At 56.4% G+C, this 138,486-nt stretch overlaps 2 protein-coding genes across 9 annotated transcripts; both read left to right on the forward strand.

Moving 5' to 3' along the window:
* The first annotated feature begins 29,324 nt into the window (after positions 1 to 29,324).
* Positions 29,325 to 91,789, forward strand: FOXP4 (forkhead box P4). Of its 8 annotated transcripts, XM_042800114.1 has the most exons (18): positions 29,584 to 29,636; positions 30,521 to 30,798; positions 52,029 to 52,245; positions 61,212 to 61,301; positions 69,541 to 69,663; positions 71,612 to 71,698; positions 77,432 to 77,582; positions 78,098 to 78,302; positions 78,579 to 78,683; positions 81,204 to 81,291; positions 83,332 to 83,421; positions 83,882 to 84,083; positions 84,185 to 84,261; positions 84,483 to 84,584; positions 89,039 to 89,160; positions 89,278 to 89,344; positions 89,471 to 89,637; positions 89,871 to 91,789. In XM_042800114.1, the coding sequence occupies exons 3-18, from the start codon at positions 52,045 to 52,047 to the stop codon at positions 90,013 to 90,015; spliced, it is 2,022 nt and encodes a 673-aa protein (XP_042656048.1). In that variant the 5' UTR covers positions 29,584 to 29,636; positions 30,521 to 30,798; positions 52,029 to 52,044; the 3' UTR covers positions 90,016 to 91,789. The 8 variants fall into 8 exon arrangements, with proteins under 8 accessions (XP_042656047.1, XP_042656046.1, XP_042656051.1 ...); XM_042800113.1 differs by lacking the exons at positions 29,584 to 29,636; positions 30,521 to 30,798 and adding an exon at positions 29,325 to 29,538; XM_042800112.1 differs by lacking the exon at positions 30,521 to 30,798 and having other exon boundaries at positions 29,580 to 29,636.
* Positions 91,790 to 103,621: 11,832 nt separating this feature from the next.
* MDFI (MyoD family inhibitor) lies at positions 103,622 to 121,695 on the forward strand. Its single transcript, XM_042800258.1, has 4 exons — positions 103,622 to 103,771; positions 115,562 to 115,756; positions 119,776 to 120,030; positions 120,420 to 121,695. The coding sequence occupies exons 1-4, from the start codon at positions 103,702 to 103,704 to the stop codon at positions 120,674 to 120,676; spliced, it is 777 nt and encodes a 258-aa protein (XP_042656192.1). The 5' UTR covers positions 103,622 to 103,701; the 3' UTR covers positions 120,677 to 121,695.
* Positions 121,696 to 138,486: the final 16,791 nt, after the last annotated feature.

Here is a 138,486-nt window from a genome sequence, read left to right on the forward strand (position 1 = left end):
CCTGCGAGGGCAGAGCCCTGCTGCCCTGGGGGTAAAGCCCTCTCCTTGGGCGTGCTGCGGGCAAAGGGGGATAAAGAGGGGAGCAGCATGGATGGGGATGCGGGGAAAAAAAATGGGTTGTTTTCACCCATTTATACCAGCCAGTGTGGGGAGTTAGGGCAGGATAAAACGAGGGTGTTCACCACCCAAACACAGGATTTTCCCCCTTGGAGTACTGTCTGGATTTCAGCACCTACGTTACTTAGGGCTAGATTTGCAGTGACTTTAACAGCCCTTGTCACTTCACACTCTGCCCGTACAAGGTGAAGAGCAAACCCACTGGCTCCCCCTGATCGGGGCCGGGGCTGTTGTGACTCTAAACATCTGGGAAGTGATGGGGAAGCATCCCTATGGCAGTGCCGTGAGGATGGCCAGCATGGAAACCCGCTGTGGCTCCCGGATGCTGCCCCTGGTTGAGGCACAGAGCCTGGTACCCCCTTCCTGGGACGGCTGGGCTGTCCCAGCATCGCTGGCCATGCCACTGGCTACACCCCAGGCTGTGATGGGACAAGTCCCAATTCCCCAGCACGGCCCCGTGTCCTGTGCATTTTGTTTTTTGCAGGGTGACGTTAAACAAACCAAACCCCCAAAAAAAAAAAAAAAAAAAAAAAAAAGGTGAGAATTTCAGCAGATAAAAATGCAAAGCGGCAGCCGTTTGCAGCAGTAAACACCTTGGAAAGTCGCTCTCAATTTTTCTCCCCACCACCACCTCCCTGCCTCCCCTCCTCTCCCTCTCCTTCCCTCTCTCTCTCTCTTAAGGTAGCAGCGTGGGAGCTTTGCCAAAACATTGCGGTCCCGTGGGGAAGCTTTCCTCTCAGTGAAAGAGCCCTTGCGCCTGCCAGCCCAATTAAAACAACGTGAAAGGAAAGCAGCATCTGGAATTGCGCTGCCTCTCACAGCCAAGTCACAATTGTTTAGTCTGAAAGTCGTTTCAGGGAGAGCGGGGCTGGCTGGCTGTGCAGTGGCCCCCACATCTGGATTTGCGGCTAGACAGCCTCTTTGGCTGCAGTCCTGTGTGCATGTGCATTTTTAACTTTAGGATATGCTGACAAGTTAAGAAGTCAGAAAGTCAGTCACAGTAACAGCCTCCGCGGCCCCTTCCTCCCTCCGCCCCTTTCTAACACACACACGCAGTTGACTAAATACAATTTTCTGACATCCTTTCATCTGGAGAGAGTTTCTTCCCTTTCCAGCCTGCAGCTCGAGTCCCCGATGAGTTATTTGAGCTGAGCCAACACATGTGAACAAAAAGTCTTCTCTTCGGTTTATGCTCAAGGGCCCGTCTGTGCTACCCCCATTTCGCCGGCAGCGGGGCTCTGTTGCGCTCTCGCCGTGGCTGCCCCGTGCAGGGACCACTGTGGCCACCTTCCCGCTACCCTGGTAGCCAGCTGTGAGCCGCGGGCCGTGGTGCGAGAGGGGCCGGGATGTGTTTGGGGTTGAGCTGCCCGTCGGGGCGTGCAGCCCAGTGGGGAGGGCAGGGGCGTGCAAAAAAATGAGCTACCGATCCCAAGCGGCGCCGCGGGAGCGCTTCCAAGTCAGCCTCGCCATGTTTTGGCCAAAACTTTTCCCTGCGTTTATTTTTTTCCTCCGAAGCCCTGGCTGTGGCTGAGATGTTGGCGTATTGGTCATTCATTTGGCAGGCAGGATCCCCCCCAAAAAGGGGTGGGGAGGGCAAATCTGAGCTTTTATAGATGCAGCTCCAGAAAGGCCACTGGCCGTTCTGCCATTACCAGTTTGCATTTGTTCACACCGTGCCCAGAAACCCCCCGAGCCCCACCAGTGTGGTTTTGCCATCCCAGGAGCCAGGGCAAACAGCAAACAGAGCCGGGCTGGCCCAGGAGCTGATGCTGGGGTGGCACGGAGGCAGCCGCCGTGCCGGCATGGTCCACCCACCACAGTGATCTCTGTTTGCCAAAACGCCGCTGGGCAAACCCATCGGAGTGGGTGCACGTCCCATCCTCGGGCAGGACCAATACAGCAGCGAGAGGCTTCAGAGAAATCCCTTTTTATAACGAACGACTTCCCTCCAAGCTACCAGAAACATCAGCACAACTGAGCTAGCAGTGTCCTGCCCAGCTCCCGCTGATGTCCCCCCTCCTTTGCCCAGCTGCGCTTTGTGGTATTCATCTGCGGACTGTGTAAAGAGGCGATAAAATAAGGGAAAGTTTCCATTTGAAGGGAGGTGGTGGTTATGGGCCGGGGGCCCCCGCTGCCACCTGGACCCATTCCGGGCTCTGCTCTCTCAGACCCACGCCAACAGCACAAATGCTGCTCTGCATTACGGCCACGGGTTTTCAAAAGTGGCTACTGATTTGGAGAGTGAGCGCAGTCAGGGTTTGGTGCAGAGGTCCTGAGCACCCCAGGCTCGTGGATTCCCGGGGAGAAACACCTACTCGCTATAAATCCACGGTCTGAAAAGCCTGAAGGCAGCACTCTGAGGTTCCCCCTCTGGGAAAGCAGCTTTTTGCTTTTTTCCCTTGGTTTCCACCCAGAGCCACGCTTATCCTGCCCCTCACCCCGGTATCAAGCCACGTTGCGTGGCCTTTGCTCAGCCCAGGTTAACCAGCACCCAGAAACAGGGCTCCCCCCTGTTCTAGGAACAAGACGGGGGGATCCCGGGGAAGGGGCGGCTGCCCTGAGCCCCCCCGGGATTGGAGGTGAGTTGTTGCCCTCGGTGCCCGGGGGGTTTCCAGCTGCCCTGGCGGTGCTGCCCGCGCCCCTGCCCGGGTATGTGCAGGAGTGTCGCTACCAAACTGGTTTAGCAGCTCTGCAGGGCGAGTTATGTTGTTTCGAAAGGCTCCCAAATACATGTTGTTCGCAAAGCTCTCCTGTATAAATAAATACCAGCATTTCTCTCCTGACCTTTGGTCTTTTGCCGGGTTTCTTCTAAATGCAGAGCATACGAAACCGCCTTTTATCCCCACAGAAGCCTGAATCACCCTGGCTCCATGTCTCTGTGTGCACGGTGGTGCAGAGAGACATCTGGGAGCCGTCTTCATCCTCCTCCCTCCCCGCAGCCTCGGACCTTGGGCTCACGGGACACCCAGAAGCATCTGAGCTTCTCGTGCCTTGAGCTGAGGGGCCGGAGAAGGGAAGGAAAAGCAGCACCATCAATGCCAGCATTCACAAATCCCAAGTGAGACCTCCAGCTTATTCCGAAACGTGCTGAAAACCCGTGCCACGATGCTGTAATGGCTGTCCCCAATAACTTTGTTGGGGTTTTCTTTATTGCCCTTCTGCTTTCCAGGCCTGCTGGGGTAGCAAGGTCATATCTCCAAGCGTGGCTGGGTGGCCAGAGCTTTTGCGATTGTATCAGGAGTCTCATGGCAGCCAGTGTTTACTCTGAAACCTGTTGTGTGGTTTTGTTCGCTCTGTTTTGCTGGAACACTGGGAGATCCAGGGAGCTAGAGAGACACAGAGGACAAAAAATATTCATATAGCAATAAAATAAAATAAAAAATAAAATATAAAGTAAAATAAAATAAAATAAAATAAATATAAAATAAAATAAAATATAAAATAAAATATAAAATAAAATAAAATAAAATAAATATAAAATAAAATAAAATATAAAATAAAATATAAAATAAAATAAAATAAAATAAAATAAAATAAAATAAAATAAAATAAAATAAAATAAAATAAAATAAAATAAAATAAAATAAAATAAAATAAAATAAATAAATAAAACCTTTAGGAGCCTAGACCCGATTGCAACCTTGTCCCTGCAGGGCCTTCAACATAGTTTCAGCAGTGCAAGAGCAGACCCTTGTCCTCTGGCTGTGTGGCAGAAACCCCAAGGATATTGGATGACAGAGCATCGCCTGTGCTGGCTCCGAGCTCTCACCCACCCCGAGGTTGTTCTTGCCGTTGGAAGGCAGTGCCTGCTATCGATAACTCCCTGATTGATGGCTGGGTAAACTCACCTTGTTTACCAATGTGGGTGTCATACTGACAACAAACAGGTCTCTACCTGAGTGTGTCATAAGTGAGGGAGGACGGTAAATAAGAAATGACACGTAATGCTGCAAAGCCCGGGGCTGCTGGAGACAAGGGAACAGATTCCTCCTCTGCGTGGCACGTTGCAGCAGAAGCAAATCGAAGGCTCGGTCACCTCCTTGGAAAACACTGAAGAAAAAGACATGAACTGCTCAAAAAGAAAGGAGAAAGAATGCTTTACCTTGTTGCTAGATTGCAGGGTCTTTGGGGCAGGGACCGTCTTTATTCAGAGTTTGCCCAGCACACGGGGACATTGTGGCAGGGCTGGCGAGACAGCTCTGCTCGGGCACGACGTACCCGGCCAGGTGGCACTGCCCTGGGGCAGGGACACCTTGTGTGACCCCCCCCGGGAGCAGCCCCCGTGCCGTAGCTGCCGGCACATGGTGACCCGGCCGGCCAAGGTCCCTGCCATGCCTGGGGCTGTCGCAGGAGCTCAGATCGTGCCTCACCGCATCCTCTCCTGCTCTACATCCAACGACGAGCGGTAATTACAGCCATGCCAGCATCTCCTAATTACACTGCTGTAGGTGCCAGGCAAAGCCAAGGCTTTGGTGAAATTAGCCCAGGCTTCGGCAGAAAGCCCGTCAACGTCTGCAGCAAAAGCCTCACTGAAGCAGCTACCCTGGATGTGCAGGGGTACAGTGAGGACACAGGATGCCCCTTCTCCTGCCGGCCGCCCCGGCTGTGGTGCTGGGAGCCAGCACACAGGCTGCCGGCTCTGCTTCTCCCTTCCCCCAGGCATCTCCGAGCACCATCCCGCTGCAGCCAGCCTTCCTGCCCCAGCACCCCCAGCCCCTCCCGCTGGCAGGACGGTGGGGGGACAGCCCTGTGCCCCCACTTGCCGCTCTTCTCCCTGCAGAGCGTGGGCTGTCCTGCTGCTCGCAGAGGGGGCAGGAGGACGGGGGGCATGAAACCACCCCTGGGGGGATCCCTGGCTGACACTGCCAGGCCTCAGCTCTGCCCATCGCAGACCAGCTTGACAAGCCCTCCCAACTGGTGTGAGGGCCTCTGGATTTGGTTGAAACCTGGAGCGGTCACCGCGAAGCCATGGGCGCGATGCAAAAGGCCCCGGGTAAAATCAAGGTGTGATTTCTAAGCACTGTGGGCAAATGCTCTTCCCACTAAATGGTTCAGCTCCTCCAAAAGCACTTTCAATCCATCTTCTCCCATTTCTTCTACTCATCTTGGAGTCAGAAGTAGCAGATCAGCCTTACTCGAAGCAGGACCATCTAGTATTTAAACTCAGGTCCACTTCCTCCCATTTACTTCCCAAGTGTCCTTGAGCACGTCATTTCCCTCTGCCTCAGGTTCCCCACCTGTGAAATGGGGCTGAAAATGCACTGAGACAATATAAAGTGCCTCAGGCTGTACAAACATCCTCGCTGCTCTGGCAGTAACTCTGCTGTCTCTCGTTTTTTGCCAGTGGTTTAATGAAACCTGCTCTGCCAACCGATCGGCGTGACGGCGGCGTGCCCCGTGGAGGTGCTGAGCTGTCTGTCACAGGCGCTGCTGAGAGCTGCTAGAAATATATAATCTCAGGGAGCCTCACACCAATTGCTGGGATGAAAAATTTCATGGGAATAACGTACACCACAGGATAGTAGCGTGGGATGCTGGAGCCACAGGCCGGAGATGCTGAGCGTGACACTGACAAGGACAAAACTTTTCATTCACTCCTCCCTGCTTGGTCCCCTCCACCCGTGCCACACACACGTACACACACACACATACACGCACATACGGAGTTTCTGGGTTTATTTTATATTTTCCCTTGTAAAGATTTGTGTCCATGCTGCTCTCGTATCAAAGCCGGCAGTGGCCCCTAGGATAAACATGCGGTCAGAAGACAGAAAACTCCAGGCTAAAACACTATTCGTTTCACCCATAGCAGCATAAACTGAGAGGCTTTTAAGAAGGGCGAATGGTTTTCAGTAAATCTCTCATATCAGCAGAAACCTTTGAAAGAGTTTGTTTAAAGGCTGTGGAGATAAACAGCCCGGCCAAGTGTTTGTTTAAGATGTATGTACTCTGTGTCGACTGGTAGGCTGGTATTTATATCAAGGGGGGGAAAGGAGGACTAGGATCTTTTTGACCCTTTGCTAGCTATGGCGGCATGAACTGGGGTGTTTTGAGAGCTGGAGGGGCTGGGCTGGGTGTCACGCAGGACCCTGGGCTGCAGCTGGGGGACAAAGCCAGGCGGGTGTGCGAGGGTGTGCGAGGGCTTTGGGTGAGCGTCAGCATTTCTCTGCTGTGCAGAGGCGTGCAGAGGTCCTGGCTGAGATCGCCGTGCCAGGCACTGGGTAGATAAATGTCTGGTGAGGGATTCCCTGCCTTGGACAGCCTGCAAGCTAAATAAGCCCCACGGAGAGAAGGGGAGGAAGGAAGGATGCACAACCCGGGGGAAGCAGGCGGGCAGAGCTCAGCCCAGATTGCCCCTGGCCGTGCGGCAGCCTGGCGCTGACATGGGAGCTCAAAGTCATCGCCTGAGCCCGGGCCCGTGCCTTCAGCTGCAGCTGGAAATGGCCTTCCGGCAGCTTAGCAGCAAAAAGCGGGGTGAATAAAGGTGTGTTGTGTTTCAAATTACATTGGCTGTAGGGCAATCGAGCTTGAGGGGGTGAGCAGCGTGCTGGCACGGCCCCACCACGGTGATCCCCCCGAGACGGGACGGTCCTGGGGGAGCTGAGGGGACAGAGGGCTCTTCAGCACCCGGCCGGGGAGGTGCCTTCCTCACTTCTGGCTCTCAGCCGTGGCTGGCCCCGTTTAGATCCGAGAGCCAGATTTGCCTGCAGCCCGTCCTAGCCACACACACGCCCGAGCACAGGAGCTCAGCGCCTGCGGGGTCCCACTCCGGGGTCCCTCCTGCCCGGGAGAGTTTTAGGGGGGGTCGGTCTGCCCTCGCCTGCCCAGCTGCAAGAGCACTCCAGCAAAGAGGGGAGCAGAGACGGTCCTGGCAACAAGCCGGTTCTGTCACCTTCCCTTTCAGACCTGATCCTGTAAATCATCTGGATGGCTTTTTCCCCCCTAAACTAGACAAAATGTGGATGCTTGGCAGCCTGTCTCTGGGAAGGAGGTGCAGTCAGAAGGGACTTGCTCTTGATTTACCCTTGTGTAACAAGAAGCAGAATTTGTCCTGTTTCCTGGTCTAGGAGGGTATGCAATATCCATCAGCTGAGCTGGGCACGTGAATAAGGCTTCTAGCATCTTCCCTCATTCTGAGGGCTCCCAATAGCACCTACAAATCTTCCAGGTGCACTCAATGCTCCTTCTGCCACTTCTAGGACAGATCCTGGGGTCCGGATCAGTGTCCTACACATCTGCTGGACGTGGGAAGCGAAGGGAAAATGCTGCAAACAGCTGACTCTGTCAGGTGGAAATTAAACGCTGAGAGCTAAGAGCTCAGCTGGTTTAAATCTTAACACTGGTGCTGGTGGAGTAGCACCAATTTACACTGGCTGATTTGGCCCAGAGTGTTTTGAAATCCAGCCAACGCTTGCAGCTTCCACCACAGGCAGCTCAGGGGCACCTGGATAAAAGGGGCTCAGTCTTAATGTTGTGTTTCCCCAGAAGGATGGAGTCTCTCTCCCTGCTCTGGTATTTACACCCTTCAGGGCAGTGTGTTAGCACTGTGGCTCATAACTCCTCGTGTGATGGATGAGGTTCGTGTGTGTATCGCAGGAGCAGTTGATCTGGAAGGTGAGTTTTGACTTAGGTAGCAAGTTCAATTGTATGTAGGCAATGTTTTATTAGCCAGAAAAGTACCCAGGCTGTTCTCTTAACCTGCTGTGTTTTGAGTATTCAAGCTGTTAGAGCCCAAGCTCTTTCAGGCATCATATAGAGTCATAATCAGTGCAAACCCCACAATTTAAAAACAGAATTCTATCCACAGATAGAAAATAAACTTTTTTTAATTAACATGTCCTGGAGTTTGGAAGGAAAAAAAAAAAAACAAAAAACAAAAAAACAACCAACCAACAAAACTCTTCAGCTGACTGAGGGTTTTGTTTACAAAAAATCCGATGATCCTGTTCTGAGCTTTTAAAACTGTTGTTATGTTTTTAAGTGTTAGAGGCACTAAATGTTCTCCAAACAAATCATTCAAAACTAACCCCCATTTCTGCACTGCACAAATGAGATGCTCTCAGCCTGCTTCTGTTTCCTTATTTCTACTCTGAAAAGATTGCTAAAGCTGACCTGCTTTTGAAAGGTTTCCATTTGGCCAAAACCAGCAATTTCTGTTGTATTTACCCTCATTATTCCCTGAACTGCCTGTTCGGATCACCTGGCTATTGAAGCACTTCAAAGTTTGTTATGGAAATCCTCACTTTAGTCCTCCTGCAAACATTAACATTCAAGACCAGTTTGGGGTGAGCACCTGAGGCTGCTCTGCCCAAGTTTGGAGCTGGCAGAGCCTGCTTGGAGGGCCAGGTCTCTCGCAGGTGGCAGCGAGACTTCCCTCTAATCTCTTCTTTTAAATCTTGTTATGAAAAAGATTATGACCTCCCTTGGTCACGTGTGGCAGAAACTTCCTACAAAGTTTTCCCTATTGTAAAAGTGCCGGTGAAGCCCCTTTCTGTTCCTCCTGCGCTGGGAATGTGGAGAGAGGTTGATCCCTGTCCTCATCGCAGCAACCTTTTATACTGTAAGGCCGTTATCATCTGCCCCCCCTTAGCCTTCTCCGGGCTAGACTAAACAGACACAGCTCCTCCCCAGTCTCTCCTCATGGGTCGTGTTTTCCAAACCTCTTATCATTGCTTCTCTGCTCGTCTTTGAACTCCCTCCAGCTCGTGGATCTCCCTCCCGGCAGGCGATGCGGGCTGGGTACCCAGCAGAGCCCTGCAGCATCCCGGGTACCCTGCTGCAGGCTTTCTCCCTCTGCCTGCATTAAGTAATTTGTTGCTTCGTACTGAGCTTGCGATCAAATATAAATCTCACTCTTCCTTGTACCACTGGCTCGCCAGCCTTTTGCAAAAAAGTTATAGTTCAGCTTTTTGCTTCTTGTTCCTTGTCCCTTTGGCCTGACTGCAGCTCGTTAGCTCATTCATTCCTTTTATCCAGATGGTTTTGAAGGCCAGTCCTGTCCCCCCAAATGGCAGCCCCTCTCCAGGGTGCTCTTGCAGATGCTGCGTGGGTACTGTCTGCCTGCAGCCTAATTTACCACCAAAAAATATTAACCAGGCCTGGGCTGGGGACAATCCCTCCTGCCCCAGCCCCGAAAAAGTCCTTCCAGTTCAATAGCAAGCTGCTGATAACCCCTTAGCGGGGTTTCCCCACCCAGCTGTGCTTCTGCAGGGTGATGATTTCATCTTGAAACCCTGTTACCTTTATTTTCTTGTGAGGATATCGGGGAGGCTGCACCAAATCCTTCCTGCAGTCAGCCTGTGCCGTGTCTGCCGCTCTCCCTGCTTCGGCCAGGCCAGCTGCCTCAGCACAGAAAGAAATTGCCTTGACGCAATATTCTAGACAAACCCGTCTCCTCGCCATTATCTTTCAGCTCCTTACAAATTGATTGCTTAATAATCTATTTGTGTATTTTTCTGAGTATCAATTTATTCTGACTAATCCCCCCCCCCCCCCCCCCCCCTTTAATCATAGATGTTATGATTGTCTTCCCAGTCCTCTGGGAATCACCATGTGAGTTCCCGTAGATGCAAACCAATGGATCAGAGCGGGCTTTAGTCCTTTCTTATGTACGAGAGGGAACTGCAGAGGCTCCTCTAAGCCTGTCCCCAACTTGGACGTGCCTCACTTGGAGTGGTGACGGCATCTGAGAGGGAGTTTGTGACACAGAGCCCTTGGGGCTCTGTGCGAAGGGCCACCAGGTCAGGCAGTGGGGCGATGGCAGCTGGGGGGGGGGCGCAGGGCTTGTCCTGACTGCGCTGCGGTGACACTGTTCCTGGAGGAGGGCCGACATGTGCCAGCCTCACTTGCAGCAGACAGCTTTTGCAAGGACATCTCCCTTCTGCTCTTCGCCGTGTCCATCGCCTCGCTGGGGATCATGAAAGCAAATCCTGAGAAACCGCTTTCTTCGTTCAGTGGGAATTTGGGGCTTCTGGGTTCTTTTTCCAGCCCATAAAATGTCCGTTCCCTTCCACCCACCCCCTTCTAATTTCTGTGCAAAGGAAAGCCCTCTGTGAGATACTGATTTAAAACCCAGAAGCCAATACTTTTCTTTTCAAACCTCGGCATTTCATCTTTCCTCTAAGAAGGAAGGAAGCCCCTTTTGTTGAGTACACAGCCTGTAATTTCCCTGTCAGATCCTAGCAGCGGGTCAGTGTTGTGACTGACTGAGTGAGGATCGCTCCCTTAAGGGTAATTACACTAAATTTCCTTTTGAAGGACAGCTTTCTCTGGATATGATACAAGGAACCCGCTTTTTTTCCATTCACTTAAATTCATGAACTCAGCGGCTGTCACCAAGCGTGTGGCAGTTGGGGACTTACACCCCTTCCAGCTCCAAGGCAAAGCGGGAGGGGGTGGTGACAGGGACACGTGGCAGAGCCCCCACTGCATGGAGGAGTTGAGCTGGGGTGGACCACGCTGGGGACAGGAGCTCATCATGGATCTGGAGGAGGGAAGAGGGCTGCGGACCCGTCTGGGATTTCTCTGCCCACCTCCACGCATCCTAGCGCGGCTCTTCCCTCCCTTCCACCTGGGTGGCATCGCAAGGCTTCATCCATTACTTCCTGGCATCTCGATTGCTCCTGTGGGCTCACCCACCATGTGTCCAGGAGTCACTCATCAACAACAAACAGTTAAAAGGAAGAAAATAGGCTGGAAATATCAATGCACTTTGGTAACAATAAACCCTGCTTTTAATTTATGCTAATATGTAGGGTTGTGGTGACAGTAAGAACAAAATTACAGAGTGGCTTTCTAGCTGGTAATTATCCCTCCATTTTCGTTGCTCGGGAAGATGGACACACAATTATGCTCTCTTGCTGTATATTAATACGGATTCTTGACATCTTCAGCAGACCTGGAGCTGTCATCGGGCTTTTTGTCTACTTTAATTGAAAATTAATGGTTACTGTGTTACCACGGAAACCGTGGCAATGGACGCCAATAGCGCTCACATATCAAACAGGCACTGGTGGCATTGTCTGTCCGTGTTGACCTTGAAAGTTAAAAGAAAAACTTAAATAAAAAAAAAAAAAGGGGGAGAGGGGTAGGAAAGAAGGAAAAAAAAAAAAACCTTGAAAACAGAGGGTGGGATACTGCAAATCAAGGGGAGGGGAGAAGGGGAGAGAGGGATGTAAAGGAAAAACTTGGTGCCTTTTGTATCTTGTCAGGGAAAAAAAGAGGGAGCTTCGAAAGGAGAGAGTTGGAGTGGCAAAGCGGAGAAGGATGTTTGAGAATATAAACCATACGGGTGTCTTGTGAGCAGCTCCGGGGCTGTGTGGGGCTCTGCATCCTTGAGTCCCTGTGCGAGCTGTTGGTGTCAACCACAAAAAAAAAAAAAAAACCATGTGAAGGAGCCCTGAGGAGGGTGGGCAGCACTGGGGAGGAAGTTAATGGTCTATGTGGAGATAAGAGAAGGAAGAAAAAGGCAAGAAAGTGGGAGAGGAACAGTCTCAAGGGAAGAGAGTCCAGATTTGCTTTGACTGGAAACGTTGCCTGGACGGTGGCTGCTTGCAGAGCCTGCGGATTAAAGCAGCCCCCGCCGGTGCTCTGGAGAGTGTTTGGGGCCTGTCACCTCCCCCAGCTGCGTGGCACGGGGGGACCCTGCAGCCCCTTCCCCCCACCCCGAGATAACAGCGGGAGGAGCGGGCGGGGGGGACCCTGCTCCAGCACCTGGGATGGCTCAGCTACGGGGAGGACTGGGGGAGATGGAGGGCGGGGACCCTCAGCCTGCTCCATCTGACTCAGCAGCGGGTGGGACTTTTTCTTCTTGGAAATGCAGTTTTAGGTAGGTTCTGCTTTCCCTAGCATCGCGCTTTTGCTGTCTCTGCCCTGCCCCAGCTGGCCCAGGAGAAATGCAGCAGTGCCTGCCCTTTGGGGGTTGCTCTGTGCCTTTTGGCAGGGCCTGGGGGGGGGACAGGACCTCGGAGCAGCCTTGGGGAAGGTGGGGCTCCAGCTCCGCTTGCCAGGGTGCAAAGGCAGCCCCTTTCTGGGGAAACATTAGGGGAAGAAAAGTAAAGTTGTGACACTGGGTGACAAGTGGCTGGGTCTCCTCTTGGTGACAGGGTGGAAAGCAAGCAGGGGACAGGCAGCAGTGTGGGGAGGGAGATGCTCCCCGCCTACACTGGGTCCTAGTTTCCTGCACCTAAACAAGCCACACAACTGTCCTTCTTCTTTTCTTGCTCTCCTTGAGGTTCCCATGACCTGTGGTCCTGCTTTCAGCATGGGCTAGAGCATGGGGAGAGGCAGCCGCTCTGCTTTCCCACACACGATAAAATGCCACTTTGGAGCAAAGGCTTTTGCAGCTGGTAAGAAAGTTGTCACCAGCCTGGCGTGCCTGCTGCTGCCCCTGCCCGGGAGGAAGGCAGAGATGTCCCGGCCGAGCTGCCCTGCCGAGAGGGAAAGTCGGAACAGTTTGGTCGGGAAGTGAAAAAGTGAAATTTCAGAAACCCCTGTGAAAAGGCAGGTATTCCCCAGGCACACACAGCTGCTCGGCGCTGCTTAATGCACCCTCCCAGGGGACAGCGTTTGGTCAGCCCAGCCTCTCCCTGCTGCCACTGGTCCAGCTGCACCAGGGACAGCAGGATGTGCCCGCGGCATCCTCGCTCCCCTCGCAAACATCTCCGGATGCAGCACCGAGGTGAACCCCAGCCTATTGTGGAAGGCGACCGGGGGCCTTTTAAAGCCAGGAGCCCGTCCTCCTCCCAAGCAAACAAGAAGGCAAACACAGCGGACGCGCGCCTGAAAGCCAGAGCCTTTTTTCATTTTCCCCGCATCCCTGATCCCAACCTTAATCCCCGCTCTGAATCCTGTCAGCCCGGCTGTTCTAGCACTGACATTGCTGCAGGCATCTTCTCCGCTGCCTTCCCTCAGATCTGCCTCCTCCTGGGACATCTAAAGAGGACTCCAAGATTTCTGTGTTACTGGATGATTCACTCCGTGCCCTCCAGCAAAGCGCCGGGGCTCCCCGGGGGGAGGACACAGGCAGAGGGGGGACGGGGGGGTTGCGAGGCTGTGCAGGTGGATGCTCCGCCGGGGCTCGGGGCCGGTGTGTGGCGGCTGCGGGCTCCGGCCATCTCACAGGGCTCAGCCAAAACCAGGGGATGGGCAGGGAAAGGGTTGCTGCTGCCTCTGGCACCGGTGCCCAGGGGGAGAGATGAAACTGTCGCCCCAGGACGGCGTCTACTGATTTTGCTGTCAGGTTGTTACGATAATGATGCGCTGGAGTATTTTGCCCAACCCGCCATCGATCGGCGGCTGTAAATGCTCGGTGATAGACACATCACTGGGCCAGGGAAGGAGCCTGTCTGCCTTTCCCCTCGCCCACCCACGCGGCCGGCCTCGGCGTGAGCGAGCCCACGGCCTGGCTGGGGTGGGGGAAGCTACAGGAGAGCAAAGGGGGGTCGGTCGTGCAGCCCTGTGTTCAGAGGGGCAAGTGCCGGGAGCGCTCCCCTATTTGTGTGATGCTGGGAGCAGACACTTGGTGATGGTGCCGAGGGCTGGGCTAAGCCTGTCTTGCTTTGACCCTCTGAGATGGGGAAAGAAAAAAAAAAAAAAAAAAAGCCTGTAAGCTCAAATCTTGGCTACGTCCAGTTGCGGCCGCAGCACAGGGCCTGGATTGCTGCAGGGTTTGGGGATTTCTGCCTCTGCACCTCCAGAGCTCGGGTGGCACCGAATCCCAGCTCCAAACACCTCTGCCTCTGGGCAAGTGGAAAACCAAAATTGTTCCACCACTGCGAGTCCCAGGCTCCCCGTTCAGGCAGGTTTCCTCAATAAAAACCAGCCAAGCTGAACTGCAAACTCCCCAGCAGGCATTCCCCCTTGGCTTTGGGAGGGATGGTGATTTCTCACACCGGCCCTCAGGCTCTGCAGCCCCTTCCCCACTCCCCATCGGCTCCTGGCAGGGAAGCACTGGAGTAGGACTGCGACTGGCAGCCCCTGGTACCCCTGATGCTATAAGTCCCCCGAGATACCCCAAACTCAACCCCATCGTGTATAGCAGTAAGGAAAGGAGGGGTGTCTTTAGGACCTTCAAGCTGGAAAAAAGGCAGAGCTCAATTATAGGGTCACAGGTAGGGTCTGCCCCACCGCTGGTGCTTACAGGGAGGGTCTGTCCCCCAGTTAAACCCAACTGGGGCAGCTGGGACACCCGCAGGCACTGCCACCCTCTCTCCATACTTTAATCACCATTGCTGCACGCAGCTGAGCGGGTGTCAGTGCAGCGGCATAAAGCTTTTACTGTGTTTTATGTGGGCACTTGCAATACAGGCCGTGGGTGTTTTTTTTTTTTTCATTCTGTATGTGGGGACTTTAATAGTACATGTTTGGATTTTATTAGCCTGCGTACGTGGGTTTTATGACAGGAAAGGTGGGCATTTTAATGAACTGCTCAAGACACAGGAACAAGAATGGAAAGACATTTTCAATGGCCCTTTAATAAATAAGAAAGAACCCATCCATTTAAATGCTGTAAGCAATAAAAAATATGTATATATTGTTGAATATACATAGTTCCTGTGAAGCTAAAATCCATTATTAACCTACAAAGCTAACTGTGCCCACTACCCAGACAAGAATATTTTCGCTTTCAGGGTTGCCAGTGCACGATGCAGGAGGCTCTGAGGTTTTCTGCACAGCTGGGGCAGGACGGACCAGCATGAGGGTCGGTCCCTTGTGACTCCAGGGAGGCGGTGGAGGAGCTGCCTTTGCCCACCACGCTCTTTGGAGCAGCCCAGCGGCGTGGAAAGGATCATCTTGGAGCGCCGCTGCACCGTACAGCAAGTCCCAGGGTATGTTAAGAGGAAAGAACTGTCTATCCAGGACCATAAAGGCATTTTCTCCCTTGAGAAATTCCCCTTGCTGCCCCGCTCCAGCCCTGCCCTTTGCTTTTCCCTTCTCCTCCGCTTTCCTCCCTTCTCCCCGCGGGCAGGAGGTGGGTGAGGGCAGAGCATCCCAGGCAGTTGGGGTGCAGGCTGGCTGCCCCGGGGATGCTCTGCGAGGGGGCCGGCCGGTGCCAGGGTGCGCCGGCCCCACGCCAAATCCGAGCGCTGCCTTTTGGCTTCCATTCTCCTGTTTTTTTGAACACCCGCAGACGAACGTGAAGTGGGCTACAGACCCGGCCGAATCCTGCAATAACCCAACGCGGGGAGCGGGGGGAGGGCTGGATTCCTGCAAGAGCCTGAAAATATCTTTCTTTTTTGAAATGTTTGTATAGCATGACTTGGCCGATTTACCTCATAATATCTCACGTTGGCCTAAAGCCGAGGGCATTAGTGAAACTGTGAGCCAGATAAATGATTCTAGCGCTTTTTCTTCTCTGTATCTGCTGTTACAATAAAAAAGGGCCTTTTCCATCCAACTGCCTCCTGTTAACCCAGGCAGTGCTGGGCCGGGTGGCAGGAGCACCGGCGGTGTGGAGGCAAATGCAGCTGGTGGGAGCGAGGGCCGGGTGTTTGCACAACCAGGAGTGGAAAAAGCCGCGGAGAGCCTTTACGCTTCCTGGCACGGCTGCCGTCCGGCGTGGCTGCGGGGGGGGGGGCGGGGGGGGGGGGGGGCTGGAAACCTGGAGACGCGAGATCTGCGGGTAGAAACGTTATCCGGAGGGAGCTGGTTTTATATTCCCGTGCAATTGCGGCAGATACAGTTCCCAGCTGACGGGCACCTTCTCCAGAGGCTGCAGACTCCCTCCAGATGCCATCTAGGTGGTCTCCAGGGTGGCACCTGCACCGGTGTTCAACATGAGGCAAGAGGATTTGGGGTTCATCACCTCCTGGCTGATGTGGCCCACGGAGGGAGGTGACACAAGTAAAGAGGTGGCATGTCCCACGTTGGTCAGGAGAGGCACCTGGGGCCAAGGAGCTGGTGGGGGGAGCATCCGCATCTCCTCTGCAGAGTGCAAACCCCCTCCGTGCTGAGAGGTGTAATAAGGCGCGTCGAAACCACCGGTGCTGTGCAGCAAAGGTTCGGTTTAGAGAGGCAAAGGGGCTTTAATACGAAATAACCCCAATTAACCTGCAACAAATTCCCAGCCCTTATTTTTTGATGCTTGCGGGGAGAGAGGAGCAGGACCTGGAGGCCTGAGGAGCAGGTTTGGGCTGCTTGTGAAAGGCTGTACAAATTTCTGGGCCAGGAACGGGGTCAGGGGAACCAGTGGGGTCCATCTTCCCCCAGTCTCTAGCACAAGCCCTGCAATGAAGTGTGACCTGAAGCAAGAAGATACTGTTTTTACTCAGTTAAATTGCTTTAATAAAAGGACAACTCCATCAACGCTAAAAGCGTTCAGACACTCTGCGTGTGGTTCAGACTTGGAGCTGGAGTGGTTTTTACTGGGATGTGGTGGCTCCACTCTGGGTAACAACAGGCTTTTCAGGATTTGGGTGAATTTGAGCATGTTTTTGACAACAGCCTGGCTGGTGGGACCTCATCTCTGAGGCCTGGCGGATGCTGGTGCAGCTGGTGAAATGCCAGTCTTGCCCCAAACCAGTCGCTGCTGAGCAGATGTAGGAACCAGCGTAGCAAAACGTTGTGCAAATGCCTGTGCAGTGCGTGTGCACGTGTGCGTGTGTCTGTGTGCAGAGCTGGGGGGGCAGAGGGTGACCTTCTCCCTTTCAAGCACGCCGGGATTATTTCACACAAAACCTCTGGCGAAATGGTTTTCATACGTTTTAAAAAGTGATCAGCCAGATTATGAGGTGTGTTTGCTAAATTTAACTGTGGTAATTCAGAGCGAAGGCTTTGGGATTCTGGTTGTAGAGATTAGGTATCGTAGCTAACATCGTGTACGCGCCGTGATTACACACCAAGTAACGGGACCTGGCCCCCGTCGAAGGCAGGCGGAGCGATGGGTCAGGGGGTCTCGTTTCAGGAGGGCTGAGCGAGGGAGATACGAAACTCCGTTCTGTTCCAGGACAAAGGGGCACGTTCAGCCCCGGCGCAGCTCCCCCAAAGCCCACGGCAGCGCGTCGGGCGGGGGTGCTGGTAATCACCACCCCTCCGGCTCTTCCACCCATCCAACCGCCGCCGCATCTACGCTCGGGTACCTGACTTGGCCTCTGGGAATGATGCCACAATTAATTGCCAGTTTCCTCAGCGATGGGATCGGGCTCCGGAGCGAGCTCAAATGCCGGCTCGGGATGAGCCGAGCTCCCCGCCGCACCCCGTTTGGACAGGGCTAGGTGTGCACCTCCCCGAACGTTGGTGACCTCATGCCGCAGACATGGATGAGGTCACTCGGATAATTGCTCTCCCAAAACGATGTATCTTGCGGGAAGAGGATGTTATGAAGCCGGAGAACTTGCTAGGGCAAAAAAATACATTGCACGCCCCTGGCCGAGAGCGCTCCGAGGGGAAACTCATGAGCAGAATGTGCCAAGGCCTCCGAACAATAGACTGCAGGCTCCGGGGGCATGGCAGGAGAAGAGATGCCGGCAGCCGAGATGCGGCGCCGGGGGAAGCCAGGGGGGATAATTGCAGGAGGAAGATGAGCGGTACCCGGCGGGAAGGGAGAGGGGCCTTGCAGGGACCTGCCCTCCCCAGGGCACGGGCGGGCAGAGCGGGGGTACGCACGCCGAGCTCCCCCCGACGCCGAGCCGGGCTGTGCCGCGCGCTGCGAGCGCTTTGTCCTCGGGGAAAGAGCCGCGTTTGTTTGAGATCTCCTCCTCCTTCCTACCCCCCCACCCGCTCCTGCTCCCCTGGATAAAACAGCTCCTGCCGCTCCGGGACAGATCAGCGCAGACGCCGGGGGGTGCGGGGGGGTGCTGGGCTCTGCCGCTGCAGGATCGCTGCCTGGCTGAAACCTCTGCAGCGCCGTGCCTCAGTTTCCCTACTTGCAAAACAGCGGGAGCGATGCTCTATTACCTTGGCAAAGCACTCGGAGAGCCTTGCTTGCAAAAATGTCACAGTTATCGCTCATCTAACCCTCCCTTCGCTTGCCAAGGAAAACTCTGATATGTTTTATTCTCTGGTATAAAGTTGCTGCAGCCTGAGAGAGACGCGGGCTCAGCTCTTCTCACAGACCTCACCCAGGGTGCTGTTCCTTCACCAGTCTGTTTTCAGCTGTTTCTTCTCCCCGCAGCCCTGTGACAGGTATTTGAAAAGGAGCTGAGAACAGTCCTATCAAACCTTTGCAGTTATTGGGACAAGCCAGACATTAAGGAGACTGAATATGAGTGAGTTTCACAGGAAAACAAACAGAAATACTTTTGTTGCTGCACTAGAAAAAAAAAAATAAAAGAAGAAAAGTTGGGGAAAAAATAGCCACTCTATGGAAAAAATCAACTCTTTCCTGAATAAAGCAGAAAAAAATGCTGCCGTATTGAGCTGTGACATATGGTTACACAAATAGAAACCACAGAGGGGAAAATCATGTTTTCTCTTTCATTATTTATCACTCTCTAACTGTCTCCAGCTGGGTGAGTAAACAGCCTCATTGGGCTGTAATGAGAACAGCCTGCTGCCACTGTGCTCCGGGCTGCCGGAGCCCGATGGTGCGCGGCGCGTGTGCGAGCGTGCAAGCCGGCGTGCGACACGCCAGCCGCTGCCTGGCAAGGGAGGCCAGCCCCCCGCTCGCCCCGCTGGCCCTCGTGGGACCGGGGGTCCGCTGGGATGCGGGCACGTGGCCCCAGCCCCCGCAGCATCCTCCCCTCGGCAAGCGCTAACTAGGTGCAGGCTCCGAGTTAAATTAAGCGGGCTGCTCCCGGTTATTGTTCAGGGGAATTATGTGCCCAATTTCCCCCCTGAGCCGCGTTGCAAATTGACTCCTAAGTGTCCCGTGAAATGGCTGCATAATTTGTACATTTGAGAAGCGGCGGCAGGAACGCGTCTGAGAGCTGGGTGCTTTGCTTTGCTTCCTTCTCCACCTCGCTTGGCATTTAGCTGGTTTTATTGCCAGCTTTCGCCCACCCTGTGGCTCTCACAGGGTTTAATCACAGGATCTATGGGCTCTGCTGCTCTCTAAACGCATCTGCCCTCCTGTCCCATTTTGAACAGCTCCAAAAAGTGAAGTTTCGCATCTCTCGCCTCTCTGGGGAACCGGACCCGAGGCCACGGTCCCTTCCCACCCCCAGAGCCCTGGTTCGTCCCCCGAACCCCAGTGAGGAGCCTCTGCGGATGCACGGCAGCTCGGCCCCGAATCCCGCTGCATTTCCCATCTGCTTTACTGGTGGGGGGATCCGTCTTTAAGATTCAGATCCCCCTGATTAGGGCAGGCGTTGGATTAGGCTCTGAATTAGGTCAGGCCATGGGATGGTTCAGCCTCCCAGTTGCTTTCGTCTTTCTCTTCCCACATCTTTCCTGGGGCACTCGAGCCGCCCAGGCCAGCACGCAGCTCGTGCTCCTGAACCAACGGGAGTGTTACACGTGCTCTATGAGCACAACCACCACAGCCCGGCTTCCAGCAGCCCCTGTCCCTCCCCGATCCTTGCACCCAGCACCCTGCACAGGACCCTCAGGAAGCTGCAGCCGTCGAGGGCACCGCGTAGCACTGAGGCATTGCGTCCATCTGAGGCTTTGGGGGGAAAAAGGTCTTAGCTAAGAGCCAGAAAGTCCTTGAGCATCCACAGCAGTGACGAGTGATTTCCCATGAAGATTAACCCATTTCTCAAGTCAGGAACGGCAGCCAACCCCTCTGTGCCGAGTGGCGTTTTGAGTGGATCCGAGTTGTTCCAACAAATGAAAAACTATTAGTAAATGGAAGCATTTTTAATGAAAACTGACCCAATTTTGAATGCCACTTCTCCTCCCACCTCAGGAATAGTCTGTGCCAGAGTTTGAATGAAATTAGGTCATTGTTCAACAAAGGTCATGAAAGAACATGAAAAGCTTTTCAATGGGAAACCCCAAGTTTTATGGCTTTTTGTGGAAATCCCCTCCAAAATAAAGTTATAAATAGAGTGACAATAAAGTGCATGGAGCAAATCCTCCCTGTATTTACCCATTATGCCCGGCTGGGTACCGTTAAAAAATCCAGCTTGAACCAACTGCGGATTTTACCCCTTCTGAACTTGCAGTGGGTTTGGGGAAGAAAAGAGAAAAGAACTTGATGAGAACCTGACTTTTTTTCCTGCAAAATCTTTGCATCCTTCCAAGCTGGCCATTGCTGCCCTCCTGCAGGATGGGGATTTGGGTGTATGTCCCGAGAGACCGGGGAGCTCAGGGGCGCAGGCAGGGAGGGCTCGGCTGCGCCTCTGATTCAGGCCAGCGCAGAAACACAGATTCCCATCCCATTGACTTAGCACTTAAACACCCGCCTTGCTGAATCAAAGCCCTCTTACAGTAAATACTCACTTAGCTTTCACAATCGCCATCTGATGATCTAATCCCTGCCCATTTCTCTGGGAAGGGATTGCAGAGGCAGCTCCTTTCTGCAGAAAACCAGTGCAGAGGAGTGCCAGAAGTGGAATCATTGGGAAACATTTACAAATAAGTAAATAAAAGTGAAAGTTTGCAGTTAGGCTCACCCAGGAAAGTTTTCCAAAGTGCAGAGGATAGCTGAGGGGGGCTCCTGTGGGATTAGGGCCCCCCCCATTGCCCGCTCAAGCACAGACGCATCTGATCACCAGGTGTGTGCGAATGGAGAAACAGCCTGAGAAACTTCTGTCTTTGGTTTTGGGGACGAGCTGGGGGACAAGGATCCTGCGACCGAGGCAGCTCTGAGCCATTGTCTGACTGGATTTTGAAAGGCTCCTGTGCTTGTGTGCGTACACACACATATAGACCTCTCTGCAAACGCAAAACTCGGTGCGTATTTTCCCCTCGCGCTTTAACAGAAGTTTGGTCTCGGTTGCATCTGGTTTGGGCGGTTGCTCAAGGTGCCGGTGGCGACTTCCCCGTCTGGTCTTGCAGGAGCAGCTCCCTCCTGCCGCTGCCCATCCCTGGGCCCTGCCGAATTCAGAGCCCTGCTACCATCCCGTCCCAGTCCATCGCACCTCGGCAGCGGCTGGGGAGCCGGCCCGAGGGCACAGTGAGCACAGGCACGGGCTGCACAAGGGCTCGTGGCACATGTCCCTCTTGTCCCCGAGCTCACAGGAGCTGCTCTGTGGCCAACGCCAGGATTCGGGGCTGGTGCTGGACCCAGGGATGCTGCAACGTCGTTAAACTGGAGCGAGATGGCGGAGGAGCCCTTGGTGGGGGGAGCAGCACGAGAAGCTGAACTCCAGCCCCAACCAAAGCGCTTTTGTGCTTCCGTCAGAGAGTGAGTGGGGGCGGCTTCCTGCCACCCCACTTTTGGGGGCGGCTTCCCTCTTCTTCCGTGTGCTCTCCTGCTGCTGGAGCACTAAACAGGCCAGATCCTGACCACCAGACCCTTCCTCCAAAGCCGTGTTCCCATGCAAGTGCATCTCAACCCCAGCACCAGCTGCTTCACCACCTTTCCCTCTCCTCCTCCCGGCCACACTGTTAGCATCTCCCCGTGTAAATTTTAATGAATTGTCATCAGACCAAAGTAATCACTGGCCATCAAAACTTAATTTTACAAAAAGACAAAAAGAGGCTTCGCTCTAATTGATGGAAAATTGGTCGTTTCTTGTCAGGTTATTGTTCATTTCCCACCCGCTAATGACTCTGCTCCCGCCAGCCGTGCCCGGCCCAGGAGCCCGGCGAGCATCACCGCAGCCCTGCGGAGAGGCCCCAGCAGCTCTCGCCCTAAGCAGAGCCATTATGAAACCTGAGCTGAAGAAGAATATTTTCATTAATAAAGTTTCCAGAGGTAATGCAATGGAAACTTCAAAAAGAAGCGAGGAAGATGAGCCATTGCCCTGGCCGGCAGCCCTGGGGGAAGCGTCAGGGAGTGATGGGAAGCACTTGGCTGTTTTCATCGGGGCACACAAGCAAGCAAACATGGTTGATAAGAGAAAGCCGATTACATTTTTGGATGCCTTTCTGTTTTAATCACCCAAGATGAGAGCCAGGTAAATGAGGCTGGAGCCCTGGTGCAAATCTGGCAGAGCTTTGCTGAATTCGTGGACTCAGACATCAGAACTGGCTTTTAATGAGCAAGATGCTCTCCCCTTATCATGATGTTCTTGGGATTGGAAAAAAAAGATGGATCATTTTCTTTCCCTTCAAATATTGGCAGCCCAAAGGAAAACAGACCTGTCTCACACTATCCCAACCACTGTTATTTATGGATCACGTTGCAGTAGTGCCCAGGGACCCTGGTTTGGTCCCATCTTGTTTGATATTGTCTAAACGCACCCGTGGAGTATGTGGAGTCACGTCCCCGGTGCGAGGCAGCCCCCGGCCTCCCCGCACTGCTCCACGGGCTTGGTCTACACAGGCTATTACGGTAATTTGATAAGCCAGTTCTTCGTGATATGAATCTTCGCCTTCGTTAAAGGGAGGAAAAAAAAAAAAAAAAAACAACACATTGCATTTTGATGGCTCGCAGGGACAGTTCATTAAGCAATCAACTCTTTTAATGAAATATTTCTTTGTTAAAATATTCATTGATCTGCCGCCGTTTTGCATGGAGAAAGGGAAGGACCGTGTCCCAAAAGCTTTTCTGTTGAGTCTTCCCAAATGTGCACTTAAAGCAGCGGGTTGTGCCCCGGCGTTGCAAACACGGTAATTCACACGCCAGCCCTTGGCCGGTGCCCTTTGGGGAGCCCGGCCGAGACCCCGGCCTCGAACAAGGATCTAGGGCATTCTGGGTGCTATTTCTTCCCCCCTTTATCACATTAATATGCCTGATGATGGCTGAGGTGTTACACAGCAGGTTTGGGTCTTCTTTGGAGGAAGCAAATGGGGGGATGTCGGGGTCGGCTCTGGTCCAGCTTGGGCAGAGCGGTTTGTGCCGCGGTGGCCGGGTACCACGTGGGGACGTCGTGGCAGAAACGGGGGGGAAAGTTGGGGCAAGAGTGAGTGGAAATGGGCAACGGTGGAGCAGGCAGAGCCAGCGGTGGTGGACAGAGTGGGAAGAGGGGGGTCCCAAAGGGAAGGACCGGTTCTCCCGGCTGGGTGCAAAGGGATGGGGGACCCCTTTGCTCCCGTGGGGCAGCGCAGCAAAGGCTGTTTTACACCCTGCAGGGATTGAGCCAGGTGCTCTGGTCCTGGTGTAAAAGCAAGGAGGAGGGAGCCCAGAGAGCCTGGATGGAGAGCACTGGCAGAAGAAGAAAGAGAGGAGGGAAAAAAATATATCAAAGAGTGAGAAATGAACAACTGCAGACAAAAGCGCCAAATCTGGGCTCCCCCCTCCTTTCTCAAACCTTACACCATGAGTAATCCCCGCCGCTCGGCACCGCGAGGACTCAGACAAGTAGTCACCACGTGCGGGTAAGCATCTCCCTGAAGGAAACAATGCAGACAAACACGGTGACTGGTGAATGCAGACGTCCTGCTCTGGATGAGTAACGTTATTTGAAAAGCAGATAAATGAAAAAAAAAAAAAAAAAAAAAAAAAAGAGAGGAGTGGAGAGGAGAAAGGAAGAAAAACAAAACCAAACCACAGCACATGCCAGTGGGGAGAGAGAAGCCAGGTGTCCTGTGTGTCTGTGTCTCGGTGGGCTGGGGGCACGGCATGGCACGGCGGCTTCTGAGCGGGGGGTACGGCTCTGTCGGGGATGGGATGCCACGGCACCCTGCAGCGGGGTGATCCGCAGCCCCTCCGCTCGCAGGCTCCTTCCTCTCCCGCGCTGAGGCTTTGCAGGCGCGGAGGAAAATTGGTCACTGCCTTGGAGACCCCCCACGCCACATCCTTTTCTCCGTGGGTGGGAGCAGCACACCCAGGCGCCGGTGTTTTCGCCGCCCCGCTGTCTCTCCTTTAACCATTAGCTTCAGCTCACTAAAGCCCTGCTGAGCCTGGTCTGTCTGACCCTCCTCTGCCTGTGCAAGCAAGGGAAACTGAGGCACGGCACAGCCGCAAGCCAGAGGGGCTGCCCAGCCCCCACCTGGGCTCTGAGGCTGCGCCTGGGTTGCTGCAATCCCCCCCACACACCATTTCCCCCCCACCCTGTGCACAGCACCGAAGCGGGGCCGCCAGCCCCTGTGGGGTGAGGATCCCCCCCTCCCCGGGGGGGCTGCTCGCCTGGTGAAACACCGCAGGGCTTTCTGGCCGAGGGCGATGGGGGGGGGGGGGCACGCCAGGGGGGGCAGGGGGAGCGATGCTGGACCCCCGGCAGACAGCAGCCTGTCGCTTTAAAAGGCAGCCAGGAGCCTCTCATCACTTACAGTAACTCGGTGCATCATTTCTTTGCCTTACGCAAGAGGCGAGCGGGGTCCAAGATCCCAGCGTCGGCCGCGGCCCCGCCAGCACGTCCGGGCAAAGATCCCCCCCCCCCCCCGGGAGCTCGGCGGCCTGTGAGCGTGGGCTGAGCGGGACGAGCGGCCACGCCAGCATCCCCCCCCTTGGGTGCTCGGGGGGGGGGGAGGGCTCCTTGGGACCCCCAGCTTCGGCAGCCCTGGGCTGGCCGCAGGTGCAACACCCAGAGCTGTTGGCTTGCCCTGGGGGGGACTGATCCTGCACCCTTCGCCACTGGCCGGTGCATCCTGTGGCGATGCCCGGGGAGGGTTTGGGGGGGTGGGGGGGGCAGCAGGGTACAAACTTTGCCAAAATGAACCCCAGGGTGGTTCGTCCCCAGACCCCGGGGGAGGCGAGGGAGCGGGTGGAGGGCTGGGCTCCGGGCACTGCTGGGCACCCCAACTTCACAGGGTGCTGCAAGAACTGAATGAAAAACAGCCAGTGTATTTTGGGTGGGAAAACAGCTTTTCTGCTCATCTGTTGAAATTTCCACCTTGGAAGGGATGGAAATTTGGGGCTTCGCTGTGTCAATGCACAGCTCCCCCTCCAAAACACTGCTCTGGAAGGGAAAAAGTAACTTTCTTCCCTGGTTGTCCCTATTTTCTCACTCCCAATTTTCTTCTCTTCTTTCCATATGTTTTTTTCTTTATTTTGCCTTGAAAGAAGGAGAGAGAGAATCTGAGACAAAGCAGGAAGCAGAGGAGTTCAGGGAACTTGCGCACATCATCAAATACATATTTTTCAAATGAGCATCTTTAGAAAACTCAGGTTTTCTTTTTGAAGTTACTCTTCTCATAGAAGAAAAAGTAGGAAACAAACCCATATTTGTTCTCCACCACCCGTTTGCCAGAAATGGCCAATCCATAACCTGTGGCAAACGGGCTTCAGAGATGGCTCAGACAGGACTTTCTTGGAGGCATAAGAATGCTGCCTGGTTTGGAACTGCTTTGCCTTAAGTGGGATTTAGGGCAAACCCAAATTGACCTTTTCCGTGGAATATTTCAGCTTTCTGTCAACCTTACAGCAAACTGAGAATGTTTACATTCCAGGCAAGCATGGGATCAAAAACCTTTGGTTGAAAATTTTCACTTTTTAAAAATGTTCAATATTCTGGTTGGAAGAGCAGGCACTTTCAGGAGGAGAAAAAAAAAACTTTGCCAAGAAAAACAGTCTTCCCCAGATAAGTTTGGGGATCAATCGCAGAGGTGTAAGAGAGTGAGGATGAGCATCGTGCTTGGAAGAGCTGGAATGTGCAATTTTCCTAGAAGGGACAATGGACACTACGTTTGGGATTCATCACTTACCCCACACCAACTCCAGCCACGTGTCGCAGCACTTTATAACCAGCCATTATGCAAAATGTTTAATCCAAGAGCTATAAATCCTGCTGCCTCTGTTGCACCTTTTGGGAGGTGATACATGCCCAAAGCTTTGCCTGTTGCAGAACAAAAGGAAGTTTTTCCCTTCCTTTTTTCTGTTCCGCCCACCGCCCCCCCCCCCCCCCCCCCCCCCCCCGCCTCTTTTGGGAGTTTAGCGCTGTAGCATGAGCACCCGTGGTGTCTCTTGCTGTCGCCCTCCCGGGAATCTCCCGGCCAGCCCTGCAGCAACCCTGATGTCCCCACGGCCATCAGCTTCCAGCTGTGACAGGAGATGGTCCCTCGGAGACCAAACCCCTCCGAGCAAAGGTGCCCCACAAAGCTCTGACCGAAGCCTGGTTAAGTCACGTCTCCTCACCCAGGTTCCTGCTCACCTCTGTTTCTTTGGGTTTGTTTTTTTTTTTTTTTTTTTTTTTGCCTGGCTGACGCAGATGAACAAAGAGGGATCTTTGGGCCACGATCAATTCACAAACTCCCCTTGGTGGAAGGCTGCCCATGTCTTTTTGTGCAAATCCTTCCTGCTCAGATGCTATTTGATGTCTTCAAAGGGGCTATTCTTAAATTGAGAAAAGAGGGCAAGCGCAGGTTTGACGAGGCTCGCCACTCAAAGCTGTTTTTCACTCAAAAAAGTGCCAGTTTGGGATTAAAAAAAATATATTCCATTTTTCAAAGGCTGATAGTTGGGTGAATAACTCATAAAGTCAGAACACTGGGTATTAGGGTACAAATTTGGGGAGGTGAATGGGAAAACATCTTTTATGTAGCTGGGAGGGAAATTAAGCTCCTTGAATCCACAAAAATGCCTGAAGAGAGTCGTCCCAGCTGAGCCAGGGGCTGCTGTGGGTCAAGGCTATCTCTGGGAACGATGGTGGGGCTGGGGAGGGCAGCGAATCTCTGCGCGTGGGGGAGCAAACTCATCACGCCGGTCTCGGAGCTGCCAACGCTTCGCGGAGCTGCAGTGTGCCAGGAGGGATCTGGTCTGGGCTCCGCTCCCACGTGGGACCCAGCCCTGAAACGGGTTGGGGTGTCCCGTGTTTCCGAATCCTAAGCACAGAAGGGGCTCTCAAGGCTTTCCCCCCACCTCTTCCTAACGCTTTCTTTAAAATTTCCCGTCCGGGTTTCCCTGGTGTTTGCGAGGTGCAGAGCATCGTGCTGCGCGCTGGGTCCGACCCCGGCAGGAAATCCCCCGCCTGCGATGGAGAAAACGCCGTCAAAGGCAGGGAGCATGGAGAGGGCTGGCTGGAGATTTTTTAATCTGATTTTTCATTACAAGGGAGAGGGGGAAAGCTGTCCCACCCTGAAGGAAGGTGCGGTGGCAGGAAGCAGAGCCCTCCCCTGCCCTCAGCGCCGGGGCCGTGCACCGCGCTGCTGAGAAATGGGTCCGGGGGGCCTCTTCCAAGAAAATCGGGCTCCTGTCACCAGAATCCGATTCCGCAGAAATCGGTGTGCAGCAAACGCTCACCCGATGGGAGCCCCAAAGCTGCCTGAAAACAAGCCGAGCCCTCCAGAAAATCCCAGGCCTCCAAAAGGGTTGGGTTAAGACCTGGGTTTAAGGGTAAGCGCAGCCCCAGAGCCCGTCTGGCGCTCGCAGCCAGCCCTGCCCTTGCCCTTGTTCTCTTTGTCCCCTCGAGGGAAAATTTTTTGGGGGGCAAATTCAATGGGCTTGCTGGGATTTTTGCTGGGACCACCAGAGCTTGTAGTTGGGAGAACCAGTTTTTCCATCACACAGAAATTCCCAGATACAGATACTTTTCATTCAAGAACAGATTATTTATTAAAAAAAGAGTTTTCCTGTAAAAAATCAAATTAAAGGGAGGGAAAATCCAGGTGGGTTGAAATACTTTTCATTCCAATTTCACCTTTTAAAACTATTTTATCTGCCCGTAGAGTGGAAATCTCCAAGAAGCTACTTTTGAAGTAAAAAAAGGAGAACGTAGAGTGGTCACGCTTCGATGCTATTGAAACATACTGGCTTCGACACTCGGCAAAAAAACTTTATTTCACTCCTTCCACGTGAGATTTGGTGGGAAGCTGTGCAGGTGGGACCGTCAGCTCCCAAACCGCCGCTCTGAGCCACCTTTAGCGGCCAGGCCGGAGCGCCGAGCCCGGCAGCTCCCCGGCCCGGTCAGAGGTGGCCCCGGTGCTGGGTGCTGGTTTGGGTGCTGTGTCTGGGTGCTGGTTTGGGTCCAGCACCCTGATGTGGGCTCTGCTCCCCCGGGGGGGCTCCGGGGACCCTCTCCGTGCTGGTGGGACGGGATGTCGGGGTGTTAACGGAGCCAGGCTGGGGGGTGCTGGGGTCACCAGCTCAGCGCCCTGCTGTTACCATCTGTAAAATGGGGTCAGTGGGGTGGGGGGTGTGTGAGTTGGGGGGGGTGTGTGTGTCCATCCCAGCCCTCCATACCCGTGCCTCAGTTTCTCTCCTTCAAACCCCTCCCCCACCCCAGGACATCGCTGTGCCCTGGGGGGGTCCCAAAACCACCAGAAACCAATTAGCACAGGCATTAATGAGCATAAATGCAAAGTGAGGGGGGGTGGGGGTGGGGAGTGGGGAAGAGGATGGAGCACATCACAGTGGGGCAGCATGGGGGGGGCGGGGAGAAAAAAAGATAAAAGAAAAGGCAGGGAGGGGGTGTGCACCCTGCTGCCTCCCCCCCTTCTAGATAAATAGAGGGGGGTGGGCGGGGAGGGGCACTTTCCCCCCACTTTTAGCGAAATAGAGGGGGGCCGGGCAGGGGGGGGTGTGAACCCCACTTCCCCCCCACACTTTTAGCTGAATAGAGGGGGGGCAGGCAGGGAGGGGTTGCGCACCTCGCTTGCCCCCCCCCCCCCCTTTTCTAGATGAATAGAGGGGGGCCGGGCAGTGCACCCCACCTCCCCCCAACTTCTAATTGAATAGAGAGGGGCCGGGCAGGGAGGGGTGCGCACCCCGCTTCCCCCCCTTCTAGATGAATAGAAGGGGGGTGAGTGGGGAGGGATGTGCACCCCACTTGTCCCCCAACTTTTAGACGAATTGGGTGGGGGGGGAGGGGTGTGCACCTCGCTTGTCCCCCAACTTTTAGACGAATGGGGGGGGGGAGGGATGCGCACCTCGCTTGTCCCCCAACTTTTAGACGAATGGGGGGGGAGGGATGTGCACCTCGCTTGTCCCCCAACTTTTAGACGAATGGGGGGGGGGCGGGGACGGATGCGCACCTCGCTTGTCCCCCAACTTTTAGACGATTGGGGGGGGGGATGTTCACCTCGCTTGTCCCTCAACTTTTAGACGAATGGAGGGGGGGGGGGGGGGAGGGATGCGCACCTCGCTTGTCCCCCAACTTTTAGACGAATGGGGGGGGAGGGATGCGCACCTCGCTTGTCCCCCAACTTTTAGACGATTGGGGGGGAGTGGGGAGAGGCGCGTACCCCGCTTCCCCCCCCACACACACTTTCTAGACGAATGGGGGGGGGGGGGCGGGCGGGGAAAGCGGCTGCACCTGCTTTAGAGGAACTATGGTAGGGCGGCCCGGTGCCCGCCCCGCGCCGCCGCGCCCGCGCTGCCGCCGCCGCCGCCGCCGCCGAGCCGGAGCTGAGCGCGGCGCTCCCGGCCCCGGCCCGGCCCCGGGCTCCGCTACGGCCCGGCCCCGGGCTCCGGTACGGCCCGGCGCCGCCCAGCAACAGCAGCGAAGCGTCAAGGGGCGGCGGCGCCGGTGCAACCGGGAACCCCCCCCCGCCATGCCGAGCCGCTCCTAAGCTCTGCAACCCCGCCGCGGCCGCCCCGTCGGAAGTTTGGGGAAGGTCCTGGGGGGGGGTCGGGGGGGGGGGGGGGTGGGAGGGGGGCGGGAGAAAGAGAAGCGGCGCGGCCGCATGCCCGGCGTGGACCCCGGCGCGACAAGGTGGGTGAGAGCGGAGCGGGGCCGGGAGGGTTCGCGCGTGTGTGTGTTCGCCCCGCCGTAGCGGGGGGGGGGGGCGCGGATTTTGGGGCGCGCCCCCCCCCCCCCCCCCCCACCGTCGTCATGTCCCCACTGGCAGGTGTGGGGTGCCGGCCGCGTCGTGTCGTGCCCCCCCCCCCCCCCCCCCCGCTCCCTTCCCTCTTCCCACCCGGGAGCGTGGCGCGTCCGTCCCCCCGCGCTCGGAAGTTTGTTGCGGCGCCCGGACAAAGGGAGCGGGGGGGTGTGTGTGTGGGGGTGCTCGGTGAGGAGGGGGACACGGGGTTACCCCCTACTCAGGGGGGGTGTTGCGGGGGGGGGGGGGGGGCCGGGACTCGGTGCGCACCGAAGCGGGGGGGGGGGGGGGGGGTCCCGGTGCGCCCAGGGCAGCCCCGGCGGCGGGCGCTGGGGTCTCCGCTACCCCCCACCCCCCCCCCATTCACCCCCCGAGGCGAATCGCCGGCCGGAGGGGGGGGGGGGCAACCCCCCTCGGGTAGGAGGAGGAGGAGGAGGAAAGGGGGGGATCGGGCACCGAGAAACTTGCGCTGCCGCCGGGAGAGCCGCGCTGCCGGTGCCGGATCCAGACCTGCCTCTGCTCCGGCGCCGGGGGGGGCCCGCAGCCCCGGGAGGGGGGGGCTGCACCCCGGGGGGAGCACGGCAGCCCCTGCCCTGCCACCCGCCCCCGAGCTCCTTTTGTTGGCGCTTCCCATTTCCCCCCCCATCTTTTCTCTTCGGTGGTTTTGTTTTCATTCCGGCTACTTGGGGGGCTTGGGTGTTTTTTTTTTTTTTTTGTTTGTTTGTTTTTTGGGTGGTTTTTTTTTTTGTCCCCCACCCATTGCATTTTAACTCAGCCCCAGCTCTGCTGCTCTGTGCCGAGGAGCGGCCCAGCGGGTGCGATTCCCTCCTTTGAGATAATTAAGTCAGTCAACCCCAAGTTTTGAAATTACTGGGAGAAGCAGCCGCCGCCGCCCCCGTCAACCTGCAGCCAGACCGGCCATCGCTCCAGCGGCGCCCCGGGAAATCCTGCGCCGTGTCTAAAATCATACCCCAAACTGCAAGGTGAGGGGAGAGGAGGACAAATGCACGGCTTCGGATGGAGCTGGAGAATATTCCCGAGAAATTCCCGCAGGTTTGGATTCTGGAGAGGGCGGGGGGGGGGGGGGGGGGGGGGGGATGTTACGGCAGCCGGCTGCGCGGCGAAGCCCTGCCCTGCGTTTCGCCTGTGCCTGCGTCTCACCCGGTTGCAAAGTTTGCGAGGCTGTGGTGTGCCTTTGTTTGAAAGGGGAGAGAGGTTGGGGTGTGTTTTTTTTCAGGGGTTTGGGGGGGCCTTTATAACCTCGCCGCGATGCCCGCTGCCCGCAGGAGGTCTCGGCGGGCTGGTTGGGACTCTGCCGGCTGCAGCTACTAATAATATCAGCGGTAATAATGTGTTTGGAAAGAGTTTTTATTACGGAGCTGTCGTTTTCTGGGAGTTCAGAAATTCCTGGGCAAATATGGTTTAACGAAGCTGGCGGCGGGTCTCTGGGAGCCCCGGATCAGCTTATTTCATCCCATTCCCACCCCGGCGTCCGCCTTCGTTGCGAGATGCTCTCCCAGCCCCGGTGCTGGCAAAGTTCAGATATTTCTATTCTTCCCTGATCCATCTCCCTCGTCTGCGTGATAAACAAACGCGCCTCTGTCTCTTCTCCCCTCTCCCCCTCTCCCGCTAAAAAAGAAAGGCACTTCAGAAAGTGCTGCGTTAGCAGCAGATTGCTCTGAATATTTCTTTTGCTGGTAGGAAATCTGTTTTGAGTTGGCAGGCGCGTTTCGAAGGTGTGTATAGGAGAGAACAAGTGGAGTGTAATTGGTTTTTCTTTTTCCATTTGGGAGTGATATTTTTTTTTTTTTTTTCCCTCTTTTAAAAAAAAATAAGCAAAGGGCTGTCTCCCTCTCTCTCCTCCTGTGTACTTTTTAATACAAATGAAAAATGTGCATAGTGGAAAGCAGGAATAATTCACAGGCATCTGTGAACTCCACTTTGCTCGGAGCAGTGGTCGGGAAGTGCCCGCTTTGAAAACTTGCGCTGGGATTTTTTTTTTTTTTCTTCTCTCAATATAGTCCTAGAGGAATTTGTGGCCAAATTCCTCCCCAGGACCGCTCGTCGGCTTCAGGCAGCTCTTCCATCCCTGTCGATCTTTCTGGGAGACCGCGATACCCAGAGATTTGCCTGTTACCACACTCACGACCAACTTAGCATCGGATTAAGACCTCACTTTTCCGCAAGCATTGTAAAGCTGTGGGGCATACAATAAAAATGTTATTAGTTTCTGTATTAAAAGGTTGGGTTGTTTTTAACCCAAACCAGAAGTAGGATTTACTTTTACAAATTTCTTCTTGTGTGTTAAAAATTTACACAAGAAATGTGTTACGCTGGAGAACAGGCATTTGATGTTAAATCAACCCAACATGTGTCTTGCACAGACGGTGTGACCCTGGTCCTTGTGTGTTTGCGTGGACGTGTTCCCTTTCATGCCTCCCCGTATTCTCAGTTAAACGTAGCAAAGTCTCAGGCTCTTGTGAAATCTAACTCTTAATTTATTTATATATATATATATATATATTCTTTTTTTTTTTTTTTTTTTTTTTTATTTTCACCCCACCTTAAAGCCCATCCAAACAATCCAACAAGCCCCCAGGGCTGGGTGGATGGAGAAAATAATCAGATTTGGAAAAATTACCCCATTTCCCCCCTCCTTTTTTTTTTTTTTTTTTTTTTTTTTCCTCCCCCTCCAGGCTGTTTAAATCAAACTGGGAAGGAGGGATACATGGGGGAGAAGGGACAAAATTGCCTGTGCTGAGCCAGGGAGCTTTTGTCAGGGCTGCGAAGCCCTCGCTGGCTCTGGCTCCTGCCTTTCTTCTGCCCTTTGTGGGGGCGAGGCAGGATAGAGCCGTCCCGAGCCCTCCCGCTCCCTCTGCTTCAAATAATGGTCAAAAGCCCCTGTTTTGAGATGCTACGTGGTTGTTTTGTTTTGTTTTTTTTTTAATTTTAATTTATTAGTTCTTGTGGGGTTTTTCCTGCCCCCCCACCCCCCCATCCCAAGCTCCTTTTGCTGGGGTGTTTGGCGTGGGGACGGGGGTGCCGCTGCTCTGAGCCCGGGGTGAGCATTGCTCCTGTGATAAAAACCAACCCCCCCAGAGAAACCGGCCCCGTCGCGCAGCGCAAAGTTGGACTCGGTGGAGGCGGGAGGGGGAAAAGTGTGGGAGAACGGGATCGGCGCGGAAAATGCCCCCCCTTAACAACCTGTGCACGTCGGGGGGGAGCGGCGGGTGCCCCCCGAGATGGAGGGCTGGGACTTTGTGTACTGGGGGGGGCCAAAGGCTGAGCAAACAGAGCGAAATGGAATAAAATGGATTAATGTTGATGCTGGGGGGAGGCAGGGAGGGGGCTGATACTCAGACTTGGGGGGAAAAAAAAAAAAAAAAAAAAAAATCTGTAAACGCCACGTCCAGCCCTGGTCACTTCCCTTAAAGATGGGTGAGCACAGGTTTTACGTCCTCCTGTGGAAAGGGAAGAGCAGGACGTGTTTAAAAAAAAAAAAAATAATCTGGGCAATGTATAAAATCAAGTGACACTAAAATATCTACTCCAGGCCCTCGCCCTTTCTCTCCTAATAACCCGGCAGGAATGCGAGTGCACTCAGTTGTGAAGTTGCTGCCGGAGAGCCCGGGAGCTTTTCTTTTCTGCCGCTGGAGAGGGGGATGCTTTGAGTCTGCTGATGTTTGTGTCTCGCTGTGGGGCTGGGGGAAAGGGGGGGTGGCAGTGCTCTGGCTTTCAGGTTTTTCTCTCCTTTATATTTCACACCCCCCCCCCGGCCTTTCCTCTTTTCTTGTTGCTCCGGCGGGGAGGGTGAAAGGGGGGAGCGAAGCCGGAGGAGGAGAGGTGCGGTGCTGGGTTTGCCTTTGTAGCAGCAAGGTGGGGGGCGAGCCGTGCCCCCAGCCGGGGACGGGGCTCATTCTTCCAACCGGAGAAAGGCGGGAGAGCCCAGAGGTCCCCGGCTTTTCTTTCGCTCATTTAAAAGTAATACACATTTACGGCTCTTTGCGTCGCGTTTCCCACTGCTGAGTGGGGTTTGGTGGCCTGGAGTATTTCGGGAAATCCTCTTATTTGCGGAAAGGGGAGCTGGGGCGGTTTTCCCTCTTCGTCCCCCTTCCCCACGGTGGTTTTGAAGCGCGGGAGAGCCCCCGGGTTGGGGCTGGCAGGTGGTTTGTGGAGGGCGCGTGGGGATGTTCCCTGCTGCTTGCACCCCAGCATCTCCCCGGGTGCGTGGGGCGGGGGGGGGGGGGGGTCCCACCTCCTCCTCAGGGGCCACCCTGGGTTTATCCTCCACTCGGCACCAGGGCTCCCGAAATGACCCTGCTGCCGCCTCGGTGTCACCTGCCACTTCTGGAGGTGGAAACTTGAAATTTCCTGTCCCGTCCTCTTTGATTCCCAGCTCCTCCGGTGTGGTTGTGGGGGGTTATACGGGGCGGGGGGGGGGGGGGGGGTCAGTCCTACCCTGGGAGGGATGTGCCACAGGCATCCTCCCCACGGAGGGATGAGCTCTGTGTTAGCGGGAGAGGGGAGGAAAAAGGGGGAAAATAAAACTACAAATACATTTGGAGCTTGGAAACCCACAAGTTTGCCTCGGATGATGTAAAAATCCTCTGTGTGCCACTTCTGGAGACCCCGATGCACCTGAGAGAAACGCAGGGGTAGCTGCTCGCTTGAAAATAAAACCGGGGGCCGTGACATCAGTTTGGCAATGAGTTGCCATCCGGCTTGGAGCCCTTTCGGGCTGGCCCTGCTCGCCCCTCCGAGCAGCCGCGGGGGCTTTGGCCAGTAAAGCTCCTTCCTCTGCCAACTGATGGGAGAGCGGCATGGGGAAGGACTCGCACCCATTTTATCATCTTGCAAAACCTTCCCCCTCCCCCTGCTCGCTGTGCTGCACCTTTTAAAGTCAAATATAACTTGTAGATCAGGATGGGGCTGGGCGCAGCTTGAAAAACTTCCTAATTTATTTTTTTTTTTCCCCCCTCTGCAAGTGTTTGCTGTATAAAATACAGCGAAGACACTGCTTGAGGGTTTTTGTTTTTTTTTTTTTTCAAACTTTTCCCAATTTAAACCCCTTTTGTCAATCACATAAGTGATTCTCTGATAAAACATGTTGTTGGTAATCAGGCTGGCCGTGACAAAAACGTGTTTGCAAGTGGAGCGGCATCAGGGGAAGGGAAGAATTGAGAGGCAGAAGCAGCAGAGGAGGAGAGCTGCTCCCTTCGGAGGTCGGCAGTGCGATGCTGCGGAGGAAAACGCAACCCATCCGTCCGCCACGTTTTATTTTATAAAGATCCTGCTGGAGGAGAGATTAGATCTGGGGATGGAGCTGGAGGGAAGTCATTAAGGGATTACGATGCCTTGCACCGGCAGCAGGGACGTGGGCAGGGGGCTGGCTGTAACGGTACCTGGGTAGCCAGGCAAACGAGCCCCGCGCGTGCGAACCGCTTGGCACAGGGAGTCAGGATCCTCTCTTCTTTTGTTTTGTTTTGGTTTTTGTTTTTTTGTGGGTTTTTTTGGTTTTTTTTTTTAAAGGGGGGGAAAAAAAAAAAGCTTGTGTTGACTCTGCGGAGCTGCTTGGGTAAAGCGAGCTGGTGTTGATGTTCGCCGGCCCCATGCGACACTTGCCACCCGGCTCTTCTGCCCTGGCAAGTTGGGGAAAAAGTCTTTTGCGGCGTGTTCCGGTGGCAACCCTCCTCCTGCGCCGCTGTCGCCGGGTCTGGATTAGCAGCAAAAACGTGCTTATTTTTTAGCAAAAACAGGGAGCGGAGCGTGGCTGTGGGAGGAAATTTCGCCTGGTCCCAACTCTGCTGGGAGCTCCTGGGTGTGTTTATCGGAAGCGGAAGGTGCATTAATAAAACTTCTTTTTTGGAGGATTACTTTCAAAACCGTGCAAAAAAAAAAAAAAAAAAAAAAAATTTAATTTGAAGGTACTAGGGGAGGAAAACAATCCGGTCGGGGGCCCTGGTTTGGAGGTGGTTTGGAAGCTGTTTATTCTGCCTCATTGGCAAACCTCCTCCACGTGACCGGCTTCGGTGGGGGGCTGGCACCGGCCAGCCGGGGCTGGGGAGCACCGGGCTGGGCCCCGGGGAGCAGAGCAGCTACAGCCCCCCCGGGGAGGAGGAGGAGGAGGAGGAAGACCCCCCCTATGCGATGGGTATGTGCTCTGTGTGTGTCGTGCGGGCTGTTTGGCAGCTCCCGAGGCCCCGCGAGATGCCCTCCCCGGGGTTGTTTTTGCTCGGGCATCGGCGATCCCATTTAAATAAACACGGGGCTGGCAGGGGGGCTGCGGCCGGGATGAGCGGCTCGCCTGGAGCGGGTGGTGTTGAAAGAACTAATTTCAACACACCTTTGCCAGATCGCTGGTGGAGCTGGGTTTATCTAGTGGGATTTCGCTGCACCGAGGCTAATAAAGGCATAAAACACCAACGGTGCCATCCGGGGCAGCAAGCGCTCGCCGTGTGCTCGGGCAGGGCGAGTTGAGCATCGTGCTGCGGAGTCACCTCGGGGGCCAGGAGCCGTTGAAGCCTTAGACCCCGAACACTCTGGCTGTTCACTTGCTTCCTCTGAGTCTTGGTTTATTCCACAAACCGTAGACTTTAGGTGAGTGATTTTCTTTTTGCTTGCTTATTGTGAATCTGCGAGTTGGGGACTGTCCTTTATTTGTTCGCCTGGAGCGAGATCTGGATGGGGACCACCTAGGAGGAGCTGTCAAGGGCTCCGTAAAAGATGTCTTCAGCCTTAAAAAAGAGGGACAGCAGAGGAAGGCTCGAGGTAGGTTGCTTATTGCAGAATACAAGACCAGAACTTGTGCTCTTGAGCAAAGGATGTGCCAGGATCCCTGTCTGCCCAGGAGCATCTCCCCATTCTGGTGGCCCCTCGGTGTCGGTTCTCTGCCTGCAAGTTGTTTGCTGCTGCCTGTTAGTGGGAATATATTTGCCCAGTGACTTTTTGCCAGAGTTTCTTGGCCCGGGGTGGGGGTGGGGGGGCAGCTTGCTCGTGTGCTGGAGTGTGCGCTGGGCTCAGGGCTCGGCTGGGTGCTGGGTGCCACCCGTCACGTGCCGGGATCCCGGCACCTCAGTTGGGTTGGCCACCGTGGGATGGGGTTTCCGTCAAGGGCGATCCCACTTTGGCCATGAGGTCCTGGGTGCTGCTGGGAGGATAGTCCTGGCTGCAGGGCTGTCCCCAAACCCCGCTGGGACATGGGGTTTTGGGGGTGCCTTGGCTCCCGGCTTGTCCGATGGCTTCACCCCCAGCTCCCAAGGGAAGGAAACGCCAGGCTGGGATGGCAGAGGACAGCAGGAGACATGTCGCTGCCTCCCAAGGTGGGGGAAGGTGCCCCACTGCAGTGTTTGCAAAAGGGCCTTGGGGTTCTTTGGGGCCCGGTGTGGTCGCGAGGTCGTTGGCGGAGCCACCCCTGGGCTGAGGGGACAGCTTATGGCAAGAAATACCTGGCAGAGGTGATGTTTCTTGTTGAGCGTTGGGAGTTTTTGACTGAACTTGGCCCAGGGTTTGGGCAGGGGTGGTGGGCAGAGACCTTGCACTGGAGAGGGAAGATCCCTCTCCCACGGCCTGGGGCATCCCGTATGGTGTCGTGTCCCCTCTGGGTGCCACTTGCCAGGCTGTGTCCTGGCAGCCAGCTTGCCATGGAGCCCTTTGCAAGGGCTGCGCTGGCCTTTGGGCTGGAAGCAGCACAGGACCCTGGTGCCTTGAAAAAAAAACAAAACGCCCTTTAACAACCTGTGATTTTTTTTGTTCTTGGACACCTCCCCTTTCCCCCACGGGAGCTCCACACACCCGGCGAGGGGCCAGTGCTGCCGAGCGTCCCGTGGCCGCGCATCCCTGTCCTGGCTCCCAGCTGGGACGGGCGGGAGGAGGTGGTGAGATGTTTTGTGCCACTGAGAAGGTTTCCCGGCGGGTGGCTGTCACCCAACAGGCTGGCTCCTTCCTCCAGAGTCCAAAGTCCCTCAGCCGATCCTTCCTGGATGCAGCCAGATCTGACAGTGGGAGGGAAATCCCCCGAAGCACGGGGTAGCTCAGATCTGGAATATAAATACGGCATCATTGGGTCTATTAAAAAACGGAAGAAGGAGAGAAAATAAAGGTGGAGTGGCAGGGAAAGCGTCCCGTAACTTGTGGCAGGAAATGTGGATTTTGAAAATGCACTGTGCCAGGTGTTGCTTAAAAAAAACCCTTATTTTGCTCAGATGGATTTGGGTGGGGGCAAAGCCACGGCTTTTGTAAAATGTCATCTCCAGCTTTACCCTTCTCCGGGGTTGTTTCTAAAGTATTTACACTTTCCCCTTTTACTCCCCAACCTGCTTTCCCCTCAGTTAAGCTCCTTCCTGACCAGAGCGGTGCCACTTTTTATTCTGCATTTCTGCAGCGGGGTGCTGGCGGGATGCAGTTTGTTTTATGGGCAGGGGAGGGTCTCCCCCTCCCCATCTCCTGCTCGTGTTGCCATGCCCCGTGCTTGGCTTCGGCTCTGCCGGGAGCGGGGTTTGGGGAGCCAGGCTGCGACCGCTCCGCCTGGCACAGATGTTCACCGTTAATAAATTAAAACCTCAAAAATCAACATGATTTCTCATCTGGAAAACAAAAGGGGCGTTTGTCCCCCGCTGTGCGGGTAGATCTGGGTCGGGAGGGAGGAGGAGGATTCGGCGTGTCCCGTTGCTCCCAATTTGTCTCAGCCTCTCAGCACCCGCGGTGCAGAACATTTGTGCCTTGCTCCTGCCCCGTCCCAGCAAGTCCCATTCTTCCCGTCCCTCCAATCCTCTCGGCGCTGGGGGTGGTGGGTTTGTAGGGTGCTGCTTGCAGGGGGAATCTGGGTTTGAGAGTGGAGCTGTTGCTCCCGTGTGCAGGTGATGGAGAGGACTGGGCAGGCTGGGCTGCGTGGGGCCGCATCCTGCACCCGTGCAAACCCGACTGGGCTCGGAGCTATCCTGGATTCCTCAGGATCCCTATGGATGGGGGTGAGCCCCCCCACGAGCAAGCTGAGTGAAGTGCAGTGGGGAAGGCTCTGAAGCTGCTTGCGTTGGGGGGTGCTGGTGCTTTGGGCGTGGGGTCCCTTCTGTCGTAGGAGCTGGGCTCAGGTGCTCCCGTCCCGAGTGTCTGCAAAATTCCAGAAGATCCTGTGTTGCATCAATGGGGGGGGGGTTGGTGGGTTGGTGGGTTTGAGCCATGCTTTTGCACATCACACCCAGCTGATGGAGTCCCGGGGGACTGCGTGGGAGGGTTGGGGGGGCACGCAAGATGGGAGGGAAGAGGTCCCTGATGTGCACCGGGTGCGGGGGACCTGGATGTGTTTTTTCTCGCTTTCTGGTCCCACTGAGCAGAGTTTCTGGCTGGAGCAGGGACGTGGGGGCTGCAGAGCGTGGGGCATCGCTGCTGTGTACGTGGTGGGCGAGTGGGTGCCAGCACCCAAGTGCCCCTCATGGGTTTGGACAGCCTGCGGAGGCATCTATGCAGTCTTGGGGAGAATCTCCCCAAATTCAGGGTTTGTTGTGTATGTCGGGGAGGGGAGATGCCCAGTCAATGCACTCCCGAGAGAAACTGGTAAAGGAAAATGTCCTAAAATCCATTCCAGTAAGGAATGGAGGTGTGAGCGTGCGGGAGAAAACCCAGTAAGGGATTTCTGGCCGAGCTCTGCTCTTGTAGTGTGACACAAGGTTGTGACAGGAGGGAGATTTGTGCTGAAATTCGGGTCCGAGTTTTCCCGGCTCCTCTGCTCACCCTGGCAGCGGCATTTGGTGCTGCGGGGACCAGCCCAGCTCTTCTTCACGGGTTTCTGCCTGCCCTGAAGGATGCTCGGGGCTCTCCATATGTAACGGGCAGGTCAGGATCGTTCCCTGCTCGGCACAGCTCTATTCGGGTTGGTCATACTTCCCCTTTTAAACCAGGTTTTTATTTATACTTAGCGTGGCAGAGTCCGCTTTTAGGGCCTGTTTCAGAATCCCTTGAAGTCTTCCCCTTGATGCTGGCGGGCTCAAGCCCTGAACAAATGTCCTTTTTCTGGAAGTGGAGCTGTGGCTCTGAATCTGGGTCAAACTCTGGGACTGTCGGAGCAGCCCTGTCCGCAGATCAAACACCATCTCGTTCCCACAGCACACAGGTATCACACCGGTGCCGACACCGGCATCGCCGGCCGCGCCAGAGCGATTTCCCCCCTGGGTTATAGAGCTGGTAGTTTTGAAATACGCTCTGATGAAAAGGCCAGACCATTTAGAAATGCAACGAGATGAAGTTTAACAGGCGAGGGGGCTCGTTTGGGGATTGATGCTGGCTTTGGGGAAGGTCGGTGCCATCTGGTCACTTGTGTCCCCGCCGTACCGGAGCAGCGGGGAGCGTCGGTGCTGCTGCATTTCCAGCTGTAGATTTGGGCTGTTGTGGGAGGAGATGGTGGCTGTGCCCGTCTGCCTGGGAGAGGGGCAGAGGGACAGAGCTCTGTTCCTTGCCCTCAGAGGGGATGTGCGTCTCCTTTCATTGCAGGATTGGTCCTTCTCTCCGCTGCTCCTTGCTGTTGCAGATACAAATGCTCTGGGAATCGCCCTGGGGCTGGGAATGAGCAAGGAGTCACTGGTTTTAGCTGGAGGTTTAAAATAATAATTGATGTTTTACAATTCCTGGCTGTGAGCGGGAGCCGTGGCCTGTGTTGGGGCTGCTGGTGCGGGCAGGTACTGGGGGCTCGTGGACTCGGCTGGGAGGTGGGTCCTGTCCCTGGGGGAGTTGGTGACCCGGGCTGCGTCCGCTTCATCTCTTGCCTGGTGCTGTATCCCAGTGTTGTTGCCTTCCCTCACCACGACGTGATGATTTTTGGTCTGGGGAGGAAGCGGGACATCCCCTGGGTCGATCCGGTGACGGACCCCGTGGCACCACATCCTCCATCTGGTGATCACGGAGCGCTCGCATCCCTCGGGGGGGGGGGGGAGGCTGCGTTTTGAGGGGGGGGGGGGGCGAGGGCAGGGGGAGAAGGTTGTCTGTGACCCTGTCTCAGCAGGAGATGCGGAAAGATGATGTGACCTGATTGCGGAGAAGCGATGCCAGCGGGGAGCCCCGGAGCTGTGGTGTAGCTACGGTGGGGCTCGCACCGAAGCTCCTTGTGTGAGCACCCAGCCCGAGGTGGGCACCCTCGCCAGTGACCCCCTGCAAGAGCCTGCAGCTACGGGGAGCCCTGGGCTGGGGGTTTCTGGGTTCCCCACTAAATAGAGGAGCTCGTGATGCCTGAGCTGCTGCTGGGGTTCCCATCGGCCGGCGGTGAGTCCCCCCGCAGCAGTGGGGCACGTCAGGAGCCAGCCAGGCACTGGGTACCTCGAGCCCATTTCTGCCCCAGCACCCATGGGTGCTCACAGGGCCCTTGGGACGTGGCAGCTGAGAGTTGCGGGCCTGAGCCGGGGTGCTGGGTGTTACAGCTGGAAATTGGTGAATCATAAACTAATATTTTAAAGGATGAGGACTGTTTTGAAGAGGGGCGTAGGGAGGAAAAAAACGCACAATTTTTCAAGTGTGCTTTGCAGTGAGGACGTATCTAACACCACGTTAATGGTAACAATCCCCTGGATTTGCACGGTGCTCTGTCCCACGCCAGCGGGAGGGTGCAGGTGGCTTCCTTGGCCACTTCTGGCCTGAAGCATCAGCAGCCACCTGCGTGCTGCTCTTGGGTGTCATTGCACTGCAAAGCTGGGCTTGTTCGGGGGTCTCGCTGTTCTCAGGAGGAAGGTGTCACCCACTGCCTGGGATGAGCAGGGATTCGGGAGGTGCAGATCACTTCACTTCATCCATAAAGCCCGGAGTGAGGAAGGTGCTGTGTCCCAATGTGCGGTCTGGTAAAGGCTGAGCTCTGGGGCTGCACAGGGCTCGGGAGCCTGGACGGATCGGCGTGACCTGGGAATGCCGTGGGTGACGGCAAAGTGATGCTGTGGGACCAGATCACCTTGCCCTGTTGCCAGCCTAGCAGCGGTCCAGAGGGATGCTGAAACACGGAGGTGCTGCCATCCCGCTGGGAACGGAGGGGAGAGAAGCTCTGGCTGCATCCGGAGCCGTGGGTGCGCTGGGTGAAGCGTTGCCCTCCCAGGCTCCCCAGGGAAGGGTGCTGGAGGGGGATGCTCTCCCCGGGAAGGGGACGTGGCTCATCCAGGTCACACGGAGAAGGAGCACGGGGGGACTCTGACAATCTCTTGGCGTTGGCACAGGGTCTGCGTGGGGAAGCACTTCCCCCGGCTGGAGGGATGCTCCGTGTCTCTCCGCTGAGCTTTGCCTTCTTCCTGAGCACCTGAAATATTAAATGCACCTTCCCGATCCCCCCCCGTGGGTGGTGTGGCTGCACGGCCACCCATCACCATTCCTAGTGCCAGACCCCGGGACAGCCTCTTTGCCGAGCACGCCGCTTCCCAGCTTTTAAGAAAGCGCTGGAGAAATTGTTCCTGTTGTTCCAGTCGCTGCTCTGAGCAGGGCTGTCGGGTGCCGTGTTTGTCTTCGGGGCTGCGGTTTGCTCCGTGGGGGTGCTGGGTGCCCGGGCAGAGCAGGAGATGTTGAGTCCGTGCGAGATGGAGCCGAGCTGTGCCGAAATAAAACGAGGAAGGTTGGTTGAAAGTGCCGAGACTGGCTCTGGCACTGGCTGCGAGACGGAGCCAGCCTCGGATCCCGCTTGCCTCTGATTTGGATGCAAGAAAATGGACTTCAGACCAGGAGTTTGAAAATGCCTAAGGATAGTTCTCCCCCCCACCGCCCTATTTCTTCTCCCTCCTCGTGAGCAGCATAATTTCTGGATGGAAACCAGGCCTCTTCCTGCATAGAAATGGGATTTGCAGTGGAAAGCATCAATGTGCAGCAGGGAGCGCATTAAGTAGAGCGTTTTCTGGATGAATTTTTGCACAAACATGACGGAGTCTGGGAAAACTTGCAGCATCTGAGTTCCTCCCTCCTGTTCAATAGGCACTGTGACTTTTTTTCCCTCCCCTCTGGATTATTTAAAGGCCAGAAGAGACTTTTAACAACCTCCAGTCTGACTTCACGCAAACTCAGCTGGAAAATTTCACTCCGGGTCTGACATGAGAGCTTGCGTCCCGGGGCCGGGTCCCTCACGCCGATGGCCCTGCCATCACTCCTCGTCCCGGTCTGGTTTGTCCCTCCCCTGCTCCAGGTCATTTTCTTCCTCCCCATCTCTGCCCTCACCTTTTGCATCCTCCCCTGAGGGGACAGGGTGGGGGGAGCTCCAGCAGCTTGAATTTTATTTTTATTTTAGCGCTTCCCCCCTTGCTGGGAGTCTTCCTCCGCCTCGGTGCTGCCTTTCCCATTCCTGCGGGCACTTTTCTCCCAGGCAGTCAGGACACTTCCCCGCGGCCCTCCTCTTCCTCAGCAGGCGTGGGGCGATGTCCTTCATGGCTCTGCAGTGAGGAAGAGCCCTCCTCTTCCTCAGGTGCCTCAGTGGGGGCACCCGTGAGCCTGGGACCACGTTCAGGCTGTCCACCCGCCAAAGGGATGGAGGTGATACCGCGTGTGCGGGGCGTGTTGCGTGTGCCGGGCGTGTTGTGGGGGTGGGGGATGCTGCAGCGGGAAGGCTGGGTGAGACGTGCACCGAGGGTGCATATCCCTGCTGAGCGCGTTGCTGATGGGGTGAAAAAAATAATTGCGCGAGCAGGGACTTAAACCCCGGGTCGGGATTTCCAGGGAGGTGCTGGAGGAGCCTTCGCGAAATGCTGGTGCGATGCCGGCCGTGGTGGGGCCGGTGCTGGGCTGTGGAGCGAGGCCGGGAGCCTCGCCGGGGCTGAGTGTGAGTGGGCACACGCGTGTGAGTGGGCACACGCGTGTGAGTGCACACACATGCACCACGGTCCGTGCTGCTGTGCTGGGCCCGGCAGCCGCTGCCTTTGGGCTCAGAGCCCCGCTTGGCTGCATATGCATCCCATGGCGCAGCAGTGGTGGGAGGTGCTTTTCATTATTTTACTAGGATTTGGGGTGGGGGTGTTTGCGCTGAAACTCCCCTGTATCTTAAAATCCCCGTCCCATGCAGCAGTGCAGAGCGGCTCTTGACAGCAAGCTGTGTGTGTTGGGAAATCACGTTCCTGTTTTTTTTTTTTTTTTTTTTTTTCCCCCCTGGGAGTTCAGAGTATTTTTTTTGTTCCCTATGATTTTTTTTTTTTCCCCACCCTATTCATTATCATTTTTGTTAATTAGATTGTGATGGGGAATGGTCTCTATTCAAAAGAAAAACCTCAGATATGTTTTTACAAGTGCGTGTGCGTTTTGGGGTGGGGGGGGGAGAGCAAAGATGCTTGAAAGAAATAATTTTTAAAATAATTTCTTCATAAAGCTCTTTAAAAAGAAAAACCCAGGTCCCCTTCCCCCACCACGGCCACCTCCCCTCGGCCCCCCCTAATTAAACGATTTGAATTTTCACGTTAACCGCTTGGTGCTTCCTCGGCGCCTCAGATGATTAGAAAGGGATATTCATTTATGCCTTTTAAACGCCGCCCCGATTAAAATCAGAGAGATTTTTTTCCTTCATCAAAATCTAACATCCTTGAAAAATTAATTTGATGCCTCTTGTTATCAATTAATTGAATCTCGTTGGGAGAGAGGCTTGTACGGCGGGTGGTTGGAGCTGGCCCTTCTGTTCTTAGTTGCTTTCCCCCCTCTCTTCTCCCTTCTGCTGCTGCTTCCAAACACTGTGACATTATGAAACTCTGCCTTTTTTTTTTTCTATATTATTTTTACTCATCTCATAAAATAAAATAAATGAATAAAACTTGGTCTCTCTTCCCACCCTCCTCCCCATTCCCTTGAGTTCCTCGTGTATGAAAGACCCTTTTTTCTCTTCCTTTCTCTCATCCCTCTTTCCTATAACTTCCAAGGCAGGGGGAGAGAAAGAAAGTTGGGGCTTTAGCAATTTCTTGGCGTAGCAAAGCGGCCAGGGTCCGTCTTTCTTCCTTTCTTTAATGGGGGATATTGGATATTTCATTTGAATCTCCCTCTTTTCAATTAAAAGTGCACAGCTCCTTCTCTTAAAGCCACTCTATTCTCCTCTTCTGTCTCGGCAGCCAGAGAAGCGATTTTCCTTTCTTTAATATTTCAACTCTTCCCCCGAGACGGGCTGCCTGTATTTTTTTTTTTAATGGACTTTTTCTCCCTCTATTAAACTTTTCCAATCTTCCTCCCTTTATTTTTTTCCCTTCCCACCTCTTTAAACAAAACAAAAAAAAAAAAAAAAAAAAAGAGAGAGAGGAAAAGTTATAAAATTTAAAGAACTGGGTCATTCAGGAAGTTATTGAAATAACTTAAAAATTACACTTCATTTTTACTCTCCTTGGAGTGAATCTACCTGGTTACTTTTAGATCTAGACTCTTCCCTGGTGCCTCTGTTATTTATGTCCCGTTGTGGATTTGGGGCTGGAGGTTTTGTGGAAGTTTGGTATTAAATCCTGAGTTATGAGTGCCGAGGATGTCCCTGTTGGGTCTGGGGAGGTGGTTTTCTTGTCTCCAAAGAACAGATCTGTGCCGGACACTCACTGATGCCCGGGGGGTGCTGGGGCGGGGGATGGAGGTGGGGGGGACGCATCCCCCCAGTCCGGTGCCCTGGGCGATTTGGTGCCATCCATCCCATCCCACTGCGGCGAGGGGGGTTTTGTGCCAGGCTGGATTTGGGGTCCTACAGGTGAGAGACACCGTTGCCTGTTCCCAGCCCTGCCTCTCCTCACTTGGGTGCCTCTTCTGCTCCTGTGTGGGCTGGGGAGGATTTTGGGGGGGGGCTCTGTGGGAGGGTGGAGAGTTGGGGCACCCTGCCCCCATGGCTACGGGGGGGCTGCAGGGCTGTGTCTGCGCATCAGGGTGTTTCACCTTTGAATTCCCGTTTGGAGCACACTGGGCAGAAGGGAAGCAAGTTTTTTGGAGGGGGTGAGAAATTGGGGTCTGCTTTAACCTCCCTCCCTAGAGCCAGGGCCCGATCCTGGCACCGCAGCGGCAGGCATAGCTCTGGGGGGACTTCCCAGAGCTCAGGCTTTGCCCCCCAGCCCTGCTCGCCGCAGCGTGCTTCTGTCGGGGCGCCGATATGGGACCTGCACCCCAACTCACCAGGATGCTCCATCACCTCAGCGGTGAACCACGGCTGGGTGCAGGCCACCAGCACCCACCCACCTGGCCCCCCCCGAGGGTGCTGCCCCACTCGGGGTCCCCCTGGGCCCACACATGCGGCTCCTGAGCAGCAGAGGCAGGAGCCCCCCGTGCACCACGTCACTATTTAATTAGACGTCCCTGATTAACAAAACTTGGCGTTCGGCTTCCTCCTGCCCTCATCTTTCCTGGCTCCGAATCAATGGCTTTGATATGCTAATTAGGGAGTAATTTAATTTCAAAAGGCCGCAATTAACAAGGGTGTTGTGGACATGCTGTAGTTAAGCGGCGTAATCTAATTTGCATTAGTAACAAGCAGGGACTAATTAGAAGCTTAATTAGACACTTAGACGGCTCTTGTGTTTACTTTCTTAATGAGATGGAGTGGGGCTTTTTTTTTTTTTTTTTTTTTTTTTTTTTTAATCTTTTCAAGAGCGCAGCGAGGGGAAGCGCAGGATGGAGCAGCAGCCCTGGCACCCGGCACGTGCCCGGCATCGGCCCAGCTCGCCTCCGGCCAGCCCCTCATCCGCGCCAGAAGGGATTTTATTTTCCTTGAAGCTTGCCAGGGAATGGGAGACGTGCCAGCCGGTCATCGGCGTCACCAGGGATGCCCCGTGTCCCCGGGCGGGATGGCTCGCTGGCGTGGGCGCCGGGTGGAGGATTTCCCGTGGGGTTGGCTACGGTCGGGGTATCCTCGCGGGTGCGAGCTCCGGCGAGCGACGGATGCTCCGAGGAAGCCGTGTTTTGGAGGGGCAGGTGGGCTCGCCGGGACCCAAGCAGGAGCAGTGCCACGTCCCACCGACTGGCACGGTCCCGGGGCTTCCTCCGTTGGTGGTGTTCACGCTTCCAGGTGTGCTTCCCGGCTCTTCGAGTGAGACGACCCACCGTTTTGGGGGAGAAAAATCTCACTCTGGTCGTTCTTGCTTGGTTTGTGTGTAGCAGCAAACGGTCGCCGGTGCCCGCGAGCATGGCCGGGGTGGCGATGGCATCGCAGCGGGCAGACGAGGAGAGCTGCGGGGGGTGAAGGACTGCCCGGCAGCGAGGGTGAGCACCCGGAGGTTAGTTCTTCCCAAAGAAGTTGCTGGGAGCGAGATGAAAGTGGGAGATGAAAGTGCCCAGAGGTGAGATCCCATTAAAGCGGTGCCCAGGCTTAGCCAGTCCTTGGTTCCTTAAATCTCTTCTAATTTACAGTAATGCTCCAGATTCGTTTCAGCTCCCCCAGACTTTTATTTTAATCCCCTTTCCACATTTCCATGTGTTTATGTGTTAATTAAAGGGTAAAAAGCCACTCTCCGAGCAACCCCGGCTGCTCCTTCTCTTCAAGCCAAAGCCTTTTAAGATTAGTGAGCCACTTCCTAAAGCCTCCGAGTGCTGGATCCGGACAGGCAGGTTGCTTGACTTTCCGTGGCTCGGAGCAGATCTGGTACCTGGGATCAAGTCCTTGTCTCTTCCCAGCGGTGCAGAGGAGCATCCCGCAGGCCTCGCTACAGATTTGGGAGGGATTTGCTTGGTCTGTGCTCCTCCACTGTCGGCAAGTACCCACAGAAGAGGCTGCCGGCACGCCTGGCTCCTGCTGCTGGAGGGAGAGCCCTCCCTGGCCAGCCCTCTGCTCCCCTCCAGGTCCTGGCGAGGCTGGAGCTGGGAGGAAGGGTCTGCAAAACGTATTTGGGACTGGGATGTGGTGGGAAAAAAGCCTCCGGAGCATCACAGTAGCAGGCCGCTTGTAAATGCGTGGTGTCACCTGTGCTGTCCCTTGCAAAACGCGGTCGGGCGTCGGGGACTTGCTCGGCTCACGGGGACGTGGCGGGGAGTGTTTTCCCGCTGGTGTTTCCCACTGTTCCTCCTCATCCCTCCCGGGTGGTGGTTTTGAGCTGGGGGTGCTTTTTGGGTTTGCATCTGGGGAAACTGAGGCCAAGGGGCACCCGCCGCTGTCGGGATGGGGACGGGGACGGGGGCTCGGGGACAGGGACCTGCTGGCAGTGGGGAGGAGGTGGCCTCGCTGCTGGGTCCGTACACGGCCCCGGTCCTGCCGGCATCCCGCGAAGGGCAGCCCAAAGTTACGGAGCCCCTGAGGACCACGGTATTGAGGATATTTAAAAATAGGAGAAACGGCTAAAATAGGTGTTCGGGCAATTGCTTCTTAGGGGCTCGTGGTCTCGGCTGTACCTGTTTCTGCAGCTCCCGGGGGCTGAGAAGTGCTATTTAATTTTCACATCCGTGGAGGTGAATCAGGTGGAGAAGCGGCATCGCTTCGGGTGGGTCTGGATGCCCCAAAATCCCTCAGGAGCTTTTGGGGAGAAATCACTCTATATAAACACTTCGTCTCCTAAAGACCCCACGTCCTTTGGTGCAAATCTTTGCTTTGAGTCTGCCAGCTTGCTTGCCTCCGTGTTCGTCCCCCGCTTTCTGCCGGGGCTCCAAAAGTCTCCGTGGGGAGGCCGGGCTCCGTGGCACAGCACACACGTGGTGCTCCCGTGGGACCCCAGGGAGCGTGGCACACGCGTGTCAGGCACACGTGTACATGGCAGGAGCCGTGTCCGACAGCCTGGCCAGCTGATCTGCACCTTCCCTCGCAGGGAAGCTCTGGGCATCCATCAGTCTGTTAATTGTGCTAATTAGAGAGTGTGGAGGTGTTAATTGGAAAACCCTGGTATCGTGCTTGTTTGGGGGGGGATGTCAATAAAAATGAATTGATGACTTGGCATGGCGCGTGCACTTTACAGGTTAGCGGCAAGTCAGGGGATGTCAAGGAAATGTTACTGCTCAGATGAAGCAATTGTTAATTAAAAAGCAACGGTAATTAATACACTCTCATTGCCATATGGTACTGCTGAAGACAGGGGGATTCTTTACTCCATTTGTAATTCTGTTTCCTTTTCTTTGTCCTGCGAAAGGTGCACATTTAAGTAAAAGGGAAAAAAAAAAAAAAAAAGGCAGTGCTTATTCAGTAAAGTGATTTTGAGTCTGAAATGATAATTAGCAATCCATTTGTGCAGCTTCTGTTGCTCATTGCCATTAGAGGGGTCTCCTCCCCTCCCCTTTTAAGTAAAACCATCCTTTTCTACTTTATCTGGGTATTGTATCTTCTGTGATGACTGTCTGGACAGGGTCCCTGCCTTTATGCCCAGGAGAAGGTCTGATCACAATTAGACCCGCTGATTATCAACGTATGGAGAATCCCTAAAATATTAGATGTGTTTGAACTAAAATAGATGAAGAGCAGGAGTTGGGATGCTGCAGAGCCCTCCTGTCTGTGCGGGGATGCACATGTGCTTCGGCACTCGCAGCCGGTCGTGCAGCCGGGTTTTGCTCATCCTAATGCAGCTTCAGTCATCCCAGATCAGTCCTGGCTGGAAAAGCGCTCGTTCCTCATTTAAATCAACTTTATAACATTGCAGACACTGGCTTCATTTTTTTTTTTTTTTTCTTTAAGGTTTTGTAAAACTTTTATATGAATGGAAATATTTTCATTATTATTATTACTTTCTTTTATTACTTCCCTTGCAGTGTTGGGAACCCAGACACACCAGCATCCCAGTAGGGTTTGCGAACGGGAAATCGAGTTTTACTAGACTTGGAGAGGGAACCCAACTGGCCCCGTGTCCCAGGCTGCGGGAATCACCCAGCTGGACCCCAGCGCCGGTTCATCTGCTCCAGCGTCCCGCCTCTGGCAGGGGCTGGGGATGACAGAGCAAGCCCATGGTTACAGCTCTTCCACTAGAAGAGATTTCCTCGTAATTCCCAATAGTTAAGCTTCAATTTATGCCCCGAAGCCAGGAAAGTTTTATATCCTTTCCAAAAACTTTTTTTTTTTTTTTTTCTTTTTTAATACTTCCTGTTGTAACTCTGGATATTCTTGTTCTCCATTTAAAAGTCAAATCCCTTTTTGAATCCTGCTGAGTTTCTGGCCATGGTGATGCCTTGTGACTGCCGGACATGGGCAGAGCCCGGCTTTCCCCGTGGGGCTGCTTGCCTGGTCGAAACATGGAGCAGATTTCAGAAGGAAAATGAGAAAAGAAACAGCAATAATTTAATAATTCTGCAGGCTCTCGTTTGCCGTTGGCAGGGGGGAGGAGCAAACGTACTTTGGGGGGGCAAAAGGTGTTTTCTTTCTTCCAGCTTTTTTGCTCCGAACGCAGCATCTGTAGGTGAGCATCCCATCCTTTCCCGATCTTTTCCCGGGATGCTGCTCCGACTGCGCTGTGCTCTCACCCCGGCTCCTGTGCTTCAAACAAAACCGAAGCCCAGTAATCCCGTTAACCTTGAACTCTCCCGCAGCCACCGGTGTGTCACCCTGCGCGGGTTCGGTAGCACCAGGACGGCGGGAGGGAGTCGGCAGCTCCACATGGGAATTAATGTCAGTCATATACCCTGCGGAAATGACTTTTGAAATGCATATAATCTCAAACATGCAAATGAGAAGCTTGCTTCACCCTGTTTAATATGAATGATCAGCTTCTGAATAGCTATTATTACACGCCACATTTCAGCAATTATGTTGTTCGCGGTTTGTCTTTCTGTCTTTTGGGGTTGGGGGGGCGGGGGGGAAGGCAGGGAGGAAAAAAAAAAAGGAAGAAAAAGGGAGAAACAGTATTTCTTCTCCCCGTCTCTCTTTCTTTATTCCCCCTCCTGTTTCAAACTCGCCGGCGAGCAGCGGCGGGTGAACCGGCACCTGCCAGTGGGGAAGGAGCCGGATTGAATGAGATAAAACTGTCCCTTCTTTTTCACAGAGCAAAGCATGTGTTGGGGTGGAGGGGGAGACCCTCGGCTGCTGTGGGGCTTCCCGGGGCCCCGACTGCTCCCTGCCTGGGTCGGGGCTGGATGCGGCCCCGGGGGCTCGGTGGTTGCTGCCTGGAGCGGCAGCGTTCGGTGCTGGGCACAGTGGCTGTGTTCTCTCCAGTGCCAGCTCAGATCCCAGTTTCTCCCAGAAAAGGGGACCCTCAGGTTCACAGCTAACAACCTGCCCCCTAATCAAACCCCCTTGAGCAAAGACTCTTCCTCTCATCGCTTTGATGTCAAGCCCTGTAACTCCTCAGGCGTCCCTATCCGAGCCCATCTGCCTTAATTTAAATAGCATTTAAGACTAAGGAGGGTCAGGGCTGCACTCAGCACCCAGCTCTTGTGCAGCTGACTGTGTGTTGGGGTGCAAGCAGCTTTTCCAGCCTGCGGCTCTCCCAGTGCCTGGTGGTTCCCCCCAGTTTGGCACAGGGGAGTCCCGGAGCTCCGGACAGTTGCCCTGAGGCTGCCGGCATCCCCCGGCTCTGCTCCCGGGATTGCTGCAGCACCCATGGGTGCAACGAGGCAATAGGCAGGGAGAGTTCACCGGGATAAAAGCCATCCACCGAGGCGAAGGGTTGTGCTGTTGCCTTGCGGGAGGGAAGCCTGTAATTGCGTGAAATGAAGTGTAAGAGCTGCAAAAGGCGGCTGCCAGGGGCTTGCGTGGGGCTGGAGGTGCGGCGGGTGTTGCAGCCTCTGCGCGGTGTTGGAGGGCGAAACAGCCGGCTTGGTCCTTCGAGGGCATCCGAGGGGCACGGCGGGAGGAGGGGGTGCACAGAGGTGTCTGGGTGAAAGATTTTCCAACTGACGTTTTCTGGCGTGCCACCGTGCTCTTCTTCTGCCACGTCCCAGCCCCGCGGTACCTTTGGGGTTCCTCGACCTGGCAGCAAACTTTATCTGCCGGGTGGTTTGTCCTGCTGGGAAGTGCTGGTTTGCTGGGAGCCGAAGCGCTTTGTGGAAGCATGTCAACTTTGTTGAGTTTTTCGTGGTGGAATATATGGCGCAGCCTCCAGACGCTTGGTGTGCAGCCTCGCTGAAGCTTCAGCTGTCTCCAGTGTCTCAAAGTGAAATATTTTGGGATTCTATGAAAAATGTCTGGATTCATGAGGTTTTTATGTCTTGCATCAGGCTGGGAGAAAGCTAAAGATGTGTTTTCCTAAGGGACACAGTTTGCACTTCTTTTGCCCCAGTGCTGCATGGGGCCGGCGGCGTGTTTACGGCAGCTCACGCTGCTGCACAGTTATTTTTTCGAGTAAATTTGAACACAGCTAAACCTGTCCAGGGTTTGACACCCCATCCCTTCTGGCCCTCGCGGGGATCGGAGATGGGGCAGGCGGTGGTGGGGATGCCAGCCAGGGATTTCAGACTCTCTTCTCATCCTCTGCTCTCTCCTCCTTCTTCTTCCTCAGGTCCTGCTAGCAAGTCATGATGGTTGAATCTGCCTCGGAGACGATACGCTCCACTCCCTCCAGCCAAAACGGGGTCAGCAGCCTCAGCAACCAGCCGGATGGCGGTGGGGGCGGCGCGGGCGGTGGCGGAGGGGGAGGAGGGCGCGAAGGAGCCGCGAGCGGGGAGACCAACGGCGAGATGAGCCCCGTGGAGCTCCTGCACTTCCAGCAGCAGCAGGTAGGAGGGACGCCCCGCTTCCTTCTCTTACCTGCCTTCCCCAAGGCAACATGGAACTGTGTGCTTTGAGGGTTTGGTTTGGGGCCAACAACTGGTTTTACCCCGGGGCTGGCCCAGGAGGTGGGTTGCACCAGACTTGGTCGTCCCTGTTGAAGTTGGGGTGGAAGTGTTGCTCCAAAAAGCAGGTGCCTGTCCTTTGGGGTGCACATCCCTCAGGAGGTGGAGCCTGTTTGTCCGTGCGGCTCGTGGGCTGCTGCCTGCTGCCCCAGAGATGGCTGTGTTTTGGGGGGTCCTCCTGTGCTGGTGGGGTCTGCCCACCCTGTCCCCCGTCGGTGCAGGGAAAGGAGGATGGCTGTGAGAGCAGAATCAAGACCTGTTGGCTGTAAAATAAGGGGAGGGTTTTCTCTGAGTCTGCAGTTGGTTATCCAGGTGGGTGACCAGAGGGTTGTCCCCAGTTCTCTGGGTCTCCTGGTGCCTTCAGCTGAAGAATTAACCTCACGTGCATGGCTGAAAACACGTGTGACCGTGACATGTGCATGCAACTGCTCTGTCCTTCAGCACACGTCTGTGCACCTCGGGGAGCCCGTGCTCGGGAGCTGCGTGGCACCCGTCTCCCCTTGCACCGTGCACACCCGGGCGGCCGTGGGGAGGGGGGGGACGTGTGTGCGTGCCTGCAGGTTACCTTTCAAAACAAACTTTGGCAAAAACATAAATTTTCCTCCTTGGATACTAAATAAGGCAATGATCCCTGCCTCGTACGGAGATCGCCTCCCTAAGCCATAAATTCCAGCGTGAAAGCTGTAAAAAATTGCTGTGTCTGATACTTTAGTAGTGAGTGCTGTAAATCCATTACCTGAATAACAGCCGTTTCTCACGCAGTTAAGCCCCTGTTCCCCTGATCTGAAGGGTAATCATGCGTGTAATGCTGCTGCGAGTCACCCCTGCAGAAGGAGCCGCCGCTCGCTCCCCTCCCCGCGCCGGGGGCGGCCCCAAATTTCACTGAGCAGCAGCCGGAGCCGGGGGTGAATAGGAGATGCTTGTTCCTGCACGGCCGGAACGGTGCAAATCGGATGGGCAAGCATGGTTGTGAAAATGGGGCTATCTCTTCCGGAAAATAAGGAATAAAGGGGCTTTTTGCAATGCAGAGCGCTGCTGCTGTTGGCTCATCCCCGTGGATGGTGCTCCCTGAGCTCACCTGGTAAATCCTGCCCTGCCCAGAGCACGGCCGATGTTTAATTTCAGCCTTTTGCATTTCTTCTTTTGGATTCCCAGTGTAATTACCCTGTGAAACTCATCGGCATGTGGAATTATTAAGGCAGAGGGTTTGGTAAACTTTCAAAAACAAATGACATCTGCAATGACAGCACCTTGGGGGGAAAAAAAGAAACCATCCCGAGGACTATCAATCTTCATGCTTCAGGGAACAGGCTGAGCACCAGCTGGGGTCAGGAATAAATGTCCCCATATAGAGAGTTTTGCACAATTAGGTGCTTTATGAAGGCTTTACACCATCCTCAGGAGCATCCAGCATTGGCCCTCTTGTCGCAGGCAGGCTCTTGGACCACTGGGCTATTCCCATCTGACAGCTTCTCTGTCCCGGCTCCGCCGCAGCTCCTGAAATGTCGGCACTCAATCCTTATTTAACTGTGTGAAATCCCCAAGAAATGTTAGGAAGCCTGGAGGGTGGACACTGCTCAACCACCCAGCCTGAGCTTGAAGGGCCACTGGTGGCTTAAATCTCCATGTCTGTAAGGGTTTTCTCGGTCGATGCAGCTCCCCAGGAGCATGTGCTCTGCCCCCATTTTTGGCTGGTTTTGCACCTTTTGGCGAAACGAGCTGGTTTTGAGTTTCTTCAGTGCCTGCCGTGTCTCTGCTTTCACCCTTTTGAAAGAGTAAACCCAGACAGCCCTGGGGATTGTTTGCAGGGGCTTCTTGAGTTAAAACTCCTCTCTGAGGACGCTGCCTGGAGGTGAAGAGCCCTGGGTGGGTGCTTGAAGGGAGCTGTGTGGATCTTAGGGTGCTCAGGGACCCCCCCCCCCCAAGGCTGTTTTGTGGCCTCGGGGGAGCCCCCGGAGCAAGAGGACGTGGGTGTCCAGCTGCACCAGCCCGGCTTTGCCAAGACAGGGGCTGCCAGCCACGGTGCCGGCTCTGTGTCACCGCGGAGCAGAGCTTTCCGTCACCATCCTCAGCTGCACCCGGCCCGTCTGTCCGCCCCGAGCTACGCCACTTCAGAGCATCCCGTGGTCCGGAGAGTCTGGAGGGAGAGCGGGAGGGACGGGGTGGGGAAAGGGCATCCTCCTCCCTTCCCTCCTTCCTTCCCTCCCTCCTTTCCCTCTCCCCCCAGCTCAGGGTGGGGGGGACACGGCGTTCAGGTTAAATCCCTGGATTTCAATGGTGGGATTCGGCTGAAAAGCTTGAATAGCGCGCGCCCGCATTGTGCCGGGGTTGGCGGAGGGGAGAGGTCGGCCGGGGGCATGGGAGGGCTGCCCGCCGGCCGGGGGCTCCCAGCGCCGTTGCTGTGGGAACGTGGCGAGACCTCCAGCGCGCCGACATCCTCGAACGGGGCTCCAAAGGGCCCCGCCGCCCTCGAGCATTAATGAGTTTTTAACGTGGGGGCCGGCCCCTCGCGCCCCCCGCCACGCCAGGACCCCCCCCCCCCCCCCCCCCCCCCCCCCCCCCCGGGTTGTCCTCGGTGGAGGAAGGCTGGGCAGGAAACGGGGGCAGCGGGGTGATGGGTGTGTCGCATCCCCATGATGGGGGGAGAATGGGGGATGCTCCAGTTTGGGTATCGGGGTGCAGGGCTGCACCCCGTGGGGGGGGGGGGGAGCAAGGGAGACCCACAGGGGTGCTCTCCAACGATTTGGGTCTCTCCAGGGTTTCCTTGAATTCCTAAAAAAAAAAAAAAAAAAAAAAAAAAAAAAAAATGACCCGGGTCTCCAAGTCTTATCCCAGAGCTGGGGTTTAAAGCCGTGGGGTGCAGCGAGGTTGGGTCTTGGGGGTCGTTGCAGCTTTGGGGTGCAGGGGGTGGTGGGGTGAAAGCGCGGAGGTGCTCGGAGCGGGGGGAATCGTGGGGAATGTCCCCAAAACCGGCAGCCGCACGGTAGCTCTTTCCAACTTGCAACCCCATGGAAAAGGAGCCATCTGGAAAATCCAGCTGCTCTAGTGTTGGTAGGTGTTTTTTTTATTATGCAAAAAAAAAAAAATATTGCCGTTTATGGCGGACACATGTCAAAGAAATGTTAAGTTATTAAACAAAAATAAGACCTTTTTTTTTAAAAAAAGAAGCAAATTGGACTTTTTTTGTAGTTAAAGAAGGGTGTGGATGGGGGAGGAGAGGCAATTCTCTGCCATAGGAAAGATACCATTCCATAAAACATGTGATCACATCTCAAATATATTGTGTAATCCGCTATTATTAGGGTATTTAAGATAAAAATGAGACCAGAGCACTTAAGTGAAACTCATCTCTCTATTAGGTTCCTTGATTTATATTTCATATTTTACTGAGTACAAATGCAGGAGGGGTTTTCTCCTTTTTTTTTTTTTTTTTTTTTCTTTTTTTTTTTTTTTCATGGGGTGGGATTGTCAGGAGCTTGTTCCTTGTGTTCTTCATTAGTGGAAATGGGTTTAACCCCTCGCCTGCGAGGATTGAAGAGTCAAGAGTAGAGGAATAAAGTCCAGAAGCATTAGCGTGTGCAGCAAAAGAGAGAACAGCTGGGGCCAAGAGAGAGGCACAGAGCTGGTTGTAAAAAGGACTTTTTTTTTTTTCCCTCTGTGAAGAATTGTGTCATTTTTGTTAATTTTGATCTCTTTGAGCCATTTGGTTCTGGTTAAGCAAGGCCGGGGCTGGGCTGGGTGGAAGTGCTTCTCAATATGGCATCATTTACCGTTAATATCCATCTAAAAATATCCGTGTGTGTGTGTTGTTTTAATAGCTCTAATTCTGGAATGTGACGATGTCATTTTTATGAGGTTAGTGTAAAAAAATTTTTTTTTTAACATTTTTTCATCCCTTCCCAACCTCTTTCTACCCTCCAGACAGAACGGAGGGAGAAGGGAAGATACAGACTCTCTTTGTAGATCCTCCTTCTGCCTCCTTCCTTGCAAATTCCTGGTTTAGTATCATTTTTAGGGTGGCTTTCCACTCATTGGAGGTTAAAACCCCATGCAAAGCTTTGATCCCATCCAGGTGGAAAATCCCTCAGCTATTTTTGGTCAGCGGTTCCCATCGCGGGCCGGGTGAACGCGCTCCCCCCTGCGCTGCTTTTGGCTCCGGCAGCTGGAGCATCCGGGCACTGCTGGGCGTAATTAAAAAGTACACCCTCATAAAATTAAATACCTGGTCGAATAAGGTAGTTTAAAAATACCCTGGGCAAGGTTTTCCGTTGCCCTTTTTGATTTTCTGGGAGGCTGAGGCTTGTGCTTTTAGAAAGATCCATGGATGTCTCCATCCTCGCCAAACTTTTTTGAACATCTTGAGCTATTTCTTCTCAGTTTGACCAGGCAAAGGGGGTGTCAGGGAGGCTCAGCTCGGGCAGGTTTTGAGGAGAAAAAGGCAGCGGCCAGGCAGGGATGAGGGGTTAATACAGGGGCTGAAGTGGGAGTCAGCCACCCTAAATGGGATGGGTGCTGCTATCGCCTCTCCCCGGGCTCCTCCATCGCTGGATCCAGGTGGCACCTGGTGTTCCCTGTGGGAGAAAGGGAAGTTTGTGGTGTTTGCTGTGGGGAAAGCAGCCAAAAGCTGGCCCTCCTGCCCTCCTGGGACACCTCCATCACGTAGAGGGGTGAAGGTGTGGAGTCCCCCAGGCTGGAGCACAAGCCTTTGGGGAAAGAATCGGCGATAATCCCCAGGTACGCTGGGTGGAAGCCGGGATAACAGGCTGCTGCCCCACTGGAGGATGAGATGCTTTCACCTGAAGGCAGGGAGAGGATCCAGCCTCGGTTTACCTGGCAAACTGGAGGGATTCGGTGTCTCCAGGGAGAGATGAGCATCCCCACAGGCTGGGAACCCCAGGAACCCCCTTCCATGGCAGGGAAACCTCAGCTGCCGCAGGAGCAGCTCAGAGCTGGTCCCGGCAGTGTGTGTAGGCAGAGCCTTTGCTGTGCCTGGGATTAATCCCAGTGTGGTTCATTTATTGACCCCCTCCCCGTCCCAGCACACGCCTTGCAGCATCTCTCATCTCTCCCTGCAAAAACCTGGTGTGTTACGTGCCCCTGCGCAGCTTGGGGTAGTTGTGGGCCCAGCTAAGTCTGGGTCACCATCCTCTTCCTCAGCCCTGAAATGTGCTGCTGCTCTTGGGGAGGGCAAAGCCAAACAGCATCAGCTCTTGACAGAAGTGTCTGAGACATTACAAACTTTTTTATGGGATAATTTGCTGATCAAAGGAAGCCATCCAGGAGCATGATGAATTTGACACAACCCATTCGTTCCTAATTACGGGTAACGTGCTAATGACTCTTGAATAATACCATGCAGCGGGATACAGTTTTTTAAAAAAAAAAAAAAAAAAAAGTCATTTTTTCTCCAGTTCACAGAGCCAGGAGGTGAAAGCCCATCTGCTCCCACAGGGGAGACTTTCTCCCTTCTGCTTTCCCGTCTCCTCAGCCCAAAGGGGCGGTTGTGGGCAACACTTTCCTTGCTCATCCCTACGGAAAGGCTTTATCCCCCCAGCTCCCGGGCTGGTTCTCCTGCCCTCTGGAGTGAGGGTAACAAATGCAGGTAATGCGGGGCTCTGCATCCTGAAATTCAGCTCTCAGGGCTCCCCACCTGCCTGGTGCAGCCGTGCAACAGGTTTGCAGCCCCAGGCGCTGCCAGCCAGATCATCCCGGGTTTGCAGGCTGAGCTGAATTTAAGCTTAAGTGGAAATCGCTGCCGGGTGGTGGGGAGGGAGGGGGCAGCTCTGGGGCGCTGGTGGAGAGGCCCCTGTGAGCAATTGTAAGGCCGTGTCATTTTTTTTTTTTTTTTTTTTCCTGTAAATCTTGTAATTTCGTGCTTCAGAGCACAACAAAGTGAGAGAGCCAGCGGGGAGTGAATTAAATTCCCCCCTGAGAGGCGGTGCGGGGTGGGCGGCCAGTGGTGGGGCTGAGCCGGCCGGGCACTGGGGACTCGGTGGCACCCACAGGTCAGCCAGTATTTGGGTTTAGAAAGCGAGATATTGGGAGAACTCCTGCCTAGCGTTTTGCCTGGGTGCTGGCATTGTGTCTCTTCCATTTCTCCCCTCTTTGCTGTATTTCCCATGCCTGCTGCACTGATTTTTGTGGGGCTGGGGCAGGGACCTGCCTCGCTGGATCGTCTGTGTGAGATGGTCCTTACAAACACTGGAGGAATTTCACGTGGTGAAGATGGAGGAGACAAATCCATGCAAACCTCTGTCAAAAACATGGAAAAATAGATAAAGCTCGGGCAGCTGGTGTGCACAGAAGGGATGCAGCCAGTGGTCCAGCACCCATCCTTGGGTGGGTGCCATGGACCTGCCGGCTCCGCTGCACGCTGGTGCTGAGCAGCTGTCGATTGAATTCCTCCACCCTTGACTTTTAACTGGAATTACTGTTTTCATTTCAAAAAGTAATTAAAATATCAGACCTTGAGCTGTCATAACTGTCCTCATGGTTTTTGTGTTCACATTACCGATGCACATCTATTACTGTTAATAACAGGGAAATAACGTGCACACAGAGAAGCGTGCCTTGCACTGGGGCTGCATCGGCTCTGGGCGTTGGACCGGGGGTTCACACCATCAGTGATACCCAGCAGCAAATGGCCACGTTTGTCCTCAAGAACTTTATTTTTAAATCGTTTGGATAAAGTGAGTTTGCAAGTTGGTGGCCGCACAGGTTTTGAGCATCCCCAGCAGCTGGGCGGGGATGCTGGGGAAGAGGCGCTGGGCCTACTGGGCTTCACCCGCTCCTGGGTGCAGCCCCGGCGATTCGTCACAGGAGCATAAAATTAGGATCCCGCCTGCTTTTGAAATTCCTGGGCTTTCGACTTTCTCGGGGCCGTTTGGTTCACACGTGTGGTGACAAACACAGCCGGGCAGGGCAGAGGGTGCCCTGGGCTGTGTTTGTGGCACAACTGTTGGGTTTGGGTCGCTTGCTAGGAAATGATAGTGGGTTTTTTTAATAAAATAAGTAAGGCTGCGTCTGCTAAACCATCTGCGCACGGGCTCCAGATTCTGCAGCAACTTTAAAATTACCTCTCACTTTGCAAGTGCACTTCTAATACCTGTCCACCTGCAAGGAGCGAGTCAGATAGTTTTATCCACCAAAAAAAAATATAAAATGGCACAGCTCAGACATCCTTTGCTTTAGATCTGTTGCATACATTCTCCCTGAGCAACTCCCCGCGGAGAGGAGCATGAAATGGGACCTTTTGATTAAAACACAGGTAATGAGTCTTCATGGATGCTCTGTTGAGCAACTGTTTAAGGGTGCTGTGGGTGCTCCTTGGTTTGCAAAGGTTAAATAAATAGCGAGAGGGCTGGAGTGGAGCATTAAGGTGCATCCACGCCGTGGGCGATGCCGCTCCAGTTTCCAAGCGGATTTGGCAGGGAGGGATGGAGAGGCGGCGCGCGGGCCGGGGGCTTTCTTCTTTATAGCTGGAAATGCAGAGAATTAACAAGCGGCCCTTTCTTGGGGCGTGCGGCCGCCTCCTGGAAGCCGGGGCGGTGATTTACGGCCGGGGTGATGACAGCCGGGGGAACCCGCGTGCCGCTGGCGGCACCGCCGAGCAGGGCCCTGACCCCGCGCTGGGCTCTAATGCAAACCTGTCCTGCAGGCAGGGCTACAATGACTTGGTTGTTCAGAAATGGACCCGAGAAAAAAAAAAAAAAAAAAAAAAAAACCCACAGGAAAAAAAAAATTCTTTAAAAGCAAAAATAAGGAGTGTACGAGGAAGCAGGTCTGGGAGGAGCAGCCGGGTACCACAGGGTTGTTTTCATTAGGGCTTTCTTCCCTCTTCTGGCTCTCAGCTCATGAATGAAGGTCCTTTTCTCAGCATGTGTGCACACCGGTGCTCACCCTCGGCCGCTGGCTCTTTTGCCAGCTTGCACTTGCTCCTCTCTCTTCCTTGTCTCTTTGCAGGATTTTCCTTAATTTCACCTGCTTTTTACAGCTGCTGCCACTGCTGGACACAGCTCATTCACGGTTGCTTGTGCCTGTGTGCATCTCCACCAGTGTTTTTTTATTAATTTATGTTGGTTTCTCCCTCTTTTGCCCGTTGTGCGACTTCCCAGTGAGACACCTTCAGCCCTGTAAACAAGTTAAGGAAACCCTTAACTCTTTCTAGGCAAACACCCATAAAAACAAGCAGGTTTCATCATGGTCATTTGTGTGAGTTGCTAAACTCCTGCATCACCATAAACTCTGTGTGGATGTGTTCATGGGTTATTAGTTCAGGGTGTGATCCTGCACTTGGCCTGACCCGAATCTGGGCAGTGACTGGGACTTGTTGGTGCTCCGGCGTGATGATCAGATGTAAAATTAAATACACACGGTGGCTTTAGGCAGAGGGGATGTCAGCTGCAGCAGAAATGTAGTGATGGCTCCCTGCAAGGGTGGGATAAATCAGCTGGGAGCCGGCCCCTCCACCGGGCCTGGGGGACGCCTGGGTCTGGGGGTGACCCGTGGGAAAACCTGCCAGAGGCACGAAGGTGCTGGAGCTGGTGACTTGCTGAAGATGGGGTGGGGGTTTTGGGAAGGGGATAGCATTGCCCCCGGGTCCCTGTGGGGGTTAGAGAGAGCGGTGGTCTGTGGTGGGATGTACTGGTCATGCTGGTGTGGCAGGAGGGAGCACGGGGGAGCGCTGCCCTCCTCGTGTGCGCTCGCACCCCGGGAAGCAAGCCCGCAGAGAACCAGCCTGTCCCGCGTCTGGGTGCTGCTCTGGGGAGCTGGAGGGGGAGCATGCCCGGAGGAGGGAGGAGGAAGAGGGCACCCTTCCTCCTGCCCACCCTGCTGTGTCTCTTTTGCAGGCTCTCCAGGTGGCACGCCAGTTCCTGCTGCAGCAGGCCACGGGGCTGAGCTCCCCCAGCAGCAATGAGGGCAAGCAGCCGGCGGTGCAGGTGAGCCCTGAGGATCTGTGTGTGTGTGTGTGTGTGTGTCCCCCCATCGCCCCTTTTTTTTGGGAAGGGCTCAGCTGCAAATTGGTGCTGGCGGGAAAGTGCGCGTGCAAACACACGTTGCGTCTGTCTTCAGGTTGGCTAAAGCACACCAGGAGCCCACAAAGAGTTAAATGCCCTGTAAACCTTCAGAAATTTTGTGGTTTTTTTTTTTTTTGAGGGGGTGGGGGGGTTGTGGTGGGCAAGGGAAGGGCTGGCTCCAGGCAAGGTAAGGAGCAGGGAGAGAAGGTCACCGTGTGCCACTGTACCTTGGGACAGCATTTGGGATAGGGAGGTGCAGAGTTTCCCAGGGTTGGGGCACCCCAGGATTGATGCTGGGTGCTGTGAGTGGGCCTCAGGGGCTGGATAAGGGACAGTCCTTTGGGAGTGCAGCCAGGGCACGTCCTCCAGCGTGGGACAATGGCTGGGATGGGACAAAGGCTCATCTGGGGTGGGGGTTTTGTGGCACTGGCAGAAAGACAGGGCTTTGGGTGGGCGCAGCACCCTTGGGTGACATCCTGCTCCTGTATGGGAGGGAGGGACCTCCCCTTTGCTCCCCTCCTCTGCCAAAAGAAAGGGGCAGAAAATGGGAAGGAAAGGGACGAAAAGGGGTGTGAACCTGGGGAGAGAGGGAGGCAGAAAGAAGCAAAGCCCAAGCGATGGAAAGTGACAATTTAAATAGCTGTGCGGAGAGGCTCTCCCTTCAGGCTAATTAAATTTATCGGAGAACAGCAGGTTACCTTATTAGAGCCACGTGGGTTTAATTAACAAAGGAAAGTAATTAGCACAAGCGCTCTCAGAGCTGGAGGTCCTGCCTATGCCAGGCTGAGCTGGCACGGCAGCGTGAGGGTGGCGAGAGCCGGGGCTGGGATGGGCGAGCACTGGCTCCTCTCCCAGTTCGGCGAGCTGCGTGGCCGGGGCAGCCAGTGCCATCCCAGCACCGGGGCGAGCTCGTGGGGGCTGGGGGAGCCCCCCCAGCTGCCTCACCAGGTTGGGAAGCAGCAGCCGGGTCCGAGGCAGCAGGAATTAAGTCAGGGCTTCTGCGGCACAAACAGGCGGCTTTTTCCAGTGGTGCTCGCAGGAAGGAAATGCAGTCACTGCGTGGAAAATGTCTGCGAAGGACAAAGGCAGCGAGGGTGAAGTCAGATTCCGGTAACCGACGCCTCGCTCCCCTCCATGGGTGTGTGTCCCTGCACTTCTCCTCCCCATCCCTTGCTGCTCCCTCCGCCGCTTCCCCCGGACACGACGCACATGCGCTTGGCTTGCTTGGCCGCTCCTTGAACATCCCATTCCTCCCCCCCCCCCCTTCCAAGCTGCTTTTTCTCTCCTCCCCTCCCTGCCCATCTGGCCGGCGGCTTTGCTGGAGTGAACTGGATCTGCCTTCCTCTCCCCTCCTCCCTTTTTGTGTTGCAAAAGGACTTGTGAAAGTTGTAGACGTGAGTCAGAAATAGCTCATAACTCAACAGCGACCGGCCTCTTCCTCCCCCCCCCCCCCTCCCGCCGCCCCCCCGGCCCCACCAGCCCGGCCGGCAGCTGGAGCGGGATCTGACCGAGGGGAGATAGAGGATTAAGCAGACTCCTTTGAAAGGAAGTTTATCTAACAGCAGAGTGGTGTGGATGAGACTGGCCAGGACGGCTGGAGGAGGAGGAGGAGGAGGAAGGCTGGCTCCCAGTGCAGCAGCCCCTGGCTGGGGAGGGAGGGGGGGAGTGCAGCAGGACTGGGGGGGGTTCATTGCAGTGTTTGGGAACTGGGGAGCCCTCGGTGTGCCAGCCCGGACCCCCACCGGCTTTGCCCTGTGGATGTGCAGCTGCACCGCGGCCCCTCCGTGGCTGGGGGCTGGGTTTCCACATCCCTTGGCTATTTTGGAGGGGGGGGGACAGGGGAGAAGCTGTTTCAGTGGCCTCCCCTCGGCTCCCTGCCAGCCGGCTCCCAGTCCCAGGTGAAACGAGCCGGGGGGGGGTCCCAGCGTCAGCAGAGAGAGCAGGACCCCCAGCACCCAGCAGCGCTGCAAATTCCCCAGGCTTGCCATTGCCGTGCACTTGTGTTTGCAGCGAGCAGCTCCCTGCCACCTTGCTGACGGGGATGGGACATTTGTGGGGCGCCAAGCCAGCGGGAATATTAACGACAGCCAGCGATGGCTCGCTCCTAAAAGCAAACAAGGAGCTGCTGGGCTCAGTAGGAATCTCGGGTTTTGGTTGGATTTTTTTTTTTTTTTTTTTTTTTTTTGGAGTATGAACCCTCTCTCCCCCCAGATGCCTGGAGGTGTGCATGGAGAGCCTCACAGCTGACACGCGAATTACAGCTGCATCCAAAAAAAAAAAAAAAAAAAGAACAAACCAAAAAAACCCCACGCTCAAAAAATCCACCCTGAGACATTTCAAAATGGTTTTATTTCTTTGCAACTTTAAAACTATTAGAAACTTGGCGACTGCTGAAAAAGGGTTGCATTTGAGGACTTTTGCTGCGGATGGTTTTCGGGGCGCTCTTCTGCGTGAGGCTGGTCGGGAGCCGGGGATCCCCGCTGGGATCCTGCTGGTGTGGGGAGATGCTGCCAGTACCCATCACACTACGAGGTGCCGGAGTGTGTTTGGAAAGGCAGCACCCCGGGTTTTTTGTGCTGGGTCAGTTCTGGCTTGGAGGCAGCGCTGGATCATGGGGTGCCCTCTTTGGGGTCCCTTTCCCTGCTTGTCTCCCAGAGCCAGAGGTCTCCTAGCCTCCGGCTGGAGCAACTGACTGAGGTTAAAAAGCTTCTGAAATGGGAGAGGGGCTGAAGGGCGTTGAGGGAAGGGGAGAGGAGTTTGGAGCAAACTGCGGGAAATTGCTTTTCTTTTGTCTGCTGCGGCAGGGAGGGCAGCGGAGCAGAAAAGTGTATTTTGTTGATTTGAAACTTGAGTGAAATGGGTAATGAAGACAGATCAATACCAGCCCTTCTGCGTTCCCTCTCCAGGAAAAAAATACAGCAGCCTGTCCGTCTCGGCTCGCGCAGTGCTAGATTTTTCTATTTGAACTTGCAGTGCTTCTGTCCCTCCCCGGTCCCCCCTGCTGCTCCCCCTCCTCCTCCCCGGAGCCCCCAGTTCTGCCAGCCCGTAGCCCCCGCCGCCATCCCGCTCCACCGTCCCTGCGACGGCAGCAACGGCGTTTTGGATGAAGGGGGGAGCAAAGGAGTCACTTCAATCCCTGCAGATTTCCTCGGCGTGACGAGCCGTGCCGGCACCCCGTGCCCGTGAAGGAGATGTGGCCCCCCCCCCACCGGGTCCTGCCTGTGCGATGCCCGGGGGCAGCGGCTCACCCCAAATTGAGGAAGGGGCTACCAGGCGGCAAGCATCGCCTCTGCCCTGAGCATGCCCCAGCCAGCTCCCGCTCAACTTTTAGCGACTCGCAGCCCAATTATGCGTGATGAGTGCCTCCCCGGCGGGGCGCGCTGCGCTAACGAGGGTGCACGTTGGGTTGAACACGCAGGGGTTTGATTCCTCCTTTTCTTTGCGTGCAGCTGAACATCAGAGGCTGGTTGTCCTCCACGTAGCTACACTGATGCCCCCTCGCCTGCTCACCCTCCTTCTGCCACCAGGGCAGTTAATCCTTGGGTGCTAAGTCTGTTCATGTTACTCATAAAATAACCCCACAGCCTCAAAACCCAGCCTGGCACGTGGAGCTGGAGCTCCCTTGTAGATCTGGGCTTGGTTTCTCCTCCGACCCTGGGTAGGTTTTGGTCCATCGTCTCCGTTGCATCTTGCTAAGATCCAGCCGTGGCGTGACGTGAGCGGAGAGTAGAGGCTGGGCAGTGTTTGGGTGGCCCTGTGCCCCCCATCAAGGTATCCGTCACCGTGGCTGGGGTCACGCTGGTGTGAGTGGCATCGCTGCCTGGCCCCGGGCGTTGGAAGCTCTCGCTGGTCTGAGCCAGCTGAATCTCGGAGCTTGCTGGGGGATGCTGAGCGCAGGAGGGGACGCGTGGATGTACCTGCGCACTTTGGCTGGATTCAGTGGGAAAGGTTTGCTCTCCTCCAGCTGCGGCAGGGAGAAGCAGGTGCTCGGGGAAGGGAGGGATTTGCTCATCCCCTGCCCCTAAAAACAGCAAACTCAAAGCTGCTGTCGGTGGTGGTTGTTTCCCCACTTCTGTTCCCAGCTCCTGGCCTCCCTCACCGACCACCGTTTGTTTCTGTTGGCTTTCGATTTGAAAAAGGTGTTTAAAAAAAGAAAAACGGCGCAAACATGTTTGCCGCTGTTTCTAATCGGGAGTTAAAACCCGAGATTAGATCTCAGGCAAGGATGTGCAGCGCCTTGGGCTCTGCGGGAAGTATCGAGCACCCCGGGTAGCTGGCAGGCACCCACCACAGGGAGAGGATTGCTCATCCCGGTGGCCCCAGAGCCCCCCCCCGGGTCAGTGGGGATGGAGGAGGGAGAAGGTCTGGGATGTGCCTGTCCTGGTGCAGGAGGTTGGATGTGTGGTGTTCAGTGTGGACCTGGAGATGCTCCTTCCCGTAGCGGCCGTGGCGTTCTGCCCCGGGGGACACGGCGGCTCCTGCGGCAACCTCCCGGCGTGGGTGACGGCACGGCTGGGAGGTGAAGGTCAGTGCAGGGATGCTTTGAGGCTGAGCGAACCATGGGCTTGCTCACACGTCCCGGGCTGATGGAGGATGTCCCGGCTTCTGCACCGTGCCAAGCCGGCTGTCTCAGGGGTCAGGAGGGCGGCCGGCCGTCCCTCCGATGGCAGCCCCGTGGTGCTGAGAGCCAAGACAGGCTGTCAGGCTGTGGCTTTCCCCGCTCTGCCTCGTGGCTGGGAGTTGCAATCTGCTTCCCGTAAAAAAAATAATAATAATAATAATAAAAAAAAAAAAGAATCTAAGAAAAATTGAAATAAAAGCATCACTCCCTCATCCTCCTGCGATGCGCCTGGCCAAATCCTGTTTCGCTCAGCCGGCTTTGGCAGAGCTGCTCCACGCTTACGCTGAGCGCCGCGTTTCCCCTGTAATACCCGTCTCGTTTTCCACCCGCTGCCCGATGAGCCGCGTCCGCCCCATCCTCTGGCACGGAGGGATTACCACCAGGACCGCCTGGAAAATCACCCCCTCGAGATCCCGCTCGCCGGTTGGAGCCGCAGCGCCGGGGCTTTCTGGGAGGCAGCCGGAGCTGTTAGTAAGCAGTTTTGCGGGGTGGCAGCCGGCCAAGGAGTGAGTCAAACCCTTCCTGACTCGGTGTCTGGCAGATGCCAGCTCGTGACGCGGCGGCCGGGGACCAGCCGCTGCTGCGGGGCTGGCTGCTGGGACCTGCTTCCCGAGGGATTTGCTGCCTGCGGGGCGACCGGGGCGCGCGAGGACGGTCCCCGGCTGCTCTGGCGCTTGAGGAGGGACTTTGCTGCCGGGTGGATGGGATGGAGAGGAGGGGGCTGGGTGCAGCTAACCCCCTCGTACCCCTCCCCTGGGCCGCTCTGCTCAGTGCCCTTTGGCTCTTGCTTGTGGTGTTGACCTCTGTGACCGCCTGGATCTGCGCTTTTTTAGTGACCAAAGCCCCTGGGTTATCGGGGGATGCCCTGTTACCGGGACACCAGAACAGCCTCCCCAGCACCAGCGCGTGTGATGAATGGCCGTAGCGGGAGCAAAACTTGCTGTAAATGGGCATTTCCCCTTTTACTAAAGAAAGTTCCTGCCCTCCCTGGAAGCCTTAGCTGGGAGGGGGATGTTTTCCGTGTCGGGGGGAAATTCTTCATGCAACTTCAGCATCTGTTGAGGCTCCGGGAGGCGGCAAAGCCTGGCTGCCCCTCGCAAGAGTCGGCACCGGTTCGCCCCGTTCACACCTCATCCCCTCGCGAAGCCGCCGCCATTTCCCCGTGTCAGCTCCGCATCCGAGCGCGGAAGAAAAAGCCATTTAATGCAGACAAAGGTTGTATGAAAATATAATTCTGCTTTTGTTAGCAGCCATCAAACTCTAAAAAGCGTCGCTTTTGTTTTCTTGTAACATTGTGAAAACCTCGTGTCGGATCGAGAGCTGGGGCCCTCTCGACTAATCGCCTCTCCTTTGTGTTTTTAGATTATAGGGGCAATTAGTGTTGTCAAAACCTCTGGCAATTCTCTTTGCTCTTGACAGGGTGTCAGTCCGCTGGGCGAGAAATGGAAGGTGTTATAACTCTCCGGTAATTAGGATGCCTCCGATTTGAAAATGCCAGCAAACGTGTACGAGAGGCCGCACGGCAGCGGTGGGGGCGGGGAGGCCGCCCGGATGGGGGGATGCGGATGAGCAATTAATTAGGGGCTCTCATTCCAAGCACGTTGCCAGCTGATGAATTGGCAAAGGGAAATTAGCAGGATGCTTAGCTCCCAGCGAGCGGGCGCGCACCCGGCTCGCTCTCGTCTTGCCATCTCCGGGAGCTTCCCTCCTTCCCAGATGTTCGCCGAGGGCTTCGCACAGCTGGCTGCGAGCACCTGACCGCCCCAACAGCAGCTCTTCAGCAGTGCTGGTGCCACGGCGGGTGCTGCTGGGGTTCTCCTGGCTCTTTGGCAGTCGGGGGGGGGGGGGTGCCCAAGCCCTTTGCAGCTCTTCGCTGGGGATGCTCCCGCAGCCTCCTGAGCCCTCCAGCCGAGCCGGTGCAGTCGAGGCGCCCCAGCAGCGGCCCTTGGGTGTGAACACGGAGCAATTAATCAATAACTCTGACACGAAGGCAGCTGGAATGGGGGGGGGGGGGGGGGGGGAGTTGCGGCAGCAAATGAAACTCAGCCCGCTTGCGACGCCTCCCTCCAGCAAAATGCCTGAGTAAACAGATAAGCCGTTGCAATCTCCCTTGAAGGTCAGCGTGCTCCAGCCTGGGCCGGACGCCCACCACGGATGGGAGGGACTGCACCGGGCTGCCCCCAGGGTCCTGTCACTGCTCTGTGTCCCACCAGGGTGGCTGGTGGGGGGAGGCAGCCCCTAGGGTGGGCAGCAGGTCCAGACTGGGGAGTGTGGAGATCACCGGGGGGTCCTGGGCAGGAGGGGCTGGTGGGTACCGGGGCTCTTGTTTGGGCTTTGCCGGGTGCTCCGAAGCCTGTTGGTTGATTTCTCTATCCCTTGGTCTCTGAGGTCCCAAGACCCTGGAGTGAGGGGATGAGAAGTTGTCTACTCAGGATTAAAATCGGGTCCTTGGCTTGCACCAAGACCCTGGAGTGAGGGGATGAGAAGTTGTCTACTCAGGATTAAAATCGGGTCCTTGGCTTGCACCAACACCCTGGCTCGGGCTCTGCCGTGTCCCACACGCCGAGGAGTTGCTTCCTCCTTGGGGTCCCCTCAAAGAGCCTGAGGGTGCCGCGCAGGGGCAAGCAGGAGGCTGCTGGTGGTTCACTGGCTCTCCGGCCCCCAACCAGCAGCAGCCATCTGCCTTTGTAGGCTAAGGGAGCAGCTGAGCAGGGTTATTAAATTCCAGCAGAGCCACAACCCTACCCAGAGCCTTGGGAAGGGCTTTGGGCTGGTGGGATCGGCGGAGGACTGGGACAAGGCAGCTCTTGACGGCTGTGCTTGGGAAGGCGGCATTGCTCCACCTGGGCAGGACCTCAGCAGGGCTGGGATCCATCACCGACACCTTCCCCGGCTCCCCAGCGCTTTGCTGTGGGGGTGTGGACCCGTGTTATGATAACCAAAGGCAGGGGTTGGCAGGTTTTCTTAGCCCTCCCTCCACTTGGCATGGTAATTATGTGAGTTACTGGTGTCAACTGGAGGTAAAGCTTTGATGTGTCTGTGGAAAACCTGGTAACCTCTTCCTCCGTGCTCTGCTTTGCAAAGCTATTTGAGTGATCGGTATCTTCCCTGCTTCCCTTGGTATTTTCCTCCTCCCTGCATCCTCCAGGACCCCAAGGGAGGGAGGGGTGCCCAGCACCTTTCCCGTGCTCGCAGGAGGGGAGGGAGCTGTGGTTTGGAGCTGGCTGCCCATGCGCTGCTGGCATTTAAAGATGACCCTCCGGGCAGAGAGCATCCCATCTGCAGGGTGAGGGGAGCGTGTGCTTTTGGAAAGCTTCACCCCAGTGTCACCAGCACTGCCGGGCTCCTCCCTGCCATCGCCATGTCCCCAGCAGTGTCCTCGGGATGCTGGGGCAGGCTGGTGGCCAAGGGCTTCTCCCAAAGGTGACGCTGGGATGGAGAGCAGGGGGAGAGCCTGGAGGCACTCCGAGGCTGTCGTTATTTGGAGAGGGTTTCCCAGGGTTGGAACTGGGAGCGGTGACGTGTCCTTTCTCTCTGCAGGTCCCTGTGTCCGTGGCCATGATGTCCCCGCAGATGATCACGCCGCAGCAGATGCAGCAGATCCTCTCGCCGCCCCAGCTCCAGGCCCTCCTGCAGCAGCAGCAGGCGATAATGCTGCAACAGGTACCCGCTGGTCCTGGGCTGGATCCAGCCAAATGATTTCATTTTCCCACTGGTGCTTGTGAATGCTGGAGCTCGTTGGGGGCAGGCGGATGAGTCCTTTCCTCCCCAAGCTCCTAGGTTCCCCCCCTTATTTCCTTGGGGATTCCCAGCATGTTCTCACCAAGGGATGAAAGGAGCTGCGGGTGCTAATAATGGTGCCGGTAAAGCCGGATGCTGCTGCCGTGAGTCAGGGTCTCAAATCCCAGAAAGCTCCTGCACAAGGGCTGGTTTGGGGCTGCCCAGCTCTTGGGGAGAGTTGGGGTCAGGGTTGGATGCTCTTGGCTCCGCGACCCCCGAGCAGAGCCCCCCACGGCCAGTGCCATGGGCTGGGGTCCAGCTCCAGACCTGAGCCACGGGGGTTTGTTTCTCACGGCCCCACTCGGCTTCTCCAGAGCGCTCCGTCAAATGTAAAATGAACAGGGAGGGAAGAAAAAGGAGGAGAACAAAAAAAAACAAACTTCAACTCCGAAACAAAACAGGTCTGCTTGGGTAAACACCTCCCTCGGGCGGGAGGGAGAGAAGGAGAAATCCCACAAGCATCCTCCACACCCTTCCTCCTGCCTCCAGTACCTGTTTACTCCAAACAGGCTGATAAGGATTCAAGGTTGGCCCCAGGGAAAGAACAAAGGGTAAACACTACCCTGGGTGGGTCCTTCTCCAAGCCTCTTTGGAGCCGGATAAAGAAACACGTTTGACTGCAAATTAAACAACCCAGGCCGGAATAGCTCGCATTCTCCACCAGAAGAAAACCAAACATCACACCTCTCACCCCTGACCCAATGTTCCCGCAGCCGCGCTCGACCATGTTGCAGAGACCTGGCTTTGATTGGCTTTCGGGTAAACACCCAGGCTTTCCAAACCTGTTCACCGACAGAAAAAGCAAAGTTGCTGCTGTCAGCGCTGTCAGCCCCCGAGCTGATAAAGGCTTCCCGGCATCCAAAGGGGCATTCCTGAGCCACCGCCGTCGCCCCTGCGTGGGGGTACGGGCTGGGTGGGAGGGGGTTGTTGGGTCTCGCTGACCTCCCCGTGCCTCTGCCCCCCTCCCCTGCATGCAGCAAATCCATCACCAACAGTTTATTTAGGGGCCGGAGCGAGAGCTGGCATCAACGCCGGCAGGTCCCGGCACTGCTTTCTGCAGACTGGGACCCTCTCCTGTGGCTTGTCATGGGGCCGGGGTGTTTTTCTCTGTTTTACTGTCCCAGCAAAACCCTCTGTTTTTAACAGGGTGCTGAGAGGAGCCAGGTTGCCTGTGCTCTCCTGTGGTGCCCATGAAGGGAGATGCAGGTCTGATCCCCCAGTTGCACTGGCCAGGCCATGGCTGCTCCCAGCCCCTTCCCAGCTGGGAGCCCCCCAGCTCTTGCAATGCTTGCCAGGAGTGTTTTGCGATCCCACCATGCTGAAAACAGGGTTTCTCTGCTGCTGAAACACTGAGTTACATGCCAGAGCGCCCAGGCCCGCTTCTCTCAAGGGGCTCACCCACCTCCTGGTGTTTAATATCCCCCCATCGAACAAAACCCCCACCAGCGCAGCTGCAAAATCCCCGGGATACACAGGAATTACTGAGGCGGAGGCTCCCAGACCAGCCAGTGGCAGAAAGCCAGGGCAACCGGTCGGCATCAAAACAAACGGCAGGTTTGGCATCGGTGGTGTTGGGGGATTTTACTTGCTGCGGGGCTCCAGAGGCCTTAGGAGTGTGTGCCCAAGGTTTCTTCTGCAGCTGTGACTCCTTTGGCGGGTGTTTTTCCTTTTAACCTGCAGCCAAGAGCCTGCCCTGACGGCATGGTGCCAGGAGCTGGCATGGCTGTGGCAAAGCCTGGTGCTGGGCACGGGGTAGTGCTGGGCAGGGAGATGCGAACAGGGTGTTTCTGCTGCTAATCCAGGCTGCTTTCTCCCCTCCCGTCCCTCCCAGTTGCAGGAATACTACAAGAAGCAACAGGAGCAGCTTCACCTGCAGCTATTGACACAGCAGCAAGCCGGAAAGCAGCAACCCAAAGAGGTGAGCTCACGCAGATGGGTTCTGGGCCATCAGATCTGGCAGGAAATAAAAGGGGGACCAGCACAAAACAAGGTGTGTGTGAATCCCAGCACGCAGGGCAGCCAGCTGGGAGCCAGCAGGGACGGGACACGGGGGGATCCTGCTCCTTGGGGGTGCCAGGGTGGCCAGTGCAGGTGCTGGGATTTGTTCTTCCTTTTCCCCGATCTGTGATCTGGCACGTGCACCGAGCTGCATCGTTCTCAGCGCCGCATCTTTGTCAGCACATCTAGAAACTAAATCCACTAAACCCTCCTCGTGTTGGGGGGCAGGGGAGGCTTGGCTCAGCCTTCACCCAACACGCTGGCCCTGCCAGGCTGTCGGCACGGCTCGGGTCGGGCAGCCCAGTCCTGATCGAGCTGGCACGGCAGCGTCCTGGCAAGTAGGCAGGCAGGGCTGCTCAGGTGGGAACCCAAACCGGGGCTTTTCCTGCCAGGAAAGGTGATTCTGCAAATCCCAAACGCTGCGTGGAATAGCAGCGATGCCAGCAAAGGGTTTTTCCAACGGGAACTGCTCAGGCAGGGGATGCTGGCAGCCTCCCGTGACCAGGTCGGCATTGCTGGGTCCTTTGCTGGGGAGGCGGTTGCATGGTGCAGAAGCGTTTATGCCGGTGCGATTGCGTCAGTCTTGTATAACTCCCTTCACCCCACAGTTTTTGCTGTACTTTCCCGTAGTAATGCCCTCGGAGGCGTTGCAGCTGTATCAGCAATGCTCAGTTTTGGGGGTGTGCCGGTCACACAGAGGCTGGGGGTTGACCCTGACCAGCAGCGGGCAGACAGCACCACTCCCTTCCTCTTTTATATGTATATTTTTGCCCCTCTCTCTTCCCAGATCAGTGCACTTGGTACCACGGGTGGGTATTCTGCATTGCACGTGCTGCTGTGTATCTGGCATCACTGCCATCCTTCCCTGGCTCCCAGCACAGAGAGACGTGGAGCTGAGTCCCCGGCCGAGCACCAGTAGAAGGCAGGGCAGTGGGGCAGTGGGGCACTGGGGCTGAGCATTGCAGTCACCCCTCCTGAAATCCACCATCCCTCCTCGATTCTCAGCACTTAAAAATTCAGCTTTCTTTTGAAGAAGAAAGTGTTCAAGCCCAGACTGTGCATTGGGGTGGCAGCAGCAGGGGCTCGATGGCAAAGCAGGCACCGGTGCTGGGGGAATAGGGCAGCTCGAGCGGCTCGGGGTTGGGCCAGCACCCACTCAAGCCTTCAATAGACTTTGACCCAGGCTTTCATTGCGGGGTGTTGGCATATTTACGCAGCGTGCGCAGGGTCACGCTTTATCAGAGCCATCTCCAGGAGCTGGAGTAGCTGCTCGTGCTCCAGGAACGGGGGAGGCATAAATCTGAGCTTCCTCAAGGACTTTCCTCTTGGCCGTGGCAATGTTATATTGCGGCAACAAACGGGGATATAATTAAGCTTTAACAAAGGGCTTGCTTAGCGGGCTTCTGGTTTAAAAAGCGCGTGTTAACTTTTAATTAAATGGTACAGAGGAGATGAGAAATTTATCCGCTAAGAAAGTCTGAGTGGTCAGCAGGGGCGGGGGAAGGGGCATTAGATTCTGCTGAAGGGGTGCGTGCCTAACTCCCAGCAGCATCATCAACCCACGGCCAGGAAAACCAGAGAAGGGGTCCCTGCAAGGGGCTGCCACGGTGTTTTCCCTCCCCGAAACCCCCCAGCCAGGCTTCGTGGGGTTGGCTTCACCCCACGAATTTGAGCGGCTGCTATTAATAAAGCCTGTGTTCAGCAGCAGCGCTCGCCTGCCGGGAACGGCGATGCCGTTGCTTCCCCCGACGGCGCAGGGAATAGCTGGCGTGTCTGGGATGCCGCCGCCGAGCCGCTCTTGGCCGGCGTCGGCTCCTTCATGGAAATCCACGGCGGTGTTTAATTACGGCCCCGCTGCAAGGTTTGTAAACCGAGCGCCTTCTGCTTTCCCTCTGCTTGATTTCAAGGGCTCGCCTCGGTGTAATTGCAAGTCAGCGGCTCGTCTGCGAGCGCAGAGGGGGGATCAGCAGGTGGGAACGGCTCCGTGCCGCCGCGCCGGGAAGGTGCCGGGAGCTGGGAGCAGCATCTCATGGAGGAGAAGCTCAGATCTCCCCAGGAGGAGCGGCGCGGCTGGAGGTCCCCCGGCGGGTGCGGGGAAGGGGAACGCAGGAAAAGAGGGAGCGCGGAGGATGGAAATGTGTCGGAAGCGCCTGTCGGCAGCATCCTGTCCCGGAGGATGCGGGGAGGGGGGGGGGGGGTGTGTGTGCTTTGTGTCCGTGGGCTGCGGGGAGGCGCGAGAAAGGGGCTGAGCAAGGCAGCTGATCCGTGCATCCATGCATCCCGCCGGGATGGAGCTGAGCTGGGACATCCCAGCCCAGACCGGAGCATTTTCCTGCCTTAGGGTGTAAGGGCGAGCAACCTGGGCGTGGGGGGAGCAAGGAGCTGCAGCGCAGGGCTGGGATGGCTCTGGGCAGCCCCTGGCCCTCGTGGCAAGTAGCAGCAAAGCCGATGTGTGCCGTCCCGCTCTTTTCCCGGCCGCTTTGCCTCTCCAAGCCCGGCTGCTGCAATCAGCATCCGGGTGCAGAGACCCCAATATCCCCTGAGGTCAAGGCCAGTGGGTCTCTGTGTGCCCCCAAAGCTGCTGGGGTGGAGGGGGTTTGCCGTCTCCCGAGTCTGGCGGGGCAGGGGAGGCGGGGGGTGGCGCGGGGGGGCTGCCTGCCGCCTAACCTCGGTGTCAGCTTAATGAACTGCTCCTGTCAGTCCCGTGTGTCACGCCGAAACTCCTCCTGATGTGCTCATAAATCAAAGTGACGGCAGCTCTTACCCCGGTAGCTGCACCCAGTCATCTGCGTCTAATGTACGCCGAGTGCTGGCGAAGCTGCGGGCCCCGAGCCACCCCGCGATGGAAATGGGGGGGGGGGGTGTGGGGGCCAAACGCAGGATCTGGCCCTAACACAGAGCAGGCTCCTCCGGTGGGTGCTGGGGGGTCCCATCTGGGAGGGACTCAGCCGGAATTTGGTGGGCTGAGGCTTGCCGAGTGGAATGGAGATAAGGGAAGCTCGGGGGGGCGATGGCCGGGGAGAGAAGTTTTCGATAAGGCTGGGGCTGGAATTCAGGCTCTCGCCACCCCGCCTTCCCCAGGGCAAACTCTTGACTCAGAGCCCCCCAGGCTGGTGGGTGCTGTTGGGTGGGTTTGCACGTGGGTGCACCTCTTCACCCGTCACACTCGGTGCTTTTGAGCTCGTGCAGTTCGTTGGCTCTGCGGTGCAGCGGTTGCTCTCGAGGGACGGGCAAATTGGCTTCCCCAGAGAGAAGTGGCCCTTGGTGTGGCTTAGCCCACGCGTTTGTGCATCCACCAAGAACCAGGACTTGTATTCCCGGGGCTGGTCCCTCTGTTCGTGGCCTAGTGAAGCGGGAAGGATGTGCACGTGGGTTTGGAGCACGTGAAGGAGTGGACAGCATCGTCCCTGCCAGAACCACACGTGGGTCAGGGCTGCTCGGGGGGGGGGGGGGGGGGGTCTGACTCCACCGGCCACAGCTCTGGGGAGGCCGAGTCAGGAGAGCCCAGCTGGTCTGTGAGGCACAGGCGACGTGCCCCGGGGATCCTCATGACTTCATCCGCTCCCAATTTCCTCCTGCGCCGCAGCCTGGAAGTGCCATGAATGGGGCTGTGTTTGTGCGGAGCCCAGGCTTGCCCTGGGGCCCCCGGCGAGGGCGGTGGCAGAGCCGGGAAGAGGAGGAGAAGCCCATCCCATCCTGTCCCATCCCATCCAGTCCTGTCCCAGCTGCCGTTTCTAACCAAGGACATGCGTGTCCATCCCACGCAGTGGCAGAGCTTCCTCTCTGCAGGGGATGGGGACACTGTAGGGGACCGTGTTGCCTCTGTTAAGGCCCTTGGGTGCACAGCCTGGTCCTGCCTTTTTTCCTCCGTCACGGTCCTACAGTCCATGGTCTCCTCCAGTCCCGTGGCCTGAAGCCCTCCTGGCACAGCACCTTGCTCAGGAGCGAGGGCGAGCGCAGGGATTTCTCTTCACTGAGCAGAAATCACTTTGATCTCTGCCTTTATCTTCAAGTGTCAGAGGTGCTGGACTGGGGCAAAGCCAGAGAGGATCCAGACGTGACTCTGGATCAATTCTGCCGTGGCTACGAGGTGGACAGGACAGGGAGGAGTCCGCACACCCCTCTGAGGCTGAGAAACCAGATTTAAACTCTCTCTGTGCCCTAGTCAGAACTCGCTGTCGTGCCTGACGTTGCAGACCACAGGGATTTTGCCAGGCAGTGCCTGGAGCCCGTCCTCGCCCTCCGTTTCACAAATCCACAGCCGAGCATCAGCAGCATCTGCAGGGGACAACAGGTCCAGGGTGCTGCTTCGGGTACAACAGCACCTTCTGATTCCAAACTAAGCCGTGAACTGGGTTTGCCACGGAGAATCCGCTGTTGCCTGTTGAGCAGAGAGTGAGATGCAGCCTCGGGGATCATGGAAGGAGCGAGGTGGGGCTGTCCCAGGTCCCTGGGATCCCCGGTGCACCGTGAGCCTGAATCCCCACAGTGCTCAGACCCAGCCAGATGATTAAAAAATAGATGTTTCCTATTGCAGAGCTCTTGTGCTCATCAGTAAGAATGCAGACGTGAAAACACTTCTCTTGGGGCCAATCCATGGGGCTGCAAAGTGACCCCACTCATGAGTGCAGCGAGATCAGGGGAGGTGCCGAGGTGGGGGCTTGCTCTGCCCAGGGGGGCCCCCGGCACTTTTGCTCAGGATAAAGGAGCTGCCACGGAGACCCCAGGCTGCTGCCGGGGCTGGTCGGCGTGGCACAACCAGCTCACACTGCCTGCCAGCCCGGCTCCTCGCAACCTGCAAACAATGTCTGCACAAACAGAGGGGTTCAAGGGGTTACGGAGATGCCTGCCCCGCTAATGAGGCCAGGCAGGCCCGGGGCAGCTCCCCTCTCGTGGCCAGCTCGGATTAGCAGCTGCCTGTCCCCATCCCTAATTGAATTCTCTCCCCTTCAGTTAATTCTCATGGATTTCTTGGTGCCTCCCCAGGGATCTGTCCTGCCTAACTAGTTTAGGGCTGGCTACGCCAGTCAGAGCATGGCCGGATCCTGGGGATGGGTGAGAGAGTCACCTACCTGGGGGATGCTCATGGCCAGGGTGGGGGCATCTGTAGTGGTGCTGGGCACCGGCTCCCCTGCAGACAGTTGTTTTCTGCCCCCCACCAAGTAGGGGCTCGTAATGGTCATTTTTGGCAAATAGGGACCGTTTCTCTGCTTAAGGGAGGGTCCTGTGCATCCCGGATGCCTTTTGGGTGCCAGGAGCCCCCCTTTCTTTTGGTGATATTTGGTGCCTGTGGGATCTGAGCCTCCCTGTATGGGACCCCAGAGCTGAGGTCTGTGTGTTCGCTCACCTCGCAGGCAGAGCTGGCGCTCCGCTCTGAGCAAGCCCCCAGCTCCGCTCGCTCCCTCTCTTTTCAGTGCTTTATTTTTCCCTTCCCCTTTCCTTTCCTTCCCCTCCTCTTCCGATAGATCAAAGCCTCCGTCCGGCTCCGCCGCAAGCTGAGCAGGCCCAGCAGCAGGACGGAGGCACGCACGGCCGCGGTCCCACCGCCACGGGCATCCCTCGCTGCCGCCGCCGGGCCCCCGCCTCCCCTGCAAAGGGCTTCTGCTGCGAGGCTGGAAATAACGCGCTTTGATTCCTCCCTTTTGTCTCCCAGCAGCCGTTGGGGAACAAGCAGCTGGCCTTCCAGCAGCAGCTCCTGCAGATGCAGCAGCTCCAGCAGCAGCATCTGTTAAACCTGCAGCGCCAGGGGCTGGTGAGCCTCCCGCCGGGGCAGGGCTCCGTACCCCTGCAGACCCTGCCCCAAGGTAAGGACCCCTTCCCCGGGGTGGGGAGCACGTTTGGGGCCCCCCACAGCTGCAATTTCTCCCTGCTTCAGGCGAGGGGAGGCTGGGGCGTTGCTTTTCCTAATGCACTCATCTAAAGTTCGGGGCTGGATTGCATTAACGGCCGGAGGAGCCTGGGAGAGTTTGAGCTGGGTTGAGTGCAGGATTTCCCCCCAGCTTCCTCTTGCAGAGGGGTGCCAGGGTGTGGGGAGCTGGGGTCTCCTCCCCTCCGGGGACAGCTCTGCAGGGCTCCCCAGGTGCTGTGGGTGGCTTGTTTTCGGCTTCCCAATGGGGCTGTGCAGCCTCTCCTCCCCGGCTGCCAGCACAGAGGGCTGTGCCCAGCTTCGGGTGATGATTTATTGAGCTTTGGGGAGCCAAGCTGTGCCAGCCAGGCAGGGAGGGAGCCCACAGGGTCCTGAGCCAGCCTGCTGCACGGGTGCCAGTGGGTGCTGCTCCTTCTCCCTGCTGACAGCGGGTGCTTTCTCCCCGTGCTGTAGCTGTGTGTCCCTCGGACCTCCAGCAGCTCTGGAAGGAGGTCACGGCCGCCCAGCCCGTCGAGGACAGCATTAAGCAAGAAGGTCTCGACCTCACCACCAACACCTCCAACTCTACCTCGTTTTCGGCCGCCAAGGTCTCGCCTCCCATTTCCCATCACCCTCTGCCCAATGGACAGAGCACCATGCACACGCCGAGAAGGGACAGGTAGAGCCGGGTCGGGCCCTGGCACTTTGTGTTTTTACCCCCAAAGAGGTGGAAGGGGCCGGGATCCATCGCTTGTGGGGCTGACGAGGGTTGGGGGGGGTTTCTGCCCACCCCATAAACAAGTCCTATCACTGTTTTGCTGTGCCCATGTGCCCACAGAGGACAGGGAACTGTTGCTGTGGGGTCTCCCAGGGGTCCCCGAGGGCTGGCCCCATGCACGGGAACGCTGGAGCATCACGGCTGCCCCATCTGACAGTCCCTTTCCCTCTTCTGCAGCTCTTCCCACGAAGAGACCCCCGGCTCCCACCCGCTCTACGGCCACGGAGAGTGCAAGTGGCCCGGCTGCGAAACCCTCTGTGAGGACTTGGGACAGTTTGTCAAGTAAGTGCTCCCCTTTTTGGGAGAGGTTTTCATGGAGGAGGAGAGAGCCTGCGTTCTGGGGCCAGGACGGCATGGGGCTGGCAGAGAGGGAGACCCTGGCAATGGGTTCGGACACCCCAAAGTCTGTCTGCCCAGAGCCAGGATGGGGAGACCCGTGCAAAAGGAGGGAACACCAAGGATTGCTGCTAGAGGAGAAGAGACCCGGTGCAGTGGGCAGGAGCGAGCAGCAGGCGAGGGGAGTTTGCAGGTCCCCTCCTGGGGGGCGAGAGGAGGGGAGGAAGCAGATGTGGCGTGGCAGCCCGCTGACACTGCTTGTGGGCTCCGGCGCTGACTGATTAACTCCGCTGTCGAAGAGCCCTCTGCTAGCGTCAGGGTCAAACAAATTGTTTTCACGCTTCGTCAGAGGTTTACTTAATTAGTTCATTTGCAATTAGATCTCTTTGTAGCCAGGATTTTTAGCAAAGACATCAGAAGGAACTGACGGGCTTGCTTGCTCCTTCCCCCCTCTGCCTCTCCGGCTGCCTGCTCAGCGCGGCAGCCGAGACGCGCCGGTGCACGCTTTGCTCTCCATCAGCAAGATTTTGGGGTTTTTACAAACCAATCCTGTCCGCTGCCATGCACTCGAGGCCGGCGCCAGTGGAAGCATCCCTCAGACCAACCCGGCCTCCTCATTCCCAGGGAAGGAGCTGGGCAGAGGCCTTGCACAGGAGGATGAGGAGGTGTGAAGGCAGGCTGGGGAGGCTGGGGGAGCATTTCCTGGTGGCAATTGAGTGACTGAGTCAGGCTCCTACTTCTTCCTTCCTCTGACTCATGGGGTGAACCTAGATAAGGCATCTCGTCCCACCTCTCTGGGCATGTTTACATGGCACAGGGCAAACGAGCGAGCTCCAGTTTGGAAGCTGGAGCTGGGGTTGGTGGGGGATGTCCAGGGCCAGGTCACGGTGCTGGGAGAGCCTTGCTGTGCTGGCCGGGGCTGTAGGGTCCCTGCACCCTGCATCCCATCCGCCTGCCCCCTAAGCACCCCCACTGCTCACAGGAGCAAGCTGCCCAAGGGACAGCTTCCCAGACAGCACTAGTGAAGTGTTTCTGTCCCCTCTCTGCCAACGTGAGCACGTGTTGGGGTGTGGGACAGTCGGATGGAAAACTTCCAGCTCCCAAAGGCTGAGCCCAGCTGCAGTGTGGACCTTGCTTTGAGTCCGGGCACCAGCTTCGAGCCTCCTCTGAGCATCACCTCCATGGAGCAGCTGGGGTGGAAAGGGGCAGCACGTCCTTTCAGCAGTGGTTTATAAAAGCCTGGGAGGGTCAGTGGGAGACGTCTCTGTTCCTGCCTCGCACAGTCTAGGTTCTCGATAGCTTTTTCCCTGAAGAAACAGCCGTGCCCTCGGTTTGCTGTGCAGGGAGAGGAGCGGGTGGCTCGGTCCAGCTGCAGCCCTGCAGAGCGGGGCTGAGGCACCGGCGGGGGTTTGCTCACGTACAGGCTTGGCAGCTGGTCCCGGTTACCTAACTTGTTTTTGCAAGTTGGGGCTGGAAGTCTCTCACAAACAGCCGGGTGAGGCTCCCGCCATCTTCCCCATCCGGACGGAGGGTAGATCCTCCCGAGGCACCTTCTCCTGGGACGTGTCAGCAGAAATACCTCAATCTTGGTCCTGCAGAGCATTGGCCCGCAGCCCTGGGACTTCTATGTGTTTCCCAGCATCAGATGCCACCTTTTGGGGTGTTCCCAGGGTGACCCTGGTACAGTTTGCACACCCCACCTCTGACCTGTCCCACTCCCCCAGTGAGGACCCTGCCAGGTTTGCACCCACCCCAGCAAGGACATGGCCTGGCCTTGCGACATCTTGGGGCCCGGCTGTGTCCTCAGGCTGCTGTTTTTCTGGCTCTGGGGGTGAGGGACCCCCACAAAGTGACATCCCTGTCACCAGCCACTTGCCTTTGGGAGCCCTTCCCCTCCCCAAGGAGGGAGGGCGGTGAGGACCAAAGGTCCTTGTGCTTTATAGACATAAAGTGCCTTATAAACATAATGCAACTTATAAACATAAGGCACAAAAGCGGTAGGATGAGGAACACCCTGGAAATGTCACCTTCTGCCTTCAAGGGTTTCCTTAGAGGGTGTAAGTCAGCCTCCATAATGCTGCCTTTGTCCTGGAAACCTGCTCCTCAGGTCCTCCTGGGCACCTCCTGCCAGCAGCCTTCGCAAGGACTTTCCATCAACCAGGGGCTGCTCCTGAACACCTCAGGGCTGCCCCAGGTGTCTGCAGCCGCCTTCCAGCCCGGGTTTGGGGAGGAGGCACAGCCCAGACTGCTTGACCACCTTCATGCCTCAGTTTCCCTTGTTGTTGTCATGCTTTGAGCGGCAGTGCTGGAGCGTCCCCGGCACAGGTGGCACCTCATGGGTGTCCCCGGGCGTTGCTGCGGTACAGGGTGGTTTGCAGGTCCGGACTGATCCCAGGTGTGGTCCTGGGGAAGGGGCTGCATTTTGGGCACGTGCAGACACAAACCCCACCGTGTTCTCCTCCCCAGACACCTCAATACAGAACATGCACTTGATGACCGAAGCACGGCCCAGTGTCGAGTCCAGATGCAAGTGGTACAGCAGCTGGAAATACAGGTGGGTACCACCCCAGCCTCGAAGGACGCGGGTTTAAAAAGCCATCTCCTTTCCAGCTCTGCACGCCGTGTCTTGGCTGCTCTCTGCAAGAGGGTGTTAGCAAGGTCGGGGCTCGTAGTGAGATAACCAGCCACCCCAGGGACTCATTTTAAGCATCCTTCCCAAATAGGAGTGCTGGTCCTGGGCTGCATCCTGGTGGAAATCAAGACCTGGAGGACCCTCAAGCTGGTTCCCCCATCAATACCAGCATCCCTGCATGATTATGATGGGGCTGGAGGAAGGGACAAGCCACCCCTCCTGCCCAAAATATCCTTGTGGGTACAAGGAGATGCCACAGACCTGCAAGGCATGTGCTGCCTGGGGGAGGTGCGTGCCCACAAGTGGGATCTGAGCCCTCGTGCCCAGCCGTGCCACCCCAGCGAGAGCCACAGGGCTGCTGGGCTCCTTGGAAATCAGGCCACTTATTTTGGTGGCTGAGCGTGGTCTTTGGAGCCCAACTTCAGGGTGCTATTTTTGGAGAGGCAGTTCTTTAAATAGTGCCTTTCCCAGCATCCCCGACTCCCCGACGTGGCGTGCGTAATTCGGTCAATAGAGAAGAAGGGGGGGTGAAACGGGAGGAAGCGGAAGGTTTTCATCTTGGGACTTGAAAGTGGTCGAGGAGGAAAGTGGGATGGGGCTGGGGTCTCTGTCAGAGGGTTGCTCACTGAGACCCCTATGGCATGGCAGTGCCTGGGTGCCCGGCTGCTTGGCCAGGGGCTGGCAGGAGCTCGAAGAAGTTTGTGCCCATCCCTGTGCATGGTGGTGGGTGTCATCACGGGGGGACACCAACCCCGGGGGGCAGCGGTCCACCACGTGCAGCAGCTTTGGGAGCCTCTGCCCGGAGTTACAATAACGGGGGCTGTGGGGGGGCACAGCCAAACCTTCCCAGCTGGGGAGGCTGCAAAGCCGCCTGGGCAAAGCTGTGCGATCACATCCTGCTTCCCAGCCCTCGCTAAAGAGAGAGGTTGAAAGCAATTACTGGGGCTTAAAGAGGGGAGGGGAAAGAAGGGGGAGAAAAAAAAAAAAAAAAAAAGCTGAAGGGCGAGCAGAAAGCTGTGTGTGCAGAGAGGAGAACCTGCCACCGGAGCTACCAATTATAAAGTTTTCAGCGCGGAGCTCCCGCTGTGCCGATGGAGAGTGTCTGCATCACGAGGGGAGACCTGTCAGCTCTAATGAGCACCACGACAGCGCAAAAGCATCTGAGCTGCTCCAAACTTGCAGCAAACTCTGCTCTGGCTCCTGCTTTTAACTCCTTCCTCGCCCAACTCCTGGCTCCGGCGCCCGCCCGGGGAGGGGGCTTGGCTGGTGGGGAGCGGGCAGCACATGGGGATGTGGCCGAGCCCTGAGCTTGAGGGGTCGTGGTGGAAAGGGAAAGTGATGGGAAGAGAGCGGGTGTCAGATCCCATCGCCTCCGCCGGGCTCAAAATCTCTCCTGGTGCCACAGTGAATATTTCACCCTTCTCCGCACTCTGGGGAGTAAACAGGCGGGAGCGTGCAATTAAAGCGATGTTGTGCGTCCGGGTGGATGGGTGGACGGACAGAGGGACGGGCAGATGGACAGGGAGCTGCCGGTGAGCGGGAGGCAGTGGAGGCTGGAGGAGGGCGAAGGGGATGGGGACGGCAGGCACGGGGATGAGAGCACCTGGGAAGGAGAGCGAGGGCTGCGGTGGGTGGCTGGGCCGGGGCCGTGCTGGTGGACGGCAGCCTGAAGGCGTGGGAAATGACTCCGTTTCACCATAGATTTTTCATCCGACTGCACACACGGAGCCGGAGCAGCGGCGGCCCCCGTACCCCCCACGATGGGTGTCGCAGCCCCCCACGGAGCCACGGCCCCACTGGGGCTCTTGGGAGGGCTCAGCGTCAGGCAGGAGGTGACTCCTGCGGGGATGCTGCCCGCCCAGAGCCGGGGCTGGGGGGCTCGGTGGGCAGCTCCTCCGGGCTGTGGGCAACTGCCAGCACTGCCTGACTGTCTGTCTCCCTTCTGCTTCTTGCCTCCCACAGCTGGCAAAGGAGAGCGAGCGTCTCCAAGCAATGATGGCCCATCTTCACATGAGACCTTCAGAGCCAAAGCCTTTCAGCCAACCTGTAAGCGTGCGTCACTCTCCTGCTCTTGTTTGTCCCCGCAGCCTCCCCCTCTCCCCCCATTTCCCCTCGCTGCCGGCTGCTGTCCCCTCCCTGCCCTGCCCACCATCACCACAGCCCTGCGTGGCCAGGCTGGACGGGCACCCCGGGTCGGACGTGCCCCGACCACACTCCAGCACACATAACGGGGTCCCTTGTGCAGCAGGCGGGAGCGAAACGCAGCCTGTGTCAGCGTGTTGGGCTGCTCCTCCAGCTCGGACAGGCGGTGGTTGCGTCCTGTCCCGTGATTGCATCCCATCCCACGGTTGCATCCCATCGCTGCCGAGCCCGGCAAGCCCTTCGCTGCCCGTTTCGCGGCACGAGCCGGCTCAGCCCCGCCGAGCTCCCGGCGTGCCGGGGGCTCTCCCAGCCCCTGCCTTCCCCACGCCGGTGCCCAACCGTCCGTCCTCCCTCCCGCCTGTCCGTGCAGCTGAACCTGGTCTCCAGTGCCACCCTCTCCAAGAGCACTTCCGACACGTTCCCCGACGGCTTACCTCATCCCCCCACCTCCGCCACGGCGCCCATCACCCCCCTGCGGCAGGGCCCCTCCGTCATCAGCTCTTCCACTTTACACAACGTGGGGCCCATCCGCAGGAGAAACTCGGAGAAGTTCTGCACCCCGATATCTTCAGGTGAGCTCCGGGATGGGGCTCAGCACCCTCCATCGCACGGTCCCCAGGTCCCAGAGTGGGTCCCTTCACCCCGCCCCCCGTTTCTTGTCCCCCCCCTCCAGAACTTGCACAGAATCATGAGTTTTACAAAAACGCGGATGTCCGGCCGCCCTTCACGTACGCCTCGCTCATCCGGCAGGTGAGTGACTCCTCACGCCGTGGGGTTCAGCTCTGCACCCCAAGACCTGCCCGTGGGGCACCTCAGGCAAAGCTGCGCTCCCCCCCCCCTTTCTCAGTCCTGGGGGAGCCCACATACCCACTGAACCCCCATTTCTGCCCCTCCTGCCTCATGACAGAATGGGCACTGAACCCCACTGGGGCATTGCGGGTGATGTTCTTGTCCCCTCTCTGGTTTCTCAGGCCATCCTGGAGACCCCCGACAGGCAGCTAACGTTGAACGAAATCTATAACTGGTTCACGCGGATGTTTGCCTATTTCCGGAGGAACACAGCCACCTGGAAGGTGAGAGCAGCTGTGGGCTCACCCCATCCCACCCAGGGCTCACCCCATCCCACTCAGGGCTCTCCCCATCCCACCCAGGGCTCACCCCATCCCACCCAGGGCTCACCTCATCCCACCCGGGGCTACCTGCTACGGGAGATGCTCCAGCTTAGAGGGGCACCTGTGGTAAAGGACCAGTTCATTGCACAGCTCTGAGATGGTGCGTGAAACTATTTGGTGGCTAAATCCCGCATTTTTCCCCGGCAAAATGCCTCCCTGGTCTCTGGGGACACGTCGCCCATGCAGTAGGATACGACGCTGTAGAAACGCGGGGCTTTCTGCAGAGCCGGGGCTGGAGCATCGCCGGGAAAAGGGCAGAGAAAAGAGCGAGACACTCGAAATAGCAAATAAGGTTAATGATAACCCGGGGGCGGGTGGCACGCTGCGAGCGGGAGGTGCCGTGGTGGCCGGGTCTCGGCGGTGGCTGGGGGTGTGGGTGCTGGTTCGTGGGGGGTGGTGGTGGCTGGAGGGACCTTCAGCCAGTGGGTGCGCCCGTGGCTCCGCTGCGAGACCCTGAGTGGGTGCCTGTGCCCCGTCAGCTCCCCTCACCCGGTACACGGCGCTGTACGGGCAGGTATTGAAAGTTTTTGGCACCCAGGAGCCATTTGTCATTGGCCTGGGCTGATGGGTGTGAATTTTGGGGCAGTGCGTGGGTGCCGAGGCTGCTCCCCCCCTTGATTATTTAGAAATTGAGAACTGAGAAAATGCATCTCAGAAGTTGTGGGAAGCAGCAGTTACTGCCCCGACTGGCGAAGATTTATTTATTATTTCCTGCTGCATGTATTTACTGAGACACAGCTTCCTCCTGCTCAGGGCAGTGAGAAGTGGCAGAGGGAAGCTAACACTTGGAAAAAAAAAAAAATATTAGAATAAGTGAGATGCAAACAAGATGGTGCATTTTGAAAGGATTAAGGAGGAATCAGTTATTCGGGAGCCCAGGGCCCCCGTGTGTCGCTGCTGCAGATCAGAGCTGGCCGTAGCAAGGGTTTGTTTCTCCGCAGCAAACTTCGGGTGAATAACAGGCATTTTGGTTCCAAAGCTTTATGGATGGCCCCTGGCTTTGGCACGGCCTGTCCTGAGCATCCCCGCGCGCCGAGCGGGAGGAAGGCAGGGGGCAGGAGCCGGGCAGGAGCGGTCAGAGGTGCCTGGGCCATTTTTGGTGCTGGCGGTGGCCTGGCGTCGGTCTGGAGTCCCCCTCACGGCACTCGTGCGGCACTGCAAGCCGTCACCGCATCGCTGGGAGCATCACTGGCCCCCGCCGTGGCCCCAGCCGGGCCCCCCGGGGACACCCCAGATTTGGGGAGAGTGGGTGGGGAGTGATGGGGAGCGTCGGGGCAGAGAGCCCGGAGCGGCCGGCGCTGTTCCCAGGACGGTGTCTCACCATCCAGAGCAGAGCGGGGGCTGCCCAGGGCAGCACTTTACCTGCTCCGTGCCTCAGTTTCCCCATCTGTGGAATGAGATAACGACATGCGAAAATGTCTTTTTTTCTTTCCTTTTACTAGCTGAAAGGAATAAATGTTTTGGAGCTTTTTCATTGTGACTCCCCTACACCCTGTGCTACCCATGGGCAGAGTTGATGTCTCAGAGGGGCATCCCCCAGCCCCTCTGGTTCCCTTTTTGCTGCTCTCTATTTTTCCCTGTTCTGCCACTAAAAGCAATGGCAGGGAATTAAAAAGAGTCGGGGGGGGGGGGTGATTCCCTTCACAACTTTCAGTGTCCAAGGCCAGGCTTCTTTAGAAGGAGGGGGAACATGCATGAAAAAATAATGTATTTCCACTCTTTGGAAAACCACCGTTTTTGCTGCAGCTTCTCCCTCGTCTCCTGCTGTAGCTTTACCCCAGGATGGGGCAGGGGTGCCGGGGGCCAAGGTGGGTACCCCATCCCCATGGTGGGGCAGAGCGATGGTGCTGTGTGGGGGCCCACAGGGAGACCCCCAGCACGGCATGGGGAGCCGGGCCGGGGGCGTAAAGCAAACATCATTAGAAAAGACAAAGATGAGAAGCAAACAGAGCAGCCAAGTCTCACACTGAACAAACACTGTCGAAATACAAAAGCCACGTTAGGAGGAGGCAGGGGACCCACCCCCAATGCCGAGTGGGAGGATTCCCACGTCGGGGGTCTCGCCTGGCACCTCCGTGTCCTGGGGCCAGCACCCTGCCCGACACCCAGCACCAGGGGCGGGGTGTCCCAGGCTCTGGTGATGCTGAATCGCATCCTGCCCCATGCCAGGATTTATTTTTATCTCTACTTTTGCCTTTGCAAACACACACCCGCCGGTGCCTTGAAGCAGAGGGGGTGTCACCAAGGGGGTGGCGGGGGGGGACGTGGGCACTGCTGGGCTGGGGCTGCGGCTCCGCGTGCAGGAAAAGGTTTCGGTTTTGCCACTCTTCTCACCTTTAATCAGGGCTTTGTTTGGATGAGGAGTCCCCTGCGCCCACAGGAAGGAGGAAGGGGAGTGCGGGGCAGGATCCGGCCCCGGCCAGGGGAGGAAGTCCTGTGTTTGCTCGCCAGGGGACAGGGGTTCAAGGGCAGTGGCAGGACCCAGCCCCGGCTGGACTTCGGGCAGGGAGCGGGGATTTTGCAGAGACGCTGCAAGGACAGAGCAGGGACCAGGGGCTCATCCTGCTCCCTTGCTGAGCCAGGAGCACAGCGGTGTCTGGGGTCCCCCAGGATTTCCAGCTCCCCGGGACATCTGTCTGTGTGGTGCTGGGTGCAAGCTGGACCCTCCTTTCTGGGTGATGCCAGCACGGGGTTTGAGGACGAGGGATGCCTCTCCCCCCCCAGATGGAGCTTTTGGTGAGCGGCGATGGCACTGGGCTGGCACGAGGGACCTGGCTCTACACCGCACCGAGCATCGCCCGAGGAGCCGGGCCGGCTGCTCACCAGCAGCCTCCTGGTGCGGCCCAGGGGTTCCCAGTTCCCCCCCCGCCTAAATCACATCAAACAGCACTGACCGTGCCCAAACCTCCTTCCCCAGGAACCAGCTCCCGGGAGCCAGCGAGCCGCTCGCAAAGTTTCCCCTTCGGGCTGGCTCTGCCAAACAGCGAGAGGGGCAGGAGCCTGCCCGTCCCCGCTGCCTGTCAGCGTGCGACCCGGCGCTCACCAGGGCCAGCGTGGTGGCACCGGACATGATGGCACTGCTGGGGACACTGGGGTGGGCAGCGGGTGCAGGGCAGTGGCTGATGGACGGATGGATGGATGGAAGATGGATGGAAGATGGATGGATGGATGGATGGATGGACGGACGGACGGATGGATGGATGGATGGATGGATGGATGGATGGATGGATGGATGGATGGATGGATGGATGGAGGATGAGGGAAGGAGCCCAGCTTTGTTTGGTTTTGTCCTTAAATCAAAAAGCAAAAGTGAGGGACAGCGCAATTTGATGAGTTTCCAGGCACTCTAACACTTCCCAGCGTGGGGGGGTTCAGTCCTTGTGTCTCCTTTTGCCTTGTTGTGTTGGCCGGCTCCTTTGTTTATACAGCCACCGTTCGACCTTTTAAATTGCTGTTAATGTTTTAGCGTAACGAATTAGTCTCTCATCACGAATCAGGACTCGAAATAAAAAAAAAAAATATATAAAAAAAAAAACCCCTCCGAGGCCAACTTCCTGAAATTGGGGTCATTCTCATTTGCAAGGCAGAGAATCTGAGAACCTTAATGCAAGGAAATTTATTCAAAGGCAGAGCCCCGGCGTGATTAGGCCCTTTGTAATTATAGCTCGGAGAGATTCCACTCCAGCCTCCTGCCTCCCTCATGGATTAGCAAGTGAGTCGGAAAAATACACAGGATTTAATTAGAGGCAAATTAAAATTGGTAATGAAATAGGGGCAGTAGCAAATGGCAGGGAGTTGGAAGGGGAAAAGGGAGCTGGTATCTCTCGGGGCTGCGCTGTCTGCCTACGTGTGTGTCTCTTTATTTTACATTTAGAAATGTAAAGATGGTCGATGTAAAGAAGAAAGGGAGGGAAAGGACCAAAAAGGGAGGGTGGGGGGAAGAGAAAAAGAAAGGAAAAGATTAGCTGGCTTTGCCAAGCATCGCCAAGTGAGCTGCAGCAGACAGGGTGGCTCCGTTCCTGGGTCCTTGCTGGTGTGATCTGTCCCTTGTCCCACACTGTCCCCATCTTCCCCGGCGTCCAGCCAAGGCCCAGAAAACGGGGTCATGTCCCACGTGTGGCTCGGGGACTCGGCTCCTGAACCCTCTCGGGGCTGACGGTGTGATTGAGCATTTGCAGCATCCCCGGGTGGCTTTGCAGGGGATTTGGCTGTACACAAGCCGACAGCCCGGGACAGCCTGGAGGCGTGGGGACCCGCAGGGGCTGGGTGAGGAGGAGGATGGGGAGGAAGAGGAAGGGTCCAGGTGGAAGGGTGAGGGCTGTGCCGCTGAGCTCTCCTGCCCGCTCTGCCCACAGAACGCCGTCCGCCACAACCTGAGCCTGCACAAGTGCTTCGTGCGCGTGGAGAACGTCAAGGGAGCCGTCTGGACCGTCGACGAGCACGAGTACCAAAAGCGAAGGCCACCAAAGATGACAGGGTGGGTCCTTTCCCACGGGACACAGCCCGGGAGCCGCACTCGCACCCGCCAAACCCCTGCCATCCCCGGGCCGGGAGCGCTCAGCCGTGCATCATTCTGCTTTCTCTCTTTCTGCAGGAGTCCGACTTTAGTCAAAAACATGATTTCAGGACTCGGTTACGGAGCACTTAATGCAAGTTACCAGGTAAGGACGCAGCCCCGTCCCTGGCAGGGATTCGGCGGGCACTAAACCTTCGTCGCGCCGCGGTCCTGTTTTCCACCACGGTCTCTCATCCTCCGTGCCTCTAGCTGCTGCCACTTTCTGTTACAGGCTGCGCTGGCGGAGAGCAGCTTCCCGCTGCTGAACAGCCCCACCATGATCAACACCAGCTCCGCCAGCGGCATGCTGCACGTGGGCCACGACGACGTGAGCAGCACCGTGGAGCAGGTCAACAGCAACGGCAGCAACAGCCCGCGCCTGTCCCCGCAGCAGTACAGGTCAGCCTGGCCGGGGGAGAGGGGATGAGGGATGGGGCTGGTGGGTGTTGCCGGAGGGTTTGGAGCTAAGGGACAGCGGCACGTCGGGCACTGGGAGCCGCTTGTCGCCTCCCGTGGCTCCTGTCCTGTGGGCGAGGGGCAGCGCAGGGATGGGGAGGGGGAGAGCTGAGAACTTCATGGGGTCGCATCCAGCGGGACCGGCTCCCCGAGGCTGAAGGCTTCCCTCCCCGCAGCCATCCAGTGCACGTGAAGGAGGAACCCGCCGAGGCAGAGGATGACAGCAGACCTGTCTCGCTGATGGCCACCACCAACCAGAATGTGACGATTCCCGACGACAGGGACCTGGAGGAGGAGCTGCCGGTGGAAGACTTGTCCTAAGGACCCCTTCCTCCTCCCCACCGAGGGGCAAACCCTTCCCACCCTCCTGGCCGGAGTCCAAGTGATGGCTCCCACCTCCCCCAAGGTGACCTTCGGCGTTAACCTGTTTCTTAAAGGCACTTCCACAAAGCAAAAAGGTTTCCTTGGTGCAACAACTTGTTGCTGACGGCGCGTCCCTCACGCTCCCCACTGCCCCGCGCTGCAGCCCCCGGTGACTGACCGACCTCTGCCGCGGGGGACATCCCGTGACACGAGAAGCAAAAACCCAAGAGCTGGACTTTTTCTCCCCTCCTCCCTTGGTTAGTGACTGGTGAACGAGGATGGTAGGTTGTTTCTGTCCGAAATGGTCCCTCCTTCCTTCCCCGTGCACGATGGGCACAGGGGAGGGCACCTCTGTCCCCTCTTCCCCTGCGGTGTTCCGTCACCCAGCGATGCTCGAGCCTCCGCCAGCAACCGCCCCGGGGAGGGAAGGTGATGACAGGAGCCCGCTGTCATCTCTCCGTCCCCCAGCGGGTTTTGCACTAGGAGGGACCGTGGACCCTGCCCACATGCTGCCTCCACCCACCTTTGGGGGAAGAAACAGCAGAAACGGGGGCGAGTCCTCTACCACGGTCTGGATGTCGGGCTTGCACCGTTGTCTTGCAGCTGGGGAAGGACGAGGACCGGCACATCGGTGGGACTGTGTCCCCTTTGCCTTGTCACCTCCAGCACGTTGCTAAACTGCCCGGCAAGCAGAGCAGCCTCCCTCCCCGAGCCCCCCAGTCCCTGCTGGTGGGGGGGCTGGTGGCACCCAGCAGTGATAACCATCCCCAGCCGACCACCAGCGCCAGGCAGCGAGGACACAGCTCCCCGCTTCCTCCTCGACATCAGCTGCAGCGGGGTGACACCTCTCCCAGCCCATGCTGGGATGGCCCATGGCCCCACTTCAACTTCAGGGAAAGGCTCCCAGCCCCTCTGCGTGCCCCGATTCCTCCTCCAAAACCGGGGCAGGGTCTCCAGGGATGGGCAATGGTGTGGGGAGGCAGCATCCACCACCACCAAGCCTCCTCCTGGGGTCACCCACAGAGGAGCTGGCGCGGGCAGAGCCCGGCGGTGAGCCACTGCTCAGCCATCCTCCTGGTAGCAAAGCCGACCCCGGTGAAGCCCCGTGGTAGCCAAACCTGGCCGTGGCCAGTGAGCCGAGCCCGCTGTCGCCGGGGCTCCTGCTTTCCTCTTTTTTCTTTTTGTTATCCTTTTGTGTGCGTGTGCGTCCAGATGGGAAGATACCAAAAGATTTCTAGAGACAGAAGGTCCGTAGTTCAGGTGAACAGATGGTATTAATGCCAAAAAAAAAAAAAAAAAAAAAAAATATTAATAATAACGAGAACAACACAACCAAACACCCCTCTTCTCCCTGCTCTTTCTTTCTGTGGTGGTGATGTGGGTACCCAGCGCTGGGCTTCTCCTGGCAGGCAGCCATGGCCTCCCCGGTGCCCCGTGCTGGCCTCGGGGACCAGCACGTTCTCTGGCACAGCCAGGCTGGTACTGGCTGTCCTGGCACTCAGCGGGGTCTTGGGGCACTTGCTATGATGGGTGTGGAGCTGCTCTTGTTTCTGAGCCCAGCTCTGGGCTCTCCCAGAGCGGCTCTGAGTGCTGCTCCGTCCCTCCCTGTCCCTGGGTACCCCAGGTTGAGACGTCAGTGGTGGGGGCTGCGTCACTGCCCCAGCACATGGCCCCCAGCCCCGTGCTGGGGTCCTGGCGCCGGCACCCCAGGAGCTGCAGTTTGGGTTGTAAATGCAACACACAGCTGTGGGTCTGGGGCAGGGGGTGGGGGGGTGGGGGGCAGGGGGACTGGTGTGTGCTTTTTTTTGTCCCCCGTTCATCACCTCTGTGACATCCCCAGGGGGCTCTTTTCCCTGTGGCATGCGCCCCCAGGGTGAGCCCGTCCCTCGGATCATCCTTTTTGTTGCATCCTTGATACCCAGGTGGCTGCAAAGACAGGGAGGGGTCCCTGACTCCCCCATGCTGAGCAAACCCCCCCCCCCCAGCCCTGTTCCTCTGTGCCACCCCGACACCATCCAGGGGATGCTGAGACCCTCGGGGAGCAGCCGTCGCCGGGGGGGCGGGGGGGGATGCGCAGACCCAGTGGGGCTATTACCGGGCTGGGGGGCGGTCACCAGCATCCCTCCCCTGGTTGGTGTTGCAGAGGGGCTCTTTCCCCTCCCTAAAACCCCAGAAAATGCTGCCAGACCTGCCCTCCGCAGCCCCACGGGTGCTCGCCGTGCCGTGCCGGCCTTCGCTAGGTGTCTCCACTCGACCCGTGTTTCTCCCCGCGCCGCCGCCGCAATAACCGGGCGGGGAGGTTCCCCTCGCCCTCCGGCCTCTCGGGGCCCGTCCCCGCTGCTGCCGGCCCCCACCGGGCTCTGCCGGACACCAAAGACCCTGCCCGGGCTGGGGGGGGCACAAACCGGACCCCATCTCTTGCCGTGGGGGTGCAGCCCCATCCCCACCCTGTACCTCCAAAGGAGCTGCGAGGCTGGAGGCGCCGTGTATTTTCCCCATCTGCTTTCTTTTTTTTTTTTTTTCCCCTTTTTTTTTCTTTCTTCTTCCTTTTTTTTTCTTTTCTTTTCTTCCTTTTTTTCTTTTTATCCTTTTGTCCTTTTTTTTTTCTTCCTTTTTTTTCCTTTTTTTCCTTTTATCCTTTTTTTTTTTTTTTTTTCCCCCAGTCCTTTCATTTTAAGTTATTGTTTTAAACAAGTTTACAGCTGCCGCAGGCGAGTGTTGCTGGAGGGAGGCCAGTGTCACGCACTGCTGCTTTACTTTTACAAAGGAGCAGGGAGGGATGGCCGGGGTGGATGTTGGGGTGCAGCCCTTGGCCCCCCCCTCCGCTGCTGCTCAGCCACGGTTCACCCTCGGCAGGGGATTGCCTGCCTCCATCCAGGCTTTTGGGTTTTTGGTTTGCATCTGCCCCGGGTGGGAGGTAATTGTGCCTCTTAGGGCAGCACCGGCACCCGGTGTCACCCCTCGTGCTGCTCCAGCATATCTGGGACACCCTGGGGAGGGAACGACCTGGCCTCAACCTGGCCTTGTACTGGTGTAGTTTTGTCGTTTGCACGGAGGGGGGAGGTTTTGCAGCCCGATGTGTGCGGGCACGGAGCTCGCAGGGCTGCGGGGAGGGCTGCGGGCCAGCGCGCCGGCGGGTGGGGGGTGCTGCGGGCCCCGGCACCCACCCGCTGCTGGGGCTGATCTGCTGGCGGGTCCTGCCCCACATCCACGGGGCTGTGAGCTCTGTGTGGGTTCAGACCCCCTCCCTGGGTCGGGGGGGGGGGTGTCTTTCAGTAGCTGCTCCCCTTCCTTTGCTCTCCATGGGGCCTTTCCCCTCGCCTTCCTCAGGCTCTTCAAATTCCATTTTTTTAGCAGCTGTGCAGCCCCCCTGGTTTCTTCATTTGGTTCGGCAAAATCCAAGGCAGTCCAGGCACGGAGCTCACCCAGCATTGGCCAACCCTCCAGCTCCTGCTGCGGTTCCTGCTCGGGGTGTGATTTGTTTCTTTTTTCAAGCTTTTCCAGAGGTACAGACATCCCCAAAATGCCTCCCGGGTCCAGCCAAAACCCCCGTACGCCATCACCCCCAGGCCCAACAAGGACAACCTGGCGCCTTCCCCTCCGCACCGTATATTCCTATAGGTCTTTAGCTGCCATCCTGGCTCCGAAGAGCACTATATATATATTATATATATATAAATAAATATATAAATATAAAGGAGTTTTTTTTCTTTAAACACATGCACAGGTTTGGAAAATCCTGTGGCTCCAGGTGATGCCTCTTCCCCGGCCGTTGCTGAAACGGGAATCACGGTGGGTGATTTCACGGGAAACATGCCCGGTTTGATACTCAGGGGTAAATTTAATTCATTCTCTTACCCCCCGCCCAGCCCGGCTGCCTCTGCAGGGTCCCATCCGAACCCAGGTACTGTGTCCCCTCCCAGCCTCCCCCCGTGCCCACCCCTCTCACTCCTCTGGTTTATTTTTTGCTGGTTTGAATTTTACAAAATTCTGTGTGTCTTACCTCAAACATACGCCCAGAGGCAGGGAGAGGGGAGAAAGAAGGCTAAAGGACCAAACGCAATGTGTGGCAGAAATGTATGTCTGTATATATTGAGATATATATATACTGGGTTTAAACCTTTCAACACAAATTGTTATTTTTGGATTTTTTTCTGGACTTTTTTTGTCTTATTTTCTGTTTCTTTCCCCCCCCCGGGGCAGTTCTGCAAGGGGAAGGTTTGGGCACCTCTCTGTAAGTAAAGGCATTTTTCTGGTATCTCTCACTGACGGATTACTCAGTTTTCCATGTTCTCCTTTTTTTTTGCCAATGATTTTTTCTGCCCCCCACAAATAGCTAGCATGGGTAGAGCTGTCAGGGTCGGAAACTGGTACTCGAAGGGAGAGGGTGCTGGTAGCACTGGGGGGCTGCTGGGGAGGCCAGCGGAGGCGAAGGGAAAGCAGCAGCCAAACTTGTGTTAAACCAAAGGGTTTCTTTGCTTTGTTTACACACCTGGCCAGCCTCACCCCCCAAGAGGATCTCCCTGGATCTAGGTTTTTGTCCTGGAAGTGTTGGGGAAAGGAGGGACAGGCCAGAGCCAGGGGCTCGGGGGACCCTCCACACCCCAGAGCTGCCCGTGATGGCCCCGGGGGTACCCAGGTGGGTGCCCAGGCTGGGGACATCCCCGTCCCCCGCCCGCTCTGGGGAAGCGCCAACCCTGCCACAACCTTTTTACCCCTTTTTTTTTTTTTTTTTTTTTTCCATCCTCTTTGGCGCTGGGGGGGAAGGTGATGCTGGGGAGGTGAGACGAGGTCCGAGGTCCGAGGGGGCTGGAGGGCGGAGGGGAGGGAGGATGTGTACAAAGTGACCCTTTCTCTCCCGCCGCCGCCTTCACTGCCGCATCCCTCGTGCTGTATAAAGGAAATAGCATTGCTGTGTATTTGTACTCTGAACTTCCGTGTGTCTGCTTTGGCAGACGGTAAACCCTTGTACAGTAGATCTAGCTGCATGTAATCTGTATGGACAATGGCATTATAAAATGCAATAAAATAAATTACCTATCATGCTGCTGTGCTGGCTGCTTTGTTACGATTATTGATTTTTATTTTAAAAAATCTGCATTTTTAATCCTTGTAGGCTCTTCAGCAGCGAGGGAGCGATGGTCAGCCTGGGTGTCAGAGGGACAAGAAGTGACTTGCTCTGCTCTGTCAGTGTTGGGGTAGCTGGGGGGGCTACAGCGGCCCTGGAAATTTAGGTCCTTATATCTACCCCTCACCAGCTCGCTCCTTCCAGCACCACCAGGTGAACTCGGGAGACTGGCAGAAATTCCTGTTTCGGGTGGGTTTGCTGAGCTGGCCAGCCTTGGGGTCACATCCTGCCCGCAGAATGTTTGCTGATGCTGCTGGTGGCATCGCAGCGGCCGAGCCCCACATCTGCGGGTGCTGGGAGCCGGACGGTCGTGGTGCTGGGAGCTGTATGATTGTCATAAGCTGCCAAACCCAGGGGTTTTCGTTGCCAGCACCAGCAAACACCACATAGAGCTGCATTGGCTGATGGAGAGCTGGGAGATGCTTGGTTTTTTCTACAAGTTCAATCCCCTCCAAGCCCCGGGGCAGCAGAGGCATGGAGAGGGCACCCAGCAGCACCCACCCAGGACCCACAACCTCCCCGGGTGCTGACACACTGCTCCCTGCCTCCCAGAAACCTGGGAAGTACTGGAATTTCCCTGGATGTGCTGATTGCAGGATAGAGCCCTGCCAGCCCTCCGCAGCACCCGGCTCGTGCTGGTGGATTCTGGCAGCTGTGGCAGGGATGGGATGGGATGGGATGGGATGGGATGGGATGGGATGGGATGGGATGGGATGGGACGGGATGGGATGGGATGAGGCTGCAGTGGCCCCTGGAAAAGCACAGCAGCAGCTCAGACAGGACTGTCCCTCCCCTTCCTCACTAAACAGCCCCTGCTCCATCCTGCTGAGATGAGAAGGGTTTTCCTAAAGGCTGGAACAAGGGTGAGTTGCTGGAGGTTTGCTGGAGTTACCACAATAGGAGATCTTCCCATACAAATGAATAATAATAATTATTTACAAGTTAATAATTAGTAGGTGAGAGAATTTTTGCCACTGCTCTTAGGGAATTTTTCTCTAATCTCTTTTTTTTTTATTATTTTTTAAGACCAGTTCTGCAGTGAAGCCCCTCCACCGCATGTTTAACACATCCATGTCCTTGTTCTTCAGAGGCCTCTTAAACCCAGCAGCGGCAGCGGTTCCCACCAGCTTGGACACAGCCTCCCACGCTCCCTCGTGCTGTGGGGCCCACGGGCAGCCGGACACGCGGCTCCCAGCACCGTCGAGCCCACGGCTCAGCCCCGGTGACAGCCTGGTTCTCCCCAGCACAGCGGTGAGCGAGGAGGCAGCTTCCCAGCAGCCGGAGGGCTGGAGGTTTATTCAGAAGCGCTCGGTGCTCGTGGAGGCTCCAAAAGCAGGGCCAGCCTCGGTGTCTGCTCTTTAAAAACAAAAAAGCAAGGTTTTGGCACTCCCCGCAGGGAACCAACTTCATCAGGGCATCAGGGCTTCTCCATCAGGAACTTTTGGCCATTGCATTGTTTTTTTCCTTGAATATCCTCTCTCTCTGAGTCCCGGCCAGAGCTGCAGCAGCAAAGGGGACAGGGATGAGGACGGGACAGGGCAGAGAGCAGATTTCGGCCGCCGCTGCGGCCCCCAGCCGCCTCGCAGCCCCACAGTTCGCAGCCCAGCGAAATGGCTGGCTCCCATCTGTGTCTAGACCCTGCCAATATTAATAGACTGTTATATCCCCTTTCCCTCCACTCCTTCGTCTCGGCCAAACTTGCTTAATCTTTTTTCCAATGGCCCTTTTCCAGGGCTCTCTGAACCGCAGCCAGCTCGCTGGTGGCTTCCTGGGGTGCACTGAACGTGCCTCGGGCAGCCCCTCGCTGCCCACCCTGGGGGGGGGGGGGCTGAGCCAGCACCCATGGGTGCACGAGCCATGCAGAGAGGCCGGTGTCCCTGTCCCCTGCCAGCCCCCCAGCTCCCATGGGGAGTGCGCGGGGGCTCACGGCTGGGCGCAGGCTGTCGATCACTTCGGGGAGCATGTGGCTTTGATTGATTTAACACTTGGAGAAAAAGCTTTTAACTTTTAAACTAGAAACTTTTTTTCTTTTTTTTTTTCTTTTTTTTTTTGCTATGGACATGAAAGCTTTCTGAGTCTGATTGCTAAACCAGTATGTGGATGGGGGAAGAGACGGGGACCAGCCAACCCCTTCCCTCAGCTCCTGGGTGCGGAGCACCTCCATGCACCCAGAAAACGGTGGCAAGAGGCACCCAGCCCTCTCCTCCTCTTCCCTCCTGGGTGCTCTAATGTCTACATCCATGAAGATACCACCCTCCTCTCTGACTAGCTCGATGCTTTGCCCTAAATCGGTGGGAGTTTCGCACACCCTGAAGCATGATGTGGGGTTTTCTGCCAGGAGCGGAGCCCCTGACTCTGGGATCAAGTCACTGCCTTGGATGCACACAGCCAGCACGGCTTTCAAATAGTTAAAAAGAACAAAAAAGAAAGAGAGAGTGCTTTTGGTTGTTTTGTTTTTTGTTTTTTGGGTTTTTTTTTTGTTTTGTTTTGTTTTTGTTTTGTTTTTTTTTTTTAAATGAGCATTAAGGAATTGCAGCAACCAGGGCCAGGAAGGGATGCAGCCAAATAGTTCTTGCTCCATGATCTGTTCCCCACCCTGAGCTGCTGGTGTCTTGGGGGGGGTCACTGGCCCTTGTATCCCCCGCCCCAGGACCAGGGCTGAGAAGGGGTCCCGAAACAGCACGTGCGGGCAGAGGGCACCCACAGAGCCCTCAGCTCTGCAATGGCCACCCACCCACGGGCCCTGCTGTGGGTTTTCTCTCTGCTTTAGTCTCCCTTCTGCACCCATTTTGCTTTTCCCGTGGGGCTGGAGGCTGCTGCAGGAGGGGCAGCACCTGGGGGTCCCAAGCCCACCCTTGGCATGGGGGCTGCTGGTCGAGTATAGGCAAATTCCTGTAAGAATAGCCCTTGAATATACTTTGACTGCAGGCAGCTGATTTATTTTTCCTCTTGCCACTCAGACAGTGATGTATTCCCTGTGGAAAGACCACGGCTGATTTAATACCAGCGTCACATTGTGTCCGGAGCAAGGCACAATCTGTGATGTGCTGCGGCCCGGGGCTGTGAGCCCCCCTGCACCAGGGGTCTCAAAAAGTGGCGGGAAGAATAACCGTGATTTCAGTAGCCGGGATGAAAAAGGCCAGGAATGGGGGGAATGGGTGCTGGCTCGGTGTAAGCACCCACTTTTGCCACCTCAACCTCTCCAAAAGCCTTGGTTTGTACCCATTTGCGCAGAAATCTGGAATATCAACCCCAGGCCTGCAGGTCCCCCCAGCACAGGATGGGGAGGGAGGACAAAGGGGACCTTGTTGGCGAGCCCGAGCGCACAGCGTCGCTGCCTGCGGCAGGATCCGGCCGCCCCCATGCCCCGGGGGGTGGTGGGGAACCCCGGCACGGCTCCAGCCAGGGCTGCAATGCACTTCTTCCTGCCTCAGTTTCCCTCCTCGCAAAAGGCCGTGGTGATGCTCAGTCCCCTGCCCGGCTGGGACATGGCCAGCTCACCCCCCAGCACTGGGGGGGGGGGGGGGTGTGCCATCGAGCCCCCCCGAGCCGTGGTCCCCAGCAGCCGTGGGGGGGTGGCAGTAGTGGAGCTGCTCCAACGTGCACGGCACGATGCTCCCACCCCTGCCCATGTGCCTCTGCCCCCCCCTAAAAACAGCACTTGCACACAACTCCCCCCCGGGGACCGAGCGTGTCACGGAGGGGAGGGGGGAAGTCTTTAATTTTTTCCATCTTCAAAAAGATGAATGTTCACGGGCCCCCCCCCCCCCTTTTTTTTTTTAATGTCCATTTCCTTTTTTTTTTTTTTTTTATTATTTACAGAAATAGCTCGTGACTCATCAAAATCTTTTAGCAGAAAATCTAAAACAGTGGGGTCATTCACTGCGAACCCAGTGAGGCAGCGCCTCTCCTCCCCCTCCGCCTGCTTCGCACAGAAGGGTTTGAGAAGGTTATTTTGTTTAGAGATTTTGTGTGCGCCCAGCGACTGGTAATTATACTAGACAGATCAGGGGGTTATGGCTTGGACCCTAAGCAAACACGGCTCAGTCTGCACAGCCGGGCTCTGTGCTGAGACACAGCCGAAATCTACAGTCCCATTCATGGCAGGTTAACCGCATGCTGCGGCTTGGGGTTGGATTTTTTTTTTTTTTTTTTTTTTGTTTTCGGATTGCATGCATTTTCTCTTATTTATTTATTTTTCTTTCAAAACTGCACAGGGTTTGCCGAGGGATAAATGCCGGGAATGTTGCAAAACCCTCTTTGAACTGCAAAGTCGAGGCTTTAGAACTAAATCCTCGCTGGAGTCGGGAAGGCCAGGGAGGTTTTAATCTTTGCCCCCCTCTTCCACACCACCCCCAGCCCAGGCAGTGGGGAGTTACGGGGTTCAGGGGGAGCAGCAGACCTGGGGGTGATGGGGAACAGGCCCTGCTCCCCCTAAGGAGCCCGAGACACAGCCGGGAGCTGGGAGGACTTGGGTGGATTTACTTTGGCAGCAGAGGAGCTCGGAGCGGTGGCTGATGCCAAGGTTTGTGAATGTGGGTCAGTACAGTCACACACCTACAGAAATGGCCTTGTTTTCCAAAATACAGCCGGCTCCCACAGTGTTCTTCGGGGTGCAGCAGTCCTGGGTGTATCACAGGATTAATCCGGGTGTAATTACCTCAGGATTAACTTGTCCACTGCAGGCTACCCCCCAGCCCCTCTCCTGCCCACTCCAGCACCTTGCTAAAACTGCTCGAGGGGAGTTTTCTGTAGAGGGGACAACACTTTGGGGGGAAAAAAAAATACTTGCTTTTGTGGAAAACGCTCTTGTCAGCATGCTGGGTACCCAGCATTGCTGAGCAAATTGTAACCCCCGTGAGAGTCCTCACCAGACTCGTTTGCACGTTCCTGCTCGCTTCCATCCCCTGAGATTTCCAGGACGGATCTGGGGCTGGAGCCACCACCATGCCCAGCACCCAGCAGCCCCACAGTGACGGAGGGTGTTGGACTCTGGTTCATCGCTGTGGGGCAACAGCAGCGCAAAGCACCGGCACGTTTTTTTTTTTCGGGGACCTTCGTGGGCGAGCGGCGGCGAGGCCGGCTGAGCCGCTCGCCCCTCCGGATGCTGCCAGTGACGTGCTCGAACTGTCCCCGCGGCACAGCGTGCTACGGAGAGGTCGGGGAGGGCTGGGCCGTGGCTGCCCTCGGTCTGCGCTCGCCAAATTTTGCCTCCTGCATCTGAATGAACGTGGGATGGCGGCAGGAGAGAAACCCCAAAGGGAGGAGGCAGCGAGGAGGTGGCAGGGGGACAGCAGAGGGGGGGTAAGTCGGGGTCCAGGCAGCAGAAGGCAGGCCGGCTTGGCAGGCATCATCATGCTGTGCCGAGATGGGACATATCCTGCCCAGGCTTGCAGGGAGAGTGCAGAGCCCTGGGGCACCAGGAGCAGGTACAGGGGCAGCATGCCTTACAGCAAAGGGACAGGGCTGGCGGGGAAAAAAAGGAGAGCCCAGACTTGTTTTGCAAGGTGGAATCCTTTTGGTGTAATCCTTTTCCTCTGGAGGGGGAGCAGTGCTGTGCCACTGAGGCCGGGGGTGTCCCCGCTCGGGGTGTGGGAGGCTCAGCAGGATGGCCCATGGGGCAGGCAGCACCACAGCCCCGGTGTTACTGTGGGTAAAGCCCTGCTGTTCTCCGGGCCCAAAAAACCTACAAAGCACCTTCCTGCGTGGCACAGCTCCCGCCGTGCCTGGGTGTCTGCCAGCCCGAGTGCCCTGGGAAGCTCCTTTCCCCCCGCAAAGCCAGGGGAGCACAGGGGGGACATCCTGGGCCACCAAAGCAGTGACTCAGCCTCCCAAGTACTTTTTTTTTTTTTTTTTTTGGTGCGTTATCAAGCCGAGTTGTCAGCACAGAGGAAAAGTGCTGCTAATCCCCACCCGGCTGTGCAGCCTCATGGCCTGAGCCGAGCACACGGCACCGGGGATCCCAGCTCTGTCCTCCCCCAGGCAGAGCATCACCCGCCCAGGCATCCACCCTCCTCCTTCCCCAGGTTCAAGGCAATCCCAGGGCTGCTGGGTCCTTCTTGCATCAAGCACCTTTGTCCGGTGTGTCCACGTCCCCGGGGGCCGCCCGGGAGGAGCGAAGGTGCCTCTGCCCTGGCAGGGCCGGGCTCATGGGTGTCTGAGCAGGTAAACAGGGAGGAATGTGCGGCGGCAGCGCGTGGGGCTGGCGTGTTCCCGGTGTGACTCACAGACACTGCCTCAGAGGCCGGCGATGCCGGCACACCCCACGGCCCCACTCGCCGTCACCAGCCCGGCCAGCTCTGTGCTTGGACGCTGCTTTTAATGAACCTTTGTGGAAAGCTGGCTGGGTCCTGCTGGGGCTGCGGGCAGCGGAGCGGTGTCGGGTGAAGGAAATGATCCAGCCGCTGGCTCCTGGCGGGGTGACCTGCGCCGGGGTGGCCCCCCTGGGGATGGGGTGTCGCGGTGCCAACCGGTGCTTCACCCTCAGTAAAAACGATGCACAGAGGAAGGCTGGCTGTGGCAGGAGCGCTGCGGCCGGGGAGGAGGGTGCGTGGCCCTGCATGGCTGCACCCCGTGCTGCACCCCACATCTGCACCCTGTGTTGCACCCCACGCACCCACTGCTGCCCGGGCAGGGAGTACTCAGGGTTCTGTCTGTGTAGGGGTCCCTGCTTTCTGTGACGTGCAGGGTGGGCAGGATGGTGCTGGCTGGCTCTCAGAGGAGGACGCAGCTCCAGCACTGGGATTTTAGGGCCGCTGTAGGGTGCAGGCAGGAATGTTCCTCCTGGAAGGGTTATTTAAAAGGCACAAACAAAATCAACAAGTTGGCTTTAAAACACACCGATTCTTCAGCTCTTGTACGATCCTCTCCATCACCCTGGCTTCAGGCTGGAGCTTTCAGAAGGATCCTGAGCACGTCGGGTCCCTCCAGTCCCGCTTTGTGCCCCAGGCTGCCTCATTTCCCCCCTCCCAACCTGTTTCCTTTACGTGTGGCCGCAGCGATGACATCTCAGCACCTTCCCCTCGTCCCCTGCCACGCTAAATGCCGCACCGCAGCGGAGGAGACAGCCCCGATGGCAGCAGGGTTATGGCATCGCCCCGGCAGGAGAGCAGCGGGACGTGGAGAGTCACCCGGGGCTGTCCCGTGGGTTCAGTCAGCCCTGTTCTGGGAACCCGGAGCCGTAGCTCTGGATTGCAAAATCGAGCTGTCACCCGGACCCCCAGCATGGCTGGGAAGTGGTGACTGAGGGAAGTGCCAGCTTGTGGTGACACACACACCCCCCCCCTCCAGCTCTGTGCTGGGGAGGGCGGGGGGGGGGGGGGGCAGCTGGTTCAGCTCTGGGCTTGAGCTGGTGGCTGCGTGGCTCCAGCCGAGCTCCAGAGCGATTGCTGCCTCTTTTTGTACACTTTTAAAATTTTTAAATGCAGGAAAACACAGCAGTGTTATAAAAAATAAAAACAACAACAACAGCAACAACAAAAAAAAAACTTTCAAAATGTCCCGCTGGGTCCTACAGGACATTCTGCACAAGGATGAATCCTCGTGGGGACCCTGCAGGGACACAGCGCCGGAGCAAACGCAGCAAACCCCCGGTTGGCCCATTTGGGAAGAGCTGCTACTGCTGGAAACCTCGGGTTTATGTTGTCCCTCTCGGGGCTGATGACAGCAGTGACGCTGTCACCTCCGATCCCAGCACCTCCAGGCATCGCCCCAAGCAGCCGAACCTCATTTACCAATTAGGGAAACTGAGGCGGGGGGGGGGAGTGTGTGGGAAGAAGCTTTCCCCAGGACGCTCCAGCGGAGTTGGGAACAAAAGCACCCTCTTTGCTTCCTCGCTGGGCGCAGAGGGGACATGCAGGAGCACCCACCCGAGGGGTCTGAGCACAGCTCGGCGGGGGGGGTCCCAAACTCACTAATCCCCGCTACACCCCCTCGCAAAATTTTCGGGTGAGGGGGCGGAGAGGGGAACCCAACGCTGAGTCGAAAGCGCAGCAAAGCTGCGAAATCCCAATTTCGAGGCTGGCCCTGGGAGCCAAGCAACCTCTGCCTGCCCCGCGCCTCTCCCCTCCCCGGCTCTGCTCCAGCCCCCAAAAGAAACTTTTCCTCCCCCTCCTGCTGCGCGGAGCGCTGCGGCCGCGGGCGGTTGGTTGGTTGTTCTCGCAGCATTTTTTTTTTTTTTAATTTTTTTTTTTTTTTTTGAAGGAATTAGGGGGAAAAAAACAAAACAAAACAGAAACCAAACAAACAAGCCAACCCCGAGCCCGCGCCCCCGGGCGGCTCGTTATAGGCCGGCGGGGCGGTGAGCGGGGCCGGGCCGGGGGATGCGCGGCGGGGGCGGGCGCGGCGGCCCGCGGGGCCCCAGGTGAGCGCGGCCCCGGGGCGGCGGGGCCCGCTCTCCTCTCCCTTCTCTCCCCCCTCTCTCCCTTCTCTCCCCCCCCCCCCCACCCCAACTCTGCCTTCTCTCCCCCTTCTCTCCCCCCCTCTCTCCCTGCCGCAGCCGTCGCGCCCCCTCTCCGATGTCCCAGGTCGGCAGCCACCGGCCGAGCCGCCCGGAGCCCCGCCGAGCCGAGCCGGCCCCACCGACAGGTACCGGGGGGGGGGGGGGGGGGGGGGCACGGCTGGGGCGGGGGGTGCGTGTCTATATGTGTGTGTGTGCAGGGCTGGGGGGGCGGTGCGGCTGGGGGACGTGTATATCTATATGGGGGGGGGGGTGTACGGCTGGGGTATGTGTATATCTCTATATATGTGTGTGTGTGTGTGTGTGTGCGGGGCTGGGGGATGTATATATCATCTATATGCGTGTGTGGAGGGCTGGAGGGGCTGCACGGTTGGGGGGTGTATATATCTATATGTGTGTGTGCAGGGCTAGGGGGGCTGCACAGCTGGGGGATGTATATATCTATATGTGTGTGTGTCTGTGTGCAGGGCTAGGGGGGCTTGGGGGGCTGCATGGCTCAGGGAGGTATATATCTATATGTGTGTGTGGAGGGCTGGAGGGGCTGCACGGTTGGGGGATGTATATGTGTGTGTGCAGGGCTAGGGGGGCTGCACAGCTGGGGGATGTATATATCTATGTGTGTGTGTGTGCGGGGCTGGGGGATGTATATATCTATATGTGTGTGTGTCTGTGCAGGGCTAGGGGGGCTTAGGGGGGCTGCACGGCTCAGGGAGGTATATATCTATATGTGTGTGTGTGCAGGGTTGGGGGTGCATGGCTGGGGGATGTATACGCCTATATGTGTGTGTGCGTGCAGGGCTGAGGGGGGCTTGGGGATGTATATATCTATATATGTGTGTGTGTATGTACAGGGCTGGGGGATGTGTATATCTATACATATATACGTGTGTGTGTGCAGGGCTGGGGAATATATGTATGTGTGTGTGCAGGGCTGGAGGGGTGCGTGGTTTGAGGGGTATGGGGGGGTGCACATCTGGGGGATGTATATGTGTATGTATATGTGTGTGTGTGTGCACAGCTGGGAGGGAAGTTGGGGGGTGCATGGCTGGGGGATGTATATATATATATATATAGATGTGTGTCTGTGTATACAGGGTTGGGGGGTGCACAGCTTGGGTGGGGGTGGGTGCTCGGTTTGCGGGGTGCCCCGTGAGGGTGCATTGGGGGGGGGGGGCTGTGGGTGGCTAGCAGGGGGGGGGTGTGCCAGGAGGGGGTGCGTGTAAGCACGGCGCAGGGGAGGGATGTATGGCGGCATGTGTGCGTGGCTGGGGTGGGGTGGGGGGGTAGGTGGGGGGGGGTGTGTGCTTGAATGCGTGTCCAGGAACGCCCAAGTGTGCGTGTGCGTGGCTGTGCACAGCGGGGCGTGCGCGTGTGCCCGTGTGCGTGGCGCGGTGCGAGCACAGCAGATCCAGCCCAAACTTTGCAGCAGTTTTTGTCACTCGGCCAAGCACGCAGGGCAGCCGGGGTGCACAGCCAGCACAAGCTGAAGGGGTTAAAAACACCTCCCCCCCCACCCCAGGGTGGGTGCAAGGGGCTGGGAGCTGGGGGGGGGGTCCCTTCCCCACCCCGCAGCGACTCCCTGGGGTTTTCGAGTGGGATGCGGGGAAGTGGGATCAGGCCGTGGAGAAGTGGATGGAAAAGTTTGGGGAATCCTCACTTTTTTTCCACGGGACAAAGCTGAACCCCTGGGTTGTCCGGGCAGTGCGGTGGCTCTGCCCGGGTCGTGGGGGCCTGTGCTGGTGTCCCGTGGCCGTCAGTCCCCGACGAGCTTCACGTGCGGAAACTGCAGTAAAAGTCCCGATGAGAGAGAGAAAAAAAAAAAAATGCCGGAGCAGGAAGCTGATGGCGAGAGGTGAAACACCCCGTCGTGTGTGCTGTCAGACCAGACACAAAAGGGGCCAAATCCAGCCCGGGACCAGCTCCCCGCATGCTCCGAAAGCAGCTGCTGGGCAGCAGGCAGGAGCTGTGCCGCGGGAGCACCGGGCACGGTGATGCACAGAAACCGAGCTTAGCACAGCTGGATCTCTCTCCTTGTTGGCTTTGGCCCGGGGCACAGCTGGGCCCAAGTTTCGGAGAATACATCCTCTTGTTCTCTTCCCTCTGCTTTTCCAGCTGGATGCTGCAGGCTCCGCTTCCCGGCTGAACTCTTACGCTGCTTTGTGCTGCAGCCGCGTCCCGGGGCCCAGGCAGCTGCAGGGGCTGTGCAGAGCTTATTTTTCTGGATTTCCTTCCATTGGCTTCCCTTTCCAGGTGGGAAACGGTGAACGTTTAATGCACGAACCTGGTGCAAAAAAACTTTTGCACGGGAACCTGCCACCAGCCTGGGTTAGGAGGACTGCTGTGCACTGGCTATTCTAAGATCAAAGGTGGGTTATTTTAAGGAGGAGTTTATAAATCTGTTAAATGTGTTGGAAAAAAGGGTCTCTCAGCTCTTCCAGGTTCCCAGCTGCTGCTGTGTAGGTTCAGCATCCCAGTTGTACTGGGGTCCTGAGCAGGAGCAGTGGTGTGCCCAGGGTGGGGGGGGTGTCACCTCCACCCCAAACCAGCCCCTGACCCACCTCCTCTTCCACAGCAACTCAGGGAGGGGAGCGTGGATCCGGGGTGGGTGAACCCGAGCAGAACTGAACCAAATTTGCCTCTTTTAGACCCCTCTTTGGCAGCATGCAAAGCTGGGAAGGGGGGGGAAGGCAAGGGGGGTTTCCAGGACACCCTCAATTTCCATCTGCCCGGGCTCCAGGGACCAAATTTCATGCTGAGAGGCTATCCCTGTCCTGTCTCAGAGAGCAGCTTTCCGGTTGCATGTCTTGAGCTTTGAATTCCTGCACACATCACTTCTTCCTTTCTTTCTTTCTTTCTTTTCTGTTTTCTTGATGAGCAATGAATGGACAGGGTCCGGTTTGTCTTTCGTGCTCGTTTGGCCTCGTGACGTTTCGGTGCAGGGCCATTATTGCTTGGGCAGCGTCCAGGGGCTCTGTCACGCACCACGGAGCCTGGGAATTTTTGCTCGACTCCCTTTCCGATGCTTTGCAAATTAGACCAGCTCGTTTGGTAACGCCGAGCCGGCGAGATAAATGGGGAAACTGAGGTGCCAGGGTGGTTTGGCCCGAGTTAGCGCGTCATGGGCAGGGTTGGGTTGGCATTGCCATGCTTGGTCCTATTTCCCAGCCTGAGACAAAGCCCGTTTCCTGAAGTTTGTTCCTTGGCATCTCTGGAGATGGGCCTGGTGCCATCGCAGCCTCCTCCTGCCCAGGAGGGACGGGCATCTTGCAAACCAAACCCTTGAAATAGTGACAGGTAGTTGCAGAGGAGCCTCAGAGAGAAGAGGCAATTGTCTGTGTGGAGTATGTGGGGTATAATTATTTTTTTTTAAGAATTAACAGAAAACAGGAGAAAACCAGAAAGCCCTTTGGCTGATGAGATTGTTTTTGTCTTCCCTTCATGGAAGGAAGAGGAAAGGGAACAGGGACAGCAGGAGAGGGCCTTTCCTGATGGGGAGCAAACCCATAGAAAGATGCTTGAGGCAAATCCATCTCCAGAAGAAACACCTTTCCCTCGGGTTTGACTCTGCTCACTCCCACCTCCCTTCTTTCCCTCCCCATCAGGACCCCCCCTCCCTGTCCCCGCTTCGTGTCTGTGTCCCAGCTTGGCCACAGGAGCCAGCAGCTCAGGGGCTCTTTGCTTGGAGGCAGGCAGGGATGGGGCACACACACACACACTTTTTTCTTTTTTGCCTTTAATTCTTTCTGCCTGTTCCCAAGGAGTTTGCCCCGAGGTGTAACAGGAGGCGGGAAGCTGTTGTATGCTGCAACCCCCACAACGCAGCCTCCGAAATATTGGGGTCTGGCTGCCTGCACGAGGGTGCTGCCACCCCTCTCGGGCTCCTGAGCACCCCTGGGTGTCCCAAGCACTGTGGGGCTGCAGGCAGGGGAGGCTGGGCAGGAGTTGGTGCCACCATCACTCAGGTGTCCAATACTGGGACACTGTCCTGCACTGGGAGGGGGCCAGAAACAAATGCAACCCCCTCCAAGGTAAAAATAAAAGGGTCTTTGCTCCTCTAAATGCAACTGTTTGCAGATTTGCATGCAGACATCCTGTACGTGCAAAGGAGCCACAAAAAAGAAAAAGCCTTAAAAGAAACATTTTTTTTTTTACCCCAGATAAAGATGTTTTGCACCAAAAGATTAATTTCTCATTTTCTTTCAAAGTTTCTCATCTGCTCATGAAAATGCTTCATTTTTTTCTTTTTGTTGTTGTTATTGTTCAAAGAAACTAAAAAAAAAAAAATCCACCCAAAACAAAACCAAAAAGGGCAGATTTCTGGATTTTTTCAAATGTTTCTGGTTTTGAGCAAAACAAAGCAGGCCCTCTGGGGCTCTGTCGCTTGCTGCCCCGGCGTCCCAGTCCCACACCAGCTTTTTATTGAATTTCCTTGGAAAGCGCCTGCTCGAGTCTATTAGTTGCAGAAACCCAAGCTGTCCTCTGGGCGTTTGCTGTAGTTTTTCTGATTTTTCCCAGAGCTCCGCCTTGCTTGGGCCCTGCCCTGCGCAGGCTCCTGTGGGACAGGCACCGGCAGCCCCCCGGGGCGGTGGGTTTGGGGTGGGATGGGGCCACATTGGTCACTCCTGGAGCTTGTGGCCCCTTCCCGTGCCCCCCCCCCCGGGTGCCACGCTTGGGTTGTACTGGTGGAAATGAGCTATTGCGTAGCAGCAGGGGTGGGGTTATTAAGATTTTTTTTGCCCTAAATCCCACTCTTCAGGCTTTGCTCACTGCAGTGCCATGCCTGCATGCTTTCACCCATCTCTGATCCTCAGCCAGGCTTCGGCAGCCTTGTTGGACTTGGTGTTTGATTTGAGGGGGGGAGGTTCCCCCCTCGCTCCAGTGCCGTCCCGCTGTCTTTCCGACGGGGCGCGTCGGGGAGCGAGCCGTAGCTTCGGGAAGCGCTTTCACCCCAATCCCACCGTCTCTTGGGGTGTTCCCCGTGGGTGGGCACGAAGCTCCCAGCTCCGGTTCGGCCGCTTTAGGTGCCAGGGCTGGGCCGTGCCTGCGCCTTCGCATCGCGAGGAAGAAGCGGGTTTGCCTGGCTGGCTCCGGGAGCAATTACTTGCTCCACCCGAATGGCTTCATCGTTGGCCGGCCTCGCCGCCTTCCTTCAGCAAGCAGGCATGCTGCTGCCCCGCAAGCTGTGCCCTGACCTTTGCAGAAGAGCTCATTTTCCCCCGGCCCTGTTTGGGCCCCACTGCCTCTCCTCCGAAGCTGCTTTGGGGTCTGGGTTTAGGAGAAACCCCAACGTAGCAAGCGTGCGTGCCAACGGGAAGTTGAGCAGCAGGACTGCAAAGTTTGGGGCTCCGTCGCCATAGTGTGTTGGTTTGGGCAAATCCCTTGTACGTGCCTCACTTTCCCCTCCAGGTCGAGCAGTGAGGAAGTTCCATTTCACAGCAGCTCGGAGCTGCAGCTGTGCAAATGTAAAATACAGGGAGGTCAGGTAATGTGTGATGGGCACTGGCTTAAAACTGTATGCTGAGTAGATCTCGGGATGAAAGGTGCTGCATAAGTGCAAATTATTATTCTTGCTAATAATGATGTCCACCAGCTCACATTTCTCTGCTCTTCAATTAACTTTTTTTAAGGACTCTTAGCAGGTTAGAAGGACACAAATTTTCCCTGGCAGAACCTGTGCTGGTTTGACCCTGTAAGGTTACGCAATTACTGTACTGGCATGGTCCTTAATTAGACTCTCCATAATTTTCCCCAGCACAGCGGTGTGGCTCCTTGCTCTGTAATTCCCAGAATCTCCTTGGATCTGATAGGCATCGCGTTAGCCGCTTTCTAGGCTTCAAGAATAATTGCTTGTCCTTAAGGACACCTGGGATGTCGCAGGATCTCTGCCTGCATCCTTCCTCCATGCCAGGCTCCCGTGGCTTGGGGTTTTTACATCCTTCTGACCAGCACAGGGGTTTATCCTGCTCCAGGGAGTGCTGAGCTGGCACAACGCTCCTCAAAGTCACGGAAAGTTGACTCAACCCCAGGCTGGGTCTTTGACCCTTTGTTTTTTCCCCATCGTTTTTCTCCACCCCTTGGCCCCGCAGTGTGTTTGGGATGTTATATGTTGCTCTTTGGTTTAGGCCGAGCCCAGGCCTGATGCGGGGAGATGGGCTGGCCTGGCAGCTGGAGGCAGAAACCTGGTCCTGCTGGGTCTGGTTTGTCTTCTGGGACAAGCTGTGTTGTCCCTTGTCTCCAGTTTAGGCTTAGAGATTGCTTCTTCCCTTGCACTTGCAGCTACAGTCCCAAATGCTGCTTTATTATATATATATGTTAAGTATATTCTTGCTGCAGTGAGAGGTACATGCTTCTTGCAGTGATTTTATTTCTTCTCTTCCCTGAAACCCCTTCTCAAGGGTTATCCCCAGCACCCCGGTGTCCTTGCTCTTGGGTAGGAGCAATTCTTCCATGAAGGTTGGCTTGTGCCTCCTTTGCAGGAGCCATTTGGGTCAACGAGGACCTTTGGGTGATGGGATTTGTAGGATCACCTTGGCACGGGGTCTGCACCCCAAACCTGGAGTCAGGTTTTGTTACCAGAGGAGCTTTCAGCCGAGGTTGAACGCCAAACGCAGACGGACTAGATAGGTGCTGGTCCTGGCCTGTCTGGCCAGCCTGAAATTCCTCTCTTCCTACCCACCCAATGGCTATAAATAACAAATAATAACAACTCCCAGGCTGGCAAGCTATTTGGGGTTTTGTGGGTTTTTTTGCTTTGTTTTGCTTTTTTGCATTTAGGAAGTAACTTTTCATAGAAACCAATATTTTTTTGACCGGATTCCTCATTGTCCCAGAACTGAACTGTTTATCCAAAGCTTTGCCCAGGTGAGCAGAGAGACACTGGGGCAGACGCTTTCCGGGAGGGAAGCAAAGCTGTGCTGGATCTGTCCTGGGTGTGCTCTGGGCATTTCTCCTCCTTCCCCTTCCACCCTCCTTTTCCTTTCCCTGAATATCATAGAATCTGAAAATGCTTTAGTGCATTAATTTCAGACTGAATGTAAATAAGCCATTTGGATTTTTCCCAGTTGAGCAAACTTTCAAACCAGAATTTTGCTTTCCTCTCCTCCAGCCTGGCTCGTGGGATTGGAAGCATTTGCTTCAGTGCCGTCTCTTCTGCACTTGAAGCCACTTAATCAAGCTCTAAAATATCCCTTGAATAGGTCAGACAGGCACCTGATTGGGCCAGGCAGCGCGTATGGGAAAACCAAGAGAGATTACACGCTCATTTTATCTGCATAAAACAGATTAGAAAGCTCCCAAACTAAATATTGCTGCAAGGTAGCGTGTTGTTAATGGCAAACGCCTCACTAGACTGTCTGTGTCTCCATCCAACACTATCTCGTCCCTGACCAGCCATTCCTGAGGGATTAAAGGGAGAGAGAAGGGGGGACGGGAGACTCTGCTCAGCATCTCCGCATCGGCAGGAGTCGTGACCCACAGTGGTAGATTTGGCTGCTCTTTGGGTCCAGAAGAGCTCAGATGTGGATCCAGACATGTCGAGACCCTTCTCCCTCCCTTTTGCAACGGGTTGACACCACTTAATCCAAACATGCTGCTGGCTAAAGAGGCAGGGTTTGCTTCTGAGCTCACCAGTCCAAGCCTGTCTTTAGCTGCTGTGTGCTGGAGGGGTTTTTCTCGCCCATGCAGCCGTGTGTGGGGCAGCGGTGACAGGTACATGCCAGCGAGGTGTCCACCCATCTCCTGTCCCCACATTTCTTCCGCTTGAGCCAAAGGCCCTTGGATAGAAGAGGGGCAGATAAATCAGAGATCCCAAGCCACCAGGCAGATCATCTGTTGCATTAAGCTACAGCTCAGGAAAGCTGAGCAGGAGCCATGGGACAACCGGGGTGGTTTTGACCTAAAAGCGTGGTTTTAGCTTTGCGTCTCCCCACATCCTCGGGGCCTTCCCAGCTGGGGGTCTGGGCACCACAAGTGGCTGCAGGGAAGGAAACCCGCAGGTCCCTGTGAGCCGTAAGATGCCGTGCTGCCCGAGCACCCTCCCCAGCTGCTGACGCACTGCAGTTTCCTTTTGCTTGTCCAGTGCTTCGGGGATGGGTGAGCTCAGTCCTGCAAGCTCATCGGGAATTAAGCATGCCTCCCACCCAAAGCACAAATGCTTTTTCCCCTACTCAGAACAACTGGTAGGTTGCCCCAGAAGCTCCTGCAGACACTGGCTGTGCAAAGCGGGTCCTTCCCACAGCCGGTGATCCTGGAGGGACATTTTCTATGTTTGACTTTGCAGGAATATTACAAGATACTCAGTTAAAGTCAATGACTCCCTACAGCTTCTCTACATCTTTCTTCTCCCCCCTCCTTTTTTCTCAACTCCTGTGATGCTCGGTGGACTTTGGAGCTCACTGATGTCTTGGGGGTTTTATGATGGGTGGATTTGGACTTTGTAAATGGGGAGAATAGTCAGAAAACCTGACCTCTGTGCATGTCCCAGGCTTGGCAACCGGGAGGTAAAGAAAGTAGTTCCACGTCTATCAGCTTTCCTAATCTTTTGTACCTTACGGCAGCACTGTGATTTATTGAAGCCTGGCTTATTATTTTTAAATGCCCTATTATCTTTGTTCTCATAAAAAAAACATGTGATTCGCCCTCCCTGTGCCACGTTACCTTCATTTCTCCCTTGTGTTTTACAAACGGTGGTACAGAACGGGGGAGTGGAGACCTGGGCTCTCGTCCCAGGCTGGTTTTCTGCATTGAGAGGAGCGTTCGCCCCAGCTGGGAAGGGGCTGGGGGTGCAGGTGGAGAAGGGGATGGATGTCCCATCCTGAGGATTGGCTCTCCTTGGGGCTTCATCTGTGTTTTGCCTGGGCTTGTGGTTGGTTTTAAACCAGGCAGATTTAGGTCAAGCCTCGTCTTGTTCTGGTGGCAGTAATAGCAGGGGAGGGAAGAAAGCAGAGTAGCAGGGAGAGGGGACCCCAGGGGGGGCTCGCCTTGCTGGGGGACCCCCTGCCAGGCCCCAGTGATGTTGGGATGGAGCTGCTCCTTCCCGCACCTCTTTCCCCACTTACCCTCTGTGTGTGGTTTGGGGAGCAGGAACCCTTCTCGGGGGGACTTTGTGCCTCAAAGGGATGAGGGCACGCGGCCGAAGGGGGAGAGGGTTATCTGGACGGGACCCCTGCGGAGCTGCACACCGTGTGTGTGTGCCCGTCCGGGTCTGTAAGAGGTGCCAAGCAGAGCAGTGTGAGCCCTGCTATGAGCTGGGGCCGGAGGGGGATTCAAAGGAGGAGGATGAGCCTGTGCCCCAGCGACTGTGCGGGTGCTGGGGGTCTGTCTGTCTGTCCCTCCCTGTGCCATCAGGGGTGATGCCTCTTCTTGGGTGCATTTTGCCAGGCTTGTTTGAGAGCTGCTCTGCGCATTCCCACTGCATTTCCCTGCGGGTCAGAAGGTGCCTGGGAAGTGCCCGGTCCCAGCAGCGCAGGCAGGGAGCTGTGTGGGGTTTGTGCTGAGCCCACACGTGTCCGGCTGCCCCCAGCCCTGCCCTGGGGTCAGGCTGCGACCGGGAGGGCAGACACAGCCCTTCTCCATCTCACTCCCAGGGGATGCTGCACGTTTGGGGGTCAGCACCATCCGTACGCTCCCCAGGATGTGCAGCAACAGGGAAGCGAGGCTGCACAAGGCAGGGAAGGACCAGCTTACCCAAATTTCTTTCCTCTCTATTTTCGTGTCTCTTCTGGCCAGCTTGTTCCAGTGGGAGTTAATTTAATTGCCATCTTCCTCCCTGCATCGCTGTGGTTGTGTGTGAGACCTCTTGTTGGGCAGGGTAATTATATGTGTGAAGTGGACCTGGCAAAAACGAGCCTTGTTTCAGTTGTCAGCGGACCAGCACGCTCACCATCCGTACGGCCTGGTGCCGCTGCTTCCTCGCAGAACTCGGGGTCTAAACAGACCGTTCTTGTGCTCAGCCCCTCGGGAACGGGCACGCAGTGGGGCAGGGGATGTGATGGAGGCAGGCAGGGATCAGCTGGAGCTCTCGCCGTGCACAGAGCAGCTGCCAGCCCTTCTCCCACCGCAGCACTTGATTTTCCAGCTCTTTTTGCTAGTGTAAATCGCATGCTGCGGAGGGGAGCGCTGACCTCGGGGGTGAGAGCAGGAGAGGGGATCTGATGGTGACGGGGCTACTCTGGGCAACCCCAAAGTCCTGACTGTTGATTTTTAAGCCTTTAGCAGGCTCCGGGCATCTCGTAGCAGAAACCAGAGCAGCTCCCCAGCTACGCCGATGGCCAGTGGCTCAGATCCCCTCCCAGGTGCTCTGCACCGGGCACCTCTGACTCAGGGCTTCACCCAGAGCTCCTCAACCATCGGGGTTTTCATGTCTGGCTTTAACAGGCTTTACCACAGGCGCTGACTCAGGCCGGTCCAGGTTGGGACATGACAGAGGACGTGGATGCAGCAACATGTAGTTATTATTCACCTATACACCACGCCTATGTGCAAGCACTTATAGGAAGATGACAGCCTGCTCTCTTTCTCCTCTCTGTTTTGCCCTGGGCTTTCCAGGGGCATGGGAATGAGTTTTCTCCTTTCTGGGACTCACTCCCACTCCGCTTGGGATTTGGAGCCAACATTGCTGTGCAAAAATCAGCTGGAGCTGCTGCATTTCCCTTGGTTGAGCCCCAAAATTGCCTCACCAGCGAGAGCTGTGAGGCTGTATCAGGATGAGCTTTCCTTCCCAGCAAAGCCCCTGTGGCAGGAGCTCCCAGCCTGGATCAGCGTCCTTGGAAAGGTGGAGATTATGATCCTGTGGGGAAACCGAGGCCGGTGGATGAGCATGTGGGGTGTAGCGAAGCTGGGAGCTGAGCGAGCATCACCCCAGGCTGGTTGCAGCCCCTCTGCAGCGTGTCCAGGCTCCTGCCGACCCCGGGGTGTGGATGGGGCCCGCAGCCTCCCTTGTAGGGCCTCTTGTTATAGTCCCTATAATTATACGTGTGGGGTCTGCCTGCCTTCCTCCCCGGCTCCTGCTTGTAGGACTTCTTGTTATATTGAGTATAATGAAGTGTCCGAGGTCTCTCTTCCCCCCACCCGCCCTTGCCTGCCTGCATGTAGAACCTCTTGTTATAGCCAGGGAAATTATGGGTCTTTGGTCTCCCTCCCTTCGCCCAAGCTATAATTTAGTTTTATATAAAGTGCGGTCCAGCCCCTGTTGTGCAAGCGGTTGCTATTCCGGGTGCTGGGGAGAGGGATGGGGCGGCGAGGAGGGGGCTCGCAGTGGGTGGGGAAGCACAGGATCACACTGAGCACCCTGCAGCCCCCCCCAGACACCCCACCGTGGCGGGGGGCAGCTGGCCCCCAGCCCGCAGTGCTGGCTCTGCAGGAGGTGGTTATGGCTTGTCCTCTCATGGTTTCTGCAAGGGAGTGTGTGGCACTGAGGTTTCTCCCCACGGGGAATAACACGTCTCTTGTTTCAGGTTTTGCTTGCCCCATCGAGGGGGTCTCAGCGGGAACGTGAGGGGAGGTGGCAGCTGGCTCCTGCGGGGAAAACAGTGGCCCTTTCATGGGAAGAGGGGAATTGAAAAATCCAGTTTGAACTGCTGAGTGTAACTGGATCCTCTGGCTTTTTAAAGAAGGAATGTGGGAACTAGGGAAGGCTTTTGGGAGGGTGCTGCTGAAGCGCTGGTGTTGCAGCGGGGTGAGCAACTGCAGAGTGGTGCAACCCCGATGCCCATCCCGAGCAGCCCAAAATCCCCCCGCAGTCTCCAGCTCTGTCCTCTGGGCTACAAAAGCAACAAGGGGCAGCTGGGTTTGGCTCGTGCCCAAAATCAGATTCCCAAAGCACCGACCGGTGCCGTTTGCAGGTTCGGGTGACTTGGGGGGCTCTGCCCACAGCTCGGCTCGCCCCGGGGTGCTCAGCTCCAACCCCGTTTCTCTTGCAGAGGCGGGTGAGACCTCGCGCCCCTCGCCGAGGCAGACGCCAGCGGCACCGTCGGCAGAGCCCCAGCCACCCGCCCGCCCCGCTGCCTGCCCCGCGGTGCAGAAGAAGGAGAAACCCCTGGAAGATGATGAACCCCGAAAAGTCCTGACGAAGGGCCCCCGGGCCGAGCTCGCAGGCGCTCCCGAAGCTGTGACATGTGAGTGTTTCCCTCCGTGGTGGCATGTGCAGCTCCGGACACCTCTGGGTGCCCGTGCTTTGGGGTGTTGCCGTCTAATCAGTAACAGGGCTCATTAAGAAGGCGGGCAGCTGTGGTGGGAAGCCATCTCCTCCTCGCTCTGCTCTTCCCCACATCAAAGCAAAAGGCTTTAACTGAGCGTGAGTCACCGGGAGCTGGGGAAAGTGAAGGGCGGCATCCAGCAGCGATGCCTCTCGCTGCCTTCATCCTTGGGAGCAGCAGGAGGCAGAGGAGGAGGAGGGCGGGTGGCTGGAGGAGCTCTCAGTCGTGTTGGGGTCCTGCTGGGGTGCCATGGTGGGAAGAGGGATCAGCCCCTGGGGGAAGGAGCCGGCTGCTGTATGGAGCCTCCACCAAAGCTGCAGCGGGAGAGGGGAGAGCCCCCGGCAGAACGGGCTCCGTGGTCACAGCCACAGGAGGAGGGGTGCAACAGCCATTTGCTGGAGCAAAGGGAGATGCTTCCCGTTGGGACAACTCTTGCCTTGGCAGATCCAGGGCAAGGGTGAGGCTGGTGCAAAGCCTGAACGAGGAGGGTACGGGACGGGCTGTCTGCACGGAGGATCTGGTTTTGCTGGAGGTGGTGGTGGAGTCAAGCAGCACCTCCCCGTTTCTGCTGCTGCAGACCTGCTGGTCCCCCCGCTGTGAGAAATATCGGGGTGGGGTAGGAGCCGAGGTGGGGGCCGGGGTGCCCTTGCTCCATTTCCCATTGCAGGGGCGGGAGAGCAGCGCTGGCAGATGTGGGAGAGCAGGGGCCAGGCTCTCCTGGAGTCACGCCGTCCATCCTTTCCCTGGCCCCCAGCCTGGATCCGAGGGTTTTGCTCCCAGGCTGCCCCTTAGGCACACAGCCATTCCCCTTTTGTTGGATGCGAGCGTGCAGCTTTCCCTTCCAAGGGGCGTAAAGTGAATGGATGCTTCCCAACGGGGAGAAGGAGGGTGGGAACGAGGTTGCAAACTTCGAAGAGTGGGCAGGCGGGGTGGGGAGGGGAGGGGACAGTGAAATCCAGGCGCTCCTGACGGCGTACGTGGAGCGAGGAGAGCACACGTTTCCTCAACCAGAGCTCGAGCCCTTGCGAAGCATCTGGGAGCTGGGCCGGCTGCCCACAGACATTCTGCACCTCTGAGTCACGCTGCAGCCTGCTGCACCCTGCATGGTGCGGCCCCCACGCAGCCCCCCTCCCCAGCCCACCCCCCCCGGGGGGCAGCCGCCCCACGGACCCCGAGGGGCAGCCGCCCCACGGACCCCGAGGCTGGGAGGAACGTGGCTGCTCGTATCCGGGCTTGCCTGGGTGCTGGGTTCAGGGAACCCCCCCGCTCCTTCCCTTCTCCTTCCTGGGAAATGAGGTTCAGCTCCCTGCAGAGCACCGCTTCCCGCATCCCTTGCTTTGCAGCCCGCTCCTCACCGTGCACCCCACAGCTGCTGTTAGGGGAGGAAGGGGTCACCATTGCTTGTGGGGGGCAAATTCCACCCCCCCAACTTCAGTAGTACCTTGGGAGCACAGTTAGGCTCCCCCGTGGGAAGGTGAAGGGGGTGCTGGTGGCATTTTTGTGCCACTCCAGCACGTTCAAGGTCAGGAGGGGCTGTTGGGTTATGTCCGTCGCCAGCAGTGCCAGGATCAGCTCCTCCGAGGCTCAGCGCTGCTGGTCGAAGCTCGCCACGATTCTTAAATCAGTCTTCTGGCAGTTTGGGAGCGACCGAAATGGGGATTGCGGGTTTGGGGCTCCGGGTGTTGAGTTTCAGGCGAGAGCAGCAGCACACTCCGCTCGAGCGGCTGCAACGTGCCGGTTTGCCCCAGCCCTGTTAGCGGCTCGGGAGGATGATGTTTGGCAGAGCCGATGGCTGGAGGGGGGTCACAGCAGGGCGAGGACCACTGCGGTCTGGGCATCTGTCCCCCCCCCGAGCTCCCCCGGTGATGCTGCCATGGGGGAACCTGAGCTGAGCTGACACCGCGGCTGTGCCGGGGAGCATCATCTCAGGTGGAACACGAAGTGAATGTCCAGGAGGTTTTTGGTCGCTGAAGAGCCAAAGGCAGGTGCTTTTCCCCAAAGCCCTGGTTTCCCACCCTGGTGCTGGTGGGTGGATGCGGTAGGGGTCGTTGGGTGGGCTGGTGTAGCCCCCACCGCTCCTGCCCTGACACCCATTTTATTAGGGAGTGTTTATACACGGTTCTACCTAAGCCTCAGGTTGAAGATGTCTCTTTTAGAAGAGCTTTGGGCTCCTGTGAGTTGAAGGCTCTCCTAAAAAATGGGAGCTATTTTTCCTAACGTAAAGGGGGGGGGGGGGGATTACTGCCTGCTTTTCACTGCCACTCGCTGGAGCCAGGGCGTGATTTTGATTTACAAACATTTTAATCTGAGGAATGCAGTGAAATGGAGAACGCCAAAGCAAGCACATTGCATGCTGCTGCAAACCCCCGGAGGAACCCAACGCTCGAAGCTGCAGAGTATTTGCTGCCGTGGGGCACAGCCGGGCCGGGCTGGTGTGTGTGTCCCTGGGGGCTCAGCCCCTGCCCAGCTTGGTGCTGCTCGGTGCCAGCTCGGTGCCCACACTGGGACACGGCCAGTCAGGGGTTGCGGAGAAGGGTCCGTGGGAAGCCAACACCCCCCAGGAGTTGTTGTTTTTTTATTTATTTTTGGGGGGGACGCATCCCATTTTGTCCAAGACCTGTTTTCCATTTCTCCTTTCTGCCCTTCTCCCACCCCTCCCACTCCCAGCCCGCTCTTCCCGCTCAGCTCCGGTTATTTTAAGTTCCTTTCCCAGCGTGCGTCAAAGACGCAGCGTTTCACCCAAGCAGCCGTTTAAACTTTCTCTGCGGTCTGAGCCCAGCTCAGTTGGGCAGAGCCGGGCGGTGGGTCCGTGCGCTTGTGTTTTTTTAACCTCCATCTATTTTGTTTTCGCTGGCAAGGGCGGGTGCAGGACAGAGACTGTCTGTGCCCCCTCCACCCTGTCAGTCTCCCCATGTCCCATGGCCACCCCACGCAGAAAGCAGCTCCTGTTCCCCGGCAGCCAGAGGTGCCTTTGCCCTCGAGCCTCTTGCCTGAATCATCCCTTGTTTACTGCTGCGGGAGAGGAAAATCAAAATTTGGCCAAAGCACCATCAGACGGGGTTTTATTTGTGGCTTCTATTGGCGTTGCTGTGGCGGGAGTGATGGATGCTTGAACCCCGCTCCCTTGTGTGGGGGTCCCAGTCCTGTCCCCCACCGCAGAAGGACGGCAGCGTGGGGATGCGGCGCAGGGCAGGAGCGAAGGACTGAGCTGCAGCGTGCGAGGGCTGGAGGGAGGCTCAGACAGAGCTGATCATTATTCCCTCCTCCTGCAGAGAAGTTCAGCCAAAGGCTGGGGAGACCTTTAATTAAGCGGCCAATTCACGCAGTCCCGGGGAGATGAGCAGTCCGGCTCGCCGGCAGCGCTTCATCGTCTCCGGCTTTACGGAGGGCGATGGGGACGGCCAGGAGCTCCGTCGGGCAGCACCGTGCCCAGGGCTCCTGGGATGCTGGCTTGGCCACGGCGGTGGCTCTCAGCTGGAAGCAGCCACGGGCTCTTCTCTTGCCCACTTGGCACGAGGCAAGTTTGCCTCGCGATGCCTCCGTGCCCGCTCCGGTCGGCCTCGGTGACTTCATCCCTCCTGCCTGTGCCGGCAGCGCCGGGACCCTGGAAGACCTCCTCCTCCGGGTCTTCTGCTGAGTTTTGGCAGTTGCAGCACATCCTTCATGATAAAGCTTTTATTTTGTGCTCTTTTTTTTTCACCCCTTCCTCTCTCTGGAGCCTCTGTCTTCTTCCCTCCAGCCATCTCTTCTTCCATATCTTTTCCATCCTCATCCTCTTGGACCACGCATCTATTAGCATCACTCCTCCCCAGCCACCCCGTGCCGCCTGGTGACCAGGTTCCCGTGCAGCGGCAGAGGACCAGGCACGTGTTTCTCTGCCAGCAGAGCGCTGCAGGGAGGGCTCAGGGGGGGTAACGTGCTGTTCTCCCCCTCCCCAGGCCAGCCCCAGGTGCGAGCAGCCCCGCAGCCCCCCGGTCCCTGCACCCACCTGCTGCAAAACGGTGCTGGGCGGGGGCCGGACCCCGGCGGCGCCAACGGGGAGGGGGGGAACGGGGTCTTCCGCCCCCTCCCCAGCACCCAGAAGCCTCACCGAAAGCTGCAGTCACACCACTCCATCAACAGCCAGAGCAGCAAGAAGAGCAAGGGCAGCTCCAAATCGGCCTCTTCCCACATCCCTATTGAGGCACAAGAAGGTACCAGCTCTCCCCAGGGGGGGTCCCCTTTCAGCCATTCTCCTCCAGCCCTGCATCCCTTGGGGTCTCTCATGTAGCATCCTTCCAGCCCCCCGGGACCCCCAGACCTGGGCACCAGCCGAGCTCCCCTCCTGGCAGCCTTCTGCAGGGGGGGTGCTGCGCGAGCTCATTTCATGTCCTCCAAAATTGGTTTCTCGTGGGGCCTGGGCATGTCCCTGGGAGTTGAGGGAGGCCCCTGGAGCAGTGCCTGGCTTCCAGCCCCTCTTCCTATCCCCTCCATTAATTCCCGAGGGAGGATTTCCACCCTTACGGGGCTGAGCATCCATCCACCAACCTCACCCAGCCAGGTCTGTCCCCACTCTACCCACTCTCTGGCCGTCCCTCCGCAGACTGCTGCGTCCACTGCATCCTCTCCTGCCTCTTCTGCGAGTTCCTGACCCTCTGCAACATCGTGCTGGACTGTGCCACCTGCGGCTCCTGCACCTCCGAGGACTCCTGCATCTGCTGCTGCTGCTGCAACTCGGGCGAGTGCGCGGACTGCGACCTGCCCTGCGACATGGACTGCGGCATCATCGACGCTTGCTGCGAGTCGGCCGACTGCCTGGAGATCTGCATGGAGTGCTGCGGGCTCTGCTTCTCCTCCTGAGGGGCTGCACTCGGTGCGTGGGGGGACACCAGGAGTGGGGCCCCCCCCTCCCCCTCACCCCCCGAGCTCTCCCGCAGTGGCTGAGGGTCCAGCTACTCCCTGAGCCGGTGTGAAACACCAAAAGACAGAGCCTGGCGGAGGAGGAGAATGATACCCCCCCCATTGCAAACCTCATCCTTGGAGCTGGTGAGCCAGGCTCGGATCCTGCCTGGGGAAGGGTGAATCCGTAGGGCCGCGGGGACCCCGGGGACGGCCGGCATCCCACCTCGCTCTACCTCTTCCCCGCACCGGGCCGGTTCCCCAAGGATCGCGGGAGCCTCCTGCCACCTGAGCCGAGAGCAGGAGCACCCTCCCCGTGCACCGCAGAGCCCACGGGTGCCACCCCGGGGTCCCTGGGCTGGGGACAGCCGCTGCCACCGCCCGGGGCTGCCCCAGGACAGTGCTCTGGTTTACACAGGAGTGGCACAGAGCATCTTTCCCCCCCCCCCCCCCCCAGGACACCTCCAAGGCTGGGCGCGGTACAGAGCCTTGCTCCCCGCTGGGAGCCCACCAGATGATGCCAAAGCTTTTAGCCAGGCTGCGGGCTCCTGTGCTGTGGGACACATCCTGCCAGCCCCCACCCCTCCTCGGTGCTGAGGTGGGCAGCCAAGTGCAATACACAGTCTGCTCCCCTCCCTGTTTCAACAGCCAGGAAGAAGCTTTTCCTTCTCCCGTCCCTGCAGCGGGGTTGCAGCCGGGGGCCAGGGAAGCTGGGGAGAGCCCAGAGCTGTACTGAGCTGCTACCGCCCCTCCCGTGTCCCCGGGGGCGGTGGGGCGGGTGACTTGGTTGGTGCCAAATGACCCCCAGCAGTTGTTGGCCCCTGTCCCTCCAGCCCGGGGACAGGGCTGGTGGCTGGGTGGCGGCGGAAAACGCCCCGGTGAAGGGTTGGGGAGATGAGGAGGGAAGTGTCACAGTATTTTTTTTTTTTGTCCCTTTTGTTTGTTACTGTAAATAAAGGTCTTCCTTCATTTCTGTCCAAGGGCTGCCCCATCACGTGCTCTGCAGGGCTCCCCGAGGGAACAGCAGCTCGCAGCCACGCCGTGTCCCCCCTCCCAGTGCCTGCACCCCGTCCTGCTCCCAGCTGCAGGCACGGGACGTCAGGGCTGGCGCAGAGGCTGCAGGGCTCCTTTGGCCTTGGGGACATGGGACAGCTTGGTGACAACCCCAGGGTGCTCCCGTTTGGGCCCTTGGGAGGGGAAACGCAAGAGGACTCCCTGTCCTTCACTCCAGGGAACAGGTCAAGGTCCTGGTGTGCCACAGCCTGGCACCAGCTCCCTGCCCTGCTCCTGCAGCTGTGGGACAAACCTGCTGCCACTGGTCACCTCCCAGCCCTGCCGTGGGACCACCAACCATGCCGTGCCGTGCTGTGCCGTGCAGGTAAGGGACCAGCGGGCCCCTCGCCGGAGTTTCGCTGCCCCTCGGGGGATTCAGCCATCCCAGCGAGGCCGCTGCCTGGGCTGAAGTTGAACGAGGAGGGAAAAATACTTAAAAATCGAGGCCAAATGGGTCAGTTGGTCACGGCGACACAGGCTGGTTTGGGATCTGGGCTGCCTGCCCTCCGGCGCTGCCGCTCAGCCGTGAAACCTATTTTTAGTGGTGAGCTAAATTCGGTCGGAGCCCGGCGCGGTGCATGTGCATGGAGGGGAAGAGGATGGTGCAGGCAGCCTTCCTCCACCCCACGCACGGCGGGGAGGACTCAGGGTGGTGGATCAGGACTTTTAGCACTCGCTCTGGCACCGCTGCCCGGGCTGAGCCCCAGTGTGGGGGTTCGGTGGGGGGGGGGGGGATGCACATCAGTGCCCACCCTGGGACGAATGGGACCAGGGCCCCATCCAGCACTCGCAGGGTCAGTGGGAGCTTTTCCACAGGCTCTGGCTGAGGCTCTGCTCCAAACCATTTGCATCCTTGGCAAGGAGGGACAGAGGAGCTGACCTTCCCCAGCCTGGCCTCACTCGTGGTGCTAATTAAGGAGGTTGGAGCTGGCAGGGTTGCTCTCCCCACCAGCCGCGGTAACGAGTGCTGCCGGAGTCTCTTAATGGGGAACAGATTCCCCCAGTGCGGGAGGGCCCTGTGGGCTGACCCTGCCGTGTGGACTCGTGTCCCGGCGTGGGAAGGGGGTCACACGTGCCCCAAGCACCCAGATTCCCCCCTACCCTGCTCCCTCCGCTTTGCTCCAGCATTAAAAGCCTTTTTAACGCTGCTCCCAAGGGACCAAGTCCCTGCACAGCAGCTCTATCCACCCGCCGCAGCTTGAAACTCATGGGCAAGGTCGAGCAAGGAGGTGGGGAGCAGAGCAGGGCTCTTGGTGGAGCATGAGGTAGTGCTGGATGTATGTGATATTCACGCCTACAAATGTACTTTAGTGATGGCTGCCTTCGAAAAAAAAAAAAAAATGCAAATAAAATAGTTGCTGGTGCTGGGCTACCCAGAAGCACAGTTCAGCCCTGCAGAGTGATGCTCTGCAAACCCACCCTCAGAGGGGTCCCACCTTCTCCACTGGCTCTTCAGGGCTGGACATTGGAAAGGGCAAAGCCAGATTATTTTTCAATCTGTACCCTAAACCTGGGGCACATTCCCTGCTCTGAGCAGTACTGGCTGCTCTGCTCATGTCTTGAGTGCTCCTGAAAATCCCAGAGATGGTCCTGGGCTGGGGGAATGATGGACCAGAGCACCTCAAATCCCTGAAAAGGGCTTGAAAAGCAAAATTCGAGCCTTCATCTGGAGGCAAACTGATGCTGACCATCCACCTTGCAAACCACCACGGAATGCAAGAGTTAAATCCTCCTGCCTGGGAATTAATTAACAACAGATGTGCTGAGTTTTAACTAATTACTCTTCTGCCAGCACTTGGTTTTTACAGTTCCCTTGGAAGCCTCTCAGAGCGGGGAGCCATCACACCGTGCCCGTGTGGATGCTGGCCCCCCGGGCTGGGCTGTGCTGGGCACTCTGGGCTCGTCTGCCCTCCTTCCCTGGCCCCTTGCTTGGTGTCTCAAGTGAAACAATTCAATGAAACGGGCTAAAATTCATTAAATGGTCCAGCTGCCTAAACTAGCATTGCTCTGTTGCTGTTTTTAGAGCAGCTGAGTGGCAGGGTCCCCCCAGGAGTGACACGTGTCTGCCTCCCCGGGATGGGCACTGCATGACCCCAGCTGGGCATCGGTGCTGCTTGGCCGATACCCTCTGCTGGTGATTTATTATGGACGGGACATTGGGTGTATTAATGATGGGAGCTTATTGTCTAATTGCTAATAGACTTTGCCAGGGCTGCACGTTCCCAGGGCTGCGTCTGTGCTGCCAGGCTCCCATGCTGAGGATGTCTAGAGATGCAGCCAGCGTTTAGCAAGATGTACAACACAAGGCTTGGAAACGATGCAGAAGCTGTGGCAGGCAGGTGAGAGAAACCTTTCTGCTTCAGGGCTGGCTGAGCCCCTTGCTGTGAGGTTTCTGGGCACCCTCTTTTTCCCCGTGCTGGGGGCAGCTGGAGGATGCTGTACGGGATGAGCCCTGCGTTCAAGCAGCTTGGGTGCACCTCGGCTCCTCCGGTGGGGATTGCTTTCAACAGCCCGAGCTATTTCTGTCCACAATCACAATCAATAAAGCAAGAGAGAGGATTTTTTTCCACTCCAAATACTTTCTTCATCCTGTTTCCTCCCAGTTCACACGGCAGACTGGGGCGCGCTCCAGCAAGGAGGCCCACAAAAGCCATCTCCTCCTCCTCCTCCTCCTCACTGCTGATCCAGTCCCTGACTCCTGCTCCTGCTCCTGCCCCAGCTCTGTGCAACCCCGACATTCCCCTCTAATTCACTGCAATCCAAGGGGCAGGTTTTGCTGGGGGGAGAGAAAGGCATTGCACATGTGCGTGTGTGCACACACGCTCACACACACAAGAAAACACTTTCAGAGCCAAAGGGGAAAAAATAAAACTAGGTCTTTGGAAGACACAGCGGCTCATGTAATCCCAGGTTCTGCTGGGCTGCCTCCACACAGCACGGCGATGGGGGGACGGGTCGAGGGGAGACGACTGCAGTCTATTAAACTTCCTTTGAGAACCTGCCAGACTGACAACAGCTGGAAGGAATTAACATTTCAGGTCCACCAGCTCCTCTCCTTGCTTTTACCCTTCCCCAAAAACCAGCTTGAGGCCACAGGCCTAGCAGCATCACTTTTTCCCACTCCTCGGCGTCTGGCAGTATCTGGTCTGAGCTGATTTCTTCAATGCTGAACTTGCCAGAAGCGTGAGCATCTGCTGAACAAAAAACCCCAGTGCTGCGCCAGCACAAGCACCTAGGTTGGGTCCCTTGTGTCCTAGAGGGTTGGGACCAAAGTGGGGTGTCACAACAGTGCTGTGAGGTGGCTTCAAGCCATCTCACATCTCTCACCTTCCTGCATAACAGACAGCACTGTCAAGGAAGGAAAAAATACCCAGGCTGCCAACTGCTGCTACTCGGGGCAGCACGGACGTCCCGCACGCGTGCAAGATGCAGGAAAGGGTTTGTTGGCCAGTGAAAATCCCACCGGCTGCCAGAGAGCCCGTGTTTGCTGTCACTTTGGGGTATCCTCATGTTGTGCATGCACCCATGCATGGGGGACCCTCAGAGCTGCCCGGCCCTGGATTATGGGGACCCTCACCCCAGTGAGGGGGTGCTGCCAGCCTGGCCCCTTCGCTCTGTGCGGCGGGAGCTTGGCAGGGGCTGGGGGGGGGGGGGAACTTGGGGGTGACAGCTCTGTGCTGTTGTCACCAGCAGAGATTACACAGAAAGTTATCGTGTCTCAAGGGAAGCAGGGGGTTGCAGAAGCTGTCTGAGCTCTGCGATAGCTGAAGCAGTGCAGAATTGGCAAATGCTGGGGGGTTTTGTTGCCAAACGGCAATCTGCCTGAAAGCGCCGGCTCCTCCAGCCAGCCTTGGAGGCTGGGACCCAAGCGGAGACCATATATCCCCACGTTCTGCCTTGCTACCAAGTTGGAGAAGGAAAATGCAGAAACGCTCATGTTAACCCTCTCCTGGGTGCCGGGGGAGGAGCAGAGAGAAGCTGAGCAGTCCGGCGAGCCCTTCACCCTGGGCAAAGAGGGTGGGCGAGGGCTTTGCCCGCAAAGGAACACCAGGACCCCGAGGGACACAAGAAGGGACAAAGCCAGGATGCTCAGGACAGCTGGACCCATGGCCCTTGAGGTCATATACGTGTATATTCTCATAAGCACATATATACAGGGAGCATGACTTGATTTCATGCAACCCCTTCAGCCTCCTACCCAAAGGCAGAGAAACACAGTTGAAGCCCGGCTGTAGGAGAGCTGGACAGACACACAGACCCCACCTTGCCCCGGTGGGTATTTTCCCTTGCCCTAATGCATCCTGGAGCTCAGCATCACCACGGGCTCCAGCCGAAGGGGGCTCTGCCTCCCGGACAGTGCTGGGGCTCAGGGCAGAGCCGGTGGCTGGAAGGAGCGAGTCAATAGGGTCATGCAGGGAGCAGATGACTTTTCCAGCATCGGAGAGGTCGGGAAAACAAGAGGGAGAAACAACCACTTCAGAGGGGTTGGTGGTGGGCTCGGTGTCTGGGGCCCAGTCCTGCCACGGCTGCCTGGGGAAGGCAGGGCAGCCCCGGGCTCGGGCAGACCCCATTGCCAGGGCTAATTACATCCACTGGGCTCCTGCTTACGAGCCCCAGGCTGGGTGCTGGGTCCTCTGTGTGTGCAGAGCAGGGGCCTGGGCCAGGAAAGGTCGCTGATAAAATTGAGCAACTTTATTTCTGGTTTAATATCATTTCTTATACCTTCAGCACCCTCAGGTACACCTTATTTCATCCACAGCGATTATATAAAACCCATCAGCTCAAGCATCTCCTTTTTTCCTGCTAGCAAAAGCTGCGGCCATTGCGTGGGTGGCTCTCAGGTGTCACCTTGTCCCTCTTGGCCACGCGATGCCAAGGGCTGGTGCATGATGCCGAGAGCAAGCCGGCACAGGGATACCTGCCCTGCAGAGCACACAGAGCCTTTTCCTCGCTGCTCGTCAGGAAGAGGTGCCTCATAAACCCAAATAGTGATTTCCTGCTGCAGTCGGTGGGAGTTGTTTTCTTTAAAAATGCAGCTGAAACTGGAGAGGAGATGGAGTTAGCTTAAATATCTGGGAGCTGGGGAGTTTGCTGTGTGTGAGACAGCGCCAGCAGCCAACACACACACACACATGCGCACGCACCCGCCGGGGATGCCAACATTTGAAAGCCATTAACAGGAATATTTTGGGAGGAAAATTCGGCCCTACCTTTAACCCCACACAGAAACGCGCTGAACAGCCCCAGTGAGTTATAGAGTGAAAAAAGTGGCACCATTTTTCTTTTAAGACCAAAGCGCTCGTCCCTGCTAAGCAGGGAAAGTTGGCACACGTTGCGCACACGTGTGTGACAGAGCAAACAGACACTCACCTCCCACGCATTAATTCACTCCTATTTACATGCTGGGACTCATATGGGCTCCTGCTCACACCCACCCTGCTTTTCTCATGTGCACAGATGAGGTGGTGGCATGTGGAGGTGACCTGAGCACTTCTATTTCCTCTGTGTATATATATATACACGTGTGTGTGTGTGTGAGAGATCCTACTCTGTGCTAGATAGTCTGTCTGACTGTATATATATATATATATATATATATATATACACACACACACATCTATGCATGCTAATATATAGACACACATGCCTAAATATATATATATATATACACACGTATATTTTTGTGCATTCATTTGTTTGGATATATATTTTTCTATACCAGCCCCAGTGGTACTATCTGCATTATCTTGTTGTTGCAGGCTTCATCCCGAGAGCTGCCTCTGGGTTTCATTTTCCTGGGGGTGGGTTTCCCCTCGGCGCTGGGATGTCCTGTGCTGGGGCTGGGTTTCCCGTGGAAAGCTGAACCTCCTGCCCCTCGCCAGCACCCCCAGCAATCCGGGAGCCATCCCCTGCGCTGCCATTTGGTGTTAATTATTTGCTGGCACTGCTGATGCTGGAGGGATGCTGGTGGCTCCCAGCAGGTCCAAGTTCCATTTCCACCCAAGCCCCATTGATTTCCAAGCTCGTTAGTGCCTGAGCCTGTTCCACGGCGATGGGCAATGAAGGATTTTTTTCTTTAAGGCTCTGAGGTTTAAAATGTACAGGATCCTCACCATTGCCGGGTGTTTGTGCCTCAGGGTCTCTGCCTGCTTCAGCACCCCTGATGCAAAGGGGAGATACACAACTAACGTGTCTGGCTTGCTTATTTTCCTCAGGATTTTGGCAGCATGGAGGGAGCTCTCCTAACAGACACCATGCTGAGCACGCAGCCCCTCAGCTCGGCCGGACCCAGAGGTTCATCTGCACTGGGTTTACCCGCCTGTGGTGCTTTCCAGCCACCTTTTATCTCCTTGTAATGAAGCGAATCCCAGGGGCTACCCCAGGCGCTGCCATTCTGGTTGTGCTCAGCCTCCCCCCGGGCCACCCGCCCTTGCCAGGGAGCTGCTCTCCCCTTGCCGCGCGTCAGCCGGGCACCGAAGCCACTCAGAAATGGATTCCAGATGTTGCAAACAACCGGCTCCCTCCTGCAGCCCGGAGTTGCTGGGGACACACAAGCCCTGGGCCCGTTTCCCTGAGTCCCTCCCAAGCCCAAAAGCAGAAGCTGCCCCTTGCATCCAGCCCGGCAGCTCCCAGCAATGGCAATTTGATTTTTCGGCAGCCAGTGGAGCACAGCCCATTCCCGTACACACCGGCACCTTTTGACACCAGATTGCCCAAGGTGTGAAGTTCTTTGGATGCTCCCACCTGGCTAATCTAAAATTGCAGAGATTTAAGGCGATTTTATTGGCATGATGCTGCCCTCTAGTGAAGGGAAGACCAGCCATCCCAGTTTCCCTGCCACACTCCCACCGGGCCCAGTTGCCCGACAGTCTTCAGCCCTCAACCCTCTGGTTTGTTCCTCGAGTGGAAAAACAAGTCACAAACATCCCATTTTTATTGCAGAAGTGCTCAGCATCTTCACTGCTTAGTGACATCCAAAGACACTCATTGCATTAGCAAAGATTGTACGCAACTTGATCCGAAGCAGTTTCTAGTCTAAAAGCACTGCGCCAAAAAAAGAAGGATTAAAAGAGATGTCGGAGGCTGCGCTGGCAGCAAAAGTTCTGGCCAGCTCCAAGCACCCCATGGAGAGCTGCCCTGTCTCAGTTGCGGCAGTGACACCCCACTAAACAGGGGGTCCTCTGGGCTGCTTTGCTATGGGGTGGGTTTTTCTGCAGAGCCTGGGGGCCAGGGACCAGGCAGGTGCTCGTTATTAGCAGCGAGTGATGGAGATGGAAGAAGAAATCTCCCAGTGAGAATCACCTGGCAAGGGGCGATGATGGGGAGCCACCTGCACATGGGCTGGGGTATAAAAGGCTCCCAGCAAGGCAGAGCTCTCTTTGCTGGGATCAGTGGGACGGGTTCTGGGGTGAGCAGCCAAGGTAAGAGTGTTCTGCTTCCTCTGGAAAAAAAAAAAAAAACAGGGGAAGGTGGTTGGGGTAACCCTGGGCTGGTGATGGGAAGGTGGGGAAGATGATTTCCTCCCTGCACCAGATCCCCCTCCCTTTGTGGGGGGGTTCTGTGGGCTGTGCTGAAGAGGTAGGTGGCTTCTGGGTTTTTGGGGAGTTGAATTCTCCTGTTTCTGCCTATAGCTTTCTGCCCTAAAGTCTGCTTTGTTTTTGTATTGAGTGGCTTTCCCTTCCCAGCTAGGTTTTGCTCTTCTCCAAGCCCCAGAGCTCCCCTATAACATCTGATCTAAAATAAACTGGTTTCTGGAGGTTGTGTTGGGGCTTGGTGACAGCCAGGTTCCTACAGAGTGGCCATTGTTTCTGCTCTTCCCTGAAAACTTGTGGCCTCTGGAAAGGCTGGAGGGTCCCCAAGTGCCTCTGAGAGCCTTGCCCAGGGGCTGTTTTGCTCAACTAGCTTGATCCCAGGGTTGCTTCCAAGGCAATAGATGTTTGGGGCTTGATATACCAGACTGGTGTGAAGGACCGCACCAGGTCCCCACAAACCCCCAGCTCATCATTCTCCATCCCCTTGTCTCGTACCAAAGGGCTGAGCAGTCCCACAGTCACTATGCTGCGGCTGCATTTCAGAGGATTCATTTTTACATAGGATTTTACAGCCCTCCACTCAGGATAGCCCAGTGCATGCTACAGCCCCCGTTATTCCCATTTACTGGGGTGCAGAGCAAGGCTGGCTTTGCTCAGTTGTCAAGTAGGAATTAAAATCTTCCTCCACTTTCTCTCCAGCCTGTTTGAATCACAAATACCAGTGCTGGCACACCGGCCCTGCAGAGCGCCTGGCACAGCACCCCCAGACACCCCAATGCCCAGGCTCCTGGCACTGGGGCTGGGAGGAGACCCCTCTGTGCATCCCCACTATGCAGCCAGTCTGCAGGACCAGCCTTTGCTTTCTCACAGCATCTTCCTCCTTGAGAGCGAACACTTGCCCATGGGGGAGAGGAAGCAAATGAGGGAGGCGAGCGTTTCAATCTCTGGCAGTATTTCTTGGTTGTAAATGAGAGCTGTTGTGGCCACAGCATTTAAATAGCCCCTTATTTTTCTGCTTAAAAAGTTTCAAGGAGTCTTGCAACAGCCTAGGCTGCTGGGGGGGGCACAGCCTGGTTCAGACCCCAACGCCATCGGGGATCCATGCACCCCTGTACTGGCCAGAAGCCCCTCTGGACTCATCCTCCCGGGATGAGTGTTGATATTCTTTCCTAACAGAGAGGACCACAGCCACCCCTCAGTCCCCATGATGGTATCAAGACCTCGTACAACTGCTCTAAACCCAGCTGATGCCCTACAAAAATAGCTATGGCTTCAGTAGGGACTTGCTGGGCACAAAGAAGAGTGAGGTGCAAGCCATGACAGTCCCTGCCTGTTGTCCCTTTGGGTCGCTCTGCTCGGTGTTTGCTGAGCGTGTGTAACACATCCCCACAGTAATGTCCCATAAAGTTTGCGCTGCTCCGGGTTGTGGTTTATGTCCCCTTGGTTTAATGTTTACATTGAGCTATTTTCAATAAAGGTTTTTTTATTGTCTGAACTATTTCATGTTCAATAAAGATTGTTATTGATGATGGTTCAATATAGCATCGTAAAATTGCACATGGCAGAAACATAATGAAATGCTCTTTCACGAGAGTGTTGCACAAAGTATGAAAAACCTCATGATAAATTCTCACTTAATAAAACCCCTCGCACAGATGGGGGAAACTCTCGTAGAGCATGTAATATTTCACCACTTTTTCTCCTAGGAGCAGAGTATCCCATTCCTGTGGCAGCTGGCTGGGCGCAGGCACAGCATCCTTGGGGACCTCCTCCCAGCTGGACACAGGTGACAGAGAAGCCAAATTGGGGGTGAGGGGTGTCCTACTTTTTGCCCCATGTAGACAGTTTTGCTGAAACACAGACCAGGTTTTCTAACTTTCCTCTTATTTGGCTTTTAGACAGCATGAGGCAGCCTCCTCTGATAGCTACCACTAACCTGTGCTAGGTGGAAAAAGGCAACTGCCCTGTGCAGAGAGCTGCTCTGCAGAAGTGCCAAAGCTCCTCACTGAGTTTTTGGGCTCCCCTTTCTCGGGGGCTATGGCAGAGTATTCACCAGGCCCTGCATGCAATGCCAAGGGATGCCCAGCAGCAGCAGTTTCATCACCCCTGCCTTTGACTTGCAGCAGCTAATGATGAGGTTTCAGAAAGGAAAAGGGTGTCTGCAGCCTGGCTGGCTGGTGAGACAGCAGTGTGGATGTGGTCCTGTGCTGGAGGTAAGGGCAGGCTCTGGGGGGTCAGTGCTTGCTGCTCTCTCCTGTCCTTGGCTCTGCTTGGAGCAGACCGAGATGCCTCCAGCAGTTTAGAGCAGACAATTGGCCCCTGAATCTGGAAAAGAAACAAACCTGTCACGGTGGTGCACAGCGTGCTGATCTGGCTCAGTGGCACCAAGAGTCGCAGAAGGTGAAGGCTTGGCAGTGGCGAAAGGAGCATCTTGAAGGAAGGTGGGAGCTGCCAGCCCTGGGTTGCATCTCCTACTCCTGGATCCTCACCTGCGCTTAAACGCTTCAGACCACAGCAAAGGCAACCAGGTTCATCAGCTTCCCTGCCCACAGAGCTGCCAGCCCAGCCTAAAGCACACAGTTATTCATCTTTCCCAAGCCTTTCCCTTTTCCCTGCCAGATCTAGGGATACCCCCGTTTGCCCAAACACAAAATAAATATGCTGATGGGACACAAATCTGTGTGCACCTGGGGTTAAAGAGGGGCTTCTGCAATGCAGCTATTCTGTAGCTGTCCCACCTGGTGATATTTTTTTTAAGTTATCTGGACATCTGGTGCCAGCCTTGCTGGAGGACATAGATGCCTGACCCTGTGGTGGCACGAAGGTGAGTGTCCCACTGTGCCCAGGTGGACAGGGAACAGCCAAACCGCCCCAGAAACGGTACAATTTCTGTGCCATGACAGGGAAATAGGCAGTCATTGCACTTGCTCTGCTCTTTGGTGAATCCCTTCTGCTTTTAGCCCAAATGAGCCAATAAGTGCTCAGGCTGGGGGTGGCAGGTTCGTGGAGCTGAGCTGCACCTTCTGTCTGCACACTTATTCCAGAAATCCTGAGGCTGTAGGGAAAGGGGAGGAATAAATAAAAAAGTTGGCTGTTAGTTGGTGCCAGCCTTGAGGACTCTGCAGAGGAGTGGGGAGGTGTGGAGTAATGAATAAAAGTAGTAAGATTAGAAAAAAAAAAAAATCTATCAGGTTCTTCTTTTGCCAGTATCCCCAAGTATAAAAGAAAAAACCCTGTCCCTTTGTCCCCTCACTTGCCCTCTACAGATGCACATGCAAAATCTAATTAAAATTTAGCAGAAGAGGGGGGAAAAAAAAATGACACAGGGTTTTTAGCTTTAAAAAAAGAGAGTGAAAGAAAGAAGATCCTTAACAAAGGCCATAATATTAACAGGCTGATTCGTCAGCCGCTACCTGATAATATAGAGTTGAGCGAGCTTTATTAACGTTGGAAGCCTTGGCTCTTTGTTAATTACGGGCTTTGCTAATGATTTGGAATATTGGCCGGTTCTGGGGGATGTTGATGAATAGAGACCTCGCCAAGATTTATTCCTAATTATCTCATTTGTCTCCCTCCATTACTTTTTATGGCTGAAATTTATGGAGCTATTACCAGGGACCTCGCCACAGCTCTGAGATGATTTGGGAGAAGAGAGATGTTTAATAATAATAACAATACTAATAATAATAAAAAGCTAGATTAATAGGAAACCGATTATGCAGCAGCAGGAGGTGGGGGCCATTCCTGGGTGACCCCCAGTCCCGGAGGCTCCTGGCCCCCGGTGCTTCCCTTGAGCCCCTGTGTTCCTAGGAGGGAGCCGTGTCCTTGCCCAGCAGCCGAGGGACATCTGGAGATGCTGAAAGAGCCGTTGGGAAATTCCTCCTGGCACCTGTAAGAGTTGGGAAACTCCTTTCGCAGGAGGCAGCAGAAATCGAGCAGATTTTTGTGCGTGGCTCTCCCCGCAGCTGTTCCCACCCTGGTCTCCTCCTCCTTCCCCTCCAGCTGATGCTCCTGAGCTGCTGTGGCTGCACCGTGATGCTCCGGCTCCTGATGCAACCCAAGGGCTAGAAGTTGGTGACAAGACCAAAAACCCCCAAAACACCCTGGGGACATTCATCTAACACCACCACCCCCCCCCGCCGGTTTCTATTTCCCCACTCATCCCACCAAAATAATCCGATGCTTTAATATCTGATACCTCAGGCCATTCCTAAGGGGGTTTTGCCGTGTCCCCATGAGGGGTGGTGGCCGTGGCAATAACACGTCACATCTGCCACCCCACCACGGGCTGTGCCAGGAAAGCTGAGGGGCTTCCCAGCAAACCACCACTTTCCTCTCACCCCATCCTGGGGCTGGGGCTGACGCTGAGCCCACCACCCTTTAATTATCATGCAAAGCAATTATTTTTTCTCAGCTGTGCTGGGGACTAATTCTCTCCCAAAGTCTCCCAGTAAACATTTTCCCAGTACTATCAAATTTGCCACACAAAGGAGAGTTGGGGCTGCAGCTTATCTCCGCAGAGTATTATTCCCCTATCTTCCAGCATGTAAACCTACTCTCGTCCTGATAAGAGGCCTCACACAAAAGATCAAAGGCAACAAGAATCTCACAGAGAGGAGGGTTTTCTTCTTCTTTTTTTTTTTTTTTTTTTTCTTTTTTTAATGTTATAAATTTGCAGACCCAGAAGAAACTGCGTTCCCACCCAGTAACACAGATTAAAATAATTACCCACAGCTGGTTTCATTAGCCAAGAGGAAAAAAAAATACTAGCATCAGAGATTTGGGGAACCCCAAATTACAGCATCCTTCATGGGGACTTTGCTGCATGGATGGGGCTGCAGTGGGGATGGGGACAGGAGTGTCCCAGGCATGGGACAAGCACAAGCACAGCCACCACACACTTGGATTTTGGGAGAAGAGGGAGAATTTCCACTTGAGGGGTTGTGTCCAAGCTGGATTTAATGGGGATTTGGGGCTGTTTGTGAGGTCCCTGGGGGCTGTGTCCCTCACAGGCATCGATTGCTGAAGGCACATCGGTGGTTTGCTGAGGGTGCTGGCACCCCATGCCCCCCAGCCACTAACCCCCACAGAGTGAGGGGTGCTCCTGCTGTAACTCAAGCCATTTGTCAACCTGAGTCCCATCAAACAGCTTCTGCAAAAAATATAACATGGAAAAGAGGAAAAAATATTGCAGTTATTGAAACAAAATACTTCAGTGCTTTTTTTTTTTTTTTTTTTTGTTAAATAATGCATTTTTTTCTCCATGCATTAAAAGGGGAAGGGGCTGTAAACTCACCCTGCTTTTTGACAGCCAGCATAACTGGTGCAAAATACTTTGGCTGGGGTTAAACGAAGCATTCTGGTGGACCCACAGCGCTCTCCCCAAAGCCCAGGTTTTGTTTTCTCCCTCCCTCCCAATTTTGGCTGCCAAACCAAAGCCAGACGTGGCAGCACATACTCACCTCTGCCCCATGGCACATCCCTACCAGTCTCATCCCCAGCGTGTCCCCTGCAACCCACAGGTGCCCAGAGCCCCTTTACGCTTCCTGGGTGCTGCAAAGGGGACTTTCCACCCATTTTTTCCCCCTTTTGCACCCAGATGAAGGTTGGTGCAAATGAAAACTAGGGCTGCCTGGAACCTCTTTCCTCCTCTGGGACAGAAAGCGATTGCTGTGGCTATTTCTAGTTAGAAACACAGGGGCGATGCTGGGAGAGGGGACTGGTGGCAATGGATGGGACAGGGATGGCATCCAGCCCTCCTGGCCCAACACAGTCCAAAGGAACTTCACTTAAACCCACGCTCCCAGCACCCTGGGGACCCTGACAAGCCCCCAGGGCCCCTGACGATGCTCAGACCCACCTTGTCCCCATTTTGTCCTCCGGAGCCAGGCTCTGCCCGTGGCAATGCCGGCTGGCACCAGCTGAGGATCAGGCTCCAAGCACCCCCTTCCCGCCCAAGCTGCAGCCCATCAACACAGATGGCAAAATCTAAATGTTATGATAAGGTATTTCTCCCAAATTTCCATCTTAATAGAATTACGAGCCTGTAATTACCCTACAAGCCTGAAAACCTGCCGGAATCCCAATTAGGAATCTGAGGACATAATTGGCCCCTAATTAGAAAGATTTGTCAAATGCGAACAATTTTCTCACCTCTTCATGTTTTTTTTCTTTTCTTTTCCTCCTCTTTTCCCGCTGGTGAAAATATGGATATTTTATTTTCCCCTCCGCCTCTTTCTCCATAAACAGGGGGCTGCAATCTCCCAGCTGCGCTGCACTCTGCATCCCGCTTCTTCAGGCTCTTGGGAAAGAATTCTGCAGCAGCTGTTAGACCATCTTTTTTTTTTTTATTATTTTTTTTTTATTTCCTGGAAAAGTACACTGTTAAAAAATTAAATAAAAAAGAGAGAGGGAGAGACCTGCAAAACTGCAGCCTTGGAGTTTTGACTTTGTCCTCGCTGCAAGGATGGGTACCGGTGGGCTGGCCGGGGTGGTGAGGCTGCTGGGGCTGGGAGATGCGGAGAAGGCGGCCGATGCTGGGCACAGCACGCTGTGGTACGGGGCATCATTCCGTGACCACGATCCCCAGTGAGATTTGGAGGGTTTGGGGGAGCAGGGACTGTAGCTGGGCTGATGCACAATGGGGTGCAGGGACTGGGTTACAGCAGCCCCACTCCCGCATGGCAGCGGCATGACGAGACCCAGAGCAAATCCTCTGCAAAAAAACAGGTATTGAGTTTAAACACGGTGCCAAGGTAACAGTGGCCCAGACCCACACCGACCCATCCAACCACACCCGCAAGCCCTGAGCCCCGCGATGCCCAGCGCACGCAGACAGCTGAGCTACAAAAATCCACCCCGGGAGCAAAACCACAGCAGATCCGGCCAGCACCCAGCCAGGTAAGTGTGTGCAGCCACCCCAGTGTGACTGTTTTGGGGGGGAGTGGGTCCTCACCCCTGCAAAAGAAGGGGCCAAGTGAAACCCCACGGGGGTTTTGGGCCGAGGAGCACCCATTTAAGGGAAAGCTCTGTTGCCCCAGCAATGAGATGTTCCCATTGCCCGCTGTCTGGCAGGAGGGATGGAGCAAGGCAGGAAAACCAGAAAAACCAAAGGAATAAAGGGAGCAAGTGGAAAGACTCACTGGAAGGGGGGAAAAAAAAAAAAAAAAAAAGTCTCCTTTGGGGAATGTTAAGCACGAGGCCGTGGGGTCACGCAACCCAGCACAGAACAAAGGGTCTGCACCATGGGTCCCGTGGGACCCCACGGCAGAGCAACAGCACGCTGGGGGCTGGGAAGGCTTGGGGCCACGGGGGGAACGATTCCCCAGGTTGGAAAAGAGGGGTAACGTGGTCTGTCAGCAGCTCCCCAGCATCTTGTCCTGGCTGGAGTTGCAGGAAAGGGGCTGGTGTGGGGCTTCATGATGTGGAGCATCACCACCACGTTATCATTAACACCCCCCACCCGCACACCCCACTCACACCCGCAGCACCTCTCACCCCCATGGGCATCCCTGCACCCCCGTGTCCCTGTGCCCCTGCCCAAACCCCCAGCTGGAGCTGCACGCTGTCCCAGTACCATGTGCTGGGAACACAACTGCCCCCCTCTTCTTCCTCCTCCCAGCAGAGGCTCTTTAGTTAAAAGCGACAACAGGAGGGGACGGATGGGAGGGGGATAGGGGGAAGCCTGGTTTTCCTAATTAACAATTAGCACAGAGTGTGCTGCTAATTACGTGGTTCCATGTAATTAAGAAGCTAATTAGTGCAGTGTCAATTAAGATTTAATTAGTACCCTTGTCAAAAATACTTGAAAGCGCAGTTTATATGCAAGTACTTCAATATTTCAATGGTCATGATCTCCCCGACGCAGGGAGCGCCTGCTTGCCAGCCCTCGTCGGAGCCTGCTAACTGCTCTCCCGAGTTTATTGATATTGGCCTTTAAAACACTGTTGCGTGTATCTCTGTAACAGATGCTTGTATTGATTCTGCAGGCAGTCAGGGCTTTTTTCAGCATCAGCCACCACCTCTGGACATCCCCACATTGCCCAAGCCCACGCTCAAGCAGCTTCCTTGCCTCCCAGTTGCTCCCAGGCTCTTTTAAAAACAAGCATGCAACACCCACAGCGGTAATATTTTGTGCACCCAAAGGCTTTTATTCTCAGAATCACCTCTGCTATCTCTAAAGAGGACAACAACTTGCCTGTGGGCACACCAGTGCCCAGAACTGAACTAAATGTCTTTCCAGCCTGGAAAATAATAGAACTGCTGGATCACACTGCATGTCCCCGAAGGGACACCTCGGACCAGTGCTGGCTGTGCTGCTTAATGGGGCTGTGCCCAAAGTGGCTCCTTCACCGGGCTCCAGACACTCGTGCCACAAAGATGGGACAGCAAAGGGTGCCCAAAAGCCCCAGGGACCAAAGGTGGTGGCTGGTGATGGTAGAGCAAGAAGGAGACATGAAGGAAGGATGGGGAGAGCCAGGGTGAATAATTTCCACCCCAACACCCGTATCAGCAGCATCTCTACAGCGCAGAGAAAAGCCTCTTTTGGTCTGGTCTTGGCCCTGGTGAGGGGTCCCACAGCTGCCCGCAGTGCTTGGGATCGCCCAGGAATTTCTCATGTCAGGAAGGGTGTAGGCTGAGGCAGGAGGAGGGAAGGAAGAAATATGTCGGGGGCTCTGAAGGCTTCGAGAGACACATAAACAAAAGCCCACCTACACAAAGAAACCAGGGAAACTCTCCACAGTTTGTAAATCATGCTCTGCAAGCAGCTTGAAGGCTCCCAAGCCCAGAGATGCAAGAAAAGGGGCCAGTCGCTTGCTGGTTTTCAACCCAAAGGCACGGGGCTGCTCGCAGGGCGTAATCTTGGATGTGCCATCACAGCGACGGGGAGGGGAAACGGCTTCCCAAGTTCACAGCCGGCTTCCACACAACCCTGGGAGCCATTCCATGCCAGCCACCTCGGCTGGGCACAGGAACTACTGTTTTTCGTGTTCTCCAGCAGCCCCCTGCCCTCGCCCTGGGAACTTTCCCGTGTGTAAATCCACCCCCAAGCGCACACACACACACCTCAGGGCTGCCAAACTCCTCCAAAACCAGTTCCAGCAAATTACAGCCTGGCTCACTCAGGAAGCTGGTTGCTGCGTGTTTTGGGTCTTACCTATTCATTTTATGCACTGTGGCAGCACA

This window comes from Tyto alba, unplaced genomic scaffold (assembly GCF_018691265.1).
Source record: "Tyto alba isolate M040663 unplaced genomic scaffold, T.alba_DEE_v4.0 Super-Scaffold_30, whole genome shotgun sequence".
In the NCBI taxonomy this organism is placed as follows: Eukaryota; Metazoa; Chordata; class Aves; order Strigiformes; family Tytonidae; genus Tyto; species Tyto alba.

Coding starts and splice junctions, on each gene's coding strand:
- MDFI (XM_042800258.1), top strand. CDS start 103,702: ATGTCCCAGGTCGGCAGCCACCGGCCGAGCCGCCCGGAGCCCCGCCGA. Junction 103,772..115,561: donor CGAGCCGGCCCCACCGACAG/GTACCGGGGGGG, acceptor TTTCTCTTGCAG/AGGCGGGTGAGACCTCGCGC. Junction 115,757..119,775: donor CGCTCCCGAAGCTGTGACAT/GTGAGTGTTTCC, acceptor CCCCCTCCCCAG/GCCAGCCCCAGGTGCGAGCA.
- FOXP4 (XM_042800113.1), top strand. CDS start 52,045: ATGATGGTTGAATCTGCCTCGGAGACGATACGCTCCACTCCCTCCAGC. Junction 52,246..61,211: donor TGCACTTCCAGCAGCAGCAG/GTAGGAGGGACG, acceptor TCTCTTTTGCAG/GCTCTCCAGGTGGCACGCCA. Junction 77,583..78,097: donor CCTGCAGACCCTGCCCCAAG/GTAAGGACCCCT, acceptor CCCGTGCTGTAG/CTGTGTGTCCCTCGGACCTC.